The sequence below is a fragment of the Calonectris borealis genome, chromosome 17 (assembly GCF_964195595.1).
Source record: "Calonectris borealis chromosome 17, bCalBor7.hap1.2, whole genome shotgun sequence".
Lineage (NCBI taxonomy): Eukaryota > Metazoa > Chordata > Aves > Procellariiformes > Procellariidae > Calonectris > Calonectris borealis.
The window spans coordinates 4752203-4893000 of NC_134328.1; the positions used below are offsets into that span (position 1 = coordinate 4752203).

At 50.8% G+C, this 140798-nt stretch overlaps 5 protein-coding genes and 1 long non-coding RNA gene across 13 annotated transcripts; 1 reads left to right on the forward strand and 5 right to left on the reverse strand.

Moving 5' to 3' along the window:
• Nucleotides 1–35040: 35040 nt before the first annotated feature.
• LOC142089629 (uncharacterized) lies at nt 35041–58241 on the reverse strand. Its single transcript, XR_012676240.1, has 5 exons — nt 55906–58241; nt 55436–55554; nt 37613–38883; nt 36471–36948; nt 35041–36364 (listed from the first exon to the last, which is right to left on the reverse strand). It is a non-coding gene; the product is annotated as an uncharacterized LOC142089629 (long non-coding RNA).
• Nucleotides 58242–62275: 4034 nt separating this feature from the next.
• Nucleotides 62276–80510, reverse strand: MYBL2 (MYB proto-oncogene like 2). 3 transcript variants are annotated; one of them, XM_075166327.1, is made up of 15 exons: nt 80389–80510; nt 77194–77267; nt 75859–75952; nt 74634–74705; nt 74159–74251; nt 72167–72387; nt 71850–72006; nt 70804–71073; nt 69150–69536; nt 67380–67519; nt 66267–66366; nt 65547–65660; nt 64862–64978; nt 64488–64634; nt 62276–62585 (listed from the first exon to the last, which is right to left on the reverse strand). In XM_075166327.1, the coding sequence occupies exons 4-15, from the start codon at nt 74688–74690 to the stop codon at nt 62457–62459; spliced, it is 1932 nt and encodes a 643-aa protein (XP_075022428.1). In that variant the 5' UTR covers nt 74691–74705; nt 75859–75952; nt 77194–77267; nt 80389–80510; the 3' UTR covers nt 62276–62456. The 3 variants fall into 3 exon arrangements, with proteins under 3 accessions (XP_075022428.1, XP_075022430.1, XP_075022429.1); XM_075166329.1 differs by having other exon boundaries at nt 77185–77267; nt 80389–80497; XM_075166328.1 differs by lacking the exon at nt 80389–80510 and having other exon boundaries at nt 77194–77401.
• LOC142089631 (uncharacterized) lies at nt 77895–79898 on the forward strand. Its single transcript, XM_075166330.1, has 2 exons — nt 77895–77950; nt 78899–79898. The coding sequence occupies exon 2, from the start codon at nt 78945–78947 to the stop codon at nt 79695–79697; it is 753 nt and encodes a 250-aa protein (XP_075022431.1). The 5' UTR covers nt 77895–77950; nt 78899–78944; the 3' UTR covers nt 79698–79898.
• Nucleotides 80511–82898: 2388 nt separating the features above from the next.
• IFT52 (intraflagellar transport 52) lies at nt 82899–94522 on the reverse strand. Of its 5 annotated transcripts, XM_075166331.1 has the most exons (13): nt 94215–94522; nt 93217–93304; nt 92823–92952; nt 91894–91969; nt 91735–91806; nt 90744–90870; nt 88453–88539; nt 87696–87764; nt 86805–86959; nt 85695–85782; nt 84506–84614; nt 83804–83949; nt 82899–83214 (listed from the first exon to the last, which is right to left on the reverse strand). In XM_075166331.1, exons 1-13 carry the CDS (start codon nt 94331–94333, stop codon nt 83167–83169), a joined length of 1314 nt encoding a protein of 437 aa, XP_075022432.1. In that variant the 5' UTR covers nt 94334–94522; the 3' UTR covers nt 82899–83166. The 5 variants fall into 5 exon arrangements, with proteins under 5 accessions (XP_075022432.1, XP_075022433.1, XP_075022435.1 ...); XM_075166332.1 differs by lacking the exon at nt 91735–91806; XM_075166334.1 differs by lacking the exons at nt 91735–91806; nt 91894–91969; nt 92823–92952; nt 93217–93304; nt 94215–94522 and adding an exon at nt 91204–91249.
• Nucleotides 94523–95043: 521 nt separating this feature from the next.
• Nucleotides 95044–110686, reverse strand: SGK2 (serum/glucocorticoid regulated kinase 2). Of its 2 annotated transcripts, none has more exons than XM_075166337.1 (14): nt 110615–110686; nt 105245–105314; nt 103949–104006; nt 103062–103111; nt 102392–102449; nt 101711–101794; nt 101260–101391; nt 100349–100461; nt 99759–99795; nt 99121–99207; nt 97655–97750; nt 97220–97375; nt 96730–96819; nt 95044–96503 (listed from the first exon to the last, which is right to left on the reverse strand). In XM_075166337.1, the coding sequence occupies exons 1-14, from the start codon at nt 110664–110666 to the stop codon at nt 96348–96350; spliced, it is 1239 nt and encodes a 412-aa protein (XP_075022438.1). In that variant the 5' UTR covers nt 110667–110686; the 3' UTR covers nt 95044–96347. The 2 variants fall into 2 exon arrangements, with proteins under 2 accessions (XP_075022438.1, XP_075022439.1); XM_075166338.1 differs by lacking the exon at nt 110615–110686 and adding an exon at nt 108835–109135.
• Nucleotides 110687–118297: 7611 nt separating this feature from the next.
• On the reverse strand, nt 118298–121772 carry SLC32A1 (solute carrier family 32 member 1). Its single transcript, XM_075166080.1, has 2 exons — nt 121395–121772; nt 118298–120455 (listed from the first exon to the last, which is right to left on the reverse strand). Exons 1-2 carry the CDS (start codon nt 121770–121772, stop codon nt 119268–119270), a joined length of 1566 nt encoding a protein of 521 aa, XP_075022181.1. The 3' UTR covers nt 118298–119267.
• Nucleotides 121773–140798: the final 19026 nt, after the last annotated feature.

Sequence of the window (140798 nt, forward strand, 5' to 3'; positions counted from 1 at the left end):
TTACACACACAATTATTCTCTCTACAAAAATCAAAGGCAATCCATCAATTACTGTCTTTTTACCCTACCTGCTTTTCTATTATTTTGTACTTCTAAAATATTGTGTGTATTAACTACACAGAATTTACAGCACACACATTGATTTTCCATTAATCTCGCTTTAGCTGAGTTTAAAAAAGAGTCAAGCCACTTTTTTCTGCCACAAGTCAAGCACGTGCAATCCTTAGCAGATAACTGAGCTCTTTGTGGACCACTTGCTGGCCACCAACGGCTAATAAAAACCTATAAGCAAAAGAGGCTTTTGATATTTCGTGAGCGTATCTATAGAAAACACTGGAAAGATACATTAGAGACCAGATTTTCAAATGCAGACACATAAGGACCATCATCTGTATATGCCCTTTCAAGGGAAAACAACGCTTTGGGCGGGGAGCAAGAGTAAGTATTCAAAGCCGGGGATTAGCAAGGAAGGGCGGGTTTTCTCTTGGGCTGTGCAAAGAGGTCTCCTTGCAATCCAGAGCCAGGTCATTGCATGCACACAGACACAGAGGAAGACAGGTTCATCCAGCCACGTGGGAAAAGGGCACGGCCACCCCAACAGCCTCTCAGATGGCGTGGGAACAGGCACCTCCATCCCCGCAGTGACTCTTTGCACCTCCTGCACAGTCACAGCAATGCATCTCCTCCCCTCACCAACCGCTTTGAGGTTTCTAGATAAAAAGCTGTTAATGTACGTTAATGCATAATTAAACACGTGATTTGCACACAGAAGCAACTTGGCGTATCTCCCACTAATACACAAATATTTTTAAATGGCCAGAGACAAAGGATACGGAGAAGTAATGCAAAATCCTGCTGCTCTTGAAGCTTCCCCTCAAAGCTAATGCTGCTGCGTTCCCAGAGCCACCATGCAGCGTGGGACACAACTGTGCCACGACTCAGGGACACAACGCAGCAGCAAGCAGAGGCTTGGGCCAGGCTGAACATGCTCTCAATGACCGCCCAAGCACTGCATGTGCCAGCACAGACAGACAGTGAATCAGGCTGGAAAAGGATCAGCCCCCAAATACTTTTTTTTTTTAAATTCTGATTATTCTGTCCTTTGGTTTCCTGGTGTACAATGTGCTTCCTCAGCTGGACCATGGTGGACCAGGGCACTGAGCACTTTGATGGTCCTTCACCAAGTACCATCCGAGGAAGCCCAGCAGGAAGAGGGCCAAGGAGGCACTTGAGCTTCCCCAATGATGCAGCAGCGACATTTGCTGAAGCCTGAGCAAGCCAGGGAGGCTGCCTGCAGGTGCCAACCATCCCTGCTCACGCCAAGTCCAACAGCAGCAGGTACAGTGATTATCCTGCCCTGCAGAGGCCTGCGAGCACACCTTCGTAAGGGCACAGGTGGGTGTTAAATGCTCTTTCTTGCAGTCCTATTATTCTACACCATCATTAGGACGAATGGGGACTGGGAGAAAAGTGGAGAAGGTTGTGTCTTTTTGCTCCCCTGTGTGCTGAAGATTAATTTAGAACATATTAATTACATTTGCATATGCCTGAAAGCTAGCAGAGGAGTGAGCAAGTGTCCTGAAGGTAATTGAGTACTACAGCAAGAAAGTTATTTTGGCAGATTTTTCTTTGCAGGGTGTGGTAAGGTAGAAGACGGGAAGAGGGCTGTTCAGGGGCACAGCTCAGAGCATCCCTCCTGGACACTGCGGCTCCAGGTTTGTCCCTATGGGATGCAGCCTCCACATCAAAGGGACCCATCCAACCCACAGCAATAATCTGCCTTCTGAGGGGCTGACAGGGGAACACCTTCAATGGTACTGAGAAGGACATTCATCCTTAGGTGTCCTCTGTCAAAACACACATCCTTCATACAACTGCTCTCCTTATCACATTACTACTGCTTCCCCTTCTCCTTCAAAGGATCCTGAGATCAAGAAAACCTGGTGAAAAACCTTCTCTAAACCCAGCTGAGGCTATAGCTGGGACTAGGCCAAGTCTATGTCCCATTTCAAAGCAGTTCACCTTCCCACCCACCTCTACCTATTCTCTCCCCCCCAACATAAACCCAACCTTCCAAGACTTCCCATGGAGCAGAAACATATGACAGAAGAATAAACTAGATTTTGCATCTGTATCCACCAAGTGTTTTTTCTTTCCACATCTTCAGCAGTCATCTCCTAGGCCTGATGCACCCAGAGGACCCCTCTCACTGCTCCGCAGAGGGGAAGACCATACTGGCCTCTTAACTCTGATACGGAGTTCAGTCCTTCTCCCAACCACCCTCCCGCTAAGCACCAAGATGAGACTTCTCTGCCCCTTAAACATCTCATTTAACTCTGCTGCATATTTCAAACACTCTGCAGCAAACAGCCAACACCTGCCATATACTCCAAGTAATAATATGTTGAAAAGAGATATCAACTCCAGTTCCATTCTGGGGAGATTTTTTTTTTAAGTGCAGGTTAAATTGTAACTTCTATAGCAGCTATAATAAGCAACATAACACTTCTGCATACTGGGAACTCTGCTGTTCCCTTAACCATTGAATAACTGCTCAGACTGAGTAACCCTCCCAGCCTGGCTCTGCACCCAAGAGCCCAACGCTGCAGCTCAGGGGGTCAATTTGTCCAGGAGCAATTTCAGTCCCTGTTCTCTGCAGAAGACCCAGGAACACACAAATCAACCTCTTATCCTTTAAAAGACATCTCTGTCATGATAGATACACAACCCATAACATCTTATCACAGGCATCAAACAATTTTTTGATAGTTTAGCAGAAGCAAGTTGGACTAGCTGAGATCCATCTGGCAGCATCTCACCCCTGTGTCAGAGGACTAACTGTCCTGCCCAATTTATACGTGCTCCTGCAGTACTTGGTGAGCAAACCTGGCACGTATTTTGCAAGAGCAATTGGTGTCTTTGGTTGAACTACTTTACTGAAAGGTTAGCCCCCAGGCTGGCTGTTTACAAGAGGTCAACATTTAAGTTTCATTTTTTGACTCTGCAAATTAACCTATTGCTGCTACAAACTAATGCCTTGACCATCTGGAAGAGATGGCTCAAGGAGGTTTCCCCAGCTCCCTGTGGCAGAGGAGTTTGCTCCTGAAACACTGGCAGTGCTCCCTTCTGGCCCAGGCTATGGAACACAACCCCCTGGGACACCCAGCACCTACATTCAGAGAGCTTCAGTGGAAGAAAATGGAAACCAGGATATGAAAACTGAGGACAGCTCTCATTTTTGTCATGAACAAACCGGTCATAAAAAAGAAGTTTGAAAATATTGAAGTCACTGCTCTCACCTCCTCCAAAGAGCCAACAACCCTGGAGCTTTAGTCCTGTTCATTTTCAGTGAAATGCCCCAAAAACTCAACTGTCCCTTTAGGCAGTTTAGTTAGGTGTCTGGAGCTGTTCACAAAGCCAATCCCCAGCGCTTTGTTATACTGAAATCTGCTCTGCAACAGGTAACCCAGCACAGCTATCAGATCACACACTGCGTCCCAGCCTCAGCTCCCTTCTCAGGGTCACCATTCTGGTCCATGCATTAGCTGGGACCACTTTTGGAGGACTTGATGGTGGCTGAGCAGGGCTGCTCACCATGGGCACTGTGCAAACCTGCACCAGCCCTCCCCTCCTCCTCAAAAATGAGCACAGGCACCTCAGACAGTGGCCTTTGCACCACTGCAGTCTCCACAAGTGAGGTGGAAACCTGTGGTTTAGGTAAGGTTTTATGTAAATGTACCAAAGAAATAAAAATTAACTCCTCCCTGCCCACCACGCAAGGAGCCTGCTCTTCAGATAGAAACAAGCTTTGTGCTCGGTAGCTGCTTAGTCCTTTCCTGAGCTGCTCCAGTTCTCCAAAATTCTCTTGAATTTTGTACAAAAGAAAAAGTGTCAACTCTCCCCCATTTTTTGACCTACATTCATTTATCAAATTGCAACTAAAAATAGAGCAAACTATGCAGAAACTGTTTTTGCACTTTCTCTCTTTTACCATCTATTTTAAGGCTGCTCTAGTAGTTTCAAAGTTATGGGTAAAACAGATGAGAGCTACAGGGTGGATGGAGGAGAACATTGCCTTCTCATTGGTGAGGCTACTGGTGGCCCAGACCACAACTGCTCCTCTAGGTCAGAGCCCGGGTCCCAGCAAGAACTGGATCAACATGACTTCTGCTCATATCCCAGAGACAGGCTTGAGGTGAATGCCTGCAGTTTGGAAGTGCTCAGGTATAGTTTAGATGGTGACCCTGTTTCTCTCCAGGCTCAGCTTGGTCAGGAACAATCCTCCACCCCTGCCTACACCACGGGCAGGAGAAGTCTGTACTCACCTTGGTGCTCACTGATGGCAACCTTAGGCAAAGAACATTTCTCCCTTGCCGTCCCTTTCAGTGGCATGGGGCTTCCACAGCTAGCACCGAGCAAGGAGAAGAATCTCTCAAGTCACAGGGCAAAGCAGCCCTCAGCCCCAATGACTTTACAACATCTCCACCCATGCCCTGGACATCTCTTGAGCTCTTCATAACTGAACACCTTTTCCGGTGTACAAATGAGAGTAACACAAGCTTTTCCTCACACTTAGTGAACTTATGGATGAAGCCCTTAGGAGCATTTGTCAGGATTAAATAGGGATTTAGGTGAAGGAGGAGCTTTTTACGGTGCCTGCCCAGCTCCTGGAGGCCAGCCCACAGTGCATTTGCAACCCATGAACAACTCAGCTTGCCAACCATGTTCTGATAGCAGAAACCTGTACTATTTCTGTACTACAGAAACTTAGCACTCTAGGAAAAGCAGAGGCAGGAGGATAGCCACCTGATCTTACTCAGGAAAGTAAAACCAATGAGTATTTGGCCACAAAGGCTAGAGAGAAACTATCAAAAAACGTAGGTTAAAAACAAGCACTTTTCATGGAAAGAATTACAGACAGTTGCACTTTTGAGCAAAAGCAGCTGCTGAGCTGAAGCAGAGGAGCTCCGGCTAGCGCATTACTGGTCTCCCAGCTCCTCTCACCCCTTCCTTTTGCAGTTTGTTTTGCAGCTGGTGGCAGAGCACAGGAGGAGGATTTCAGCTGCAACAGGGCCTGGAGGAGCAATAAAAGCTGGAACGATCTTACATTTGTACTGCAGCAAAGTGCTCAGCACTCCTGTTATTACAGCTGTGACTTTTAACCTTTTCCTTTGGTTTCAGTCACCTGGCCACTATTGACAGCTCTTCATCTTCCTTGAGAGCTCTGGGCTGTTCCAGAGGAGCAGAGGGAACCTGCCAACCTGCAGCTTCTGCTGGAAGGGATTTGCCCTGCCATTAAGCACAGCTACCCAGCCGGTCTCAAGGCTGGTTACAAGTACTGGTCACCATCCATTAAAACCACAGCAGGTTTCACCAAAAAGCAACTCAACATCCCAGTGAAGAACACCAGCATCTCACCTAAAGGTCTAGATACGTGTTACAGAATGGCATTAGCCTTGTTGCACACTCATCCCCACAGGGTTTGATCACAAACACCCACAGCCCAGCCCTGCCCATCAAACCTTCATTTCCCTCCTCCTTTCCAAGCCCAGACCCTCCCCAGACCAGGGAGAGCAGGGTCCCAGGCGCTCATAGGTACCCAGACAGCACAGAAAGCAGGCGCGGCACCAGCAGCAGTCGGGTTTGGTAACTAATCATCAGGCTGGCATGGGAGAGAGGGAATTAAAGTGGATTTCAGAGTCAGCTTTAAGCTGATAAAAGCAGCTGTGGGTATCGTTCAAGGCAACATACATCTGAGGCCAGACCCTGGAGGGACAACCACACATCTGACCAGGAGAGGAGCTCCTGGAGATGCAGCAGCCCAAATGCCTGCCCAGCCCTTGCTTTGCATTCACTCAACCTGGACAAAATGCATCCAAGCAGCCTGCCTGAACCTTCCTCCTCTGGGCCATAGCACATCTCCATGAGAGCAGGCAGGACCAGTGCTCCCAGCAGCACCAGGGAAGCAGATGTCCCCCCACAGCCCGAGCCTCCTGCACTCGCCTTGGAGTGCAGCTGGTCACAGAAAGTAGCCACAGCATGTGGGAAAACAGCAGGTTCAATAAAGCACTGTCTGGTGAGACAGGGAGAGCTGGGGGGAGTGTCAGAGCAGTCTCCCACGTATTATTATAATATTTATTTAAAGAAACCAACCTTTCAGTTAGCAGCAGGCAGCATCTCATTAAATGTGTTGGGTTACCGGGTGCACCAAGCAGCTGCTGAAGTGTTAGCTTCTTGTCACCTTATTATAATCTTCCACCAGCTGCTTCCAGTTCTCCGTCCCTCCCCTCAGTTCATCTTTATTTTTGCACTCTGTGCTTCCTCAGCTCTTTTCCCTTGTTGTAATCAGCCCTCCATGCCCCCATCAGTAGCTGTGCTGCAGAATGTATTGCAGGCAGCCTCTGGTGCTTTAAAACTCTGCCAGCAGCTGGAAGCAGAGAGTGGGATCTTACTCTGAGCCCTTAAAATCAGCTCCTAAATCCTGCAGCAGCCTGGCACAGCCAACCTCTCAGCTTTCAGAGGTTGGGACCAGCAGGAAGAAAATATGGGTGGAAAGCTGAGTAAAAGCATTTCTTTACTCTGAGCAACCTCCACCTCCCGCAGAGCAGGGTCTGCTCAGCGCAGCAAGCGTTGCTCACCTGGAAGTGGTGCCGAGGGCACCGGCAGCTGCCAGAGTTGTGGCAGTAACACACGGACCTTGCAACAACCCCTTCCCCCTACACAAACCCCCACGCCTTCCCCCTCCCCAAGGTCTGCACTGACATTTTCACTGCTGGAGGCTGGTTGCTCATCTGTCCAAGCAGCAGATCATAGAATCATAGAATCATTAAGATTGGAAAAGACCTCTAAGATCACCAAGTCCAACCATCAACCCAACACCACCATGCCCACTAAACCATGTCCCTAAGCGTCTCATCTACATGTCTTTTAAATACCTCCAGGGATGGTGACTCCACCACTTCCCTGGGCAGCCTGTTCCAAGGCCTGACCACTCTTTCAGTAAAGAAATTTCTCCTAATGTCCAGTCTAAACCTCCCTTGGCGCAACTTGAGACAACTTCAGGGAGAAACCACACTGCATCTTGATATCAGGTCTTCCATTAATAAAAAGCATTAAACAAAAATAAAATAAACCAAAAGCTGACCTACCTGGAGATAAAGTGTTGAGAAGCAGCAAGAGGGGGCTGCTCTGCAAAGGAAGACACACCAGGAGCTGAGGGGGACAGCAACCTCACCAACATGGCACTCAGTACCAGAGCAAGGAGAGCCAGTTTTGCGGCAAGTGATTGTCACCACACAGGTCCATAGTGATGAAGAAGGTCCAAGGGCAACTCTGGAGCAAGGCAAGATACAGCACCCACACAGCCCAGCCAGAAGAAGAAAAAAAGAGGCTAAGGACCTGAGCTTAAATGCAACCCCTGGCTAAGGGCTGGAGGTGTGTGGGTGGGTGAGAACAGGCCCCAGGTGGGGCTGGTCAGGGTTGATTAGAGCCTGGAGATGCATGCAGACCTCCAGGAGAGCTTTCCCTCATGGTCCTGGAGCTTGGCCCTAACCCATTAGCACTGATGCTGGGGCTTCACTGCTGTCCTCCCAGAGCAGCAGTCTGTAACCTCACCTGTCCCGGCTTGGACCCTCTCCACAAAATGCATTTAGAAGTGGTGTTACAGAGGTCTCCCACAGCTATATAGACAAGATGGGGTTTTACACCTGTAGCTTCTCACAGGAACCAGGGTACCACAGCCACCGCCACGGTGGGCTCCAGGAGACCATTAAGCTCCTCTTATACCTTGAGAGTTTGTGTGCTCGGTTCCTGTGGTTAATTACAACCTATGTGCCCTAATTACACCCCCAAATTCTAGGTGTGGAAGCTGAGTGATTGTCAGTGCGTTCCCTGCATAAGCTGTCCCCAGAGCCCTGCCTAGACAGGAGCACATCGCTCTGCTGCTCCCCAGCCACTGCTGCCACCCCAGAGCCACCAGCGTTTCCCAGCCAGGAGCCACGGAGCAGCGCTGCTTTTAAATGCAACACCCCACGAACAGAGGGGATGGTCCACAGGCACCTTTTTAGTCCTGGTGCCCTTGTACGTTGCTGGAGAAATCGCTCTCCCTGCCCATGCACGGGCAGATGCAAAGCCACACTTCTCCCAAATCCAGATGTCCTCTCCCAGCCTAGATGGGAGAGAGCACAGACCCATGGGTGGTTGTCCTGGTTCCGGCTGGGACAGAGTTAACTTTCTTCCCAGTGGCAGGGGGGTGCTGTGTTTTGGGTTTGGTATGAGAGGAGCATTGATGGCCCATTGATGTTTTGGTTGTTGCTGGGTGGTGCTTGCACCGGGGACTTTTCGCCCCCCCATGCTCTGTCAAGTGCAGGGAAAGCTGCGGGGGGGCGGGGGAGCATAGCTGGGGTGGTTGACCCAGCTGGCCAATGGGGTATTCCATACCATGTGATGTCATGCTCAGTATATAATTTGGATGCGTGGTCCTGGAAAGGGGGGCTTTGGGGGTTTGGGACATGTGGGGTGTTGGTCCGTGAGCAGTTGCATTGTGCATTGCCTGCTTTGTATATTCTATTATTGCTGCTGTTATCATTGTTATTAGTACTGTTCTACTTTGTTTTATTTCCATTATTAAACTGTTTTTATCTCAACCTGTGAGTTTTCCTACTTGTGCCCTCCCCACTCTCTCCCCCATCCTACCGGAGCAGGGAGGGGGGTGAGCGAGCGGCTGCGTGGTGTTTAGTTGCTGGCTGGGGTTAAACCACGACAGTGGTGTGAGGGGGATGAGGGGACCAGCAGAACATCCCTGGGGCTGGCAGCTGCCTCAGCCCCCAGCAGATGTTTAGGTGCCCCACCAGCACAACTGGCCCAGCGTGGGGGGAGCAAAGCGAGGACCCCCGTCCCCCCTTCACCGCGGCCATACATGCCACTCTGCAGGGATCTGCCAGCAGCACCACATTGATGAAACCTCTCTCCTCTGGACACCTCTCCTCCAGCAGGTTTGTATTCATGCTGATCATTTCCACTTGTGCCAAACTTCGCTTCTTTACATTTCTTCTCTCCTTCGCTTTCTGGGCCCCGTGAAACCCATTCATAATAAGCAGCTGATGTTTTTCAGGCTGCACATTTGAAATAAAAACAGTCCAAACTCTCCCTCCTCCTCTAACAGAAAATAAATAAATAAAAGGAAACAAAACCCTCCAAGCACAGAACAAAATAGCTTTAATGGGAACAGCAGGTTTCAGGCAGATCCAGAGAAACCACCCCAATTTCTCTGGGTTGGGAAGGAGATAGGGCTGGGGTCCCCACACTTCCACCAACCACCCTTGAAACGATCCTGCAGCTCTTAATGACAGTATGAGAACATGAAGTTTTGTGTTTAGAGAATTCTTTCTTTTAAAATGCTTTGGGCACTTTTAAGGGCTCTAATTCATTAACCTTTCCTTGGCTGAGACCAGTAAATGGATATCCAGAAATATCAAAAGCAATTAGACAAATTCATGGGGAAAAAAGTCCATCAACATTATTAAACACAGCTCCTCAAGAAAGTGCCTAAGCTGCAGGCGGGAAGAGCGGCTGCGAGCTGGGGAAGTGCAGATGCTGTTTTCCCTGAATTAAACCCATTCCCTTGGCCGCTTTTGGAGGTGAGGGTGCTGGGGCAGATGGACCTTTGCTCTGACAGGTAACCACCATCCCCAAATTAATCTCTTATTGATGGAAAACCCCAGGGATGGCAGACCTCATATGGCCACAAGACAGCTCCCACCGAGAGGGAGATCTGCTGGAGAACGTCACTTTTGGGGTGGCTGGTCCAGCTCCTGCAGCAGCTCTGCAAAGCACAGCCTGCACATGGGCATCGTGTGTGGGCAGGGTTGCCTTCTCTGCTCATTCAGACATAACTATGATGGACATCTTCAGTCTTCCTCGGTACTGGAGAAATTAATGTCCATAAGGACACAGCACCACGTGAGTAGTGTGCGCTTGAAACTCTAGGATGACGCAGGTAATGGTGACAGCACTAATCCTGTCTGAATGAGCTCTCTCCAATGCACAGCACCTCCCCAAGGACACCCTCTAAAAAGCAATTCATTCATGGAAATGGGAACAAATGAGCAATGCTGAACGTGAACGTGAGCCCTCAGTCCTGACCCAGGGGATGAGACAGCACCAGGTTTGTATGAATTCTCTGTCTTTCTAGGAAAAAAGAAACCACCTGCAAATGCACAGCCTGCTCTGCCTAAGTAACTCAACCGTGACGGACCTGGGGTGTGCAAAGAGGAGGGGGAGTGAAAGTTAGGGGGATTTTTAAGGTCCTTTATGAGCCTTTTCTGAAGCTTTTCTACATGTGATGGTCTCCAGGGAGACCAAGTTATTATTAAAACAGAACGCGGCCTCCTTCTTCCAGGATGCCCACACTGCTTTCAGCTGTTTTTGCAACGCTGTACAAACCCAGGCTCTGGATACCGTTACACATCTAGCAGGGAAAAAGTTCCCTAAGCCCAGAAACCCCACTGCCTCCCAGACAGGGACAAACTGGAAGAACAAGTAAAAGGAAACAGAAGCTAGAAGGAGGAACAGCTATCAGAAGTCTTTAACAAATAAAATAACTTACGGCTGCAGTGGGCTGTGTTTTCCAGATTTCATGTGCCAGGTACCCGGGCACTGTGCTGTGACCTGTCTCCTCCGGCAGTCAGTGCAATCTGGAGGGCATGACCGGGCAATCACAAAAACAGGAGCCATGAAAGCTCCATCTTTATCCAGAGAGAGATGGAGATCCCAGCTAAGGTTTCTGGGCTGGCACCTACCAAATTTGTCAACTCTCCTGCACTGTGGGCACAGATTCCTGCCAGCCAGGGCAACCTGATCAGCCTCCCTGAGGAGGGGCTGGCCAGGTCCTTCCTCAGACCTCCTTCACTCCACGTTTCTATACTGCCTATTTCATTTGCATTGCTCAGTAGTTTTCAGGTGGCAAGAGCAGACATTCATGTTTTATCCAGACCTTTACCCAGATGGTGAACAGATTAGCCAGCACTTATGGATGTGAGTGGGAAACTACGTCACTGGCTACCCCTGGAGGCGATTTTGCGGGTTGCTAAAAGCTGGTCAAGAGATGTGGATCTCTGCCAAAGGGTTTCTGAGGCAAACACAATGATTCTAGCCAGCTGGGAAAGAACTGACCAGGTCCTTCAGATTAGTTACATCTTTGTAATGCCTTAGGGAGACCTATGTAATCACACCAGGGAGGCTGATGGCCACCAAGGCTGGGGCTGTAGGAGATGTCTTCTGATTGTATGTGAAAGGGACTGAAATTGGGGAAGTACAGAAGATCTGTGGGTTCATGGAGGAAGGGCTGTGAGGAAGGAGCTGCTCCCGACAGTATACAGATGCAGAGTGGTGGGCACTGGTGGAGTGGTGGGAGCGGGAAGAGATGCAACGAGCTGCAGTTGGTCCATGGGGTACATGGCAGATGTGTCCCCAGGAGCCACAGCTGGATGGGGGCTTTCACCCAGCAGCTCTGCACCTCGGATGGGTGCTCTGCCCCAGCTGCCCAGCCCTGCTGGAGCACAAGGAGGAGAGAGATGTCCACCTTCTCCTGGCCACTGCCACCGCCTGGGCAGGGGCTGCAGGGACGAAGAGGAGGAGGAGGAGGGCCGATTACAGTCCAAAACCAAGTAATTAGAGAGCACTAGAAGGGCATTTTCTGAAAATGCTCATGTCATTATCTAGCAGATGCAGAAGAAATTAAATCAATCAAACTGAAAGCTCAAATTAAAACATGCTTTGATGTTGAAATGAATTTTTTACAGTTACATCAAAAAGGCACTCTGGGAAGGGTACACGGCAGTGTCAGCCTCTGCTGCCCCTTCCCCTCGCCAGGACCCGTCCCCCAGCAGCAGTCCCGCTCTCACCCCTGCCAGGCTCGGGAAGGCAGGGGACAGGGACGCAATCCTGCCTGCCGGCCGCAAACTGCTCCAGCTTTGCGCAGAGCTTGCCCTCAAAGTGTTTCGCATTGTGGCTCGGCTCTGCTACATCTTCATTATTGGTTTTCCCTCTTCCTTCTCCATTCCCCACTTTACATCTCCCCACTTCATATCATTCTTCTCCCTATGTCTTATAAAAAATGCGTGAGTTTAATTTCACTCACATGCCCCCCTTGTATCACTTTGGAATTTCTTATTAGGCATTCGGCATCATGTGTATCTCAGTGCTGCTCCAGAGCCGACCTCCCCTGGCATTCTCAGCAGCTGCTCTGTCTAGATACTTTTTTCCAAGGCAAGGCACATGCACATACTGGGTGGGCTGATGTTCTGGTTGTTTTTTTTTATCATAGTTTATGAAACATCTGCTGTTTATAAATTATTTCTTTTGAATGTCATAATCTTTTCAGTTGCGTGAGCCAACAAGCGCCTCTGAGCAGCAGAATGGCGCTGCTAGCACTTGGAATTAACTTCTATTGCAAATGCTGCACTTGGACGAGATGTGCAGACCCCCGTCCCCAAGCGCACAAGCACACACACACACCCCTCCTCCGTGCCACGGGAAACTCTTCAGAGTCACCTGCAATCCACAAGCCCCAGAGACAACCCCCATACGGGCACAAACTCCAGCCTACATCAATCCTGACACCCAAGTCCCAGCATAGACGCAGTGAGTCAATGCACAAACACACACACACACACATTTTGGGAACTCATCAAAACATAGCTAAGACCTTATCAGACAAAGGAATGACCCCCAAAAAGCCTCTGACACAAGTGCTCAGCCAAGAAACAAAACCACCTGTGCCCAGCCTGGCTCACGCTCCTCCGTGCGGGGCTGGAAATGCTCACGGACTGTGTTGAGGAGCCGTGCTCGGTACTGAAATCCTGTCTATGAAAAGTTAGGAAAGGGAGTACGGGAAAATTATAACAAAAAGGACCAAAACATGTAACTGATGCATTTGAACATCAAAGCACTCTCAGCCAGCTCTACCCCATTATTTACGGTTTACTCATGGGTTTAACTTTTCTGCTTTGTTTTTTGTTTATTTGTTGTTATTTCCTTGAGAGAATGAGAGGAATAAGAGAACCCTCTGGGGGATCAGAAGATTTGCTCGTTCTGCTTAGTGAAAATTCTCAAACGATTGTAAAAACAAGGCAAAATCAATAGAGGGTTATTATCTGCAGTGATCCAGCCGCTCTCTGCCTGAGTAGCAGTGGCAGCTTTGCCAGACTGTCCCCCTGACTGTCCCCCAGCTCTAGTACCAAAGTGGAGAGGAAAGAGCAAGCACTCCTTTTTCACCAGGGAAAGCATATTTTAACTCACTTTTATCTCTGGACACAATCAGGGGTATTTTAGCCCCAAATCAAAATTTAGCCCAGCTCCCTGCACATCACTGCAGGTGAAGGATGTAAAAGCCAGCTGGAGCTTACACCAGCTGGTAAGAGTTAGCTGGAGCTAACCGGTTGGAGCTGACACCAGTTAGCAAGCCCAGGGCATGAGGGTCCTGCAGAGTACTCAGCAATTTGGCTACTTGTTTAAAAGAGCTTCTAAGTCCCTGTGCAAAGGCAGCTGGAATAGGGGAATGAGAATCCATCCCTGCACTTCCAAACATATCCATTCGATGTCACAAAAGGCTGCTCTGTGGGTGATTTCCTTTTTTTGTTAGCTTTTTTGGGGGTGTGACCGTTTGTGCCCTGTGAACAAAGACCAAGGTGTCGACACACAACTGCTTCTCGGAGGCAGGAGCAGATTCTACAAATGCAGGTGGATTCTTCAGAGGCAAGGACAAACTCAATTAGTTAAAAACCCACGGAAGGAGAAAAATCACATTTACGTCCTAACCCTAAAACTCCTGTCAAGGAGTTCTCATATAGCAGCTTCTCTAGAGACACATCCCTTTTGCAGTGCAATATTGTCTCAGGAGCCGGTCAGGCAAGGCGAACACGAGAACAGAAACGGATTAGAGGTCTTTCATGTAGGCAGGGGGGAGATGACACACCGTAAGGGCCAAACCTCCCGGTCCTTGCTCTCAGGGAGGCTGAGGAGAGGTTTGTGTCAGCAAGGACCCTTCAGAAAAGAAATGCATGGAAAAAACCCCCAAAATAGGTCTCTTGAATGTCTTCAAATAAAAGAGACTGAAGATATTTTACAAATAAAACAAGCAAGCAATGAATGAGGAGCGGGAGGAGAGGTGATATAATGAATAATTAGACAATTAGTCTAATCCTCAGGAAATTAGCTAATTCCCAGGTAGATAGCAGCTGGGGACTGATTAATTGTTACGCCCCAGGAGGTACCATGCAGGAGACAAGACCTGCTTCAGATCTTCCACCATGGGCTGGAAATGGGCTGGGAAAGTACATCGTGGGGGCTTCTCCTTGCCTCTTCCTTCCTGGGACCTGGGTGGCCCCTGGGGTGCTGCCAGGGCTCAGCTCTCCTGCACCGGAGGGACGATGGAGGGGATGATGCTGCAGGAGGTCACTGCGTGCCTCTGGAGCCGACAGGAGCGGGAGCAGAGAGTGGGATGCGAGCAGTCACACAGCTTAAACGAACACTCCATGCAGCGGGGGTGAACTTAGCGTTAGTTGGGCTCAGTGGAAGTTATAGGACCAGAAAGTGTGTGCTTGGCAGGGATGAGGCAACGCTTCCCATGGACTAACGGCCAGGAGAAACAGCAGGAGCACCATCTTGCCACGGGCATTGTTTTTATCTCCTCGAGATTAAGATGAAATGTTATTATCGTATTTATCTTGCATCAATGGAGATATATTATGGACATAATAATAAAAGCAGAGTCTGGCGTTCAGATATGAATTTACCACATCAGATCTGTGTTGTGTTATTCTTTATTGACTTCTTGTATGACATGATTAAGTAACATTATTTTAGTCTTTTACCCTGAACGCCCTGTCTGGGATGGATTCTTTGAGCTCTTGTGATTTTTTTCAGTTAATTTCTGAGCAGGCGCACAAGGAATAGGCTGCCCAAGTCACTGGGAAATCTGGCAGCTGGGTCTTTTTCTCCATTAGTGCAATCGTGAACTTACTGATTAAGGCCCCAGCTCACCCAGCTAGTCATTTTGGATAAACAAAGAGACGGCCAAGTATCTAGAGCAATTCCTGCTAGAGCTGGCAGGCATTTCTCTGCTCCCAGGTGGAGGTACCAAAGCACACGGGGAAGCAGCAAAACGCATGATACAAGCACCAGGGTGAGGTTTTCTGTCCCTTCAGGCAGCCAACAGCAGCCAGTCAATGTAACTCCTCGTTAAATTGCTCATTAACATGCCAGGTCTGTGCGCTGCTCTGACTCCTGCTCATGCTGGGGCCATAGCAGCCCCCGTTCCTGCTCCAGTGAGACCTCCCGACTCCGCGCACCCGGACAGCAATTTTTAACCTTTTTTAACTTACCCCTCACTTTTTCCCAGCAGATGGAGTCCCCTCTAAGCAAATTGAAGCTCCTGACAGTGGTTCTGCTTTGCTGTAGCTCTCAGCCCGCCCAGCTGCCTCCAGACCAGAGCACAGGCTCAAAACCGGACCCCCAGAGCCACAGTGATGGTTTGCTGCGATGATGCCGGCTGCCACCATATCGGCAGACACAGCCAAAAGCTTCGCCGAGGCTGGCTGTGTAGCTGTCGCGGACAAAACCCCAGCGTGGCTAGATGTGCTCGTTGCAAACCCATCCTCTGCAGGAGCTGCCAACAGTTCAGCTCCTCATTAATGCAGAGAAGAAAGGGCTAATATTTCTTTGCCCCATTGCGAGGCTGAGGATTAATTCTACTCTGATATAAGCTACAAAAAAAAGATGTAAATTGGCTGTTTGGAGGAGAGGAAGGGGTAAGGCCAAGGACACATTTGCTCATTGCACCTGCTTTGGGTGTGCGATGCCTGGCCATGGGCACAAGCATCCCAGAGTGAGCTCTTGTGTTTGATACAACGATAATGGTTTGAGAGATAATGAACACATCTCTTCCAGGACATGGATTCCTACATATTTGATAGTGATGTTGTAACATTGATTATTTTCCATTTTTCCCTCGCTTCCATTTGAATAGCTTTCCCTTGCACAGCTGCCGAAAGTCTGTCTTGGAAATCTCCAGACAGTGTGTGTCGAGAAACGTGATAGAAATGTGTTTGAGCTAACACCTGACAAAGCAACCAACCCCATCATTATGTCAATGAGGTAGGTCTTGTTGTATTTACATTCATTTGCATAAGGTTACCCAGAACGCCAAGCACGGGGTAGTGTTGCTGGCACAAGCAGCCAGCTGGAAGCCAGCTGAACCCAGGTACCACACATGGCCTTGGAGGTGCATGAGCATAGCTGCACAGCCAGCCTGCTCCAGATCAGCGAGTGGGAGGCCAAAAATCCTCCCTGTGCCTCCACTGCTGGGTCATACACCCATGAAAAGAGCTATGGTTACTGCCAGTGGATGCGGAGATGATGCTGGGAGGGTTTTCACAGGCTCGGCAGCTTTGCAAAGGAGCCAGGATGGAAGGATGCGGGGGTGGGAGAAGGATCTGGGATTTTGACATAATCACTGGTGCAAAAAGACCTGTTTAGGGGTGTAAATTTGACTGTAGGAAGCTCTTCCACTTTGCATTCAAGTCCAGAAATAGCCTTTGCTGAGCTTTTCGGCCTCAGATCAAACTACATCCAGGCTTGTGACACAAGCAAGGCACTCCCCAGGCCTTCAGCTTGACCCTGGGACCCCCAAACTCACCTGTGTGGGGTCACAGCTTGACAAGAGACAATACAGCGCTAGGAAGGGAAAATCAGCCTGTTCTTCAAATATGCAAAGACACTAACACGCTCCCTCCAGCAGCAGTGCCACCAGCTGTGTTACTTGGGGCCATTATAGATAACAGTTTGATTAAGAATTTATACATGTGTTTTACCTTGTTTCTATTGCTGCTGGCAGCAGCAGCCCTCAGCTGAGAGCTAAAACCTCACAGCAGAGAAAATTCAGGTTTTAGCTAAAGGTAAACTCACTTTGGTTGGAAATCCCTCCAGGATGAAGTTTCTGGATTGTCTTTCCAAGGCGAAGTGAGATCCGTGCCGTGGTGTAGGTTATGGGGAACACCTTAAGCTCCCCGTGTTGGTGTAGGGCCAGCAAACCCTCTCACTGGGGACTTGCCTTAGTGTCAGCAGAGGTGGGATGTCCCTCTCCTGGGGTTATTGGAGACCCCAGAGGCCAGTGCCTCCCTATCTCGCCCCCCACTTCTCCTGGGCAGGGGAAAACCTAGCCCTAACCTGTGCCTGGATGCAGCAAGGATACAGAATCAAGAAGCCATACAGGTGGTTTGACAATGTGCTTTGTCTTGCCAAGATGAAAAAAAAAACCAAACAAACACAGACACATACAAGAAAATTCAATAATGTTATTTTTCTAATGAACGCCAGTGGGCTTGCTTTTATTGGGTACTTTAGGCATTTACATATAAATAGCTCTATAATGACTCTGCCCTCCTCCTCTTCAGCATTTGTTGTTATTCAGCTGTACAAAAGGTCGGGGGGCTGAGCTGAATGCTGCTGTGGGGCTGTGGTGTGATCCTGTCCATCGAGCTGAGCTGAGCTGCGGGTCCCTCCTTTCCCTCCCGCGCTCCCCACTGGCTTGCTGGGCACCCAAAAAAAGCAAACAGTCACCTCAAAGATGCAAGACAAGTCCTGTCTCAGTAGCAGTGCATTTTGCATCCCATTCCCAGTGAGATTTGGTCCCATCAAGTAAATGACTGTGTGTTACAGTGGCATAGCTGGTAAAGGGCTTGGGCTCTGCTGGCATGAGTGGCAAGGGGATTAATTCTGTTTCTAACAAGCCTCCAGCGTGCTCATTGCTGCCAGTCTGACAGCACCGCAGGGGCCAGCATTACCCTGAGCGAAGGCGTTTGCCCCAAGACATCTCGGGGCACCCGGAGATGAAAGGGAAAGAGCTGCCGGCCGGGCTCCAGCGCTGGAGGATGCAGGAGGCAGCAAGGGGAGGCTGAGGGGTCGAGGACAGGCTGCTCACCCGGGTGGGGAGGGCTGGGGGGACCCCCAGCACCTCCAAGCAGCGCCTTGCCATGGGGGCTCCCCGAAGGCAGGAGGGGGGTGGCTGGCAGGGAAGGCGGGGGCAGCCCCGTCTGCCCGATGCCGAGCGCCGCAGAGCTGACCTAATTTCTGCCATCTCGCCGGGATGCGCTTGTCTCTGGGCCCGGATAAGGCTCCCTTTGATCAAAGGAGACTTGTGCTAAAGTCAGCTTTTGTCCATAAAGAATGAAGGCGGCGGGCGCAGGAGGGAGGGGGGGCTGCACCGCAATGGGAGAGGCGGGCGGGAACGGGCTGGAGAGAAATGCCATTAAGGGCGACAGCTTTGAAGTGACAGAGCCGGAAGGCCCGTGACACTCCCCAAATGCAGAAATGCCTCCAACGACAAGGAAAAAAAGAAATAAAAGGGAAAAAAAGAAAATATAGCAGAGCAGCTTCATCCTGCAGTCTACGCTGGAGATCGCCTTCGGGGGGTTGCTGCATCTGCAGGAGCGGGGCCCCCCACTTCACCAGCATCTCCTCATCGAGGATGAGCTGGTGCCTACAGTGCATGGAGCCCTGACACCTGCCTTCTCATCGTCCAAAGGCTCATGGCAAAGCTCCTTCTCTGCATCGTTTCCACGTGCTTAAAAAGGGGCAGTAATTAGCTGGCGGGCTGGAGAGGAGGGAAGGTGTTTAGGTTTGATGACACGGGACAGGGCAAGGGTGTATTAGGAAAAGGCTGTGTTGTTACCCAGTGGCTCCAGGGCCCTGGGGCACTGGTGGGGCATTGGTGCTTATCTCACCTTAGGTCTTGCAGATGATCTATAACTTAAAAAGGAGGCAAGAGATAGTGATAGGAAAATCCAAAGTTTTGGAATTACCCTGAAACTCCAGCCAATTTTACCTCTTTGCCACCCAACCACACTTACATGGCTGACACGGGCAGCACGACTCCACCACTCATCCATGAGTCCCTGCCCAGCCCAGGGAGGACCATGAAACACAAACAAACCCTCTGCCAAAGAAGAAAAAACAAACCCCCTGCCATCGGATGAAGAGGTTTCTGGGAAACTCCGGCACGGACAAAGTCAGACAGTTCATATGCTTATTTGTGTCCCTTGAACACAAGGCGCTGCAACGCATTCACAAGATACATAATTGTAGAGTATTGAGAATTTTTGCAGAGAATAAAGATGTGTTTGTATTGCAATGTTGGTTTAATCTACTGCTACATCTGGTCAAAAACATGTACCTTGTTCATTTAGATGAGTAAGTCTGAACTGAAGACAAAACCCTTAATGGCAAAGCAGCAAACGAGAGAGAACATCCTATATCCTCCACAGGGAACGTTTGGCCAAAGAACAAAACTGAAAAAAGCCTGCAAATATCCTTTTCCCTCTGCTCTAAGCCTAACTTAAGCCCTTGGGGGCTTTATGTAGGCGTTTCTGTAAACACACATGCCAAAATGCCACTGGCCTCTGCTAGGGAGGCTGTCTGCAACACAGCCAACGCTCCTTCCTCACACTGCGAAGGTTTATAGTAGATGAGTGTGATGCTCTGTGAATCCCAGGTTTAAGACCAGGACTATAAGAGTGAGCAGGGCCGGGGCATATTTATCTATGGAAAAATTTGGTTGTCACCCTAGCATTTTCTCCTGGTCACCTGCACCATTCCCTTCTTCCCAAAGGGAAAGATTTTTGCTTAGAAATTTGCCCCCTATGGCTACTCTGAATTCTTCCATACCAGAATATCCAGCTTCAGTACTTATTGGCAAGAAAAAGAAAAACTCAAACTGAAAAAAATGCTGGCATTATAATATCAAAAAGACAGTCACCCCCAAACTGAACAGACTCAACAAGGACATTCAAAATTTTAGTTATCTTTTAACAAGAAGACCAAACTAAAACTTCTGCCAAAAAAAATAATCCTGAAGAGGTGAGAAATAAACGAATGGTTTATTTTGTTTTCAGAGGGAAGACATACAACTGGGATAAATTTACAATAATAACCTGAAACTTCAACTGAGAGCTGAAAAAAGAAAAAAGGCAGGCAGGGAAAAGGCACGTGTCGGCGCTGAAGGCACGCACTCCTCCAAGGCTCTGCCTCTCATTTCCAAGTGAGAGAAACCTGCCGGGGTGGAAAGAGGGCGAGACCTCGTCCCTGTCCCCCGGCACAGTGCTGGCTGCACTCTCGCCCAAAGATACTGGGGGGGGTTTGCCCAATTCCTGGGCTCTCCTTCCCACATGGATGTGCCACGCATGGGACTTCTTGCTCCTGATACTGCCTACAGCTATCCAAAGGGCAGTGTCAAAGAGGATTCTTCACTGTAGTGGCAGACTGTAAATATTGATACATAAAATATTATGTCGGGCTAGATACTAGGGAAAAAAGGTCCCCCGGGAGACTTGTGTAGCTCTGGGACAGGTCACCAGAGGTGGTGAAGTCTCCACCCTTGGAGGACACGGACACACAGATCCACATCTGACCAGATCTAGTGGTTACAGTCCTCCTTCAAGCAGAAGATTGGGCTAGTGATGCTTTATAGAATCATAGAATAGAATCATAGGATGATTTAGGTTGGAAAAGACCTTTAAGATCATCAAGTCCAACCATTAACCTAGCACTGCCAAGTCCACCACTAAACCATGTCACTAAAAGCACCACATCTACACGTCTTTTAAATACTTCCAGGGATGGTGACTCCACCACTTCCCTGGGCAGCCTGTTCCAAGGCCTGACCACTCTTTCGGTGAAGAAATTTCTCCTAACGTCCAATCTAAACCTCCCCTGGCACAACTTGAGGCCATTTCCTCTCATCCTATCACTTGTTACTTGGGAGAAGAGACCGATCCCCACCTCACTACAACCTCCTTTCAGGTAGTTGTAGAGAGCAATAAGGTCTCCCCTCAGCCTCCTCTTCTCCTAAACAACCCCGGTTCCCTCAGCTGCTCCTCATAAGACTTGTTCTCTAGACCCTTCACCAGCTTCGTTGCTCTTCTTTGGACAAGATTTTATTTATATTTATCTTTTTTCTTTATCTTTGTTTTTATCTTTCACCCAACAGGTCCATGAAATAAGTCAACCAGGAGGTTGGTTAAAAAGTCTGAAGAAATTAATTGCTGCAGTATTTAAACCAAGTGGTGCCAAGAGGTACCTCAGAGATGCGGCGCTTCATGCAGTGCTTACGCAGTGCTTTGGCAACTCCACTATGGGTAACTCACGAGTTTAGGAAAATAGGGCAGGCATGTAGCAAAAAAGAAGATAACTTGTAAGAGATACCTGCTCCTTCTTCCTTGCAAATAAACTGGAGATGCCAGGAGTAGAAGCTCCCCCAGACCTGCCAGGGAGCCGAATGCACTGGGGAGCAACAATGGGACAGCGGAGATCAGGTCCTGGGAGCCTGGCCACTTCGGGGTGCAGAGCTGTGGCTCTGGGGTTGCTCTGGTCCTCCAGGATCCCCAAAAGCAGTCTCCGGCAGGAGGATCTCTAAACAGCAAATCGCTACCGTATGAAGTAAGAAATATTACATAAATTACCAGCAATTTAGTATAATTTAGAGGACAACCTTGTCCAAGGAGACAATTAATCATTCCTCAGAACAAAAGAGAGGTAAATAGCCTAAACAATAGATTCCCAAAGCTGGTGAGAGTGTGAAATCCCTCTTTTTATTAGTAGTATCTTAGTATTGCAATTAAAATAGTTGCCTGAAGGAAGGAAAGGGAAGTTTTAACCCAGCCTGTTGGATGAGCCTACCACAGCTCCGGCAGGACGTGGGGTCTCACTGGAAATCCAGACCCTCAAAAAGGCACACGAGGGACCCAAGCGATGGTGATTTCCATGGTGACCACAGGCAACCTGGCCAAGGCGGTTACAGAAAACCCCAGGAGAAGCAGCCTGTGATGGCCGTGGACACCTCAGCCCTTCCCGACAGCAGGCAGCCAGGGGCCAGCTAGGGACCTGCGAGTATGAACCAGAGCACGAACACCCAAGGCACAGGGGTGCTTTGGATGACCGAGGACGTCCTAGTTACCGGCTGGTGAGGGATGCTCACGTCCCACTCATTACTGGTCTCCTGAACCCTCCCATCTCTCAGCTGATTAGCAGAAAGCTCGTTTGAGAGGATCGGGGCTTCTCCCTCCCTCGCCCTCCTCTTGCATCCTCGCAGGAAGCAAACCCTCTTTGCTATAATTGATGGACACAATTCACTGCAATTAGTATTTCAGCAGCAGGTAGTTAACCCTCAGGGCAGCGCGCAGTTGTCTCTATTATTTGGCTTGCTCTGCCTGGCCATGAATTTAGAGCAAGCTCTTTAGATTAGTGTTTGCTTGCAGAGCCATCAGAGCAGGCAGCCCTCTCTGCTCCTCCAACCAAAGAAAGCTCACTGGTCAGGGCAGCAAAACGCTCCCTCAATCCCCCTTGGCTGCAAAAGCCAGCCCAGCAAAAAACCCTGGGCCACAACTGCCTGCCTGCTCCAGTAAGGAGGCTGAGGTCCTTTCTCTGCCAAAAGGAACCAATACAGGTCATAAATGCAGACACTAATGCAAAACCTTAATGGCCCCAGCAGCCAGGCTGATATTTAGACAAAAAGCTATTTGTTTGTCCTTTAAGTTCCCAATAATCTGCATTTATTTTAATTGGCACTCATGGCAAGAGCATTTACAGACAGCAGCTAGGAAGGTATAATTAAGTTACTATCTTAGGCACACGTACAACCTAAGGGTTTTCTGCTCACAGACAAAAAAGAAAAAAAAACGAAGAGAAAGAAAAGGGACAGCCATGAAGCCATGGACTTCTTGTGATCTGGACCAGGCCAGCATGGAGGGCTTTGCACGTTGCAAAGACAGCGCACCCAGCGCTAGAAAGAGAGTGATGTCTGCCGAGACTGCAAGGGCAGTTCTGCTAACGGGGCAGTACCATCCACAAAACCCTGCAAGGGAAGTCAAAACGTGGCAGAGAACCTTGCAGGGATTAAGAAATGCAGGGATTTCCCTGGAAATAGTAAATGTCTGGGGGGGTCTCTTGGGGAATTTGGAACAGAAACAAAAGTCATGGAGAGCTCAATCACATGTTGAAGGATTACAGCAAGGAAGCAAAGTTTTGCAGGCAAAAGCTTGGGTCTGGGGGACTCTGCACCCCCCTCTCTGCCATGCACCCCTGCCCGCATGATGCTGTCCTAAAAGATTTGTCACTTACCGAGACCAGGAACACAGCATCTACTCACGGCTGGCTCTGGGAAAGAGCGGTGGTCAAGGGAGAAAATCCTCTAGCCATGCATCCCCAGATGCAGCTAGCTCCCCCACCATCGTTTTGAACCCTGGTCCTGTTCTCCAAGACCCCTGCAGCCCTCCCCAGCTTTGTCTCTCCTGCACGCTTCGTCGTAAGTCTTTCTGTCCACACTACCCGCCGGCTACCCGCAATATTGCAGCACGGACACAAAGCCCAAACTGGTGCTGCTCACCTGCAATGACAGGAGCTGCACCGGCAGTTCAAAAGTCGGGGTGAAAGCACCAGCACAACGTCCAGCCTCATGGCCACCATGTGCACGGGGCTTAACACCAGCCCTGTTCCTCTGCCAGAGGTGTAGGAAAACACCGGTATCTCCGATTTCTACCTCTGTATTGTGGCTGCCGGCTAGAGATCCTGCCGCTCTCCAACACAAACCACACAAGCCATGGTCCCCCCTCCATGTTCTTCCAGCAAAGAAAAACTGCCCATAGGGAACACGACAGCGGCCAACGGACGCTGCTGCATACCACCACCCCACTCTGCTCACTGCAGAGGTGGGCTGTGCACCCGCCAGGTTTTTTCCAGTTATTTGACTGGAAAAAAATCTTCAAGCTTTCCAACTCATGTTTTCCAAGACCTTCTGCGTTGGGTGGATGCCTGACAGCATGCAAACACGTTATGGCGTTTCAGTGGGCTGTTATTCATCAGTTGAGTGCTCTTGCTCCAAATACAAGGTAAAGCATGTTGACTTTAAACTTCAGGCAAGGCAACTTAAGCCAATACCTTGGTTTCTGCAGTTGGGTTAGTCTAAGAGTGTGCACAGAGCCCACGTGGCAGCTCAGCACCATCAGGGGCAGCTCGTTGAGCTGCTGTTATCCAAACCACATTTAATCATGTTCATACCTTTCATATTTTAATAAGAGCTTGGTTTTCTTTTCCCCCCTCTCAGAAAATAAATGACCTGTCTTTACCAGCTTAACTCTGTCCTAGAAAACTTTTTGCCACGAATAATAATTTATATCCACAGATTGTTTTTAACAATATCACAACACGCCTCAACAGCTGTCTTAAATCCTCTCTGTCCTGGATATATTAACGATGCAGCTGAAAGCTAGCCTGGCCAGGATATTTAAAACTCAAGCGGAAAAAAGCCCCAGGTTAATCATCAGTAACAAAACAATCACCCTGGACAAAAGCCATGGACCAAAAATAAACCATCACTTGCCCAAGTAAATGAGAAGCAAGTGCCAGAATACAAATGGGAGGGATTACCTGCAGGAATTGCCTCAGCCCCAGCATAACAGGCTTGGGGCCAGCCTGCTCCGGGGGTCAGAGGCGATGCCCCCCGCTCCCAGCCTCTCCCCCCGCCCAGCCCAGGCATCCTTGTGCCGCCATCACGATGTCAGCTGGGCTCGATGGAGCTGACTTTTAAAGTGTAATTTGTTATTCTGTTACGGTCATTTTCTATATTAATTTTATGCGGCTTCAAAAGCCCTTTCATATGTTAAACTCTAATCATATGCTAATACCCAATTTATGGCAAGGTAATTATTTTTTGTCAAATTTATTATTCGGCGTTCATTGAGGAAGGGAGAGGCGGGCGGCGGGTGAATTCTGGCACTCTGCAGTGTGGATGGGCAGGACTGAGCCAGGAAATGCCCTCCCTCTTCCCGAGTGTAAACCGGAGCGGGCACACCACCATTGCCTCCTGCCGAAACCCACTCCTGCCTGATACGGGCATCCCAGTGCCATCTATTTATTTCCTTACTGGTGGCATCTCTGGCAGAGAGCTTGGAAAAGTCTGCTCCAAAGCTTTGAAATGGCACCTCTCAGCCTGCCAAAGCCGCCCCCTCCAGGGCTTGGGCTAGGGACCTGCCCAACCGCTCCAGAGCACGTGCCAGGGAAGCAGGGATGGGAGATTTACTGAGAGGATGGGATTTTCAAGAAATAAAGTGAGGAGTAACGGAGCGATCCAGGCAGAAATCAGACAAAAATGATGCTCTGCTCACCTCTGCTCACAACAGCCACACTCTTGCCCCGTGCTGCTTTGTACAATAACCACGGAAGAGCGGCTGCAGTTTCCCCTGCACAACCGGCTCTCAGCTGCCCGTGACTGGCAGGAGGGGATGGGGACAGCAAGGACACCCCAGGCCCTGACCCGAGCACGCAGCCCATGTGCAGCACGTTGCTTTACCCTCCCTCCCACCCCAGGAAGAGTTTTGCGTATCAGCAAGAGCACCCACACCTCGGCCGCGAGCGCGCGGTCAGAGCTGCGTTCAACCGGAGGCACGGGAGAGCCCCCGTGGCAGCTTGCCCCCGCGCCGCAGCCCGCCGTCGCCGGGACCTGCCCCGGCTGGCATCACCCACCCCGGCACCGCTCCGAGGGGCTCGCGAGAGCCCAGCGAGGAAACGCGCGGAGGGGGCAGCGGAGCAGGGATGGGGAGCATATGCTAAACGTAAAAAAAGACGATAGCAGTTTAGCCTTCACCAATTTTTTTTAACAGTCTATTTTCTGCTTGAGGAAGCAGGTGCATTTCCCATCCTTGCAGCATCAACAGCCGACAGGCTGTCGGAGGTGTGATGGCTCCGGGACAGTTACACTGCCTTGGATTTCACATTCCTGACACATCTGATAATTATGCCAAATGAGCTCACCTCATCTTCAGCCTTCTGAGCTGCACATATTAAATTAAGTGAAAGCTGTTAGCGTCGCAGTCGAGAAAGGCGGGAGGGGAGCGGCACCGACCCGTGCAGCGGGGACGGGACGGGGCTCACGCCACCGCTGCCGTGGCAGATGACCCGCCTAAAAGAGTGAGGGCCAACCTTCTTCCCCCAACTCAAACCGCCACTTGATAGCTACCAACGCTGCCCACGGGAGAGACCGTGGAAGCCGCGAGAGGCACCGCACTGCCGCTCTCCCCCTTCCCCAGGAGCCAGGCAGCGGCTTCTCCCCATCTCCCCATCCCTCTTTTCAATTAACCCTTTTTCTCAAATCCTGCACTTAATACCTCAGCCCATCCGGGGGATTTTGCACATATATATTTTTGGTTCTCCATCTTACATTTTTAGCATAAAAAACCCCTACGATTTATTCCAATGATATGAACGAACTCCACTAGGCAAAATGAAGCTGTAACTCCCTCAAGCTAAACTCCAAATTCATTTCATAATCCTTAGATAAAAGCTTAGAAGCCAGAATATTCATTACCAACCCGGGCTCCACAAGCAGCCAGGGTAGTAATGGAATGGAGCAGATTTGACACAGGGGATGTTGCTACAGAAATTAGCCTGTCATAAGATTACAGGGACTAAGTGTTATTGGGTGATAAGGTGTGATGTGTTAATATTAAATTATCTCGCCAGTTAAAAAAAAAAGAAAAAAAAAAAAAGAAAAAAGGCACTGATGAAACTCACATTTATTAAAAGCCCTGAATATAATATTAAAAGATCTCAGATAAGCCAGTTTATTTCTGTGCTGGAGACCAAATTGAAAGAATTCTCCAGGAGGGATTTCTTTGAATGGAGCGTTACAACAATGAAACAAAAAAAAAAGAGCCTTTAATAAATGTTGCAGGACTAAAGAAAATTAGTACCTTAAAAATTCCAGACTAATCCCTCTGGGGAGGGTTCATTAACCCTTCATTCCCTTTCTTGTTGCATCCAAACAGGGATTAACTAGAGAGTGTTTCCATACGAAATAAAGCTCCGTACATCCCAAATTCTCTCCCTATAGCAAGAGGAGATTAACTCCGCCGCTCCGTGTGACACAAGGCTGGGATAGGATGGTAACAAAGGTTTCTGGCAAAAAAAAAAAAAAAAAAAGCCACAAATACAAAGCTTAAGTGATTTGTCCAAGTCACCACGACCAGCGAGATAACAATAGGGCCATATAGTATCTAGAGTTTGCTTAAAAATTTGATTTGTTGCCATCAGACAGCAACAAATAACACTGACACCCAATGCACATTTGTTCTGAAGCCGCGCGGTTACATCCATCACGCACCATCCGTACTCATGCGCTCGCTGGTTTAAGCCAACACCGTGAAGCCCGGAGTGAAAGGATGAGAGCTAAAGCACGGCAGAATTAATGGGGGCATTAGGAACGGGAGGGATTTACGAGGCAGCCACGGAGCAGACGGGCTGCTGGGAGGGGACGGCGGCAGCGAGCCTGGACGGTGCCCCGGGGATCACAGCCCCGGCGGCAGGTTTTAACCCAGATAATCCATATAGATACACTGCAGTGAGGCTGACGGGCTCTGCGGGGGGACCCCCTGCCCTGCAGATCCTGCAGGGAGCTCCCGTGGGTGTCAGGGGGGCACCGGGGGGATTCGGCTGGAGTTACGTCTAGGTCGGAAATTAGATGAAGTTCTCTAATCTCTTGGAGCAATAGAGCGAGAAATATAATTAGCTTTAAAAGGCTGCTAAGTTCATTAAAATGAAACACGAGCCAGTACATTCAAGTAGGAGAGATGGAAGCCCCACTGGCAAGGTCCCGCGGCCCCAGGTCCCCACGGGCGCTTCCCTGTCTCTCCTGCTAACAGCGAGTTGTCGTCCCCCAGGGCAGCCGAGGGATCTCCGGGAAGGGGTCTATAAAGGGGGTCTATAGTCCGAGACCCCCTAGATCCCTAAAGGGACCTCTGGAAAGGGGTCTATAAAGTCCTAAATAACCCCTTGTGGTGTTTTCTCAAATCCTAGCTGTTTTTCTTTTTCCCCTTAAAGAAAAAAAAGCAGCGTGGTTTTCACCCGATGCTTGAGGGAGGCGATGGTGCTCATCAGGGTGGAGGTCGTCTCCATGAGGGGCACACGAGCAGCACCTTGCTTGGCAAGGGCAGAGGGGGCAGACAGACCGCACCTCCCCGCCTGCCCACCCTAAGCTGTTCCCACCAGTGCAGGGTGCCCAGGGGAAGCTGGTTTTCAGATGCGGGTCCAAATTATTGCATCCACTTCAATTCCTGAACCTTTAAGTATTTTGTCCTGCTCTCACCACCACCTGGTCTCGCCATCCCACTCTTCTTGTTTAATCCCTTGCCATTGTACAGAGTCGAACTCAAGGCACAGACCCCTCTCTCCCTGGGTGGCACCTCTCCCCTGCCCACACCCACTGCAAGCTGGCAATAAGGACCGTGTGTGCCAGCACCCCTCCACGCAGCGAAAGGAAAGCCAAGGACCTTCCCCACCTTCTGCCCCAGGATGAATCGCAGCCCTCAGGCATTAACACAGCTTCAGAGGTACCACAAGTGGCACGTGCCGCCCATGACCCAGCCAACTGAATTATTCAAATCTTTTAAAATCCGGCTGCATTACATCTCATTTCTCTTTGCTCTGATGCACTCAGCGCAGCTCCGGCTTCATGTGAAGCAGAGGGGCTGCAGAAATGAACTCTCACTACTCCTGAACCGACTCCTGACCCACAGATTATGCCATCCTGAGCTGGCTGAGAGCTGTCCTGAAATCAAACCACTAGGAAAAAGAAGAGAATTTTTCTCCCTGGTTACAGCAAATTTTACAGCAGTGGGATGTTTCTGTTCTCTCCATACAAAGGATTACACTTTTTAAAAATATTCTTTCTGTGAAATCTTTTGTGACCTACGAGCAGTATAAAAATGCAACTCAGGGACGCCGAACAAGGCTATATATCCATTGGAGGATTTGGAAGCAAACACAGTGTCGGCACTTAACAAATAATAAATAACCATCATTAATTATTGATCACAACCCCAGCTAATCAAGTTTCACCCCTGTGGTTACCATGATATCAACAGACCCCTTTGATACAGCCTGCAAACGGCCTTGCAGCGCACGCTCGCCCGGCGCGCAGCTCTCCTCCCCTCCGCCCCGGGAGCCCGCCCGCTGCTGAGCGGGGATTTCGGGAGGGGGCGAGAGCTGATGCCCCCCTCGCACAGCCCGTCTGCCGCCGGGCTCCCAGAGGCTGTCTTCACATCCAGAGCATGCAGAGTTTCCAGGGAAGCGGAGCTGCCTGCAATAGCATCCCGGAGCGCGGCAAGGCTGTAATGGGGTGGGAAAGTCTGGAATTACGGCGGATGGTCTGCGCTGCCGGGCTAAGCACCGAGCCAGCGCCTGCTTTGGCTGTGCTGGGGGTTTTAGGTTGTACAGCCTGGGAACAGGTCCGAGAGCATCCCCGTGAGAGCATCCCCGTGACCTCGAGGATGCACAGCCCAGCCTTGGCAAGCCTCTGCTTCAAAGCCGGACCCCACCACGGAGCCCCAGCCCCAGCCACACCAGCCACCACGCTGCTTTTGGGTCAGGGCAACTCTCCACAATAGGGCCAGGCAGGGACTTGCCCCCCCCCCACCCGCCGCAGCCAGGCAAAGACGCCGCTTGCTCTCCGCACATCTGCGGCAGCGGGTCCTGCTCCAGCCGGGAAGCGGGAGGGGATGGCATCTCGCTCCACCGCCTCCTGACCTTATTTCACAAGCAATTTGTGAAAGTGTAATACAAGAAAACTCTATCTCGCAGCTCTGACAACAGATGACTGCCTGCTCCCTTTACGGGGATGTTAAATCCTGTTATTAAATGCAAGCCATTATCAGGATGTCACTGGCGTCTCTTGATGAAGCTACATACCTGTGTAGACAGCTAGCCCATGTTTGCTTATTTACTATTCATTATAAATGCTCTGGATTGATTTGCCTCATCTTTATCTCTCTGTGGCTGGAGGATTTGTTTTCTCTGTCTGAGTCCAGGGCACTAGACCTTGCTCCCTCCTCCCCCGGGGACGTGTAGGAATGCAAAGCTCTGCCATTGCCATCCTGCCCCCAAACCTGCCTGATATTTGGGCAGGTTGGTGAACCCACTGCTTCTGCTGTTTTACTGATCCCTTGGCTGTGCAGAATTATGAGCAAACCATAGATCACTGGTTGCTTCCAACCAATATTTAAGGACACTTCTCACACCTTGCCCTACAAGTAACTGAGCAGTTGCCACGTTGTCAGGGGAGTGGTGGGACCACCCAGAGGACACTCACCGTTTGGGATGACAAGGAAAAAAAAACTCTTTTTTTTTCTCCCAGAACCTCATGTCCACGTGTTTTTCTCCAGAGAGGAGAAAAGCTTTGCAGAAAAAGTTCAGAGCTGGAAGTCAGGAGAGCAAACAGGATCCTACCAGGACCAGAACGGGGACCTGAGCTCCATATACCTGCAACAGGAACAGGACATGCAGCAAGCCCACCAACTATTCAGCAAATAAGAATAAAAGAGAAACATTTACTGAAGGAAGAGTTAAATACATACTGCAAGTCCTAAAAGCAACGTTTCTGGAAGGTTTGATAACTCTGCAATTAGAAGATATAGCGAATGTTTTAGCCACATTCATATTTCCCAGTAGATGCACCCGTCCCCCAGACAATTTATGAACCCTCATCCAAACCAAACACCCATCTTTCTTTCAATGACGTTATGACCCTTCCCAAAATCTCCTGAACATGTGCATTTCAGTGATTCTTTCTTGCTGGAAGCAATAATGCCAATTCCAGGAGCTAAGAACCTATTGATCAGACCTTCCCAAAGTACATGGGGTGGGGTTCAAAACCAGGAAGCTTTCACATAACTTTTCTCTTCGGGACACTATGGGTTTGATAGCACAGCATTCCCAAGTGAGGATTTAACTTAAATAAATGCTCTGTCCCTGCCACCCCAACCCCAGGCCGGGGCTCCTCTCGCCCCGAGCCCTGCCCCGTCCTTACTGCAGTGCTGGCAGGAGGCAGCGGGGCTGTGCAAGGGCACCCGCTGGGAAGATGGGAATGTGCCAGTCCTCATCCGTCCCTCTTAGAGGAAAGGGCAAAGGCATCTTGCAGGCCACGTGTAGTTTTTAAACACCCTTTACTGATTTTTAAGCACTCACCACTGCTTCTCCCGACACAACACCGACAGCGAGTGCGGCCACAGGTTTAAATTTGGTTTTTCCCGGGCGTGTTGGGGAAGCTGCTTCAGCGGCGCATCCCAGCGAGGGACCCAGACACAGTGACACATCCATCTCTGAGAAATCAGGACAGTGAGGACGGCAGTCCCCGGGAGAAGAGCTGCCTCCTGCATTATACAAGTTTCCCAACCAAATTGTATTCCCTCCTGCTCAGGCAACTCTTACTGGCTAATTTGTGCTGGAAAGGAAGGAATTAAGTATTCCCCTCCCTTGCTGCGTGGGGAATAGCCCCAATATCCCAGAAATCTCCCCTGACTTGTCCTTTAAATAAAACTTAAATAATGCCATGCTGTCCTTTAGGCAGCTTATGGCAGAATATTAAGAAATGTGAACAAATATATACAGACAAATATATATACACAATACCCTCCTTCAAGCTGCCCAGCAAGTATAGTAGGCAATCACACCGGTCTTCAAATACCTACAAATGAGTATAGTGGGACAGGCCGTTAACCCTTCTTTACCCCCAGGGGATCCCAGACAGCCACTTTGGAGAGATGGTCCATTGCCAGGCGCTGGCCCTGGGCAGCCCCATCCCCGCTCTCCCCCTCCACACGTTAGTATCCACAACGTCAGGCAAAACGCTATCGAAAATGTTCTGATTATTCCCTAGGAGGGAGAATAAGCAGCCTTTCAGCCCGGGTGTCCTTGGGGGCTTTATCTTCCATCAGATAAGTAATCCCCCCCCCGGCTGGAGGGAGGCAGCAAGGGTCCCAGACCCTCCCGCTCTGTGGAGGGGCCCTGGCCAACCCTGCCGAGCTCCGGCTTTCAGCTACAACCCTCCTTTCTGACAGCCATTGGCTGTTAAAGTCCCTGCTGCAATCCATACGTCTGGGTCTCTTTATATAGTCTTCCCCAGCATCGAACCCCATGGTGGGAAAAGCGCATCTCAGTCCCTGCAGGGGAGGAGGAGGGTGCTGAGGGCACGGGTGCTGCAGGGAGGGGACGGGACAGGGATGCGCACAGACCAGGCACCATTTGCAATCCTGCTTCCCACCCAAGCTGGAGCATTTTACCCTTCAAAGCAGGCCAAGCAGGAAAGGGAATTTTCCCTTTCCTCATGCCTTTGGTCCATGGTGCATCCCCAAGCTCCACGGATCTCACGTGGCTCCAGGGTTTAAGGCAGATTCTTGCTGCCTGACTCAAGGGATGTGGAAATAAGCATAAAATGGGATTTAGAGAGCAAAGCTGTTACTAAGGATAACCAAGAGTAGAACAGGGGATGCCTCTCCAAGCCGAGGACCCTGCCCGCGTGCACACTGTGCTGCCGCCTTCCCATGCAGGGGATTTCACATCGGCGCAACAAGGACGTGGGGAAGGAAGAGGGCATCCAGGAGAGCATTTCCCCCAGCCCACGGGCCAGCACCCTCCTGTCCCAGTGTCCCCGCTCAGCTCACACCCGGGGGACAGGCGCCCACCAAGCCCCAGCACCCGCAGGAGGTGGACAGGGTCTTTTCTCTCAATGGCATCAATTATTTCTGTAATCAGCACCTCGTTGCCAAAACTGAACATCCATTATTACAGGATTCCAAAACAAAAATAACCCAAGGGAGGGAAAATATATAATTCAGAAGCTGTCCTGCTCCCAAACCGTGCGTGTTGGGTCAGTGCCATCTAGAGGCAGCAAACCAGCCAAAAGCACCCAAAGCACCCAAAAGCACCCGCAGCCCAGGGTTCACCCAGTGCCCAGAGGCCGCGTGGTCCCAGCGCGTCAGGGAGGAAGACCCGAGGGGATGCTGTGTCTCGCCCCAGTGATGCAGAGCCACCAGCCCCGCTGGCCGCTGCCCCATGGGACACGGAGGCGGGCAGCCACGCCGCAGCCCGGCAGCCCTGGGGAGCAGGCAGCACCGCATCCTGCACCCTGCCCCGCACGGCGAGGCAGCAGGGGCAGCCACGGCCCCACGTCACCAAGAGCGGGATCGAGGTGTAGCCAAACACGCTCTCCGCTCGCAAGCAGCCTGGCTATTAATATGCATGCAGCTGTATTAATAGAGCTGGCTAAACACTGCCTCAGGCCAGAGGAATATTTCAGTGTTTCGTTTTTCCCAAATTAGACTGAAACAGCTAAACAGGAACATTTTTTTTCACTGATGGAAAGTTCAGGAAAAACATCAAATGAGAAAATGAGAGATGAGAAAATATCACATCTTTCCCATCGGTGGGGTCCAGGCTGGAAGTGTATCTGCCCATGCCACCCTGCCCCATGGGCACCATCAGCTCCTGCCTCGTGCTCACACACCTTTATGGCTGGTGCCCTTATTCCAGTGTGACAAATCTGCTCACGGGACCAAACTGGCCCCCCCAGCCTGGCAATCCCCCTGAGACGGCTGCAGCCACCCCTGGGGTTCATAGCTGGTCTGTAGATAAGGCCAGGACAAAGCTCGCACCAAACCCAGCTGCAGCTGGGAAGGGTGACACCAGCTCCAAAACTGGGACCAAACCCTGTGCCATCATCAAGCCCAAAGGAGCCTCCGGCACGGCCCCGCGGTCCCTGCCTCCATCCCCCCAGGAGCAGCGAGGGTCTCTGAAAGCATCTCTGGGGTACAAACCTTTCCATTCACTTTTGTTCGCTTCTTTTTTGAAAAAATACTAATTTCTCTTCAACATATTTAAGAGCGAGGAGGCTGCATAATGAAAGAATAAAATTGCCTTCTGTCCCTGGAAACCCTGTCCTATTCTGCAATGATTAACTAACTGTATTTGCATACTGTCCATTCCTGGTTAAAGACTCAGGGGGACCATTTCCAAACACTTTCTAATCTTGCACAGAGCCTGCACACAGCGTTGTTGTTTCCTGACAACCCCCAGCGTGGCTGCGTCTGGCAAGCTCCACTTTTGCTTCCTTTTAGTAATATTAGTTCATATTTCCGTTGCTGGCTTGCTCACAGCCAGGGCCCCGCCGTGCTGGGTGCTGGGCTAACGAGAAGGATGATGCCTTCTTCACCGTGGAACATGGCTGCATAAATCAAATGGTGTTTGCGTGAGCAGCGGGCTGGTGAGACCCATGCCCACAGAGGTGCATGAGGGCATCATGGTTTTTGCTGAGTTTTTATGCTCGTGCTCCCAGATGGGGTATGAGGGCCGCTGGGAATTGCTGCTGCTTTTCTCCCCCTGGGATTTGCACTCGAAGGTTTCCCAGGACAGGGTCTTCCCACACGCACCGATGCCAATGGGCTCAAACCATCCAAACATCCCAAGATGGTACCTATCTACTGGTACCTATTGGTGACGCAGCAATGGGTCAGCCCATACAACCCCAAATTACACGATATAAACCCTAGACTCTCCCTCAAGGGAAAGGCAGAAACTCCAGCGACTTTGGGGCTGGGAATGCAATCAGAAATCAAAAGGTTTGGGGACTTGGTAGTCACCATGGCAGGGTTTTATTAAGCAAATTATTACTGAGCAAGTAAATAAAGCAGCGGCAATCGATAGCACAGTTCGATCCGGGGCAGCCTGAGCACAGCCTCGCGCGTGATCCCACCAAAGCCAGGTGCCGCAGCCAGCGCCGAGGAGGGGGACACCCCATCACACGGGTGCTTGAGTGGGAGCCAAGCAGAGATTAAAACAATAAACGCCCCAAAAAACAGCTAGACAAGTGCAGGATAGGAGAGGCTCAGGGGTCTTTGCTCTCTTTTACCGCCCACGTTATACGCTGGCCCCATTGCTGCCTTTCCCGCGATACAGCCCCCTCATCATGGCAGTAACACGGGGCAGCACGTGCACACCGCAAGCCCTTTTTCTGCTCACAAAAGCACCCGCAGCACCAATTAGCTGTCCTCTGCTGCAGCCCCCCTTGGCACAGGGCCGTTCCCTCCCAGCATAACGGGAAGGAGCCACACTGCAGAGCTCGTAATCTCCCACAAAGCCTCACGTGTTGCACTTTCTCCCCCGTGCAGGTGCAGTGGCCAGCACAGAGCACCGAGAAAGCCTCCCGCTTGGAGGAAAGCACCCCGCGGGCACCCGAGGGAAAGTCTCCCATCTCGGCGCTGAGCCATGGTCAAATTGGGCCACAGCATCCTCACAAATACCCCTTACAGTGCACATACAGACCGCAGTGTGGGGCCGGGCACGGGGCTTGGCTTCCCCGTGTGAACGGCTGCCCTGTGAGCAAAAAGCACCCCACGAGCAAAAAGCACCCCACAGTCACAACCCGCTCCTGCCCTGTGGCCTCGGGGCTGACCCACAACCCTCCGTAACGGAGATCACTAATGCAACTCCCCTTGGCATTTATTTATGGGACTGAAGGTGATCAAATCCCCAATATTTGTTAATAAAGCACGACAGAAGTGAGAGACGCCTCTCCGCCCCGGCGGGGATACATCAGCGCTCGCTCTGACGCCTGGAATTTATGTGCTTGATTTGCGCAGGCTGCATTACTCATCGGGAGCAACACAAAAGTGCGGCCAAGCCCAAGAAAATAAATCTGCATGCTCAGGAAGGCTGTGTGGGACTGACCTGCGCCCGCGGGGAGCAGCTCCAGACGGGGACTTTGTCACGGCAGGGGAACGTGAGCGCTGGCTGTGGACATGTCCACCCTCACGGCCACGTACCCACCGCCAGCGAGCTACGTACCCACCTCCTTTCTTTTTTTTTTTTTTTTTTTAATCTCCTTTTTTTGCCCCCCACCTCCTTTGGCAAAGGAGACCAGCAGCCGAGATCTCAAAGGGAAAGGGTCACTATTTGTCCCAGGACCGTGTAAACACAGAGCAGAGCCCCCCAACACGCACAGATGGCCTCACGCTGCTTGATGCTTTGGGAAGTATCGTGTCCAATATGTCCCGAATTTCCCGCTGCACCAGCCCAGCTGTAATCAGCTTTGGATTACCATAGTCTTCTAAAGTACCAGACTCTGATAACATCCCTTCTGTTACCGACTCCCTAAATCTCCGCAGTCACGCAGATGGTTTCCCCCCAGCAACCCAGCACCATTACCAGGAATTGAAAAGAACCCCAAAATAGGAAAAAATAAAGAGGTTAATAATCAGGTGAAAGCCAGACACTGTTGCAATGAGCAGCCGGTGACTGTTTTTTTGCAGCAGCACAAAGACGAGAGGATATAGAGCAAAATCAGACAGCAGTGAATTTAAAACCGACCACTTTCCCATAACGTATCATTAACCTCTGGAAGACGCCGCTGCAAATTGTCTCTGAGGTTTCAGTGGTGCAGGGCTCGAGCTGATCGGACGTTCAGATTGATGGTGAGAAATGCTACGGCCACCTGAAGCACAAGAGAAAAAAGGCCGTATGGGTTACAGAGGTTTATCCTTCAGGACATAGTCCGGGTGTTGTCTGAGCACAAGAATTTCCCTTTTATCAACACCCACCATTTTTTCCCATCCTCCCCTTGAAGCAGCCGGCATGCGTAGCAGCGAGAACATCCGAGGTGGCTGGTCCTGCCCCAGTGTTTTGAGCTCCCTGGCGTGTACTTCTCATCTCTGATTTTCCAACAAGTCCCCAGAGGCTCCTCACCTGAGCTCCTTCTTCTACATCAGGACGCCCTTTTGTCTCCAGCTTTCCCAAAGGTGCCATTTTCTAAGCAGGGACGTGCTTTGGTGAGGAGCTGCACCCACGCCAGCACAGCCCAGGCACCCGCAGGGTCACAGCACGCTGGGGCCGGCTCTTCTCCCTATTACATATCGGAAAGTGGAGATCCTGAAAATCAGAGATTACTGCTTTTCAACAGTTCTCCTCATTCCACTTAATTTCGGGTTTAAACAACCTTGCAGAAGGGTTTTCATCCATCCAGTTGCCTCGAGTGGTAAAACTCAGGTCATGTGGGAAAGAGACGGGGCCCAAAAATAACTGCAGCAGTCAGAAAACAGAAATAGGTTAATGAACGTTTTTTTAAAGTCTCTTTCTTCCTGCCAGCATGGTGCCCGGGGTGCATCCCACACCACGGCCGGGGGCACGGGGCAGCTCTGCGCTGTGGCAGTCCCCAGGGAACGGAGCAGCACAAAAGCAAAGCCTGCCATCTCCCACCGATCCGGGGCAAGGCCAGTGACAACTGCCCCCACTGACCATGTTCTGCAGCACTAATGGTATTTAAAAGCCCTCACGTGCCTGAACCCCACTGCGATGCGTTGGGAGACCAGATCCTCAAGGTGCTGGTACAGCTCGTTGTCTCCTTAGCAGAATACAGGGACATGGAGACATTTTGGTACCCAGTGCTATAGAAAAACTTCACCTCCCGGGTCACATCAGTGCCCGAGCAGCTCACAGCGAGCCCTGCAGCCTTCGGGGAGGGACACGTGGCAGGGCCACCACTAACAAAGCACGGCGTGTCCCAGGAGGGCTGCGCCGGTGACCCTGCGCTGGCCATTTCGCATCCTCGCTGAGCACCGAGGGCAGCCAGGAACAAAGAGGACTTTACAGGCCAGCCAAGCGCAAAGGAAATAAAGGAGGGGGGAAAAAAAAAAAAAAAAAAGAGCTGACAGAGTGTGGAGAGAGAAACTTTATAGGTTCTTACTTTCATCCCGTTCCTCTTGCTGTACGGTGAATGGGAAAGGACAAAGAGAAAAGCCCGGCGCCTCTGTGGGGACACTGCGTGCTGGCTCTCGCTGCGACACGCAGGCATCAGCATTGCCGCTGCACTTCGTTTTCCTCGGGGTAAGTCAGCCGGTGGTTTTAAACTCTTTAACATTTTCAAAAGACCGAGAAGGTAAATCCTCCAGGCCCCGAGCAAGGCTCCTACTGGACCCCACAGGGGTTTTGCCTGAATGCTGCAGGAGTATTATAACCAAAACGTTTCTGTGGATTCAAATTTGAGCCTTTTCATACACAGCCTGTAGCTGCAAGTTTTGTCAGTGAATGGCCCTGATAAAGCCTTCCTGATTTTACCCCCATTTTAATATAATTGGTATTTCTCTCCCTGTAATCCAGACAACTCCTTTTCTATGCCATTTCACACCAGCACTGAGGATTTATTTTTTTCCTCACAAAAGGGAAAAATCAGTTTCTCCACCCTGTGGCCCAAATGCTCCTTAAGGAGCTGCTCTTAAGGTGCCGGGATGGACCCAGGAATCCCAAAGCTGAGATACGGCAAGACCAGAGACCCAATTCCCACTGCATCGCACCCACCTGCCCTGCTCCCAATGGGCTGGGAAACACAGCTGGAAAAACAGGAAGGAGTTTTGTAGACGCTATCCATGTGTTAAATTGCTGCCCAACAGAGTCTGGCCATGTCGATGGAGGTGTAGGGGCAGCCCCAGATGGGTTTGTGAGGCGGGGGTGACCCCAGGAGCTGCGGTGTTGGGTCCCACGAGGCTCGGGGCCAGGGCGGTGACAAGCCAGCCCTGCCTGGGGGGACGGTGCTGGGGACAGGGGCTCACCGCGGGCACACTCTGTCCCGGCTGCTGTGGGTTTTCCAGCCAGCAGAATTAAGTCTATCCATTCAGCTTAGTGCCTTGAGCTGCTCAGCGGCTTTGCCAGCTCCTTCTGCAGGGCAAGAGGTGAGGACCGGGATTACCGCCCGGCAAGAGATGCTACAGCAGCGTCTGGAGGAAGGAATTTCTTCTCGGTGGTCTCTTTTAGGTCATCGGCATTCATGACACCTCCTCTTAGTGATGTCCTGAGACATGCCATCACCCAGCAAAGAGGGGGAGCTTGGAAGTTTCTTTAAAAAATTCCCATCTCCTTCAAATCTTTGCTTTCTCTGCCTATGACTGCCAGGTGATGCTTTAGAGAGGTTTCAGCAGGTGTATGACGTCTTCTATGGATCGCCACAGAGGAAAATGGAACCTGAAAGGAGGAAAAGAGATTTCTTTGCTGGGACAGTGCTGTGCCACACCAGGCTCCATGAATGAGCTTTGCCCTGAAGGTCTGAGCCCAGCCCGGAGCGATCACGCTGCAGCCGTGCCAGCACTGCCCGGCTCCCCTTCCCGGGGCAATGAGGGAACAGCTCCTGTCAATACGCGCCAGCAGAGCCCCAAAGCAAACAGAAAGGAAGACTGAGACTGCAAACCCCAGGTAAATGTCTAAATCAATAGCACAGCAGCTCAATAACGTTTCCCTACAAATCCAGCAAGCCATGCTTACAAATGGCTCCAATTTAAAGGCAGATTTCTCATCAGCTCAGCAACCACCACTCCTCAAGGCACAGGCTTGTACTGAATGGCCTGTGCCTGCCTGGGCTGGGAGAGAAATAGCAGCTGTAGCCGCAAAGATGAAGTTCCAGCGGTCCCAAAGCTACCCAGGTACAAAGCTGGAGGCAACCCAACAGTTCTTACCGATCTGTATTTTGGTGCCCGACCCTCCCTGGTGCCTCTTAGCCAGAAACTGCATGGAGCTACTTCTGCCCACGTTGCACAGGGACATCCAGGGACTACCTACATTAGTGCTGGGGGGGAAGGAAGAGTACCCATAGACGAAATAGCAGTTTTGCTAGCGAGTTGTTTCAGCCAGGCTGCTGCTCAGCAGGTTATGTTAGCCCAGACTCGTTGGGCTACATAGCATCAAATCCCCAAACTTGGTTTGAAACTGGATAAGGTACAACCCAGCATCGTGCCGAGCAGGATAGAGCATCCCAAGGAGCGGGGATCGACTCTGGGTCTGGCACTCAGGCCCCTTGCGTGCGCGGAAAGGGGAGTCGGGGCCAGTCCCTGCTCCCGGAGGCCAGGCTGAAACCGGAGGCTGGTGCTCGCCTCCCCGGGCAGACGGCATCCCGTCCCCTGCCTCCTGCTAATGCTCCTCCTCGCCCGCTTTTCCCAGCTTGTTAAAACCAGATTAAGCTTCTGGGTTCAACTTAGCTTCAGCCCCTCTGTGGCTAGGGGTAAAAAGTACAATGCTCCCCTTGCACCTGTAAAAAAAAAAAAAAAAAAAAAATCAAACTCCAGCTATCACTTGTATTTTTATATTCCTCTGCATCCAGAAGCGATGAAATACAGCCACTGTGTGCTGATCCCCAGGGACTGCAGGTGCTGCTCTGGCTGCAGCGGCACCCCTCTGCCCGCAACGAGTGTTTGCTTCCACTGCACAGGGAGCCACGGTCGTGACAAAAGCTCCTCGGACACAGCAACACATCTCAGCCTTACACTTATTACTGTTATACTTTCATGGCAAAGAAATGCTACAGAAACAAAGTGCTGCGTGCTCCAGGGCCCTGCCTCTGCGCCCGAGATCCCGTCCCTCTGGTCTTCACCCATGTCCCACAGGACATACCTACAGTCTCCTTTCCACTACCTATGTTTGCACCGGAGCGAAGAGCCTCCCAAAAAGACTTATAGGATTTGATGTCGAATAGTAGGGAAAAACAATTTGAAAAATTGGAAATTACCAACAATGGGTCCTTCAAAGGGCTGCAGACCCTGGTGCGCTCCGGAGGCTGTGCACGGCCAACAGACCACAGAGTCCCTCCTCGGTGGACAACTTTCCACCCTAGAGACGAGCGATGATGACCAAAACAATTGAGCCCATAACATCTAGAAAAGTTGTTTATTGGCTGTAAAATTACTCCACACTTGTGCAAAGAAGCTATACACAGCTTTGATTTCCCTCAGCAGGACGGGAAAACTGGGGTTAATGACACACTGCAGCAAGAGGTCCTTCAGTTGATTTGTCCTAAAACAACCCACTCAGTCACTCGCTCAGTCAAGGGATTGCATTTGTGCCCACTGGAAGGGACCAACAAGAAGAACTGGGGAGCTCCACCAAGCATTGTCCCCTTCCTGGCAGGCGGACAGGAGGGGAACAGATGCTGGTATTTGCTATGTCCGTGAATGCACCTCAGGGCCACGAGATCGGGGACCCCATGCACGGAGCACTGAGCAGCACAGTCCTGCCCCGAGGAGCTTGCTGGCACACCGTCAGCGACCGTCTCTGCTGAACGGAATTCATTTTTTAGTTGGTTTTATTAACCTTCACATGTCTAGATACAAGGCCTATGATTTATAGCTCACACACATACGAAATCACCACATCTCTCTGTTTAAGATATTTGCACTCATGATGTGCGATCTGCCCCATTATTAAACGCTGGTCCCAAATCCACCGACACAGGGGAAGCAATTTCCTAGAAGGTGGGAGAGCCCAGCTAACCCTCCACCCTGGCATCCAACACACCACCCTCGGCCTGTTCCCAGCACCTCCGCACATCACCCTGCTTAGCTATCTCACCAGCCTGGGCCACCATCTTATTCCTGATACAGGAAGCCATTGCATCTGATTTATCGCATTCAAAAAGGAGAAGGAATTTAAACCAGAAGGTCTATCTAGAGGCAAGCTTTTGAAAAGTTTCTGCATCTCTACCTTTGCCTCCACCATCCCAAAAGCCTGTGACTTGTCTTGAGTGGAAGAGGTAATTCGGGGCAGTTTGCAGCTACCCCTGGGGCGCAGGAGAAGCCAAGAAGCTGAGCTAAAGTGCACCTAAACGATGCGGCTGCGTGCATCCTTTTCAAACACCCGTGTCTTGATTACTTCAGAGAACAAATTTATGACACTGGAAATGCAGCTAAACTAGCTGGGGTGTCTTTCGTGACCTCCTAGCTCATTTTGCCACTGGTTCCTTCAAAGCAAACCATGAAGCCAAAAACATTTCCTTTAATGCACTTGATAGGGAGTTGATGTGAGTGGTGGGCTCTTTCACCTGCTGCTTCTTCAAAAAAGGATGTAGATAACGGATAAAAAGATGAAAGAAAAAGGAAACCTCGTGTACATAAGCATTGCACCGAGAGATTTGCCTGCTCTGCACTTGCTCCTTTAGCATGGCCCATGTGCTCACACATCACGATTTCACCTGGCTGCTCCGAGCAGGGGGAGGCAGCACCCTGCCTGTCCTGGTGGCCTTTGCCCATGGGACAGGGCTCCTCCGTCACAGCCGCCTGGAACATCAAAAGTACAGCCAGGTTGGGGACGGGTCCCTAAGCAACTCTCTGCTGCAACCTGCCTCGTTGATACAGCAGAGCTACGCGGGGGCTCTTGGGCACCGCGGTCCCACCCCGAGCCGGCTTGGACATTTCCACAGCTCACCCGGAGCGTGCCAGCATAGCCCTGCTCCCCAGCGAGCACGCCTCGCCGGCGGGGCCGGGCAGGGACCCCCAGTCCCTCGGCCCCTCGCCCTTCCCCTGCAGCCTCTCAGGGACTCGTTTGCAGTCATCTTTCCCCAGTTCTTTCCTCGAGGTCTAAAATTAACGGGTCAGCCTCGCGGGCAGGAGAAGGCGGCTGGGGGGTGAAAGGAGGCTCTTTCACCCTCCTCCATCTAAGGAGCCGAGCGAGCAGGACCAAACAGCACGAGGAGACGCGTCGGGCCGGAGCAGGGCACCGTCCCTGCCCCAAAGCCTCGTCTCACGCTGCTCGTGGCTGTGAGGGCTCGAAGCATCCCCTCGTGCCTCCCTGCGTGCCCGGGGCAGCTCCCCCGCCTCGCCACCACACACGCCGCGTGCGCCGGGCAGGATTTCAAGCGCAGCAAATCCATCCTCGCCGTAGCTTTCGAGCAACACCCTGGGCTGTGTACGTGCCATCTGAGCCCAGCAAAGGTCGCAGGAAAAGGGGCTGCTTGTTTTCTCTGCCCTGTCCGAGCATTACCCAGCATCAGAGAGCTGCCACCCTTCCTGCTAACCCTCGTGGATTCCCAACCTGCTGCAAAAAGAGCATCAGCCAGGGCCAGGTAACGCGTCTTCTTCCTAGGAACAGAACAGGAGAGGGAGAGGAATAAATAGGAGAGGAAAGATCAAGATGAGAAGATATGAGAGCTGACAGCACTCTCATCTATCACCACAGGTCTTAGCCTCAGCGCTCATTAAAGCCCTGGGTCTTCAAGCCATGTGAATTAGAAGTGGTAAAAAAAAAAACCAACCCAAAACAACCTCTTATGGAATGGTTTCTTGTAGAACAAAGAAACAGCACTTCTGTTGAAGCGCAAAAAAAAAATCTGTTTTGACTTGAAAATCTCTTGCTATTGTAAGTGAAAAAGAGAGGTAAATACATTTCATTTAGGTTTATCACTACAACTCATTCTGACATTTACATTGTATTAAAGTTTTAATATTGATACTGTGCTGCTATATAATATTTAATATAAAAATTAAATATATATATTTAAGTTAATATTTCATATGCTAAAATCCAAATGGCAAAATCCCTTTGCTCCACCAAAGATAAAAGCAGCCAGCACTAATTAAAAGTTATCTGATGCTACTGAGGCTCAGGACCAAAGCAGCACCAAATAAATCCCCTGGAAACAAATTGCAATGATGCCAGTAACGTTTGCAAAAGCATCTCAAGGGCTCTTCACTGACCTGTACTGATGTGGGGACCGGGCAGAAAATGACCCTTCTTGCTCTTCACACTTCTGTGCATCACATACCATGAAAGCAGAGCAGGAGCGGCGCTGTGACGAACATGTGGAGAAGTGGGACGAGGAGGGATGGTCGATGGTATTTTGCAGGAAAAACGCTAGCTGTGTAAGCAAGTCACCTCCAGCCAAGGCTTAGCAGCTCTGGGCCATCCATTGCAGAGAAGGGAGTGCTGCCCTGGGGCAGTGGGTTTGGACCAGACACCACCACTGTCCCCATCATCTCCCCCAGACCATCACTGAGATGTATTTCTTAACCATGCCCATTAATAAGGTGAGCAGCCATGGGGCCCACGCAAGAAATCAAGGGGAACTCTGCAATCCTACAGTAAAATGGCTACTGGGTCCCAAGCCGGCCGGTCTGCCCTAGGCCATCATAGCCAGCAGAAAAGGGAGGCTGGTGCTGAGAGTGGAGGTCTCAAACACCTAAACCACAGACCCCAAGCCAAGCCATGCACGGCTCTTTGGGTCTTAAAAGACAGGTGAGTGCCCACATTTCCTTGTAATCCACAGCTTGTTGGACACCCAAACACCTTGGGGCTATCCAGGACATACGTCTCCATGTACACAACCACCCCGCCTATGGCACAGCCCTTGGTCCTATCCAAAGCGTTCAGATGTTACAGCCCACTGACACATCTCTGAAAGTCAGAGAAAACTGAGGGGGACACAGGGTACCCTTTTATTCCCCCAATTTCTCAAGCCCCTGATCCAGTCAGCAATATTTCCCCCATCCCCAGTCATTCCCATGAGCATCACCTCCAAAACTCTCCTGAAGCCTCAAGCCTCTGGTCTCCACCAGCCTGGAGACCACCCTAGCTTCCTTCATGCTGAAGAACTGATTTGGGGTAATTCACCGCATGCAGGACCACGAGCGTCCTGCCCATGGCTGGCCAGAGGCTCATTCCCACCAGGGAGGAACTGCAGATGCACGGAGCTGCTCCACAGGTCCCCCCCTCCCCACAAGCTCCGGTTCTCCAACCGCCTCTGCTTAATTGGAGGCCAGCTTTGAACTGTCTGTGTTTAACAGGGCCTAATCTTCAAACTGAATATATTTAATATGGCCTGATCTTCATAATGGCTGTGTCTGAGGCCCTGGACTTCAAAGCAGCTCCACTTAACAGGACTTTGTCTGGAAGCTGCAACCATATAATAGAGCCTGGTTTTAAACCAGGAGTGTTTAATAGGATCTGATGTTTAAAGTCCACGTATCTAATTGGACCTAATCTTTATAATCCTCCTTTCCTCCCCCTTTTCTGGTGTTTCTTCTCCTCCTTTGCTGCGCTCCCTCCCTCCAGCACCAAGACCCCCATCCCTGCCGTGGCACATCCCTGCCTCTGCCAGGAGCCCCACCGGGGCCAGGAGCTGCTCTTGCAGGGACCATCCCAAAGCATTTGAAAACCCCCCAGGGTTTCCCAGACCAGTTCCTAATTCCCACTGCGCTCCCTCTGCTCTCACCATCTCCTCCTCAGGAGCTCACTCAGACCCGGCCGATCCTGGGGATATGGGCACGAGCCCATCATTAAAAGCTTGTTTAACAGGAACATGAATGGCAGCAAAAACCCCATGATTTGTTGAATGGAAAACATGTGGGTTTTTTCCATCGTGCTCTGCAATCACCAGCCTCAGACTATTTTATTTCCATATTGCCTTCCCCAGTGCTATGAGAGAAGTTGCACATTTTGGAAGGAAATTCCTCTCCCAGGAGTAGCCAAGATGTTCAGATTCAGAGTTGTAACTAAAAGGCTGAAGCAACAATTTCTTTTGCCTCCTCGTTTGTCAAATGGGAAAATATTATTTTAATTTTTTTTTAAATCGACTCTATTTCACAAAGTTCAGGCACGAGGAATCAGCATCTCTTCCAAGCAAAGAAGCCGTAAATACACACACACAGAGTGTTTCTACACCAGCTCTGAATAGTCCCATGCCCGTCTACATCCAAGTCTTAGATGTGCCCACCTGCAAGGACAGCAAAGCCCCTCAGCTCACACTGCCAGAAACGCTGCGCCTGCGGGGTTTCAAGGCACGCAAGTCGCCCCGTACCCGTGCGTGTAGTTTCTCTCACACACAGATATTTCAAGACACTTTTTTTTCTATGTGCTTAGAGTCCAAGCCTTCAAAATAACACAAACCGTGGGGCCATACTGTGATTTTTTCACTTTGACAGATACGACCGGCTGTGCTCTTGGGCGGTACAAACCGAAGGAAGGGTCACAGGGACTGTGCCAGCAGCCGCTGTGCCCTACCCTCACATCGCCTTTCTGCTGCCGGCATCCGTTTCCAAAATACCTCTGAGGTTACAGCAGCTTCAATAGTCAATTTTAATACCTGCCTTGACTGTGCTTTAAATTGTACCGTCCACAGGTCAAGTATTTTTTTAGTACATCTCACATCTAAGGACGGACACGGTAACCAAGCCATGAAGTTTACTGTCCCCAGAGCTTCGACCTGGCTGTGGATCACGGAGCACAAGGAACAAAGTTTGATGGGTTTCGTTCCCTGCCCAGCCTGATCTCTGCCATGAACACAACCGCTCACTGGAAAGACCTCTTGTCTCCTGAGGTGCCGCTCCAGATCCCACCGCGCAGGGGGAGGTGGGCTCTCGAGCTCATCCTCACAGCAGCCCGCCCTGCACCTCGGCCGTTATCTGGCAGCTCGTTAGCGATCGCATGAGCCTATGTCCAGCACGGTCTCAGATCTCCCTAACTGATGGTCCCTGGAACTTGCACTTTTGCCCAGAGACCACAAACTGTCCACATGAAGTATTGCCCGTAAGCAGAGGCAGGGACGCGGCCAGGCACGAGCCCTGCGGGAGGTGGGACCCTAGGGCAGAGACCTGTGCCTCAGTTTCCCCTGTCCACCTTCCCTGCAGCGCTGGGAGGGGACAAGCCACAGGAGGAACTTGTGCTTCACGGCCCATTGCCGTAGGACCTTTCAGCAATGCTCCTCGGACTCGTCTCCCTGCAACGTGAAGGAAACAAAGAGAAAAATATTCTTGACCCCAGCTGACCAAGAGAAATCAAAACGGAGAGAAACCAGGGGGTGGTTCGAAGGGCAAGGAAGGACGGTGTGGGCAGCAGAGCCAACACGGGGCAGCTCTCCTCCAGCGCCTGCACAGCCTGAGCGTGAGGACATCTCGCATCCCCAGTCCCTGAGATGATCAGCGAACCCTTCCCTAAAAACACGCATCCCTCCTACCTCCCGTTGCTGACCCCAGCACCCCTCCCGGACAGGGCAGCCCAGCTCGAGCCACGCCACGGGGTTGGGCACCCACATCTGCCCCGTGCTCGCACCTCCACCGTCGTTCACCGCCCACTGGGTACTCCTGCAGAATTAATTCGCCACGTTTTATTTGCAGTTGAATCGAGCTCTGGCACTGCCCTAAGATTTATGCTCCACACAAGCCTTATTGACAGACAGCGGGGTTGGGAGGTTAGAGAAGCAATATTTCCAGAATTTGCATAAAACAAGGGCATTTCATAATTTAGCTGATGCAGATTTGGATAAGATGAAATTGTCGGCCATTTTATAATTAGATGGCTAATCATAAAATAACCTTTGCGAGTCATCAAAAAACATTATTATATAAATGAATTCCTGCTCGGTACTAAACTTACTTTATCCTCGTCCTTGAGGATTAGAGACGGTAAAAGACGACCTTTTTGGTAGAATTCATTCTGCAGCCAGCCCCACGTTGTTACTATGTTTTATGGATCACAAATGCTTAATCAATAATGCAGCGCTTTCGGGAATGATGTTTTTTCTGTGGCTGGAATTGTTTGTCTGGTTGCTCACAAATCTTTTGACATGGATTCATTGTTTTGGAGATACCCTTCTCTGCATCTCAGGGCAGATTCATCAGCTGAGCTAGGAGGAGTGGGAGAGTTTATTGGGGTAAAAAGAGATGTCCTGGCAATCAGCTAGAATCATTGCTCTGGGATCGCTGGTCGACTTGTCAGGTTAATGAATGGCCCTAGGAAGCCATTAAGTATGCAACGGCTGGAAGATCCCTCCTTCAGCAAATAAAAACAAAGCCGAAGCGCCTCTTCCCACATGCCAGTGCTGCTTTTCTCAGAAAGCCAGGCTGGGAAAGGTGATGCCTGTGAAGGGACCCTCTCTGAGCCCAGGACCCCTGTGCCCCCGCACTCCCTGCCCGTCCCGCCAGCGATGCCGCGTCCCCCGCAGCAGACGTCCCTGCCGCCCCAGGACAGACCCTGCATCAGCACCTGGATGTGGAGATGGTGTTTTGCAGGAATTCAAGTTTTCCTCCACGGGGTTTTCCCTACATTTGATTTTCTGCCCCATTACAGAGTAGCAGACCTGTTACTCCGTGGTTAGAGCTGAAGACCAGCGCAGACCCCACACACCTCGTCTCCCCTCATATTATAGTATTTCTCTATCTCATAGGGTCATTGCGAGAACAACTCCATTAAGTGGCTCACAAGAAAACCTGCACCAACACAGGGGACTTAGCTCAACCCCAGGCCAGCCCGGACCCAAAACTCACACCGAGCTTCAGCAGCATCCAGACCTTGGGCTCCCGTTGCCACAGTCCTCCGTGCCAACATCTTCGACAACTCGGACTTTGCTGCAGGGTCAAAGCTTGAGGGAAGGAGGCACTTTGAGCAAGCACCACTGCTTGGAGGGGGAAAAAGGAAAACAGCAGGTGGTTGGACATTTATACATCTGAAGGCAAAGCAACAGCCATGGTCTGCAGGGCAGCCCCTGTCCAGCACAGGTGGTAGGAAACTTCCTTGGAATAATCTCTGGAAAATAGAGAGACATCTACTTCGTGCCCTCTCTGTTTAATTTTCCATGCTCGTTGTAAGAGGAATTATCTATTGTCGTTCACCCTTAATTTGTGTGCCAGTCTGTTTAACAGGTGTACTGACCATGTTTGACTTTGCCACCTGAGTAAACGTTGAATCTGCTGAGACCTCATGGACAGGCAAGAACGAGAGAAGAGCAAATTGGGGTCTGACTCGTTATACAAACCTTCTACGACTACATTTTTCCTCCAATGGTCTCCAAGCACTTTGGCAAACAGTGATTAAACTGAAGCCCTCCACACCTCCAGCATGCAGGTGGGGGTGAGAAAACAGCCAGCTCACAGCAGGTGCTGCAGGAGAGGAGTCACCGAGGAGCACGAGAGGCTGCAGCTCCCCGGCCACCTCCTTGCCACTGCTGCCTCACACCCTGATCTCTGCTCCCCGGAGCGGCGGGGTCCGCCCGCTCCTCCCGCCCTAAACATCACAACCTTTAGGCACAATTTCAGTATAAACTGAACTGAGAGCTTATCCCCAGCTCTGCTGCAAGGGCTGTAGCCGCTGGGATGAACCCAGGTAGGAGCGGGACTTCCTTCACGGCAGCACGAGGACCGCCAGCGCCGCAGGTCGGGGAGCCAGCGGCAGCGGGGCAGGCCCACGGGTTTCCATACGTGCAGTGCGGAGTTACCGTAGAAGCATTAACTCTCTCTCATCAACTATGCAAACAGTGCATTTCAAGGTCCATTGCACAAGCACCTTCTCACTGCAGTATCCTTATATTTTAATTCGCAGCTTATGCGCTGATTACCCTACTGGTATCCAGCACGCTATGCAATGTGGCTGGCTGGCTCCCAGCAGGCAGGCAGGCTGCCCGTGCTCGCTGCCTGGCAATCGCTGCAGGGTGCTAACGGCACCCCTTGCCATGCATCCCTCACTGCTTTGGGGTCGTCTTCCTCGAGGGTGAAGGAAAGCTGCGGCACGAGGCAGGCAAAGGTCTCCGCTGGGGGTGCGGGAAGGAGCTTCCTCAGAGGGGCTGAGCTGGCCGAGCTCCATCTGAAGGATTATCCTTACGCTGCTGAACAGTACTCGGAGAAAAAGAGGGAACCAGTTGGTAAGACAGGGGAAAGGAAGAGGTGATGAAGATGACCAGGAGATGAAGGGGGTAGGAAAGGTCACCATGGCAAAGGCTTCATGATACAGCTACGCAGAGAGGGAGGCAGGGTCTCGCCATCTCTCTGTTACGCCAAGCAGCTTGAAGGGCAGCAAGGCGAGGGGACTCCTTGCCCCCCACCCACAGCCCACCAAGGGAGCAGTGGTTTGCGTTAGCCACGTCAGCCCGGGCGGCAGGATGAGAGCAATTATCTGTGTCCAGGATAGGTTGGCAAACCTTTGCAGAGTTGGGAAATGATCGGATAAGTCAGGCTGGAGGTGTCTCATCCAACCTGCTCAACACAGCATTAGCACTGGCTTCAGACCAGGCCAGGCTGGTGTAAGCATCAAACACGTCAGGAAGGCGCTGTGCCAGCCCCAAGGTACTCTACCCTTACACAAACACCATCTGCAGAGCCCAGCACCCACAGCAAGCATCTTGCTGTGTACTACAAGACAGGAGGAAGACGTACACCCTGGTTCAGCAATTAGATGCAGAGTCCTGGCCAACTCATCCAGCTGATTCATCCCCACATCAAACTACTTTCAGAAAAGACAATACATTTAAAACCAATTCCGCTCCATTTTCCTGCAAGGAGGCCATGTGGGAGCAAGGGGCTCTCCAGGCACGACTCCGCAGGCAGAGCTGGCCCTTCTCGCAGCCTTCGGCACGGCAGATATTCCAGTCGTCTCTTCTGTGGTCGCTACAAGGCTGGGACCCTGGGTTGAAAAGCAAACTGAGGGGTGCCGTCTCCAGCGAGTTCTCCACTATTTGGAGCTGTACGGTCTTTCCCTAAGTTCGTAGAGAATGAAAGACTTTGAGGGCCTTCCTTTCCTTTGACCCCCAAGTGAAGTGACTGCAAAATAGCCATGGTACAACCATGACCAGAGCGCGATGGAGCCAGAGCTCAAGAGTATCACAGCTGCCCTGGCAAACGGCACGTCAGCACTTCCCAACCTCTGCTCACTTCGCTTTCCGAGAGGAGCAGACCTGAAAAGGCAGACAGGCACCTCCAGAAAGGAGGGAGTTCAGTGCAGACTGTTTGGGTTTTTTTTCCTAGCAATAAGTCACATCTGTAGAAATGAAAGCCTTTAGAAAGCATCTAACACCAAACAGCGGAGTTTTGAAGCTGAAGTGTGAAGACTTACACCACAGCAGAGTTCCACAGCTTGTCCAACCCAGGATCTGCCCCACAACGAAGCCACCAAGATATCATGGGTTTCCTGAACTACAGCTCACGCGTGGAGCTCCACTGATCTCCGAGTCTCAGCAACCCTCTGCTGGGACATGAGATGCCACCAACACCTCAGCTGCCAATTCCCCCCTGCAATGCATCAAGGAGGCAATTTGTAAAATAATGTGAAGTTTAGGGGACTAGGTCATCTCACCCAAAAAATCATCGTTTACCTGATAAAGCAAAAGTCTGTTTTGTCCTAAATAAGAGGGATTAAATAAATTGGGGCAGGTGGGAAAGAAGAGGATTAAGTCTGTAACCTTCATATCCAAGAAATAAACATTTTTTTAAAAAAAACTTCAAAATGCGGATCATATATCGCTTACTGCAACCCATCTGCCTACATCTGCACACTGCAGCTCAGACATGCATGTGATCCTCTTCTAAACCTGGTGTTAATCCTAAAACCTAAAAACTGTTGACCCATCATTATTAATTAGCTTGCTGGTACCAAAATACACAGGATGATCACGTTATTAATTTTTGTGCAACCTGCTGTGATGCCGTCTTGGGCAGGGGGAGCTTGGCAGAAAGGCTACCAAAGGACTTCCCTCCCACGCACCAGCAGCACCCCGGGAATCAGCTGCTCGCCCGGAGCAGAATTCCAGCGTGGCTGCAGTCTCATCCACAGCGCAGGATAGTGTGTCACCATAGCAAGTGTGTAATAAACATAATTATAGAAGAAACTTATGATTATTCAGAAGCATGTGTGGGCAGAAGCAAGCACTAAGTGATGTAAAAGCATTTCAGTAACTGCAGCAGTGCTTTCAAAATCTCCCAATTCCATATTTTATCAGAGGAACAGGGGGAGACATCAGTGGAGGATCTAAGAGACCTTCCTCTCTAACCTCGATACTGCCACCAAATGCCCAGGCTGAGCAGGGTTTACTCACACCTCCTGCTACGGACGGCTGTTCAAGCGTCACGCAATCGATGGCACCCAGCTGTTTACTCCCAGAAACTGTATTACTTCTTTCCGAGAAAAAGATACACTGATCCCTTTCCACTTCGCTTTGCCTCCCCCACCACCCAACGGAGAAGCTCCAGTGGAGAGCAGGGCGAGCAGACCCACCGGCAGCAGGCAGATGCCCTAGGAAAGCTCGTCTGGGAGGGTCTCCTGCCTGCGGGGACACCAGGCTCTGTCACACAGCCCCAGCCTTCGCCGCGAGCCCGTCTGGGCACACCGGACCGCTTTTTAGTCCGTGGTTCGAGGCTGCCTCTGAGCCCCGGCAGGCTGATGTTGCATTTGATTCACATTATTTACGGCTTGAATGATACGCAGCGTTACCAGACGTACACTCTATGACACCAAGAGCTGACGTGCAACGCCTGGGGCATGTTTCCTAACAGAGCTATTATGGATTTAAATGACAGCGTTTTCCAAGCGCTTGCACCAAGATGCTTTCAAAGCCCCGCATGCTAAGCCTTAGCTGAATAGCTGAATGATCTCTTGCAGAGATGGGGATGCAGAAAGGAGGAATTTACTTGATTCCTTATCAGTAACACCCAAAATGGCTTTTTGGTTTTTTCTTTTTCAAGAGGAGGACCAGGACTCCACTTACCCTCAGAAACAGCAGCTTTGCCTTCCTCGCCTTTGCTGGCTGATGCAGAGTTGGAGCTCTTTGTCCTTGCTGAGCTATTCTGCTATGTTCTCACCAGCTTCCCACCCCGACCTGACTCCTGGTCATCTCCACCTCCCAAAGTCATTCTGATGTCCTGGCATCGCCCGTGTCCCAGGGACGTGGCCCAGGGGCAGGAGGGGAAAGCAGCCAGCCCAGAGCCAGATGGGCACCAGTAAAACCCCCAACTAGAATCTTAAACAAGATAAGGGAGAGAGATGGGGAAAGTTTTGTATTTCATTGTGGGTTATTCCTGATAACACAGGAAACAGGTCTCCAGCCAGCCACAGAATACTCCAAAACACCCACAACAAGCGTGGCTTTTTATCAAGCAGAAAAAGAATTCATCTCCCTTCACTTTATCTTGAAAGACACCTCTCGAGGTCACTTGCCCAGAAAAAACAACAGTAGGAATAACACAAACATTTTATGCGTGCCTTTTCTAACACAAATACCAGGCGTGAATCCCCTGCCTCTGACACAAAACCAGGGCAAACGGCTCGGGGATGACCAGCAGAGAGCACCCAGAGAGCATGCCCTGGGCCACTGACATCTGCAGCCCAACATCTCAAGGCAAACCAAAACCAGCACATAGGCAGTCGATTAGCCAAGCTGCCCTGGCACAAGCCATTCTCCCAGGTCACATCCTCCGCTCGGGCAGACCAAGAGCCAACGCGCCACCGGATCAGGCCCTTCTCCTCGGGATTTCACAGTCCCCCCCCCTCCTTATCGCCTGTGGGTGGGGAGGAGGAGGACAGGGAAGAAATAGGATCTCACTGCCTTCTCCTGTGCATCACACAAAATAAATCCATGATGGATTGGTGACCTACTTTGTCTGAGAGGCGGTAAATAACATGTAGCGCAACCGATTGCCTTTCAGACCCACCAGCCACGTGTAACAGATAAATCTACCCCGGCAAAGGAAGCTTTCCCACAGCACACCACTGCCGGAGCACGGCCCTGGTCTCAGAAAGCCCCGAGGAACGGACCGATGAGAGGTACATGCCAGAGAAACGCAAAGCTGGAGATGCTCAGCAGGTCCGGGCTCGACCGACGGGAGCCGGCAGAAGGGGGCGGTGGGCTGGATGGAGGTGTCTGCCACGCAGGCACAGGACCAGTTCATGGGGCAGCTCGGCTGATCTGGGGTGTTGGCGTCGGGACTGCTGTGCTTGTGCAGAATTGCCTGACTTTTAAATAAGGTCCATCAAGACGGAAGAGCTTTTGGTAGAGGATGTAGGGTATCTATGTGTCACATAGCTCACGCTGTCTGGGTAACGCACGGCAAGGCACCAAGACAAAGCTGCTCTTGGGTTCGCTGGGCCACTAGAAAGGCTCTGTGTGATGCACTCACAAGGCTTTGGGAAAGACAAAGCTTAGAGAGATTTCCTTGGCAACTCCTTTCCTGAAATGCCAACAACGTTCCCAAATCACTGCATGGCCAAGAGCCAGTCATGACTAAGCCAGGTAGCCAAGACACAGAGGGGCTCGAGAGTCATCCACAGGTACGAAGCCTCTCCAGGGAGGTGGGGCCCTGCAAAACCCAGCAGGTCCCAGAGAGCGTAGCACCCTCAGCCACAGCACCATCCCTGGTCTTCCACCTCCCGCGGTGAGGGAGTCACCCCCTCGGCTCGTGCCAGCCCAGCCTGCTGCCTACCACATCGTGCAGCTCCCTCGGGGGGGCTGCGCCGAGCCCCACTCCCTGGCACACCGGCCGGAGGCCTGCTGAAGTCAACCAAAGCCTTTTTGGGTCAAATAGTCCCTTGCCATCTGCATGATGCTGCTCCGTGACTGGAGCCGCAGGGACCGGCCATCTCTCCCACCTATGGCCAGGAACTGCGCCCTGAACATCTGCACTGGGGTGACCCCAGCCCCCAGACCTGTGCTCGGGCGATGCTCTGATCTCTGCCTGCCCCTCCTGCCTACCTACTGCGAACCACAGGAGCTGCTGCTGTCCTCCCACTCGGACGCATCACGTCTGCGCTGAATTGCGGGTCCTGCTGGTTTTTGTGGGGATGCGTGGATGTGTGCGCAAGGCGGGGGGAGATTCAGTTTCCAAAGCAGAACAAACATGATTCAGCCACTGTTCTACACTCGGGGAGAGGCAGAGCATGCAGGGAGAGCCAGGGCCCTTGGCAGCCTGGCTGGGGCTGTCACCGAGCCCCGACAAGCGAGACCTCTGGGGCTGGAGGAGCTCCCTGCTGTGAGACAGGAGGTGCTGGGCTACAGGACTCTCTCTTTCATCAACTTGCAAGGCAAAATCCTTGTGTATAAACGGGTGCGTGCCCTCGCCAAGTAACTTCACACCTTCCACAAACCCCTTTCTTTGGCTGGAGCTCAAGGCAAACGGCGCTGGAGCAGGAGCAGTTTGCTCAATAAGCCTGCGGAGCGCTGAGGACTCCAGGGCAGGCTCCGCTGCTCCACCACGGGAGAGGGGGTTTGGGTGCAGAAGGGTGGGGTCTGGCTGGGTTTGGCCTGGAAAATACTGGTAATACTGGTCTGGAGGAATGTGTTTTTATAAGGATATTGCTGATGCAATGGGAAGAAACGGGAGCCATAAACACCAGCCCAGACATGGGACGAGGGTTGGAAGCGATCAGACCCAGGTCCTTGGCCCAGCGGGTTCCCAGTGGCGTGAAGGGGGAGGCGAGCCGGAGCCCCGCCGGGTCTGCTCACCAGCTCACAACCGTTAAAAAGCCTCTGGGTGCTCAGACCCAAAAGCGAGCCAGATGCAACCAGCCTACCCATAAACAACAGCAGCCCCAGGACAAAACCCAACACAGAAACCCAACCACTTTGAGGTCTCATTCACACAGGGCCGTGGCGATCATCATAGCCCATCGTTTTACACCAGCATCGAAAGCACCAGACGGTTGTACTTGAAGGCAGCACGGGATTATGGCTCTTTCTCCCTCCTCCTCCTCCTCACCTCACCTTCGCCAGGAGCTGGAGGTTTCCCGGTGCCACCGCTCACACGTGCCAGCTTTGATAACCGCTGGCAGAGCTCACCTGTCCAGTTTACACGGGGAGGAAGCAGCAGACCCGTGTTTCACAGAGCTGGCAGACTTTCTGACCTGCTGGATTTTCCTGCCCGCGGGCTCTGCTCCCATTTACCCGCTTGCGAGGTGGATACGGCAGCTCCTTCCCGCACAGATCGCCCGGCGCGGTGGGAAGAGCTCTCGGTTTCGCAGACAAGTATTTATAAGATGTTCGTGCTGGAGCCTGTGCTTCACCTACCTGTTTTATTTTTAATCTTCATTTCATAGAGCTCAGACAATTCTTTCAAGGTTCCCGTGAATGATCTTTATCCCTTTCGCAGCTCATTCCAATTCTGTGAATAAAATCCCTGGGTGGCCCTGGAAGAAGAAGAGAAAAAGGATGACATTTGAAATGAAATAAGAAACTGAAAACAGAACATATTTTTAAAGAAAACTCACAACTCTAACCCCAGCAAGCCATAAACAAGCGTGTTTGGCGTCTGTAGATCCCAATACCCTTTGCAGGGAGACGTAAAACAATGAGATGAATGGGGATATCTGCATTTCATAGGCAAAGGGACTGGAGTCCTAATGAGGGAGAGGGTTGAATTACATATACATATCTATTTTATCTCACGGGGCAGGGGAATAACCTTGAGCACGTAGGTTATGACATGAGCATCAGACCATATGGAAGTGCCCAAAAGCAGAGATCCTGAACTGCCCTACCCTAACAAGTCACTAAGCCCCATTTTTTCCTCTCTTCTCCAGGCAGGCAGGCTTTGGAGCGTTTCTTCTCTTCTTGATCCACTCGTTCCTGTAGCAGGAAAGCCCATTTCACCAGACTGCCAGGTGTTCATCCACCCATCTGCATCCTCATCATGCTCTCCCAGCTCTTCATCAGCATCTGTTTTCCTCCTTGGGCCTCAAAGGGCTTCGTGGGTCAACCAGGCTCTCTTGGTCCACGTCATCAAACCCATCTGGTTGCAAGGGAAGGATGATACTCGCCCTCGTGGTCCAAGGCACGTCTGAAATTCGGGTGACTCCCCCGTTTGGTCTAAAACAGGAGGGTATTTGCCCCCCCCCGGGGGGGAAGCCCTTCACTTCTGCCTTTCCCACCGCTCCCGGAGGAAGAAGCGGCTGCGAGGAGCGAAGGGGACCCGGCTGCTCCGGCCCCGGCCCGGCCCCCGGCCGGCTCTGCGGCGTGGCAACACTCCCCCTTAGCGGCAGGAGCCGAGAATAAGCCTTCAGACCAGAAATAACTCTAATAAGGGACAAAATGATCTCCTAGCGCAACATGGGTCCGGCGTGTAAATCTGGGTATTAATCCGGTTGCATTTCCACAGCGTGGTACTTCTCACCGCCTTCTAAAAACAGATGCCTGACAGCAAGAGAGGGGAAAAAAAGATTTTCTTGCTCGCAAGGGAAGGATGCTGTGCGCTCCCCTGAAGGCAGAGCAGGGTTGGTTTTGCAGGAGGGATTCAAGCTGCAGCCCGGCAGCCCCGGTCCTGGGGGTAAGGCAGGGACGGCACCTTTCCCCCGCCACGGCCACCCAGGATCACCAACCTGGAGGGAGCTGCGGGGCAGGATACGGCCCCGTGGCAGGGAGGGCTCTGGAGAGCTGCAGCCGCAGGGATTATTAAGCAGAAATTAATCTGTAAAGAAAATTTAGCAACAGTTAGAGCAAATATCGATTTTGTGTTTGTCTGCTTCTGCAGGACCTGAGAAACGGCAGATTTAGACATTAACTGAGGCTGTTTTGGCTTAATTCAAACCTCGATTTACACTAACCCTGGGAATAGACGAGTACCTCAGCGGAATTGAATCTAAAACTATTACTTTTTTTCTCCCCCCCCCTTATCTAGTCCTTTTGGGCAGATCTGACACCAATTTTGGCACCCGTTACGGGCTGCACAATTACAGATAACAGGCTTTATTTGTACAGGGCTGCAGATTCTAATTTGATAGTGGAGTTTTTAGACCAGCAGTCTCCCCGGTCGGAGGCACTTGGCAGCACCGTCCCCAGCCGCTCAGGCCAGCGCCGCTGCTGCGACAGCTTTGCAAACACAGGACAGTAAAAACACAGCTTTATGCTCCAGGCTTTATGCTCCAGGCTTTGCATTCCAGCTCCGGCTGCGGCAGCGAGGAGGGGAGCAGCGGGCAGGGAGGCGGCTTTGCTCGCCCGCAGGGTGGTGGGGAACAGCAGCGCAATGTGCTGGAGCATCTCCCCGTCCAAAGCGAGATGCTGCCCTGGGTCTTTGCCCAAAGCACAGCCAGGCACTGGGCTCTCTCTTTCTCGCTGGGTGCTTTCAGCAGCTCGGTGCCCCTGGCCAAATTCAGGACAGGACACAGTGCATTTGCACCAAAAAAAAGAGAAAAAAAGGAAAAAAAAAAAGAAAAAGAAGAAAATCACACCTGAAGAGGCATCACAGTACAACAGTGAGGCAAGACATCCCTTCCCCTGGGCTGACTGCCTCACTCGAAGCCAAAGCTTTGGGTGACATTTTAAAAACAACCAAAAAAAAAATCCCTAGGGGAATTACGAATGCCATTTCTGTTTCATTTTCATTTCCATTCATAATACTAGATCTGTCTAGTATTTTGGAAAAAAAAATAGAACTAATGCATTTACAAATAAAACCCCTATGAAAGCATTAAATTTGCCTTTCACCAGCTATTAGGTCACTAGGTCGCGTACGAGCCGGGTGTGTTTTTGACCTCGGCCAGCTATGGACGTACAAGCCAGACGCTGGCCATGGCAAGGGGAGATGAGCCTGCGCTTGTCCCCGGGCAGTTCTGCTGAGCTTTGCACAGCGGGGGTTTTAAGTCCCTGAAATTTCTCTTTTCTAACGTTCTCCAAATGGAAACATTGATTTCCTCACTCCAAACCCTTCGGTTTCCACAGCAAACTGTTTTCCCTGACCTCATACCATATTTTAATCTTTTATTATTCTGTACTGGTGAGGATGAAGAACTGCAGTTTCCTTGCTCCAGAAACAGGGGAGGGGGAATTTGAAGTTTCCAAAGCACAATTAGTTTCCTGTCCAGCTGCAGCCAGCTCTTAACACGAGTGGTCTCCATCTTTTGCAAAATCCAGGAGCTGCTCAGCTAATCCTCAGCAGGTACCTACCAGGCTAAAATTTCCTTTTAATTTCCTAAACCTCTAAACCACAGGTTGAATTGTCAAAAAAAGCACATTGGAAATTTTACAAGGTTATTGCTTAGCAACTGCTCAATAAATACCATAAGCAAAGGTGGGACAGGAGGCACTTTGCTGCTTTGAATAATGTCCAGGGTCAAAGCATTTTTTGGTGAAGCAGAAGCCCCATCCATCCACCCCGACCTCGGCATCCCCTTGCCCCCACCACAGGGTCCGACACGGGGTCTAAGGCAGTCTACCTTCCTGCGATAAAGCTCGTGAAAGGTGTCAAGGTGCAACCAACTCAAATTTAGCCACCAATGGGAAATTAATCTTTTTTTGCCCCCGACGCAGCACGCCCGCAGCCCCGGAGGGTGCACAGCCCGGGCAAACCCCACTGCCCCGTGCAGGAAGGCAGGAGGAGAGCAGGGATGGAGCAGCACGCCTGCGCATCCTCCACAGAGCGGAGATGGCTCCCGAACAGGAGTGTTTGGAAACGTTGGGAGCCCAGACGCTCCCGGTGCAGCCAATAGCTCTGCTGTAACGTGGGATCACGTCGCTGCTCCGGGAGAACAACCCCACCGGCCACCCTCCATGCACGCCGCAGCCTCGCCGTGCTTTCATGGAAACATCAGGCAGCAACTGGTTATGCTCAAACTCACACCTCCGAATCACCGCTAAGCAATTATTCACTGTTTCACGCTCTGCAATTTACTTTGCTCTATGCAATCACATTAGTTACTAAGTACTCTGCATTAGCAAGGTCAACGGGGCAAGCTTGGGTTGTGCCGGTAATTGCACCCAGGTCAGCAGCCTCTGCTGCCGCAGCTGCGGCGCTCAGCAATGCCACCCCGGCCAGGGCAGCTGCGCCGGCAGAAAACCTCTGCACAGGAGCAGGCAAAGCACTTGGGCTTTACCAGGGCTGGTTTCGTGGGTGAGCTGGGAACAGGGTGCATCGCTTCAGTTGCCTTTTTCTTTTCTTTCTTTTAGTTACAGGAAATGCCTGAAATAGGAAAAAACACTTCATTCACCGTTTGCATTCCTCCACCGCTAGGTGCAGGGACAGCTCTCCCCACAGGTGCCTTGCCAAAAAGCCCCCTGTGAGCAACCTGCTGTTTGCACAGCGCTTTAGCAGAATTAGCTGTGAGAACAAGATAAAAAGGCTGTGAAATCCCTCCAACGAGCGGGAACAAGCCCGGCAGCTGAGAGCCCTTTGAGGGACACGCAGCAGCTCCCGCGCTGCCGGCTGCGGAGCTTCATGGGCTCAGCACCGCTCTGCCGGATTGCTGCCCACCCGGGCACGACCCAGCTCCATCCGGAAGGAAGTCTGCCAATAAAAAACCCTGCGTGTCCTCTCTTTTTTTCCCTTACCCTGATATTTTTGCTCTCCCCAGCTTTTTCAGGACTTTTCCCAGCTGGAAGCAACATCCTGCTTGCAGTCGGGCACTGCTGTGACCCTGGGAGCTCCAGCTCTGCTATTCCCCTCTCATCCCTGCTAAAATCAGTCCTTTTTCCATGTCTGGATTCAAACAAGGGGTCATCTGCTCTGCTGAGGAATGCAAAATACCAAAAGCAAATACAAAGTTAAAATAAAGCAGCAACCCAGGGTTTCTGCAGCTTTCCAGCGAGCCGGGCCACAGGAGAAGATTCTTCTCCCACACGGCAGAGGCACCACAGCTCCTGGGACTCGTGTCCTGGTCTTTCGTTTAAAGTTAAATTGCATTTCCAGGTTTTTTTTTTTTTGAGAATGAGGGTTGTGCAGCCTGAGAGGGCTGGGTTACTGCAGAGGGTTCAAAGGGACGACGGCCAGGGCACAGCCAGGGACACAGCGGGGACACGGAACCCCAGACAGAGAGGTCTCCAGCAAAACCCCCTCCTGAGCTCTCCAGCTCCAGCCCAGCACTGCCCGGCTGGCCCCAGGGATTCCACAGCCAGTGGGAAGTTCAACCTCTACAAGGGTTTAATGGAAATAAAGCAGAGCATCTGAATTAACAGAAAAATGAAGCAAGTGGGGCCTTTTTTCCCCACCTGCAGAGCAGTGCCTGTTCCTGAGCCCCAGGACAGCCAAGCCAGGCTGGTAACATCCACACCAGGAGCTCCATTTTCCAATTAAAAGCTAATTGTCTTTTTACTCATTAACCATGCCAGGCCTTGCTCATTTTCCTCGGTATTTTTCTGCCCCTCAATCTTTCTTAATAAGCACTCCGCAATGCAGGACACCCAGCACTATCTGGATTTACAGCATCAGAGCAGCAGTTAATACTTCTCAGCCTCATAATCCTTTCATTTAGGAGCAGCTCCCAAACAGACGTGCCAGGCTCACCCACCGATTTATTCTCCGGCAGACCCTGCCTGCTCAGGACTCCCAGCTCACGTCGGCTCCGGGAAGGAAACGCAATTCTGGCTTGGTTTTGTAAAGTCACCCAGCGCAGGAACGGCTGAGCCACTAAAGCCCAAGCAGAGAGGGATGGTTTTATGATGATTTTTCTTAAAATAACAACGGAATGGAAGCTGCTAAAGCCAGGCTTTCAGACAAGTGGTCCCAGCTGCCTTTCCAAAGCAAACATTGCAGCACTGAGAAACAGAAATAAAAATGACTTCATGGATTTACTTTGGCCCTGAGCTTGTAGAAATGAAAAATGAGCTCGGTTTCTGAAACTCCCTCATTTCCCAGGATCCAAGGTTTTATTAACAAGTTTGTCAGTAAGGATTTTTTTACTCTATTTCCAATGTAAGCCACAGCCTGAGGTGAGATTTATACAGCCCTGCTCTGTTTTTCCATCCTGCAAAGGGACAGGGGACAGTGACCCCAATAAGAGACACAGGGGTGAACGGACCCCTTCCCCGCATCCTTGCTGTGCTGCCAGCCCCAGCCAGAGGCAGATCTGCCACGATGGCTTTGGTGGCTCGCAGATGGCAAATTGCACCACAGCCCTGAATGGGGCTCACCCGAAGAGCTGTTCACGCGCTGGTCTAACTGGTGAGTTGTGAGCTGCTCTTCAGTATTTCCAGCACCTTTCCGATTGGAAACAGTTAGTATACTGCTACTATCACTGCATTCCAACCTTGGCTACATCGAAACGGCACACCGTGTTACTGTTACTGCACCGAAACAGCAACCTGGACACAGCTTTGGCCTCCAAAGGAAGGAGGACACGAGGCTCTGCTCCATCACACACTCCTGGCGCTGTTCTCCTCCCCACAGCTCTCTGCAGCCTCCATCCACTCCTGCAGCCTTGCAGAGACCCTGGCCACACTAAGCTCGAACACACTCCAGAACCTTCCCATGAAGTAACTAAAACCATTCCTAAACAGCCGATTAAACTATTGAGAGAGAGGGGGGAAACATCCCTAGCCACACCTAGGGCTAACATGAATCCAGCAATTTGCCAGGAAAGAAAAGATCCCACGTGAAAGCCGGTGCTTTGCTGCATCCTGGCACAGCGCTGCCTCCCTCCGAGCATTATGAGGCCCCGGGCAGAGTCAGAGTCCAAGCAACAGGGTGATGTTAGCACCATCATTTATTTGAAGAGGGAGCACAGCCCTGGGGAGAGGCGCCCGCCGCTCCCCTTCTGCGGCGCGGCAGTACAGAGCAGCCCCGCAGGGAGCAAGGGGCCGGTTCCGAACACGGGCCACCCCAACACACTTCTCCCGCGAGTGTGCAACACCCTCCCTGCTCCTAGAGCGAGGGGAGACCACTCCATTCCCCGGGGAAAGCCGGAAGGGGAGATGCAAGACGTGCAGGAACCTTTGCAAAAGCCATTCCCGAGGTACCAGAGCAGCCAGCATGAAATCCAGGCTGCGAGGCTGGTCTCCACCGCCTGCCGCGCACGCTGCTCCAAGGTGGAACACGGCTGCACGCTTCTACTTTTGCAGAACCCAGGTCTCGCAGAGAGAGGTCTTGCTGTTAGCTCTCCACCCTCCCTTGTTTGCCTTTCCATAATGATCCCAAAACTTGCATTCCACACATTAGCCAGCAGTTAGCCCAATTTATTACAATATAGATCTACCTGGGAACAGAAGGAAAAAATCCACCCCCACATACTATGGCCGGGCAGAGGATACTTTTTCCTGTGGTTCCCCCTCCCCTCCACTTATAAAAAAATTTAAAAAAATAAAATAAAAAAAGCAGAACAATCCTTCATGATAAGATTAAGGTCCTTGATGTGTGAGACTGTTTCAACATGCCCAAAAACTGTCGCGCTTTCTCCTGCATGAAGAGTTGGTCTTGGGTTCCACCACAGGCCACCGCTTTCCAAGCCCTGGTCATCTACAGAGGGAAAAGAAAGCATGCATACAACACAATTATGGGACAGGACAAACACAATGTTGACATCCTGTTTTAAAACACTGCAAAAATAAACAAACTAACAGCTACCTGCTACCCAAGGGAAATAAAACCCCTCACTTACGAGCACCCATCTTGCAACCAGGAGGAACTTGCACACCACCAATTACTCATCACAGCCGAGATGGTCGTTTCTAGCAAAGGGAGGTTACGTTCAGCAGTTTCACAGGTGAGTGCTCCATTTCAGAACTATCCACATGTCCTTTCAGGGCTTTCCTTACTTGACTTGAGACAAAAACCCCAAAGCACAAACCCACTAAGGCTCCTTGTGCTAAAGAAAGTCCAGAAGGATGGAAAGAATTCAAGAACAGCTTTGGGGTTTATTCCCAGCCAGTTCAATTCCTACAGGAGCTGCACAGCCCCAGGTCTAGATTGGTCAAAGACCATCCTTAACAGCAGTTTGATGCCTGTAGTTTCAGCAGAGCCCTGCAGCACACAGGAAGAACCAAAAATCAGGTGTGCTTCAGTCACTGCATGCAGAAAGGGCACCCATGAGGCGTTTTTGCACTCCAGGAAAACCCCTGCGAATCCTCTGATAAATGCAGCCAAGAGAAACACAACGCCCCGAACTGCAAATACCCATTTACAGGCACTGCAAAGAACCAGAGGTCGAGCTTCGGCGTTTGTTTACGGCAACAAGGCCTCATGCAGCCAGAGCATGGCTTTGGGGCTGATTTAGGTTCAGCCCACAGCGAGGTGAGCTTCCTTCATAAATAACCGCCACTGCTAGCAACACCAGCCCGGCACAATAAATCCTGACAGCCCAGCAACACCGCAGACAGCTCTGCTGTCTTTGGGCAATGGGATTTCACTGCACCCCTGTACTCTGTCACCATGCAAGCTGCCTTACCGTCACCATCAAGTCACTCCCAAAGCTTTATTTATATGGATCTATTAGCTCTCAGAGCAATACAACCCTGCCTAGGACAGGAGGAGGAATGGAAGTGTTTAAGTAGGGTTTATTTTGAGAAGGGGAAGGAATTACTCTGGCTGAAGAGTACTTATTTGTCAGGAGAAAGAGCTTTCACTACAGACAGCTCTAATCCCGGGACAGCTGCAACCCCCCTCGCTGCAGCCTTTAGTGAAGACTGAGCCAAGGCTGCTCAGTGAAGACAACACTGTACCTGGACTCTTCCTGGGATCTGAAAACACCCCCAACGCTAGCCCCCAGTGGCAGTTTCACCCCCCGCCAAGGACAGCACGTATTTCCATCCTCATTCAAGCTACCACAGCGCTCCCATGACTTGGTCCAAGCAAATATCTGCAAAATCATGGTACAAATCCCCTTCTCTAAGCCACACTACCTCACAAAGCAGGGATACCCCTCACTAGTGCACTCTGCCTGCAAACATACCAAATGGTGAAGATTTTAAGAGCACAAGAGACCATTTATGCCCCAGGGTGCATTTGTTGTCTACTGTGACTCCAGCACGGCCCAGATGTGCTCCACACCTACCCTGAGGAACAGGGTAGCTGTAACACCACCAACCTCAGCAGGAACTGCCAAGGTGGTACACCGTCAGCTGGAGCTCGGCACTGCCACGGCTTCAGGTAAACAGCAGGATAAAGCCAGCCTACGCTGCCTATGGCACACAGCCTTCATCACAACCTAGAAACACCCTAAAAATCAGAGAGATGGGAAATACCTTTTTGGCTGGCTCAGCATCTCCAAACCTGGGTGCAAAGACAGCCCTGACAGCATATGGATGCTTATGCAGGAGGGCACAGAGCTTCGTCCCCTTGCTCCTCCTCCCAAGGAGGGACAAGGGCTGCACTACCACCAGTTAGCCTCCTGAATGGGAGGACAGGGGCTGCAGGGCTTACCGGTGCTGGTGGTCTGAAATGGCTTGGCATTTTCCTGTAGGACATTTTCTCTGGCTGCACTTGCACGAAGGCTCTGTTGAGCAAACCACTGTCGTTCTTTCTGCTCGAGGAGGAAAGGTTCAGGGACCTCGACAGGAAATTCACAGGCTGCAAAGGGGAAAAAAAGAAAAGTATAAGGAAACAAGTTATTTTGCCCTAACAGTGCTGATACTTGGCCTGGCCAAAAGGCTAGCTAACAAATCCTACCCTTCACCCACATTCACATGGACTGTTCAAAGGCAGCTGCAGGTGGCAAAGCTCCCACCACTGCTTTGCACAGGGTTTCTCTGGAGCAGAAGCCAGCTCTACCCTGCTCTGAGGACAGCAGCCCTCACCTGGGCTCTTTTGAAAGAGACAGTCTTGGGGAGGGCAGGCATATTTTGCGTCATATCTTCATCCACAATATCCAGGGCCAGAGACTTCCGGACCTTCTTGATGGGACTCCTGCGCAACTGGGGGACATGAAAAACAAGTGTCAGCATGAATCAACCCGGTGAACTCCCATCCTAAGGGCCCAGGGTGCACACCAAGCCCGCGTCACCCCAGGTCTGCATTGCACCAGCACCTCAGGAAGAAGGCGTGCAGCAGCCTTCCCCACCACAGGGCACAGCAGCTTCCAGTGCCCTCCTCCTGGCACCGAGAGCCACTGATTTAGACGAGGAAGCTCCTTTCAGTAGGAAAGGAAAGCCATCAGGGCAACTGAGCCAAGAGACTTTGCATACCAGCCCACAGCCTTCTGGGAGCCCAACTAGCCACCCATGCCATCCATGCTCCAAGTGTGCCACGGGTCTCTCCTGTAGGTTAGGGACACAGCATCTCCTAACCTGCCCTGAGTTCAGCATAAACCAGGACACAGCTGGCTGTATTTTAAGCAGGCCTTAACCTCTTGCTGATTAAAAGGCAGCAGCCACAGGCCAAAAACTTTCTGGCATCAACAGTAGGATGAACAAAACCAGCCAAAACACCCCTCAACAGCACAGGGCAGCTCAGTAGCAGGTATTGGATGCAAAATCAGCTCACCCCTTGTTTCCTCTTCTGTTTCTCAGGCTTCACATCATCCTCTATGATAAGTTCAATGCCAGCTTCACTTCGGAGAACCTCTTTCAAGTCTTCTTCCAGGTGAGGAGTCTGGGGCTGGTGTGAAAAGGTGGAGAGAGAGCACAAGACAGTCAAAAATCTGTATGCTGGGTAGACTCACAAGTATTTCCCTCAAGGGATAACGGGGTCAGGGGAGCCCACAGTGGGGTGACAAACACAAAGACGACTTATTTACTTCCCAGCTGGAAAAGATATTGACAAGATTTCTGCTAGCCTGACAGGTTTACAGGAGCACCAGGCATGAGAGACTCTTAACAGCTGAACCCCCAATGTGCCATTGAGAGACCAGACAGAAGGCCTGGGATACTGGAAACTGCCATCCCCACAACACTCACATGCCTAGGTAGATCGTTCCCTTGCTTCTCCTCAAGGCCATCAGTAGCCAAGTACTAAAGCCTGATTCAAGGGCGGTTTTTGGCATTTTTAGCTGGTTTATAGCTAAAAGTCCTCTGGCTACTTACCATGACGTGTTCACCATGACAAGGTCCCCTTCATCCCTCCCATCTCAGCCTGGCACTACCAAACTGTACCTTGTTACGGCACAGATTACAGCTCGCTCACAGCACCACTTTCCTACCCCACGTCCCGTTTGTATTCGTTACGTTTCTGCCACGGCAAGCGGCAGACCTGCCCAATACTTACCAGAGGCCTAATTGGTCCATATTTCTCCAGGGCATTTTTGAAAGGCGTGGGAGTGTGGGGAGTGTTGTCTACCACATACTTCTGATCTGGTGTGACAAACCTGGCAGCAGAGAGTGGGAAAGATGAAGAATCAGACATGCTGTAACCCACACAAAGTAACCCCCGTCCTTCTGAGCCCTCTCATCACACGAGCCACTCGCAGAGTCTCACGTGGTGGCAGCAGAAGCCACCAGCCTGGCTGGACTGCTCCTGGGGTGCGAGCAGGGCAAACAGGCATAGAGGAGCCTTTAGCAGGGAAAACATCTTTCAGACATGCCAGCTACGCTGCTTCACCCTGCCAGCTGCCAAGCACCCTTCTCAGAAAGCAGTACAGCACCTCCGACGCAGGCGACACGCAGCTCTGCAGGCCAGCCCTACTCTGCAACGCTTCTGCTGGCTCAGGTCCAGCCTGGGCTTTGCAACAGTCACAGCTGGACCAGCAGAAGTCCTGGGTGCAAATACACTTAGAGCAGCCAAGCCAGCTCGCACCGCCTGGACGGGGGAGCTGCTCTGGACCATGCCAACAACAGAGCGGTTTTGCTAGCACAGCCAGCACCCCCAAACACTGTGCTGCTTCAGTGCGGCGACTGGTCTGCCAGCAAAACACCCCCTGTACAGACCACCCCTTCTCACCTGCCTGCTACAGTGCCTTGGGTAATCATCTCCCTGGACTGCCCCTCAGGACAGGCAAAGCAGAGGGTGCAAAGCTAAAGGGATGGATCTGAACGGCTCTTGCTGAGAAAATCAAATCCCTTCCCTGCTGGCACAGGGCTCACAGCACAGCAACGTTTCTCAGACAAAGACACGCACAGAAGGCAACAGCCCACCCAGCAGCTGAGCACAACGGTGGTCACTTGGCTGCAGCCCAAATCACATAGGACACTTGCTCCCTGCAGCTCAGAGAGGAGCTGTCTTTGGGGAGAAAACACTGATTTAAGGAAATCCCCAGCCTGCCTTGCTCCTGTCTCAGAGTGCCAGTACAAGTACCGGGGGAGGTATGTTTGAATTGGACCAGACTCCTGCGTGGAAAAGCACGCTGCTCAGGTGGGGATGGGGGAGGAGGAAAGGACTTACGCTGAGTTCTTCTGGAGCAGAGGGGTCTTGTCCCTGTGCAGAGGGGTGGTGACAATCACCTTCTGACTGCACACAGGCGTGGAGGTCAGAGATGGGTTCTCCAGTTCTAGTGTATCCTGTTTGGTCCAAAAGTTTAAGAACTGCACAGCACAGGAAAGAAAGAAAGAGAAGACACTCAGCCACAAGCATCCCAGCATAGTATCACAATTCACTACTTTTTCCTAAATATGGGGGAAAACCTGAAGTAGGGACAATCCTCCCATAGTGAGTGGCACAAGAGGGATCTGTCCCAGTATCAACTCTTACAGACTCATACTGTCCTGTACGTGGACACACACGTGAAAGTTGCCAGAAGGTGCCTCACACCCATAAAGATTATTCACTTCCCATAAGGGATGAGTCGATACGACTACAAGCAGCTACAGGGTGGGAGAGAAGTGTCTCCTTGCACTGGTCCAGATAAGACCAAGCAAAATGGTGGAGGGGTAATGCCAGCCCACCAAAGGTCTGTTCCAGCCTCAGGTCAGCAAACGTGAGGGAAGCCCAGGTAATGCAACAGCATACAAGACAGCAGATTTTGCATTGAGCTGTCTTCAGCTTAAACTGTGAGAAAACCACAAACCATCTCATCTCTGCTAGGATTTTACTTCACAACAGCTAATAAGTGACAACTTTACTCCTACAAGGAATGAGATCTGTACTCAAGAACCTATCAGCAGAGAAGAGCTGTGTGTGTTACATTCACTGATGGTTGAAGCTTAGCCTGAGAGGCAGGACATGCTGTTTGCCTTCTCACATTCACTCCAGGCCTTCCAGCCTTTCACACTCTGCAAAGCTGCACATTTCAGGTTCCACTCTGACTTCTCAGTTCTTGCTGGCCTGGCATTTGAGGTCCATCTGAACCTGGGTGTCACACTGCCACTTGAACCTGTGTCACTCAGGGCTGCAGAACAGCAGAAATAAAGGCCTGGAAGGCATGGGTAGTCAGGGTCTGAACAACAGAGCCGCGGTGGGAACTCTGCTGGAGAACACAGCAGCCTTTATTCTGTCTGTTTTATAGACAGAACTCCACCACATCAATATATGAGACACCAGTGGGTTGGAACACCACAGTGCTCCAAGATGATGTATGTTAGAAACCATGTGTGCACACTGTAGAAGTCATGACAAAGGCTGGAAGCTCCTGAGTCCCCTTTGCGAAGACGACAAGCCCAGGAGCATTTTCCTAAGCACAACAACTCAGAGATCTGCACAAGGCATGTCCTGCCGAGCCTGCCCGCATGACTTAACTGGAAACGAACAGGGAAAGCAACTTTTCACTGTTGCCACGCTGCTACCCACAGCTGGGGCAGCAATGCCGTGGGGACAGAACCACTGTGCTCTTCATCAGTCCGGGAGCGGGCAGGCATGCAGATCTGCACAGTGGTGCTCCTTCCTCACAGCGGGCACGTGCTCTGCCCATCACGCAGGGCAGCTGGGCTTCGCCGACGCTGCAAGCGCTCCCAGAGGCGGACACGGGCTGCTGCTCCCACAGGAAGGGCAGCACTGAAGACAAGCAGTAGCAGAATCTAGCTCTGCGCCTTGTTTTAGCAAAGATGCACACCTTGTGCACTGGCACTGCCTCATTCAAGGGAGGAGAAACACAAAGCTGGCAGAGCTGATGGCAATACATGGCATTAAGGCAAGTAGGTAAGAGCGCTAACATGTTTATTGGCTCATGACCAAGCCCAAGGAGAAGAGCACAGACTGGACTCTGCCATTGCTCTGTACCTGAGATGGAGAGAAGGGCAGTGTCTTGACAGGGGTGCTCTTGGGCGTCATGCTGTTGCAGGAGTCAAGGAAGGAAAGGCTGGTGCTGGTGGCATTCTCCGTGACGGGGGAGAGGGAGATCTTCCTCTTCTTCTGCCTCTTCAGCACAGAGGGCGGCGTGCCAAAGCTCACGTCTGCATGCGGAGAGATGGGGATGAGCTCCCCCTTGCTGCTCTTGCTCAGGTCGGAGATGGTGTGGCCGTCCAGGCGGTACTCGGTCACATTGGGCAGGGACGGTGTTGGCTTGCTGGGGGTTTGCCTCACCGGGCTGTTGCTGCTACTGCTGCTGCCGGCGGAGGGTTCCTCAGGCAGGTCAAACTGGGTCAGATCACACCACCCGTCTGGGTCCTGCACACAAGGGAAACCATCAGAAGCGGCCCAGGAAGGAAAGCTGAGCAACCAGCTGGTGCAGATGCAGAGATGAACTGGGAGGCGAAGTAAGCGGGTCTGTGAGATTGCACCAGCTTTTGCAAGGAGCCTGGCTAGAGGAGAGCTCAAGCCCTCCTCCCCTCGGCTGCCTGCAGAGCTGAGAACCAGACCAGGGAACTGACCCAGCTGAAAGCTGCTGCTCCTGCGTAGAGCAGATTTTTCTGTTTACGCAAGGTTGGTTTCCCAGTTCAGTTCACAGCACAGCTGCACAAACAGCTGCATCCCCACACAGAGGGGACAAAACAAGCAGCTGGGGATAGGTCTGAGGACAGGGGCTGAATGAAGCAACTGTCACCCAGCACCAAATCAGTCTTGGGCACACCAACAGAGCTGCACACAGGGCTCTGCTGTAACCCACACTGCTGGAAGCAGATTAAAAATAACCAGACCAGTTCAGAGATCAGCTGCTTCACAGCTCAACCCCACCAACACCCAAAGTACCATACAAGCAGGCCCCTAAGGACCCACAGATGGGCCGTTAAGCCTTGGGCACAGACTCTCTGTCCTCCTATACACATGCAAAGTGGATCCTTCACGGATAATCAGCTCATAAGCTCCTCAGGCAGGCTGGGGGCTGCAGAGACATTTCCCTCTGATGGCAGCAAAGTGCTCTATTGATTCCAGGCAGCCTTCCTGCCCTGGCATCACCCCGGGGACCTCAGTGCTGCCTGACTGGCCCAAAATGACTAGTTTCAGTGAAGCTACCCCCACTGAAAGCAAATGGGGGTCATCCCAGTGTGAAGGGGTCTGTCCTGCATACTACAAGTGGGCCTGGCCTATTCCCAGTCTGTCCTGTCCTATCCCATCCCATAGGAGGAGGGAAAGGAAAGCCCATAAGCACGGGCCTGAACTTCTATGAAAAGGAGAGCTGGGGACACTCTGGCTGATAAAGGAGGGCTTGAGATCAGGTTTGCCAGCATCTACAGCCTCCCACACCAGCAGAGCCCACGCACAAGGACACCCACCTCGGGGAATTTGCAAGCCCAGAGCAATACTGGCAGAGCTGGAAAGGCCTAATCCAGCCCTGGAGAAGAGATGGTGGGAAGCCACAAGCCAGTGACAGACCCAGCCCTCCTCAGGATGCCCATGGTGATAAGCGTGGTGATAACCAGTAAGTTCACTCAAGGTAAAAGGGTGAGGATCAGCCTCCCTACATTAGCTGGAGGAGCAAGGGTCTGTTACTTACAGATTCAATCATGTCCAGAGCTTCATTGAAGGCTGGCACTGACGTTGGGTACAAATAGTTGGCAGCTTCGACGACCCATTTGTACGGTGATGTGACAAATGAAGAGGCATCCTCAGGCACCGCATCATCTGCGGTCCCCTCAGCGTTATGCTCCGCCAGTTCGGCAGCTGGCAGCTCCGAGGGTAACTCCTGCACACCCGTCACTTCCTCGTCACTGACATCCTCTTCCTTTATTTCAGAGATATCAACTGGCCAGTTCTGCAGGACGGTCTTTGCACAAACAACAAAGAAAGTCCAGCTGTTAGCAGAAACCAAGGGAACAATGTCAAGTCCTGGGGACAAAGAGCAAGGGTCCCTGGACACATTCAGCTCTGCCTGCTCTCCTACCTGCTGTTCAGTTTGTTCCACATCCCTCTTCTCCCTCACTGCTCTGTCTCATACACCACCTGAGCAGGAGTCCATGCAACACAATGAGCACAGGACTGTTTAATTGAAGATTTCACTTAACAGTATCACAGGAGAAAGCTGAATGAAGGCTGAGCAGGTAGCACTAATTCTGCATTTCCTACTTTCCAAGAGCCTGCTTTTGAAAACTACATGCTTTCTTCATGAAAAAATAATTGGGTGTACTTCCCCTGCTTCCTTTTTTAGAGGAAAGGAAGACAATACCTCTTCACCACAGCCCCCACACTGTCTGGAGCAGCCTCCTGCTCCCACCAGCAACAGCACAACGGAGCCAAAAAAAAAAAATCTTCCATCTCCAAGACAGACCTGGTGCTGGGATTGGCAAGATAACAGCACTAGCAGACTGCTGTCCTCCGCCTGGATAACATACTCAGGCTCACATTACACCTCTAGCTCCCGGAGGGAGAGATCTCCCAAGAGTCAGTCTCTTGGAGAAGGCTGGGGGAAGGCACAGACTGTCTATGTAGGCACCAGGCTGTGGCAAAGGCTGCATGGGAGGCAGCAGAAGGGTGGATGAACAGCTCTGATATGCATTAGCAGAGCAGGGCACTGACCCTGCTGCAAACGTGCTGCTGCAGTACCTGGCTCCCAGCTCTCGTTCGACTTTGGCTCTCCTTGTCATCCACCTCCACGAGCAAGTACAGTGACTTGGACTCCTTGGTTTCATTGAGGAAGCCTCCCGTGTCCACCTTCCGCTTGATGGTGGAGTTCCAGTGATTCTTCACAGCATTGTCGGTCCTGCAGAGAAAGCAGAAGGAAACAGAAATCACCATTTACAGCAGCTTTAAAGCACAGCTAACAGCTCCCACGTGCTCTCCAGCCCTATCCTGTGAGCCCAACACATGGATCTCCACTGGCCACCCAGCTGCGAAGGCAACAATGAGCAAAGAGGTCCTACCTCCCAGGCAGCAGCTTGGCAATCTCTGCCCAACGATTCCCCAGGACCTTGTGGGCCTCAAAAATGATGCGATCCTCCTCCTCTGTCCATGAGGACTTCTTCACCTCAGGGTTCAGGTGGTTATGCCAGCGTTCCCGGCACTGCTTCCCTAAACGCCCTTTCAAGTGCTTGGCTATCAGGGTCCATTGTTTGGTGCCGTATTTTTTAACCAGTTCAATTACCTTTGAAGAGAGCAGGAGGGAAATAAGGAAATGGAATAAAGGAGGGGAAGGTCAATACAGTCATCTTCAGGCTTTGCTCTTCATCTCTCTTGGGACCAGGTAAGGGTAGACAGAGAAAGGCTCCTTAGGAAAAACAGCTGGATGGATCCAGCACTGACAATCAGTTGTACCAATACTTGTGAGAGCAACGATTCAGCCGAATTTCTGAAAGAGGCTGTTTCCATGCAGACATTTTGCCACGTGGCACCTGTGAATGCAGACGGCTGCTCACAGAAGATGGTATGGAGACTGGCAGGTGCTCCAAGGGCAGAGGGGCCCAGATTTAGAAACACATGCCCGTTTCTGAGCAAGGGCCAAGTCCCACCTGCTCCAAGGCTCCTCTGCCCTCCCTCCTACCGAGGACCTGGCTGCATGACAGCAGTCCCCGTAAGCTCTGCACTAGTCTGCCCGCTGGGACAGAGGGGCACAGCCTCCCTTTAACAAAAGGTGCTACACCCAGGACATGCCAGGGCCTGCAGCTTCTTGCCCCACTAGCACCAGGACACACGGTGAAAACTCCAAAGCAAAAACGAACAATATTCACTTAAGAGCCACCCACTTTGCCACTTCCCCTTCACCCAGGGCTTTGTCACTTCTGCCTGAGGCTCAATGCAAATGCTTCTGGGCAGGGAATCTGTCCTAAGCCCCTGCAATATGTCCACGGCACAGTCAGGATGAAACAGGCTACTGCCTGCAGTGTTCAGCCTGCCAAAATCTTAGAGAGGAGGCTGAAGGGTTCTCAAAGAGCATTTCCACCCTGGCCAGCTGCGCTCAGCTGAAAGGTGCAGGTAGCCAGGTGATGCTCACAGTGCTCTTGGCCCATAACAAATGCCCCTACCGCAGACTCCTGACTATCAAGCACAGACAAATGGACCAAAGACATCAAACAGACACAGCCCAAGGAGCTGGAGTGCTTGTAGGGCAAAGCGCAATGTGCAGTGTCAGGAGGAGAAAGCTGGAGCCCAGCCTGGCCAGGATGGCAGTGGGCATCAGGACTGGCAGGGTAGGCTGGCAGAGTCATGCAAAGGGAAGGGGAAAGCAGGCAGCAACTGCTCTGCTGTAGGAAGGTGGAAGGACAACATAAGAAACTTCCTTAGGATGTGCTTGACATAACACACAGATGGGAGGCAAAAGGGACCGTAACAGTCTGTAATGGGATCAAAAGGGAAAGAAACGGGGGAGCAGAAACGTTACAGAGAATCTGACAAACTAGGAAATTTTGCAGCAAAAAACCTTGGTAAAAGTTGGAATTCATTCATCATCAAGATGATGAGACTATCTAAGCTGGCCCTTCTCAGCTCACTCTGGAATCAGGAGAGAAACAGGCCATGATCCACCTAGCTGACCTCAGACATCCACTTTAGGCTGTCTACTGTGGCACAGGAAATGCCGCTTTTATTTTCTCTTGGGTCCAACATGGCCAGGTCAGGTGGAGACCCGCCAGCAGGCAGATGAATTAATTCCCTTTTCTGCTCTCTCCCTTGGCACCCTGCTGTAGCAGTACTGTGTGAAAAGAAGAAGGTGTTTAGCTACAGAGGCCTAGACCTGCTTCTGCTCGTCATGACCACAGCTGCATTAGGCTGCTCAGAACAGGTCGGAGCGCTGCTCTCACGGATATCCACCATTGGAAAGAATTACCCACAGTTTACAAAAAGACCTGAGGGTCTGACACCTCCGTCCTCTCCGCAGACAGTCACAGTCCAACACTCGGATCCTCTGGGCCCTGACTTACCTTTTGGTCCTCCTCTTTGGTCCAAGGGCCCTTAACCAAGTCTGGATTCAACACTCTCAGCCACCGGTACTGACACTGCTGATCACTGCGGTTCTGGGAAAAGGAATGAGAGTAGCCAGGCATTAGACCAGAGGCTCCAAAAGCCCCCACAGCAACAGCAGTCCCCCCACACACAAGCTGTCCCATGGAAAACCTGCAGAAGCACACAGACAATACATACTACAACTAGGGCACTGGGCACAGAGACAGGAACTTCAATATCTCACTCCAGCTGCAACAGACTCGCCCTTGAAAGTCCTCTATACAAGAAGGATGTCTCCCTGCCCTGAAGGAGCACCGTTTCACAGCCTGGAGGTGCAGTACAGAACAGAGTCCCACTGTGCAAGGTGCCGCACAGACACAGAGGACCAGCACAATGAGCACAAGAAGCAACATGCAAACGCTACGATTCCCAACTGGGCAAGAGGTCACTTACAGGAAAGTGACTGGCCAGGAACTTCCAGTCATTCTGCCCGTAATGTCTTACTAACATCTTCAGCTGCTCATCCTGCGAAGAACAAAGACATCCACTTTCACATACACTGAGGCAACACAGGCACCCCTGGGCTGACGGCATCAAGAGAACTAGATATTTTGAACTGTTAAGATGGTTTTTTTGGCATTCTGCATTCAGGGGAGGAAGGTAGCTCACACTGTCCTTTAGCAGCACTCCAGTACATGCAACCCAACTGGAACAGTTTGGTTCTGGGCTCTGTACTAGGGCGAGCTCATATGGTGAGTACAAAACAAGAGCTCAGCTCTGTTCCAGTACAGTCTGGTTCAAACGCTGGGGCCAAGGCTACCTGCTTACCCAGCCCCAGTACACCCCTGACCAGACAGTCCATCTCCCAGCCCAGCCACTGCTTTTGCCTGGCCAAGAAAGCTGACCGGTTTAAATGTATCACCACTAGCCCGGTGGTCTATTGTCTTTCAGCGCTGCTGGGCTCTACAGCACTTCGCTCATGAACCCCGCTGTGGCCCAGGTTTGCCGACTCTTACAGCTCACAAAGCGCTTGCTATCGGTGTCCTTGCCTGCGTACTCTGGCTGGGCAAACAGAAGCATAAAATAATTCCCTTCCCATCACGAGCCCGAGGCTTTGATCTCTGCAGAAAGACCATTTTACTTGATGTTCAGACCCCAGGGGAGACAGGTCATCTTGTAGTTTTCAAACAGAACAAAGATGATGGAGGAACCGGGAGGAGGGAAGAGAATATCCCAACTAATTTCAGGCTCTCAGCCAGGATGACTAAGCCATGATCCCAACAGTCTCAACGCTCCCTGCTTTTGCTACAGAAAAGGGAGGACATTTCCACTGTGCGATTCAGCTTGCTGGAAGCCTCAACCATCCTCTGGAACCCCTCTTGCTCACAAGAGCGCTGCAGGCTGCAGATGCCTCGCTCAGGGCATCGTGCTTAAGCTAAAGTGGTTGGAGCCCTTGCTCTCCAGGCTACACTTCAAACTCCCCTGAACCTCCCAGCCTCATTAAGACTCAGATCACATCAGCAAAACAGACACATGGTCTTCTCCAGTAGCAAGACAGCAGGAGGTGGTGTTGTGGCCAGTGGGAGACGACTGGGGTGGAGGCACCCAAGCCCCGGGTGCCATGCCAGAGGTCTACCCCAAAGTACCTGCTCTCAGCAAGTGCCGGGCTCTCACTCACCTCTTCTTGCGTCCACTTGACTTTGCATCTGCCATCCCGCTGCTCCGGCACATCCGAGTCGGTATCCTGGTAATGCAGCTCATCCTGGTCCTCACTAGAGAGGAATAAACAAAGATTATAATTTCCGCCTCTGATAAAAACACAGCAGAGGGAGCAAACCGCACCATGCAGGGCAGAGCTCCAGGTCTCCTCTCTTCCAGCACTGAACCCTGACACCTCACAGACATTCACTCAGACACCCCAGGTTCAAAGGCGTCCCTCAGGTTTGGACTCCAGTGCACGCCAGCAATTTTTACGCTGCCGAGAGCGGGGGAAGGAGCGCTTGTCTTGACTTCTGCTGCCCTCCGTCCCTCTGGGAGGACTTTGTGTCTAGGGACTGGCACCATTTCCCCTCCTTACAGCTCGCCAGTCTCACGGATTGCTGGAGTAAAGAGAAGGGATGCAGAAGCAGCCAGAAGTGACCCCACTCGTGCCGGGAAAGTGGCCCCAAAGGGCTCTGCACATCACCCACCCGGGCCCCCCAGGCCTGCCCTGTCACCCCCCCCGCTCCCGAGCGGGCAAAGCCAGGCCCGCGCCCCGCTACCGGGTGGAGCCAAGAGGAGCCTTTAGAGCGGGGCCCGCGGAACACGGAGCCCGGGGGTGCGGGGCCGCGGCCCTGCCTGCAGCCCGCCGTCCCGCTGCCCGGCCGGAGAGCGGGAACGGGCCGCCCGGGGAGGCGGGGGGCCGCGCAGCGGTGCGGAGCGGAGCCCCCGGGGGATCCCCAGGAGCGGGGGAGGCGGGAAGGCGCGGGGCCGGCACATGAAGCCCCGCCGCGGCGGGGTCCGCACTCACCCGCGGCTGCGGCGCGCCATGGCGGGGCCGGGCGGCGGCGGCGGCACTTTCCTATCTCGCGCCAACGGCGCCCCCCCCCGCGCGGGGCCGGGCCGCGCATGCGCGCTGCCGCCTCCCGCCCTCACAAAGAGGCGCGCGCGGGAGGGCGCCCGCCCGCCTGCTCCGCCCCCGAGGGGGCCGCGGCCCGGTGACCCCCCCCGCGGCCCGGTGAGCCCCGCTCCGACCCCAGCCCCATAAATCAACCGCAGGCAGAAGGATCCCCCCCCAGGGCACCTCCACCCCTGCAACAGCCGCCGGCAGCCCCCCGGGAACGCGGCCCTGGGGGGGTTTGGGGTGTCCCGGGAACCCCTCGGGACACGGCTTTGCTTCGCTCTAAGCAGGGGTTTGCTTCTGCCACGGCACGGCCGCTGTCACCTCCTGCCACAGCCAGCCGTAGGACACGGGACCCCCGGCCTTCCATCAAAACGGGCAGAAAAGCAAATTAAAATCAACCACCTTCCCCACCTCGCTTTTGCAGCGCCTCTCGCTGCAGGGGTGCACTGTGGGGTCCCCGGAGGAGAGCACAGGTCTGGCGCTTCCTGGAAGAGAAAAGGGGCGGTCAGCGTGGAAAAGCCCTTCCCTGCGCCCCGCTGCCGGGCGGCGGCACTGTCACCCCGCACACGAAAGGCGGGAGAGAAAAAGCAGCGGGAGCAGCTTCCCCAGCGACAGCTGGTCCTGAACAGGCCAGCGCTTCCTACACCGGCAATTTGGACTCCTGCTGTTTTCACGCTGCCTGTGCGCACAAAGCACGCACACCCGCTAGTGCCCCTGTCGTGACTGTAACGTCCGTGTTCAGCCTGTGCGCGTGGATGCTCCTGGCTCGCGCTTCAGAGCAAGCAAGACAAAACTGAAGAGAGATGTCACCTTGTTGGGGACCCTGCCTGAGCGTTGGGTCCAGGTAGGAAGGCTCCGTGTGTCCTCCTCCTCTCGCAGCGGAGGACCACGGCTCCTGCAAACACCCCTCTGCTCTCCAAGGCTGCTCGCTGATGGGGTACAAACACAACCAAGGCCTTGCAGGACTCCGTCTACCTTCAGCAGTTAGCCATGGCCCACAATCACTGCCCCTGTGCTTAAAAGGAAGCAAACAAAAACCCCTCCCTCTCCCAAACTAGCTTAATTGGGAAATTAGCCTCTTAATGAATTACCAGAACTATAAAACCGCTAAAGTAACACTGGCAAAAAAGGATCAAGACCTTGAAGGGGGTCTCTACAGAAGCTGAAGGTAAGTAGTGCTTTTTAGTCTATCCTCTTAGCATGTACTTCTTGTTTCCCCAGTATTTCTCACATACTAATTTACTTCAATTACCTTTAGGAAAAAGTACTTTAGTCTCTTAAAGAAGGCTTTCCTTCTAGACTGACCATAGAGCCCCCCTTTGCAGTAAATTCAGGAGCTTTTTATCTCCACTTTTAATGCATTCAGTGTAAAAATGGTTTCAGACTGCAGTAGCTGCCTTCCCTGACCTGCCCTGTTCCCTCGGGGTGGCTGGAAGGCAGCTGCTGCCTGAGCTGGTGGTGAGAACTTCCCTCCCAGGCAGAGGGGGAGCACGAAGGAAGCTCCTGCCCACGGAGCAGAAGGCAGGGGTGTGCAGCACGAGACCTGCCAGGAGGGCCTGTCCCCGAGGACCTCCCTGGGTGGGCTGTGGGACCCCACAGGTCTGTGGGTGGGGGTTACCATGTGTGGGACTAAAAGTAAGATGACAGCTGCTCCTCAGCCTATCCCATCCTAACCAGAGCCCGGTTTTAGTGCCTCCCTCTCAAAGGGACTCAACTCTAACTGTGGCTAATGGCCCTCTGACTTGACGAACGAGGATAAAGTGCCTTACCTCTGGGGAAAACCAGCTCCATCTTAGTACCACTGACAGATGAGAGGTTTACTGAGACTCCCTACACCCAGTACAAAGCTAAGAGTAGTGGTATACAGGCTGAGGCCAAATACAACTCTAGGGAGGCTCCATGATAACCTCCAAGCAATAAACAGGCTGTGGTGCAACTGTGTTGCTCTAGAAGACAATGACAGGGCTGGATGCCCACCTACCTGTCCTGGATCCCGCTCAGTTCCTTGCTCTTCTAAGCGATACTAGGACAGGATTTTGCAGAGAGCTGTCCTGCTACTCTAAGTCTGCAACTCGCTAGTGAACAGTAATGAACAGTAACACATTTATTCTGACAGGGACGTCCTGGTCTCCGTAAGCCTGACAGTGGTGGGATTCTGCACCATGCTGTCCACCAAGAGGCATGGTACCAGCACCCTGACCATAAAGGAAATCCTGGAAAATGGGTTTGTGGCCGGAGCTTCCAGCCATACCCATTCTTCTCCTGTCCACAGTTATTACATGGACTCTAGCAGTGCCTCCAAACCAGACACCTGGGAGTTTCTCATGGACTTGGACAACGCAACAAAAGGCAGTTCCCTGTGTGTCATCAAGCAGTCGGAGTCTCTGAGCAGCTGTGTGAAGACTGACCTGCACAGCCTGACCCAGGGCATCTCTGACCTCAGTCTTGTCTGCTTCTGCAAGACCCACCACGGTCAGGCCGCCTTTGACCTGTCCGGTTTGCCTTGTGAGCACCCCAGCAGAGCCGGCTGCCTGATGGACGTGGCGTCGCAGAACACCTCAACGCCATGCAAGAAAGAAAAGCACTCCAAACTGCTGGAGAGCCTGCTCTCCAAGAGTACTGAGCTCGTGGGCGACCTCTCAACCCTTGGGAAGACGCCAGCACCCAGATGGGAGATCTCGGCAATAAAAGCCCCCCTGGATACCAGCCTGTCCCTTGATGTGAGCAGTGAGGAGTTAAGGTTACTGGGATGCTCCAAATCGGACACGCCATCCCTGGAGACCTCTGTAGTAACTCCTCTGGCTTGGCCTGGGGCCTTCAAGAGGTGCCCTATGCTGACCCACAGGTCTGCCACCCCTGAGACCCAGCTGACGGATTTTGAGCCCGTCCCTGTGTTTCTGCATCAGGCTCTGTGACGCTGGCTCCACGCCGGAGCACGGTGGGCTGCGGGGTGCCTGCCCGGGGACCCTCTGTGCTGCGGAGGAGCACGGTGCACAGAGCCGCCATCCACGCTGCAGCAGAGGAGGTGGTGAAGGCCTCCTGCCCTGCCCCGAGGCAGGGGCTTGCCTGGGGGCTCCACCGGGGAAAGGTTGAATCTTCCAGCCTGGGGCGACCGAAACGGCGAAGTGCTCGGGGCGCTGCTGGGTGAGGACGCTTAGGCTGTTGATGGCACCCCCTGAAAGCCAGCACCAGCTAAGCAGCGGCCTTACTGGCTCCCTCCTCCTCCCCGATCCCTGTCTTTTGTATTAACAGAATAAAGATATAAATTGCACTCTGTGGGTGGTCTCCGATGCTCTCTGCCTGGCGAGCTCCGACCGCCCGCCTGGCCTGCGGCTGAGCTCCCCTGAACGCAGGGCCGGGGCCCGCGGGCTCCAGCCGCACTGAGGCCCGGCTGCCGGTAAAACCCCACCGAGAGCAGCCACCTCCCCACCCGCGAGGGGAGCCCCCCGGGGCCGCCACGGAGCTCCGGGGCCCGGCTGAGGGCCGAGACGCCGCGACAAGATGGCCGAGCCCCGGGCGGGGGAGCTCCGCGGCAGCCACCGCCCCGGCCCGGCCCCGCTCCCAGGTGCGCGGCCCGGGGCCGCCCCGCCCGCCCGCCCCCGTTACCTGGCAGAGGGCCCCGGCGAGCTCTCGGTGAGGGACGGGCGCGGGAGCGCGGCCCCGGTCTCCGCCGCCGGGCCATGGCGGCGGCGCCGCCGGGGCTGCCGGGGCCCGCCGCTGCCCACGGGGAGCGCGGGCAGGGAGGCGGCGGCCGGGCGGGAGGCGCCGCCGGGGCTGGGGATCCCTCTTCTGGCACACTGGGAGAAAAACAGCCTGCGAGCGGCGGGACCGGCCCGGCCCGGGCAGGGCGGCGGCAGGGCGGCACCGCGCCGCCCGTCAGGGGCAGCGGGGAAGAACGCGGCTTCCCGGGAGCGCCCGCAGCGCTCCCCAGCCACCCCGCGGTGCCGCCGCCTCAGCCCCCGCCATGAGCTTTCCGTCCCAGCCCGGAGGAATTTCCCGGAGGAATTCAGCACCCGAGCGCTGCTGAGCCGCTTCGGCCGTGACTTCCACACCCTGCTCCGAGGGAGAGAAACGAGCCCGCCCCCATCGCACCCCACCCCGGTACAGATTTTCTCGCTCTCCTCTCAGAGCTTCCCACCTTACACAGACACTTGCTCTCCTTCCTTTTCTTTCTCTCCCGTCGCTGCTTACAGCGGACACAAAGACGTGGAGAACTACTTGTTAAAACCACTTTCCAGGGCGTTTGCAGTTTGTTGAAGAACCAAGCTACACTCCCCCCTCTTCTTTTAGGGAGAGATTAAGAGATGAGAAGTCATGTTGCATGAGAGGACAGAGACAAAAAAGAGAAAGCAGCAACAGTTGCTTGGAACCAACTTTTGTGAATTACAGCAATAATTTCATGAATACATAAACTGCGTGCCTGACTTCCCAGTGGCCTAGCCTCACTTCTTGAAAGCCCCCACCCGCTTGTACTCCTTCAAAATTCTGTCAACCAGCCATAAACTTTATGTGTATCACATTCCCATGACCAAAGTAAGCACTTCTGTTTACAAAATAACAGTTTCAATACTTCCAGAGGGTCAAAGGGACAGCTTTGAAAGAGATGCAAGTTATTGCCTCCACATGTATTTCCCACTAGAGCTTCTGGCCAAAAAAACATCCATTCAGTGAAAAAAATCTGTTCTTTTACTTCAGCTGTCGCAGTGGCACTACAGACAAACAGTAAACAGGGAGCTGCTTGTGTTCTCTGGCTGCTCAGATGACTTTTTTTTCTAGACCATGTAACAACATCAGGAACAGGTGACAAAACAACTCAGAAAAAGGGCCCGGAAAGAGAAAGTATTTACAGTTTGAAGTATAAACACCACAGAACAGTACAAACCAGATCTATAATTAGGAAGAGGATCACACAGTTGTTTGGTTCAACTGCAGTCTGTGCCAGTTGACTGATTGGTATTGATACTGTAGAGGAAAAATTTAAGCTTATTGTGTAAATCTGTAGCTGGAATGTATGAAGTACTCTGTGTGACAAACACAACCATGCCCTTAAATAAGAGAGGAAGAAATGAAAAATTTCAAACATGCTGCTATGAAAAAGGAATGTCTGCAGCGTTAAGAAGAGAGACAACCACTTCTGCTAACATTATATTGGCACATCTCAACTAGTCAGTAACTCAGCAGCTGCTCTGGGGCATCTTCAGAAAAACCTGCACCAAGTTGGCATCCAAAGCATGAAACAATGCAAAATGAAATGACTTTTTGTGGGATAAAAGATGAACAGAACTTTTCGAAAAAGCAGCTTTGACATTAAAAAAACATGGCAGAGCAAGATAAAGCACAGGTGTCACAAAGGCTGCATGGAAGGCTTGGATGGGGGAAGAATTTAAGTTTCACAGTTTGGGTGTCCGATTAAATACAAAATTTTTTGGATGTCAAAGTGCAATCTCAGTGTTGATATGAAAAAAAAATCCTTGCAACACAGACACGCAGAGTTAATGATGTTGACAAATCTTTTCTTCTCACCACTCATATCCTTGGCTCTATTTTTGCTGTGCATTGAGCTTCAACATTTCATGGTCAATGAATTTCACTTGAATTTCCATTCTTGTGCATTACCTAGCTCACTATCTCTGGGAATAGGCTACATATCAAATAACTGTAAGTAAATATATTCCTGAGTTTCTGCACAGTATCGCATTTTCTTAATAATTATCCATTAAATCTTAAAGTCTTTTTCATCCAAATGCTGTCCTTCCTTTTCAAAATGATGTATTCCCAATCTTGTATGAGGCAGCGAACTGCAACAACGTCATTATTGCTTAATTTCGACTCTTCCCCTCCCTTGGAAGAAATGTTTTCCTTCTACAGTAACAAACCCACCCCTGCTTGGTTCACTTTGGCAAAGAGACAAAAGGAGACTGCCTCGGGGTGACAGTCAAGCATATTTTCAGCAGCTCCTGTATTTATGGCTGTATTTTCTTTTCCACAGTTCACAAACCAAAATAACAATCTTTCCCACAGTGTAATTAAGGACTTCGTGTACACCAGAAGAACCCACAGTAAGCCTTACTACAAGAAAGTAAATCCTGGAGCCAGAAAGAAGGACCAAAACCACATTTTCTTAGTATAAGAATTTTTTCATATATTACAAAATTACAGTTTCAATAAAGAAGTAGAAAAATATGAAATTACTTGGAAAGTGCTTGCAAAATACAAGCACCTCCTCAAAAGGCATTAATTATCCAAACTACTACACATAAATGATCCAAACATTCAGTGAACTACTGAGACTGTCCCAATCAATATACTGAACACAGAGGTTGAAAAAAATGGAAAAGTATGCTTTTACTAAAAGGTCGATCTCAAACTGGGGAAAGCCAGCTCTCAGTTACCATTCTGGAATCCAGCTTCACTTGTGTCAGTATCGTGTTCCTTAGGTAAGGGAAAAGGAGAAAGGAGGAAAAAAAAAAGAAAAAAAAAAGAATTTCAACAATAGGGTAGAAATGTCAGATTTTTGTCTTAACTAGACTATTTGAGAAACAGGGAATACTTGTTAGCAGGAACAGCTTATCTGCCAATATGTTCCAAACAGACTTTGAAGCATCAAATTTACTATAAAGAATTATTTCAACACAGTACTGCTTGTGAGTAACAATGCTAGTTTCACATCTACAGTGTAGCATTAGCAAGCACCGTGAACATTCATGAGGGCGCACTGCTGTTACACAATGCACCGTTAATGAACCGTATTTAGCTGGAATTACCAAAACTACACTTGCATGTATTAATCCCCCAATTAAAATAAACGAGAGACTTAATAAATTGAGCACTACACGTTCTATACAGATTAACAGTCATAAGTATTCTGGATCACACTTCACTGGTCTCATTTATTATACAACAAATATCTTAACACACCACTGCACCTCTTGCCTGTGACACGTGTAGCTGCTACGAAGATATATCAGCCTCAGTGCTGACACTGCCAACTATTCACATGTAATGCTGTTATTAAAAATACCTGATTCAGTTTCTTAAACTCAACCACTTGGAAGAAGATGTGCTCCAGGATATGTTTGGCATCTTGCTTCTCCTTTGGGAGTTTACTTGTTACTGCTAGGATATCGCCACATTTTCGTACGTAAAACTCCAGGTCATCATCAGTACCTAAACAGGCATCCCAAGGAAGAAGGCAGTTGAATATCACACACATCCATATCAGCTGGGCAAAAATGTAGTACAAATCTCATTTGTTGTTGGCATTCTGGGAGGCTAAGTCCTATTGTCCTGGTTCCAGCTGGGACAGAGTTAACTTTCTTCCCAATAACTAAGTTCAGTGGACTAGCCATGATGTATTCTTGCAGCTAGTACCTTCTTATCTTTTTTAGATTTAAGGTGTGTTTACAATAACCTTAACATTGTAACTTCAAAGCATAAAAAGATGTGAAATAAATCAGCAAGAGTGTGCAAAGTGATTTATGCATGATATAGGAAAGAGCAGGCAGAAACATAATAAAATGTCATGTAACAAACAAAATAAAATGTCATGGTACATAAAGTCACGTTATCAATTTCCAAGGCCTTCCAATTTCTTGGCTCAGGATGAGAGCAGTGGATTTTCATAAACAAGGCCCATGTTTTATAATAAAATATAACAACAATTTTCCCAAAAAATCTTGGACTTTATATATAAATGTGTAAACAATCAATCTGCTCTGCTTACATTTGTTTGTAATCTCTGCAAGACGAGCTTTCTCAGAGGAAAAAGTTTCATCCAAGTCAAACAGCTCCAGAGGGGGAGGAGGCAATTCTCTGAAAGCAGGTGGAAAAACCTTGAAGAGAAGAATTAGCATGGTTTATTGCCAAATATTTTTCTTATACTTTACAGATCTCTAAGACAATACTTTTGGATATAGATTTGACTTGAAGAAAACTTTTATAAAGTCAAAAGCAACTCCAAAAGCCACAGTACAAAGGTACATCTTTTTAAAAATTCCATTTATATTTTGTAAAAATAACTGAATATTCCAAAAGAGCTTAGTCACAAGTATGCCAGAATTATCACCTCGCATCACAACTAGACATGCTGCATTTGCAGTTTGGTTTTAGTTTTGCTCCACAAGATCAGGTGATAGCCAAGATAGCCAAGGTACTAAGCTCGCCATAACAGCTCACCTTGGAAACATATTCACGCTAATTCTGGTAAGAGTATTTTCTTTTTCATGTAGTCACCACTTACGCCACAAGTTGGACTTGTGTTTTTAAAGAGCAGCGCATGAGACTACTTTCAGTTGCACCCCTGCAGCTATAAGGATCCCAGTAATGTTTCCTCAGTGGCCAAGGTAAAGGATGGAGCCATGATGGCAAAACTCAAAGGTACTCAAAGATACCTGCTTTTCAAAATAAGTTTGTCAGCGCCGTAGCTCGTGTTGTTGCTGCCAGCCCAAATCTCTGCTGGTAAAAGTCTGGCCAGCCCTTGCTGTAAAACTTTCTACTTCCCGAAAGGCTATGGGAGATGGAAGAGTGGGACAGACTGGTTCCTCCCCAGCAGCAGTCAGTATATTACTTACACCACCACTGCTTTCTGAAACACCACATTCTGTTTTCACAGCAAAGGCTGAACGCCAGCAGCTCACAGGACTGGGAGCAGCTACTTGGCTGAAGGCTTATATACACAAGGCATTCTGCTATGGTACCAGATGCTACATTTTCAAGCTCTGTTGATAAAAATTAGAAGCATAAAGTGCTCTTTCCTAAAAGATAGTCCCTGCAATGTATTCAACTCCCAAGTGATTAATTATTACAACAGCATTTAACTTTTTGTTTTGAAAGAACTATGGAAATGACACACAGAGGTTTTACATGAAACAGAAGGATTCTCCACATGCTGTAACAGGAAGGAGATCACTCACAGCTGGCTGGAGGACAGGTAGTGGAGTCTCAAATTGAGGCTGAATGAGTTGGAGGGGTTCATGCTTCACATTCAGCTGTTCATAAGCTCTGCAGCACAGAAAAAGACAAAGTATGAGAGAAGAAATGATACAACAGTCATTTCCACTTGCATGTAATAGAGGTTATAGAGATGAATTTTTATGAAGACACCAGGGTCAACATTATGCGCAGCCAGAGCATTAAAAAAATGGGGTGTCTAATTTTAGGAGGACCCCAGAGAACTACATATCAGTAATAATTGACTTCTACAGCAAACAAATTAGTTAAAATTATGACAGAGAAGAAGATAATGATAGCTGCATATATAAGATGATAAAAAAGAAGGAAGTCACACCTCAATTCTTTAAGCAACCTTTAAAGGGATGAACGTGCATGAGGAAAAAGTGATCCAGTTCAAAAAAAGCAGACTTGGGATTTCAAAAAGGTTTTTCAGGAAATCCATAACCAAAAGCTATTTTAGAAAGTTATTTGTTATGGGATGAGAAGGGAGATCCCACTATGAATTCACATCAAGCGAAAATACAAGAAATACAGAGTAAGAAGAAAGAGTGTACACTACAGAGTGGAGTTTCATGGAATCTGTGTTAAGCCTGCAACTATTCAACGTGTTCATACATGGTCTGGATAACAGATGAGTTAAGGGACAAAAGCTGCTAGCAATACAAAACCGGTGAAACTGGGCAGCAGATAAATCTCAAGACACAATTATTGGGAAATGCAAAGATGAATGAAATGCAGCTTCAGTAAATGCCAAGAAATTCAAAAGTGGAAAAACAACCAGTTATCACTCCAGAAAGTACCCAACATCACTGTAGATAGTTCTACTAAAAATATCTGTTCACTAAATCAGCACTAGTCAGAAAAAAGGAAAAAACAATGTCAGAAACTACAGCTAAGACAAGAAGCAAGAGAAAATATCACTGTCACACTACAAATCAATCTTCTGGTGTATCCATATTCAGAATGCTGCCTACAGCTCAGTCCCTCCTGCTCTTAAGCAGACACAGTTAAGCACAAACAGAAAATGCAGAATACACAATGGAAAAAAAAAAAAAATCACAGCTGCTGACTTGATAACTGAAGGGAGGGCAGTTGTATCCAGCTGATAGAGGGATGTATCAAACAGCTTTGTGAAGTCCCTTGGGTTCTCATCTCCTTCTTGCAGACAGACTCGCAGTTGCTCAGACAGCGCAGCTGTATCTGGGAGCATGGTGTAGTCTGAAATCTGAACACACACACACACACACAGATACACACATCTATGATTTAAAAAGACCAACCCATTGGTCTCTTTCTCGTTTGTATCTCACCTAAAATCTAATCTATAAATAATTATTTCACTCTTTACCAGGTATGACCATTTGCAGTGCAGCTTACTAGACTGTGCAAACTCTATTCTCTTAGCTGTAAAACTATTTGCCACATGGATGTTCTATCTGAATTTCTGTTAATTCTTTAAAATTAAAAGAGGCAGCTTACTAGTCAGCTGTGGAAGACTGTTGTTCTTTCTATGCACACAGATTATACAATTTTATCACGTATGGTATTTCCAAGTAAAAATAGCGTTTGCATACCTCAGTGAAAAAAGCAACTAAAATTGATACACAGGTCAATCCCTATTCGTATACAGAATATCTGCTTCACTTCATGCACATTCCTCTTGTCTGAGCGCTCAGAGTGACGAGCAAACTTATTACGCTGGAGCAGCAAATGATCTCATAAACATGGGCAAATCGGAAAGAGACTTTCACAGATGAAATCTGATAACGAATAGCAATCTAAGTCTGACAGAGATACAATACCATTATTTTTTATGCCTAATCCGTCCACTCAATCTCAGACCCTGAATAAAGGGTCTGCAACAACAACAGCATCCATCTAGCTGTTAACCATTTTGTGCTAAATACATGGTTTGCCAAAGCTGGTGCTGCTGGATCACACTATTATTTACTTCCTCTTACCTCAGGGTCCTCCATATCCATCTGGTTTAAATGGATATCTGATGTTGTGAGCCACTGGAAAAGCACATCCTGGAGAAGGGCAAAACTTAATTAATTTCTGGAGGGTCCAAGTAATCTTACGTTATACTTAAACATTCATATTAAATCTATTAAATAACATACCATGAAAAAGAAGAAAAATATGGGTAATAAATCAAAAAATATCTAGAGAGAAAATACAAACTTTGTTTGTATTTACATATGGAAGCAATGGGTCATGGCAATGAGCATACTTTGTATGAGGTGCATACTTTCAGAAATACCTCAGCAGGAAACTGCCCTTCTTACACATAACAACGTTACATACCTCGCTTTGGAAAGTGCATTACAATCTCTGGGTATCGGGAGCTATATATGCAACTGTTTATATTAATCAGTAGCCATAATCAAGAGCTAAAGAAGCTAAGAAGAAACAGTAAACAAAAAAAACCTCTACTGAATATTTAAATATTAGTAACAATAAAGTAGTGAGCAAAAGTAGGAAAAGCTTTTCAGAGTCCTATAACATAAATAATAAACTATAACTTTAAAAACTCCTTCCTGTTACCTGTGCTCTAACAAATTCCTCAGATGTTAGTGTTGGGTTAGAATCTCCATACTGAATCCATTTCACAGCTGTCTTGCTCTAAGATGAAGCTAGTGAGCTTGGATTGCTTTGTAAGTGCAGTGAAGATCCACTAAAGTGTTTTTTTTTAAAAAAAAAAAACAACAAACTTACCATGATCTTACCATTTTCTTCTTTATCTAAATATTGATCACTGAACATGTGGGAAGATCCCAATGCTGCCATCTTTCCACCTTGATTCTAACAACACAGAATACAATATAGCAAAACATCCTTCCGAATTGCAGTTTTAGAGGCAATTGTTAATGCTGTCTCATTACAAAGTGATTTAAAGAAATAGGAAATTTTGGAATAAGGAACGGAAAAAGCAGTTTCAAACTGGGCAAGCTCACAAGAGCACAGCATTATTATAACAGTGTATGCTCTTAAGGTTCATAGATTTATTAAAAATCCTGATTTACATTTCATAAGAGTAGACAGACAATTGGCTGGCAATCAAAAAAAATACAGAGAATATCATCAACAATAGCTGCACTTAGGCTATTTTTGCCGAAAAAGAACACTTTTTTTTCAATCAAGTAAAAAAGAATTAAGTTAAATGAACGCATTATTAACTTTTGGCAACTGATTCTTCAGTGTTCAGAATGTAAACCTAGAGGCCAGTGACATGCATGCATGTCAATATAGCACATATTCATGTCAGGTAATGAGCGAAGAGTTTGGTAATTTTAATATTTGTAAGATAAAATGCAAAATATGCAGGTCATTATATTTTAATTTAGCTAAATTAAACATGCATGAAAATGCATTCATGAAACATCTTTGGAATTCTTCTCTACCCAGATTACCCCTTAATCCTTCCACAAGGACATATATAAGAAATAGTAAGTTTTCAACAGAACAAAAAACACTGTAATGCTCCCTGTACCAACTGTGACACTCATAGCATAATATAACCATGAAGACTGCTGTAATGAATTTGAAGATACATCAAACAAAGCTCCAGTTTGTTTAACAAATTTCTGAAGTTTCATACTCCATGTTTTGCATGGTTTTAACCTGAATTCTACATGCTTTACCCACAATAGCATAACTAGGTAGCATCCTCTGCTCTTATTTTCCATTCCTTCACTTTCTGTCACTATTCTTTAGCATATCTCTTTTTTCACTCCAAGACATCTTGTTTCCCTTCTGCCAAGTTTCTCTGCTCGAGAGACAACCTCTGCCTCTACCTCCATCTTCCACCCTTGTCTCTATAACTTCCTTGAGCTAGATAGGAAAATGATGCCATCTATTTGACATTCATGTCATAGTATTATATCAAGGGAAGAACTATCAGTATGATGTGTAATGGCTTCCACTGCACAAACCTATTACACTTCACTGATCAACCCATGCAAAACACTGCATGGACGTGCAAGCAAGTTGTATGGATTTCACTTGCAGCATAATTCAGTTGTTATAATTCTCAGAAGAAAACACTCCTCTCCACACTTAGGTGAAGCACATGAGACCCCACATAAACAGGCACAGTCTTGAAACAAGAACACCAGCCAGCAAGGCTATAATCCCAGTAGAGTTAAGGCTTTACATAACTTAGATGACTTATGTCACAAAAAGACAACTCTTATCATTAATGCAAATAATTTCAGTATTATCATGGGTGCAAAATTAGGCATAAGCCTATGGGTCCACTGGATCTATGTGCAAATATTGTGTGGGTGGAGGGATTTTATTATATCTTACTCTGACAGCTGCAGATAAAATGCGAGCAGTAAGTGTACTTGTAAGTTCACTTCATGCTGCTGTATTGTCTTTGATTTACGGGGTTTATTTCAGCCGCAATGTGTGGGGATGAAGTTTGGCATCCTCAGGAAAAAAATCACCTTCCTAGCGAAGATATCAAAAACCCACCATTGTGTTAGAAACTCTTCTACGTAGTAAAAAATGTGTTAATGTGTTTATGTTCACTAACAATATTAATTCTTTCTTTGTACCCATTAACTACTACTAGATTTCTCAATTTTTTTTTTGTAAATTAACAGGGCTGGACGGGTAAGATAACATAAAAATCTGCTGGTTCCAAGGTGACAGTCCTCTTCCTTAACTCAATATGGCATATTTATGAAGCTAGGGATAATCTTACTTACTAAATGTTCACTAAAACAGTGGGAAAAAAAACAAACAATGAAACTTTAAAGAAGAACTAAAAATATCCATCTGTCAACCAAACAAATATATAATCTTTGCTGACCATCAAATTAATTCTCTGAACCCCATGCAGAGAAGTTTTCCATAAAAGGAGGTAGGAGTCGCTAGCTCATCTGGAGTTTGCAGGTGCATCAAAAATAGAAGTGGGTTTGTAAGTACTCCCAGAAAATACACTCACAATTTCTGAGTGGGGTAGGGGGAGAATGCATGGTTTGTTATATGCAGAATCATACCTCATGCTGATAGAAAGCAAGAACAGGCCTGTTGAGTGGGAAGCAGACAGATCCTGTTGATAGAATAGCCACTGCTGGTTTCATCACATTCAGCGTGGCACCAAATGGATACACGAAAGTGAGCGCTCTGCAGGAAATACAGAAGGTCTATAAGTATCTGCAAGTATCAGGTAGGCTGGACATATTTACAAAACTCTGTCTGTCTGCCTACACTGCAAACTGTAATTGCGCACTGGTGGTAGAATGCTAAGAGGCATGCTTTCAGACATTCAGATCATTATAACGACGTTTTAGTCTCTTTCTACAGGTTTTTTCATGTTGACAGTTTGTCTTTAAATAACAAAGAACGCTCTTGATGTCTGTTTGCACACTCCTGTATCTGAGAGAAGGGTAGGGGTATTTAACTCACAGACTAATATATATTCTAGAACAAAACCACCTTAAATGTTTTTACACTTACATTTTTCCTTGTAATCAACCACATGGTCATTTATTAGTCTAAAAACTAGCTGCAAGGAAGAATACAAACATTTATAGTTATTTACGGAAAAGCTGTGTTCTTCTCAATGCCTTTTCACTCCTCTGCAGCACAGAGAGATGGAGAGCTAAAAACTGCATTAAATGTCTATCTTACCCTGGATTAAGACTCTTTAAAAAGATGTAGGGTTGCTCATGCCTGCAGCCAGACCACTCACTATCTAGAGGTTATTCATATTTACATTGTTTAATCAAATTCAAATCCACAGACAAGGGACAAAAAAGATCTGGTCAGGAGAGTAATTCCCTTCAAAACCTATCACTCCTGCTCCTTCATTGGTTATCAAGCACTACTGAACAGATTCTCCTTTCCAGACATAACCTTCAGGAGCAAGAAGCTGATATAAGAAATACGTTAGAAAACCTCAACACAAGCGCAACATACTCCTGCTAGATTACAAACCTGCTAATTCCGAGTTATTCTAAATCTTTTCACATCAGTTTCCTCACTTACTGTGAGTCATGTCCACTTCCATCTTCATCTGTTGTCTCAAGAACCGTTTTTCTTGCAGCTTCATTGATTCCCCTACAAGATGTTGAAAAGCAAAACTTACTGAAAACAATACGGATTATAAGAGTTTACGGTAAAGATTTATATACCCCAAATATTTACCTATTCAGAACTCCATCAGAGATTAGTGCTTCTTTTGGGTGGTGGTACTTGTAATATACATTTCGTACTACAGCATCTTGAAGAAAGAAAAAAAATAAAGAAATTTACATCTTAGCTGATCAGTATGCTAGGTATAGTAACGAAAAATGAGTTTAGCTCTTGGATTCCCTGGGTGTTTGCTTCTAACACCACAAAGCTGGCACATGGCTCCCAAAAGAATTCAGATCGGTCTTCTCTACTGCTTGCTTTTGGACATACAGATTTAGAACAGGCATATATTTGCAAGTTCAGGTAAAAATAAGCACATGTCCATGTCTTCTGCAAAGCAGAAAAGGCAAAAGGATGATCCAAGTTAAAAGAATACGTACCAAGTTTTACAAGTTCAAATTCTTTTTTAATACATCTTCCAAAAGCATGATGAATCTAATACTGTTGATGAAAAAAAAGGCACAGTCTAGAAATGCCACCAAAAACTCTAAAAATATTTTATGTACACTGAGACACAGTTGGGGTTTTTTCATGTTGGCAGTACAAAACCTAACGAATGGCATTTTATTGGTCTGCTAAAGAAAAGTGCCACTGTTTATTCGGGGTGAGTATGAAGTGATTCAATCCATTGAAATATGTGGGAAAAAATGTTTGAAATTAAACTAGAATTCATTTTTGTGAGTAAATACCATTAAAATTGACAACTACAGCAAAGGAATGGAGATGGCCAAGTTGTTATGAAGGTACCATGTCCATGGAAAGCCCTTGGTGTGCTCCAGTATTACACTGCCATGTACATGTAGATTTCAAGAAAAAACATCTCTTAGACCAAAAGCTACTTTGTGAGAGGGATCTGCTTGGCTTGTACCAACAAAGACTGAACCTGCTCTTTAGATTTTGCTGAAAACGGAAGAATAAAAGGTATCAGTGAGCCCCATTACCATTATTGAAAACGATCCCATATTCTTCTAACAAAAAGTTAATATTTGTGCCATATCGGGACTCTCCGCCTTCTCTTAGCATCACCAGGATGGCTCCCCCATCCTCCAGGAATTTCTTCAGAACCGAAAACTAGAAGACAGCAAAGGCCCAGAAAAAATACATGTGAAAGAAGCTACACACAAGACTGCAGGAAGTTATACTGAGATGAGAGAAAGTAAATGATTCTGACTACTTGCAATGATTTTGATCCTATCAGAAAAGCATTCAAATTTCGATTTGCGTAAATTTATGTAAAGCAGTACTATCACAAATTCTTTTGAATTCTTCTTTTCTATTTTGCATTAAACAAATCTTGAAACATAACTAATTTACAAACAATTACTGACTTCTTACCTCAGCAGCAGTGAACTTTTCTCTTGGCCCTGCTGTAATCCACAATTTTACCCCAAGCAGTTTCTCAGATGTGATCTCATCTTTTAAGCTATGAATAGATTAATAGAGACATGATATTCTTAGATATAGTCCTGAACCACAACTTACTTTTTTTTTAAAAATAGAACTAGCAAATAAACACAAAGTCAATCACTTCCGTCACTTCACATCCTTTTACCTGGGTTTAAAGTTGACAATTCAAGTGAAAATAATCCTCACAAATCTCAACCCATTAAATAGTAAAGCCCCTCTAACAAGGTCCTGTGGCAGATCCAGAACTGGTACAAACCGTCATAGCTGCTATGAAATTTTGCACCTGATGAGCTTCCTCTTATTATTTTTTTTCTTTTTGCTCTGGATATGTTTTGTAGTGGACAGATAGGCAATATCATATGTACAAGGGCTAATTTCTTTTTCTCCCAAACTCTAAATCAAGATAGACTCAAAAACCTGTATCAGGAGTTTCATCCTTATAACTTACGCTCTCTCTCTTCCACAGATAACATAGCTGACAGCTCCAAAGACAACTATGCACAGCATCCAACTGTGAAATTACAGCTAAGGCCACAGAGTGCAATCAACAAGAAAAAGACATTTTAGCTTCCGATACGTCACGTAGTCACGTTCCCAGTGACTACTCTGGTATCTGATCCAGACCACACACAGATTTCAGCACCTCTCTGCGGACCGCAGGTGCCCCAACCCGCACCCACCAGCGTGCAGGGCGCTGAGGGTGAGGCACCCAGGCCTCTTCACCCCGGCGCGGCCCATCTCTCCGGGAGATGAGCTGGCTCCACACAGCCTGGGCAGGCTCAGAGAAAACTTCACCAGCCGCGAGAAACCCGAGCGTGCCTTCGGTCCTGCCTGTGAAGGGCCCTCAGACCACCGAAACGCGGCTTCTCTCCCAGCCTGCGCTCCAGGAAAAGCTGCCAGGAGTTACTCAGAAAGCCGCCCCTCACCTCTGAACCTTCCAGTTACCGCGAAGCCTTTTGCGCAAGGATTTGTAGCTGCTGGCCAGAGTGAAACTCTCCCCTTTGGACGCATTGAAGACTATGGCATTCCGCAGGCCCCTCTCCATAGGGTTACCCGGGGCTACCGCGGGGGACGCCGAAGGACGCCAGCTCTCGGGACGCGAAGCGAACCTCCAACGCTCCTGCTCCCCGGCGGGACCCCCGCAGCGGGCCCGGGGCAGGGCGAGGGGGCCCTGCCCGCCTTGGCGGCCGGGGAGAGCGGGGACGGCGGCCGTTACCACGGCGCGCTCCGCCTAGCAACGCGCCGGCCGGGGAGGCGCATGCGCGGGGGCCGACGCCCCGAGTGCGGAGGTCGCGGCGGTGGCTTGCTCCATTCCCCGGGAGGGAGGGGGAGCGGGACGCTACCACTGCGGCGGGCGGGGGGGAACGGGGTTCCGCGCACCGCCCTGCTGGCCCTCGCTCCGCCCGGGCCCCGCGGCGGGAAGTACGGCCTCCAGCTGCGGACAGCGTAGCCCGGGCTCCGAGCAAGGCCGGTGCTCGGCCAGTGACTGCCGCAGCCGGCCCCGGACCCGCCCTCGCCTATCAGCGGGCCAGGGCGGGCCCGCGTCCCCTCGAGCAGCTGCGCACCCGGTTTCTGGGCCCCGGTAAAAGCGGAAATACCGAGCCTTCTGTTAGACTAAAGTAGGGACTTTCTATTTAATTAAAAAAAAAGATTCAGTGACTGTGCACGCAGCCAAGTGTTGGGGTGCGGCCGCTCTCGGGCACAGCATAAAGCCAACACCCTCCACCACTCCCTTGCATACAGGACGGAGATGGAGGCATATCAGTGTATGCACTTTAATATAAACCACGTCATCTTTCTGATTACTTCAGCATGTACAGGATAAAGTCTGATAAAAAAAAAATTGTTCCAGCAGAAGCTTCCCAACAGCGTGAGCATCGCACAACTTCTAGGAACCCCCTTCTTCATCCCCGTGATGCAGTTAGAAGCTCTTTGCACCCTTCCTCCTCCCCACAGCAACAGAACAAAATGACTTAAAAAAAAAAAGTGGGAAGTGACATTCAATCAGTATACCAGCATTTAAATTAAGGCAGAATAAATAACTGTTCTACATCAGTGACAGGCATTTTCAGACCGGTGCTGGAGCCTGGAGGACCGCTGCTGCTCCCCCTCTCCTGCGTGCGAGGGCTGGGGGGTGCTGGCTGCCCCAGGGGTGCTGAGCTGGGCTGAGGCTCCCCTCGCTGCGTGCTGTCCTGTGCTGCACGGTGCTCCGGGTTGTGCTCATTTCACCAGTGTCGGTGTGCCTCAGGGAAGTCAAGCACATGCTGTGAAAGGACCCCCCCTCCACCTCACGCAGGGTTTGGCCATAAGGTTTTTTTATTTTCTCAAGCAACTCAGCTTCCTCCCACCCATTTTATCTGGGATTTTCCCCCGTACACACTGGCTCCTGCATAACAGCCTCCTTGTCGCTTCAGCAGCATCCCAATCCTGGACCAGAGAGAGATGATCCACTCACCTTGGAGAGGGACTGGCTGGCACGGAAGGCCACAGCGCAGTTCAGGATTTACAGACCTGCAGCCACCTTTGGAGCAATAACTGAACAGTTTGAGCCCAGCTCAGCCCAGGATGAGTGGCTTAAGTGGCACAGTCCACATAAAGGAAGGAAGCTACTGCTCTTGGTAGTGTGAAGAGTTCCCCTCCCCCTATGGGGGGGGGGGGGGGGGGCAAAGCAGTTAGACATAGCTGGGCAGAGTTAGCTCCACAAAAAAAAAAGAGTGGCCAGTTGGAGGGGCATGGCTGCTGATGTGAATGATGGTACATACCTCACCCATAAATACAACCACAGAGTGAATACAATCCTGCCAAGTAGCACAAGACACTCAGGGGGGGAAAATAATAATCGGTGTCCCACTTTCCATGTCAGCGGAACAGTCATTTAGAGGGAAATCCAAACAGCAAGAGTTAAGAGCTCTGTTCCATCCCAGCCAGTTAGTGTATTAGTCCCAATTTCCTTAAACCATGAGCAAAGGACAGTACCAATCCTTTCAGAAAAAGAAAAAAAAAACACAAACATAAAACCCATTCAGTTAAAATCTGGCTTCTCAAAGCCTTTATAAAACCTAGATGCCCTCTTCAGTTGGTGCATAAGAAAACCCTAAAAACGCATCTGAGGCACTGGAGCTGCTGGCTGCTAGGTCAGGCGTGTGCGTGATGGAGGTGGAGATCGCTTCTTGGGTGAACTCTGGATCAAAGTGTCGCAGATCAGCTGGACCGGCCTAAGCCAAGGAGCAGAGGGGCACATGGTCATTTCCAGTGAGCAGACCCCAACCAACCGCTTGTGTTCAGACAGTCTAACACCACTGCTCTTCCAAAAGTCTCGTCACCACTGGATTTGCAGTTCCTAACCTGCACTTCAGCACTCCTCAGTGTCAGCATAAGACACCTGGAGAGGATTCCTTTTGTACCACTACATAACAGACACCAACAGAAATACCCACTTACCACATTGGGGTTAAACGGAGGAGTAATCCTCTTGTGGTACAAGTCGTCCCAGTTTATTGGGCTGAAGAATACGTGGTTCTTTATCTCAAGCTGCATAGAAAGTGGGGAAGGGGGAAAAGTCACTCTTCTGCCAACCCTCCCTTTCCAGCACCTGCCAGCTGATTTCATAGCATTAAGTGGTTGAAGCGAGACTTGGAACTACCACACATCCATGTAGGCCCCGTGTAGCAAATCCTTAATACATGAGGGTCATGGTCCAGTAATCCCTTGAAGGGAGATGACACCATCACGCACTGGTGTTTTAGCTTGCCACCACACCTTACCCTTTGGAAATCCAAGTCAACCCCATATGCCCCTTTTAGGAAGCTGGAGAGACATCAACCTGCGTGGAAAACTTTTTCCAACGCAGTGCTGTTATCACAAAAGAAAGGCTCAGAATAGAAAGGTTTCCTATCCATCCTCCCTCCTGATCGTAATGGAGGCCACCTACAAAGTCTGTCTTGGCACCCAGCCTCCTCTTCTGGTCCTTGTGGAGAAGTCCCTGGAGGATGTCACAAGCTGCCACAGTCTTGCTTCCTTGGATCTGGAGTGGCTTGTGCAGAATGTTGTCATACATCTGAGACACATCCCGGCTGTAAAAAGGAGGCTAATTTGAAAGAGAGGAGAAGCAGCCAGGTAAAACATGGGCTACCATAAGGACTCACACATCACAGGTCAAAATGAGTCCTGCAGCGAGCAGATGAGGGAGACCTGCCATATCTCAGATATCAAACAGATATCTCTCTGTTCAAAGGGCAATGGTATGATTGAAACGAGTCATCTAATTCAGGATTCAGTTGTCTGTGTCAGGTACCGCGTGAACACCAAAACTTTCAAAAATAAATTCTCCACCGTGTAAGGTAAAACAGACAGCTTCCAAACTTACCAGTCCAAACAGCATCTCATAGAGGACAGCTCCCAGGCACCACCAGTCTACTGTCCTGTCATACGGCTGCTTCTTTAGCACCTCGGGAGCCAAGTACTGGGAAGAGTCAGAAGTAAATATTTGAGTCCAATTATAAAGGAAGGGCTTTGTCCTCATAAGTACACAAACATGGCTGCAGTTCAAACTTAGCAAATGCATTAGGAAGCACACAGATGCATTTCCTACTGTGCTTTGATAGATCCTCCACTTGCTTCAGAGCAATGGGTTTGAAAGACACCTACCAAAACCCCTAAAGTGTTTTCTGGGCTACAGAAGGTTCTCCTCCTGTAGAGGACTTGTATAAGGATTTGCCACCCACCACAACTCAGCCAGCAAACCTGTCCTGCACTGACACCTGTCCTACACCTTTAAGAGGCTCATGTAGTTTTGAGAAAGCTGCAGTTTTCAGTCCCATTAAGTCTGTTTAAATCAGCAAAACTACCACTAACTGCCACCAAGGAGCAACAGGGAAGAATTCAAGCAGCCTGCAGAACAAGCCTTGCACAGGATTATCTCTGTGTACTATCAGGCTCCCTATCTAGGGCAGGGAAAAAAAACCACACACCAAAAACCACAAAACAAAGCTCAAACATTCCTGCTTGGTTCATGCTGTACTATTGCGTAAGTGGGTCCCCACTGAAAGCTGAGGGCTACCACCAGGAAATCCCTGCCCACTTCTGCTGAGCTTGAATACTGAAAGGTATCTTACTTACAGACCCTTATTTACAGACCCTTCTTCAAGCTACCTGAGGAAGGCAGCAGGACAGGTGTATTACCTAGGCCAAAGTGCCACAAAAATCCCCAGCTCAGTAAGAAGCAGGAAGAAAGCCTCCAAGAAGCCAAATTGGAGATAGTTTTTGGCAAAACCTATTGAGGTGCATTGCAGAAAAGGCATTTCCTCCCCTCTGAGCAGTGTTCGCATTCCAGAGGAGAGCCTGGTCCCCTGCTTTGCACAGGGTGTTTTGCAGCCCCTGCATACCAAGGACACAGAGAAGGGCACAGCAAGGTCCTGTGTATGTCAGTACCAGCAGGCTCCCTGTTCTGCAGCTCAGGGGCAGCAGAGCAGGCAAACAACCTGCTCACAAGCTCGCTCATGGGCTCCCAGGGTCAAGGTTGTCTTCACAGCCACCTGGAGCAGCCCCAGTTTCACAAGACGGGCCATTTCTGAGTGCAGAGATCCCTGCCCTGATAACACAGCAAGTTTAGACTACTAATTGGCTGTTACAGGTAAAACTGTCTCTGCTGAGAAGGGAAGACTTACCAGAACTCCAGCTTCAGGCTGACAGCCTCAAAGCACCCAAGATAGTCTAATTCACAGAGCCCATATTTTGAGATGCTGAGCACCCATGCAAGTCTGAAACCCAGAGCAGCAAGTCTCTGAAGGCTTTCACCCCCAGGTCACAGTGAAACCCCAGCACATGCCGTACCTCAGGAGTGCCACAAAAAGTAGAAGTTGTCTCCTCTTGCTCCATTCCTTCTTTGCAGAGTCCAAAGTCTGTCAATACTATGTGCCCCTAAAGAAGGGAGGGAAATTTCAGCTTAGCCAACTCTTTCTAGAGAGGAAACAGGATTTCCAAGCATTGGCTTTCACATTGCATCTCACGTATGTTTTAGTTCCCCACTGTTCATCTGCTTCCCCTCCCCCACCTTCTGGACATCCTATAGTACAAGTACGGGAGCCTATAGAGAAAGTAAAGTCTAGATTTTTTTTTTAATTTGTCTACAACAGCATAGCTATGAAGAGATCCAGCACTGCTGTGCTTTGCCAGTTTATATAGTGGTCACCACCAGAGTAGCAGCAGTGACTTGCTCTTAGCACCCCTGATTCCTGCCCACAAGTCAGGTCCCAGCTTTTGGGAATGAGCTGAAAAGGCCCCAAGTGTGCAGTTCTGCAGAGGGCAGGCTCACTCCTTCTTGCAGGATCTTCACAGAAATACAGTGGTGCATACATACAAAATCCATGCAATGAAGTGAGCTATAGCCTAGCTTGCAGAACTATAGCCCTCTGTTTATGGTCCTGATACTTTTAAAGTCAGAAGGAAGGCAGCAAAAGCTGTGAATATACCTGGCAATCCAGGAGGATGTTCTCAGGTTTTAAGTCCCTGCAAGACAAAAAGTGCTGTTTGAGCAGGTTTGGCCAGGTATTTAGAAAAGCCTGATCTGAAACAGCATCAGCTAAGAACAGGAGCTAACAAGACTCCACAATCCAGTTCACCAAGACCTTCCCGAAGTGCAGATTCCCATCACTGTTGGGTATCAACATACACATATGCAAACATAGAAGGGCTGCTGTCATACAGGATCAGGTGTTAGCCTGCATTTCCCTGCATATCTATGCATAAATTGGCACTGAGAGACAATTTCTTCCTTCTTGTGCCAGGTTTATTTTAGATCTTTTCACCCACCCAAGCATTCTCCTTCCCACTATCAGGCTGGGAGCATTTATTGCCCATCAGGTCCCGTGCAGACAGCACCCCTCTTGCAGGGTAGAATGCCAGCAGTGCACTGTCTTGTCTGGGGTAGGAGATTCTTCAGCTACTCCAGTCCTCCATTTTGCATGGCCCCAGAAGAAGTCTTCTCCCTCCCCAGCACTGCACACAGCCTGGCTGGGCAGACTTGGTGCCCCTGCTCTCCCTGGCAGGACACGTGCCTTACCTGTAAATGATGTTTAAAGAATGCAGGTACCCAATTGCACTAGCGACTTCTGCAGCATAGAATCGTGCCCGGGGCTCACGGAAGCAGCGCTCCCTTTGCAAGTGGAAGAAGAGCTACAAACAGATAAGGTTGATCATTTCTTCTCTAAAAAACTGAAGGAGCAAGCCTGGAAGCCAGCTACTTGAGTGAAAACCAATTTGCAGCAAGTGGCACATGAACAGCACCAAATAAACCCACACCAAGTGACTTTAAGCAATCTAAACACCTTTCCAGAAATTGCTTCATTTGTCCTCCTCTTATATCACTATCTCACTTAATTCATTGCCCCAAAACCGGTTATCTGCTGATCTAGTTAAGCTTTCTAGCTTGCTACAACCCACAGGCCGTAGTATGGCCATGAAGAGTGGTACCTGCACAGAGCAGGTATTCATATCCCCACGAATTAGACTTGGACAAGACATCCCTGTTAACAACATCACCCAGCCAGTTTCAGATAGCACAGAAAAAGACAGCTGAAGAAAAAGAAGCTTCTACAGGACAGATAAAGACGACTAACATACTGCAATGGAATCACCCAAGCACTAGGCTGGAATCCAGAGCTGACCCACAAGTGGGTTTTGCCTAAATCTCACCAACACCAGCATTTCCCATATTCTCCGTAGGATTTTAAAATGCCCCTAGCACATGTTTTTCTCAGTGTCCTTGCCTTAGGAATCATCTCATAGGTCATATCCAGCAAGATTTTCACTTAACTTATAGGTGAGAGAGCATGCCAGCCACTCCTAGCTGGTCCTTGCCAGCAGTCAAGGCAACATTATACTTCATTATCTTCCGAGAAGACTTTTAGGCAATAAAGCAGTATTGGAAAGGACCAAATAGAATATTAAAATAAAGCCTGAATGTGCACTTACCTCTCCCCCATTTACATAGTCAAGCACAAAGTAAAGCTTCTCCGAGGTCTGGAAGGAGTAATGAAGTCCCACAAGGAAGGGGTGCTTGACATTTTTCAGGAGCACGTTGCGCTCTGCCATGATGTGGTTTTGCTATCAAAAAGCAGGCAAGGCATTAGAGTTTCAGCAAGGGTCCAGTCCAGTCTGATATAGGGGCTCACTGCTTTGAAAACAAGTAGAAGCTGGGAGTTCAAGGGGGTCTTCTCCAGCCCCAGAAAGGGAACCACTCTCTCCTCTCTAACCTGATTCATCTCAGTTCTTCTCCATTTTCCGATGGCACCAAGAAATCCATGTTTAGCACTGACATGTCTATGTGTATGCTCACTCAGTCACAAGATACCTCAATTGCATTACCAGGATTGCTCATACGCTGACCACTATTTGCAGAAGTAGCCAAGGAGAGCAGACATACCTCTTTTTTCTTTAGGATGGTTTTCTTATGCAAGACTTTCACAGCATAAAAAGTCCCATCACACTTGCGTTTGGCCAAGAGAACCTGCAACAGAAGGTCCTGGTTACAGGTTTCAGTCTCACCTTCTGCCACTTGCTTAGTGTTTCCTCATTAGCTCAACACCCTTGTGAGTGATAATACACAGACTACAGCTTCAGAGGGTCAGGCACAAAGTTTTAAAAGACCAAGCTCCAGCCCACTGATTTCCCAGCACTTTCTTATTGCCAGACAAAGGCACAGAACATCCCACATACATCTCTTACACACCCAATGGAAAGTAGTTTTGGAGCATTTGGGGACAGTCCCATTTAAAGTGGATCCTTGCTATCTCACAAGGTATAGATTTGTCTAGAGACCTTTTGCTAGCTGAACAAGTCTGAGGCTTATTTTGAATCAAGTGCTGCTTCTCACCATCACCACTCTGAGCATGAAACACCTCACACTTCTGTCCTTAGAGGGGCTGCTCAAAGCAAGAATAGACTATGAAAACCGTATCAGTTCTCATCTGGTCTCAGTCCCATTTAGGCCAAACTCCTCTGGAGAAGTGCAAGCACACAACATAGCTAGAAACTCCTTCAGCAAGGAAGTCTCTTTCCAAGCTGCCTCTAAAGAGCTACAGCCCACCTGTACAAATCCACTTACTTTTCCAAAGCTTCCTTTGCCAATAACCTTCAGGAAGTCAAAGTCTGTTGGCTTGGCACTGTTGGGCAAGAATGAAGCAAGTTAATGTTTCTGAGAGAGAAACATGCAACAGCAACACTACCATCAAAGCAGAGTTCCTTCTTGGAAACACAAGTGCTTATGAAAGGGATTAAAGGGCACTGGATGGGTGACCCTCGCTCCCAGCCAGCTGTCAGCAAGCAGGGGATTTGCACTGTGTGTGTCGGTGCGCGCAGCGGAGGGTGAGCCATCCCTCAGCAGCCCACCTGCTGAACACGGCAGCAGGTGAAAGCACCTGTCAGGACCAAGTGGCACATTTACAGGGGACACAGTTTATCCCCATTTCTAGAGAAAGATAGTCAGGGAGCCAGCAGTGATGAGGAAGACCTTCCCTTACTACCTCTCAAGAGAGACGGGACAAGGGGCTGCAGACGTGGACAGGAGAGGATGATTATGATAACAGGTACCAGCTATAGCTGAATGTCTTCAAAGCTGGTGCATTGTGATACACATGGTGTTAAAGGCCAAGTAATGTAATTGTTAGGATTTTTGCAGACACCACCCATGCAAGACACAGGGACCAACTGCATTCCCCTGCCAGATCTCTTCACTGCACACTCCACACCCTACCTGGCTTTTGCAGGGAGCTTACTTTGGGTTAGCAGAAGGTCCAAGGTTGATGTTGTCAGTTGGTGTTGGAGGCTAGAGAGGATAACAATAACATTAGTCACGAGGACCACGCTGCAGGTTGTGCTTTTTCTTCCTCCATACAGCATCCCTTGCACAGAGCCTTTGAGAAACACCCATCAGCAAAAGACACAGTGGATGCCTTGGTGAACTAAGTGATGGGGAAAGGGAGAACAGAGCTATGCACTAAAGCAATAGTACAGCTGGAGGCTGTACTAAGCTAGAGTCTCATCCCATACTTGCACAAAGGAAAAGAGACAGTATACTGAGACACTGCTTGGCTCCTGACTTGAGGCTTTCAAGACCTGCTGTGCTGCCACCGAAGAAAGGCACTGCATGGCTCGGTTGCTCAGCACAGCACTGAGACCACAAGACGCTCCCCACTGCCTGTCCTAGGCAAGAAGCCCTGTGCACAGCTCTGAGACAGAGGAGCACTTCTGCAGCAGGACATCAGCACCCACCCCCACCTCAACCTGCAGCCCTCTGCCCACTCCCATTAACCCCCAAAACTGTCAAGTCTGGAGCCTTGGAAGTGGCCATGTGCACACCTAGCACCACAGAGGGGCTCAGCCCTCTCCCCAGTGGCAAGGAGGTACATACGTACACATGGTCTTCCTCCTGTTCCTGCTCCCCAGGAATCTTCCCCTCCCCAGGAGCATTTTGCCTTGTCCAAAAGGCTCTATAGGGCCTCTCTGTTCTCCTTTTTCTCTACCTAGCATCACCCACAGGGACAAGGCAGCAGTAAGCCTCCCAGCAGGCTAACGCAGGCTCTCCTCCTTGCCTTTCTTCTACAGGCACCAGCCCCTCTCTTCATCCCAATGAAGACTTGCTGTCTCAGAGCCATGATCTCACCTGGGTGCTTTTGTCCGGGCTCCGAGAACGATCCATTAAAAAAGCAACTCGTTCAGCACTTGGGGAAAAAAAGAACCCAACATTGAGAACAAAATCCAAGAAAGAAGCAGCTTCACACCATTAACTTGCCAGGGACGAGCACAGACCCCAGTGCATCCTCATAGGAGACCTCAGCTGAGTTCCCCAGCTGCTCCCTCAGTAGCACTGCTACTCCAGGGGGTAGGGGTGCACGTGGACTGGGGGAGGCAGGGGACACTGGGTGCACACCAGCAGGAGGTGGGGGATAAAGGTTCCTGGGTGCGTGAGCGATTTGAACAAGCACAAGCATATTAAATGCCACAGTTAACCCTTGATTTGCAATAGCAGAAACTGGTCAGAGAACCAACACGTGAAGACCAGCACAGCCCAAGAAGCAACACAGCATCAGGGCCAGACAAGGCTGCAGCCCTCCTGGCCATGGCCAGACCCCTCTTGAGGCAGACACAGCTCCCACCCCACCACACAGGGATGCTGCAGCACCCAGCCCTGCAACCCAAGAGTCCCTGCAGGGCAGCCAGGCGAGTCCAGCTGGGCTGGCAGCAGTTAGAGCCAGTGCGGTTTGGGGCTGTTGACATTGCAGGGAAGAGGGGCTAGCCACAGCAGCCAGGGCAGGCTCGGTGAGCAGAGACATTAAAGCACAGGGCTCTCGTCTACCCAGTGCAGCTGCTGCTGGGGCTGGAGAAGTTGGACTTGAACAACACTTGTTGGTTCAGACCTGCCCTGCTCGAGCATCACTGGGGACGGATGGGTCCTGCCACCTCAGGTATTCCTCCCCTTGGTTTTTAAGGGTTGCAAAAGCCAGGATTAAAGAGATGATGGGGGGGGAAATAGCTCTGCACCCTTCTCCCCTACCCCAGAGAGCTTTGTCCGTTCCCCCTCAGCCCCACCAAGCTCTCATACATCACAAGAGGGCTCTGAAGGCTCCCATCCCCCCAGGCACCCTCCGCCCTGCCCCTTCCAAAAAGGGGGCCCAAAGATCCCACCAGCCTCCCCCACATCTCACCTGTGGGTGCTCCCCCTCTCCGCCCCCACGCGCCGCCAGGCAGAGACCCACGGCCATCCCGGAGCCCCCCTGCTCCACGGCCGGGCTGACCATGGCAGGAGATGCTGGGTGGCAGCGGGTGCTGGCGGCTGTCCCCGGGGACTGCCCACATCTGGCCGGTGCCAGCCAGCTCCATTCACCGCCCAGCCGGCGCGGGGGTTATCAGGCTGAGCTTTTAAAGGGCTCTCATCCCACTGGGAGGCTTTCGTACTCACTACGAGCAGAGCCTGGAGCCGGAGGCCTTGATGGTTTGTCCTATCCTCTCGCGGCCGTGCTTGATGAGTTCTGTGAGGAAAGTTGGAGCACCGAAGCTGATTAGCTGGCGGTGTGATCACAAGTGCACAGAGGCATGTTTGTTCTTCAGTGACCTTGCTCTTCTCTCCACAGCCGCCCTCCTCCCCCTTACCACCCACATACCAAAATAACCAGGAAATTATAGGAACCAGGACAGCTCCCCTCCTATCCCAGCCAGGAGCCCTCAATAGCTCACAGGACAGGGAGAAGTGCCACAAAACAGGCACTCTCTCCCATGCAGAGGGGACTCGAGCTAAAGCACCACCATCAAGCTTCCCTGAGCCACCCCTGGGTCCCCAGGAGGGACAAGGAGAGTGCTCACAAGGACGATGTTGTACTGGGATACGTCATGCACTTGGCACATCCACTGCCCCTTTCATTCAGGACTCTGCGAGTAATTAGGGACATGAATGAAACCTTTCAGGGCCCTGCAGGAGGTAAGCCAGCACACACACATTGCAGCAAGTGACTTGCCCAAGGACACGCAGCCAGTGCCAGAAGCTGGGATTCCCACCACGGAGCATCCTTGCTGCTCAGCCGCGCAGGCAGTTGCCACCACCCATCATCATCACCTCTCCCTTTGAAGAGAGGCAAAGTCCTGAGCCTGCTCCTCCCAGCACAGGCTGAGCAAGAGAAAAGCCTAAGAAGTGCAACCTGTATGGAGAAGTTCCTTTGTTTTGCTTAGGAGTAGATAACAAAAATATTCCAAGACTCGGTTTTACTCCCTAGCTCAGCCCTAGTTTTGCTACTGGAAGCAAAGAGAAACAATCAAAACATTCAGAAACCTACACACACACCAAAAAAAAGGTGTCTTTGTAGACTCAAGCAAGTTTTCATCCCAGAATAGCTCTTCTACAGACCAAGGACTTGGCAGCACTAGCTGCCAAAGCCCATCTCCCCAGGCAAGGAGGCTGTAGGACAACAACAAGTTTTGAGGTAAACACAAGCCCATTTACAGAGCCTTTCCTGCACGGGTCTTAGGTCTGCTAGATGGAGGGACCTGCACACTCCAGAGAGCCACCAAACCGAGCACCACCAGCAGTTCTGGGAGCAGATTTGATGAGGAGCCAAAAACCAGGCTGTGGCTTTAGTCTCTGAATGGACAGGGAGGAGAAAGCAGGAATTTAAAGAAAAACCCACAAACCATTCAGTGAGTGAGCTTACAACATCAGGCTGGTCTGAGACCCTGCCTTTGTCCGATGCTTTGCCCTGCAGCAGGTAGGAGAGCTTGTCCCAGCAGGCACCCACCAGTTAGGGACAGCATGCAGACAGCACCCAGACAGATCAATCCCCATCTCCTCCCACTGGGCATAGTCCTTATTTCCCTGACAGTCTGGCTCTCCCTGGCTCACTGAGATCTACTGAAGGTCATCCAACGCCTGCCTCGGAGCTGCGTCTGTCCCACAGGCTGCTCGACAGACCAGCCAGTTATGGTCACAGCAGAGGGACGTCAGCCCTGCTCTCCAAATCTGAACCCTCACAAGCTTGGTTTTGGCCCCAGGGTCAGCTTGCTGCCATAGACACTGTGCTGATCCCAGACTCAGGGGAAAATAAAAGACTCCCTTCAGCCCCAGGTGGGCACGTCACAGCTTGGGCATCTTGGGAACCACATGCACAAGCCATGGAAACATATCCATCTGGCTTGGAGGCATTTGCTGGCAGCACAGGATGCAGGACAAGTTCCTGACTTGCTCTGAGGGGCTTGGACAAGACTGCTTTAGCAAGGTCTCCACCGCCTGCAGCTAGGTAGGAGCATCACTGCTGAGCAAAGGCTGCGCAGCTCTCCCAGGACCACAGCCTGGCAGTCCATTCACACTTCCCTCCACCAGCCCCATTCTGCTCCACTGCTTCTTTGCTGGAAGAGAAGCTACTCAACAAGTCCCTGCTGACCAAGGGCAGCGTTTTCCAGCAAAGCTATTTCATTAAATGTAGTTGCTCTGAGGCAAAAGTCTCTCTTCCTGCACTGAAGTACCACGCACATTTTTAGGATATGTATATCCCCATCCCATATCACTTTCTACTCAGGCTCAGAGCCACCTTCCCCAGCCCGAGTCCACCTTCAAAGCCAGGTTAGTTTCTTGCTTAAGTCTCCTGAGCAGTCAAACAGGCTTTTCCTTATCACTAACAAACCCTACTCCCCCTAAAGCACAAAGATTTCCTGAGCGCACACGCACTGAACAACAGAATCAGAAATAGGTCACGAAAATACACTGGAATCCTTGGTTATACATGCCCGGCTGCATCCCTCCTTGTGCCTGCTGGGGCAGCAGGGATGCTCCAGGCACAGCCAGGGCCACAGAGAGCATCAGCAAGCAAATCTGGGAGTTTCCTGATATGATGTGACTATTACACACCGGGAACAAACCGCTGCACCCCATACACCCTTCAAAGAACATTTCACCCCAACACCCGGGCCAGAGGCATCCCCCGGGCAGCAGGCACTTGCTCACACAACATAAAGCTGCTACTTACAAGTTGGAGCAGTTACTGCAGCTAAATCTCCCCCCAGAAAACATCCCTCAATAACATACGTTTTTCTTCCCAGCACAGCACAAGCAGCTCCCTCTTCCTTCAACAGTTCTGCCAGCAGTGACCCACATTCCCATGCTAGCCCAGCGTTATTTGCTACAAACACATTACTAATGCAACGCGTACCTTGCACGGAGAGGCAACCTCATAGTCTCGTCATCTGCAAGCTGCCTCCCACCCTCTTCCCTGATGTCACCGCTCTCAGCATCATTTCCTACCTAACCTAGATTGCAAACCCCTCCGAGCAAGTCCCTCGTCCTCTCCCGCTCTGGGAAGGGCTAGCTGCCAGCATGGAGAGGCAAGGAGGCCTGGCAGGCTGTCACTGGGACAGCAGGCAACGCTTTGGAAGAAGCACAGGGTTTGGAGGGGCAGGGTTGAGAGAGGGGCACCTAAGGCAGCCCACAGCTTTCATCAGGCACAGGGGCTGCATACAGGATAAGGGGGAGATGCCCCAGTTTCAGCTCAGAGAAGGAGCCTGGGGGGAGGTGGGGAGGAGGACTCCTGCAAACACACTTTGACTGGCAAAAAGAAAAAAAAAAAAAGCTCAAGCTTTCCACTGCTACAGATCTAAAAGATAACTCCGGGCCAGCACTGAGCTCCACTTTCACTCCCATTGAGACACCACAGCACACGGCAAGTCCAGGAAGAGGTTAGGAAAGACTTTAAAGGACTCCTTCATTTGGGGAAGCTTTTTTAGCTGCCCTCTGCAGAGCTCCTGGCTTGCCCAATTTTCTCTTGAGGATCCTTTCCCCTACACTGCAGGAACACTGCAAACCAGAGCAGGAACTCCAGCCAAGCAGCCCTGCCTCTGAGCAAGCTGGAACCCACAGACAAACAATCCTCCAGTTTTTTGAGAAAAACTACATGCAAAGCTGGAAAAAAAAAAAAAAACCAACAAAAACAAACCAGCAGGTGGCTAAAGCTTGCAGCATTTTGCAAAAAAAAAATCCCATGAAAACAGAGAACAAAGCATCAAACACACCTGGGAGCACATCTACCAGCAGAGGCTGCGTCCTGAAGCACGGGAAGCAGTCCACAGCCGGCAAGCAGAGAGACCCCTCGTTCCCTGCACTTCCCATCCTCACACCAGCCCACCCTGCCACAGACAGCCCTGGCAGACCAGAAGCCCAAGGCTCTTTCCTAAAACTTGGAAGGGAATAGCTTTGTTTCCTGCAGCAGTTCATTTAGCCCATGAAAACAAACACCCCCCACCTTCCCAGAGCAACCATGCCACTGCTGCTGGCTCGCTGCAGCCCTTTATAAAGAGCAGGAAGAGCTGCTCAGCTGCAAAAAATGAAGAGGCACCTGCTAGATATACCTAAGGAGTGAGAATTTAGGTGGGGGTGGTAGTTTTGGATGAGGGAGGGGTGCAGGTGGTGGGTAGGAGCCAATTATATCCTGGCCGGCATCTCAGGTGTTCAGAACAAGTTTTTACACGTGGTAGTAAGCTGGAAATCTGTCCACTGTCCTATGGTTTGGAGGAAGGTCAAAACTGTCGTTTGGTTCAGGTCAAACCCAGAAGAAGCTGCTCCGTTCAGCGTCCTCCACTGACCCGGGAAGGCTGCAGCCCAGGGCAGCCAGACCAGCGCTTTGCAGCTGTATTAAATGCAAACATAAACACATGCAGCATGGAGGGGAGAAACTGGTGTCGGAGGCATGCAGTGATTTGAGAGAACAGAGGCTAAGCTCTGAGCAAAAGGAGACATTAGAAGAGGGCTGGTGTCTTCTCTCTCTCTTCACTAAAAATAAAGCATTCTTTTTTTGCTTCCATTGTCGTTTCCTATAAAATTTCCCGTGTGCAGCTGCAGCAGGAGAAAATCCGACTTCCCCAGGGGAGCGGAGGGGCTGGTCACCGTGGGACAGGTCCCTAACCCCAGACTACCAGGAGGAAAACATCTGAAACATCCGATGTGCTCATTGCCATGTGTAATGAGTTAGGGGAAGCAGCGTGTTGCTTGAAATATCGTTCTCTCTCAGGTCAAGGCCTGAATTTTTTGCTCAGGCAACATCCTCAAGCCATTAGCATTGTCAGCTTTTAAAAATAGCTCCTATTATGTTTTTATTTTCTCCAGTTTTGCCTCTACTTGCATTGAAATGGTCAAGTTTCAGAATATTTTCAGCAGCTAACTTACATTTTCAAATCAATATTTTCTGCTTTTGTTTCTTTCAATAAAACCCTCGGTATTATCAGCAAAATCTACTTGATTTTATTTGCCACAGAAAGGCATCTTTAATTAAAAACCCATTTTATATCCAAAGAAGAGAAAGCAGAAAGATCCTGGAAGGAAAAATTTTTACCAGCTAGAATACATAAAATATTTAATCTGGAGTGTGGCCAGTAATGATAATAGTCACTGATGGGCACAGCAATGGCTGGGTTGGTTTTGTCCATCCTGCCCCCTCCTTTTGTAAGGGTCGCTGACACTCAAGGGCTGTGCACGCGCTGGCGGTAACTCAGGACCAGGCGTGCGGTGCGAAGCTGCCGCCCCCCCTTGCACACAACCACCTCCTGGGCCCCCCGCGGGTCCCACGGGAGCCGGGCTCCCTGCAGCCCTTGCTGGGAAGGGTGAGCCCCAGCCGTCCATGCCTGCGAGGCTGGGCTGTGCCACGGGCCGGGCTGGAGCCCAGCTGGAAGGCGTGCGGTGGGGCTCTGCCCTCTGTGCCGCAACCCAACGCCGGCGGGAGACCTCCGTGGGGAAGCCTCCTCCATGCCCTCACCATCCCTGGGGGGTTAGTGACACCATACCAGCCAGGAGCATTACCCTTCGTCTTCCCCAGGGCAGTGGAGGAGGGCTCCATCCAGGCCACGTACATAAAGCCAGCCAAAATAGTCCCCTCTCCTTACGGCTGGGGCAGGAGCTCAGCGACTGGCACCGGGCGTCCTCGGGAAGCAGAGCACGCAGACGTTTCTCCGGCTGCAAAGGCGAAGGGCACAGGAGTAAGAGGAGAAACAAGCCCTCGGGTGCAGCGCTGGCTGCCCGCCAGCCGGGCACGGCTCTGGGACGCGGGGCCAGCTCCCTGACCCTCGTCTGGCCAGCACCCACCGGTGCTCGGTCTGCAGGGGATCGGGGTGCTCGGGTCACTCCGGGCTCTGCCACTGCTCCGGTGTCCCTCTCTTTGCACTCCTCTGGAAAGTGCTTTGGGACTGGCAGATGGAGGGCACTGGAAGAGAGCTGGGTGGTACTGGTTGGCTGTTTGACTTCTGTACGACAGAAGAAATTTTCCCTACAACTGTTAAATTCACAGATTTCTGCTCTCAAGAAAGGATTTTGTTGTTTGATGCTTTGGAGGCGCTGAGACTCTATTTGTCCTCCCTGTGCCTGGGGTGACTGCCCTGGGACCAATGGCTCCCTGGCACAGGAGAAGACATTCCCTGAAAGCACGGGGACACACGGACCACCAGTAAATCCCCAGCATAGTGCAGGTCCTGACCTGGGGATTCAACATCAGACCCCACCAGATGCCTGGGGCAGCTGCAGAGGGCTTTGCCCTGGAGAACCCCATGGCTCTCCCTGGAGAGGTGTCCTGGGCAAGCGGTTGTCCCCGTGGTGGAGGACATGAGTGGGACAGGTAGATGGGAGCAGGGTTAGCCTCCAGCGTGCTGTCCACGCGAGCAGCCCTCCCCACGTGCAAGAGGTGAGGTGTTCCCCCTCGCTCTGCCCCTCTGCGCCCACGGCCAGCAGCAGCCTGCAGCAGCTCTCGCCCCTTGCCCAGCGCTGCCCCTTGCCCACGTCAGGACACATTAGTGCCACGCTGAAGGGGCTGCTGCGTGTGGAAGCACTTGCACATACATTATATAGGCACGCAGGCACGCATCCCTACAGGTGCTGCAGGCGTGGCCGTGCACCCCTTACACCGGGACTGGCCTTGGCCCGTGCCCCTGCCCAGCACCCACAGCCCTGCCCCCCAGAGAGCACATCTGTGCCAGGAAAGCCTCGGGCTGGACCTGGGTTCAGAGGTGATGAGCAGCCCTTGGGCAATTTAACCCCTTCTGTGCACGTCTCCTGCCTGGGCTGGACTTGGTCAGATCGCGGTGGGAGCAAGCCCAGAAGCAATCACAGAAAGGTGATTTTTTTCAGCTGCACCGGCACGGCTCAGAGCTGCCGGACATCGTCTGTGCTTGGAAACATTTTCCTTTCCCCCCCGAGGGAGGAAAGCCGCCTTCACTTCCCCAAGCCCTACAAGGGGTGGAGGGCTGCGTGGTCCTCCGCAGCTGAGCCCGGTCCGTCCCGGCGGGGCCAGCCCTGGCCGGTGCCGCTCGCCCCGGGGAAGCCACATCTGCAGCTTCTCCGGACATGTCCAGTGGACAACAGGTCCAGCTCATTGTCTCTACACGCAGAAAAGTACCCCTCTCTCTCTCTATTATAATATTTTATATGCTATGCATATATGCTATTTTATAGGGAAAGGTGTATTATCTTAATCTCCCTATCTAGCAATATCCATAACCATAATCATAAAAGTATCACTGAACTGGAACCACACAGTCCTGAGCAATCAGAATTGCACGGAAGGGTCCAGATAAGATGAAAACAAATATTTCTCTAGAGAGCACAAAACAAGTTTCCATCGACTTGCAGTGAAAGGTGACCCAAAATGTTTGGCTACTCAGTTATCTCTGCTGGGTGAGGGATAGGATAGGATAGGATAGGATAGGATAGGATAGGATAGGATAGGATAGGATAGAATAGGATAGGATGGGATGGGATGGGATGGGATGGGATAGGATAGCATATTCTTTAAAAGGTCAGAGCTTATTTCTCCATCTTAAGAGGATTCATGAAAGATTAAATAAACTATTGGTGACCACTGGGGTTCTTTAATTTTTTTTTTTCCCCTCTCTACATTTTTCTTTTTGCTTCAAAAAGCCAAGGCTCTGCCTCAGGCATTGCCCTTGATTTTACCAAGGAGTCCCACATGGGTGCTGGGAAGTTTCCCATGTTTTGGTGCAAGGAGCCAAGAGGAGGCCACTTGGGATCAGGTTTTTATTCCGAAGGACAGCTAAAGTGGGCTTGAGCAACTCTTGCAACTTTCTATACCTCTGTTTCTACAAATATGAACGTGGCAGATTATTACTGATCTCTTGTAAAGCCTTTACATCTTCAGAGGAATAAATGCCTGATCTTATTATTGTCATTAAGTTAGTTGGCTGGGACTTTCTTGCTCCCAAGTGTTTTTTAAGTGTAGGCACAGCCTCAGTGAATAAATAACACAAAGTTGGAAGCAGCCTGACTCTAAGTGACCCTTCCTCTCCTGGCTGGCCAGCCTTGTCCTTGGGGAAGGTGCAATTCTCCTGCTTGCTGTGCTCTCCTCTCCTCCCCAGCAGGACTTCAGGACACATTACAGCCTATGTTTTAGAGCCTTTCTTAAAAAAAAACCAACTGTTTTTTAGGATGAGTGCCTCTTTTCTCCTGCAGCGCAGTCAGTTTGACGCAGGGTGCATGCTCAGGGCCACCACCCACAGCTCAAGCCCCGCGTGTGACCAGCCTGGTGGGGACAAGGGCAGAGAGGCAGTTTTCCCGGCTGGATTGAGCAGGGCTTAGCAGCTTGGAGACGGCTCGGAGAGTTGCACTGCCCGAAACCAGGCCCCTCGCTGCTGGCACAGCGCTGGGTTCGTTAGGAAAGCTTGTGGGCGAAGCATCCCTGGGAATGCCTCCCCTCTGCCCTGCTCCATCCCCATCCCATCCCCGTCCCCGAGAGCTGCTGACTCCAGCTCCACTGCATGGGATGCAGGTTTTCACCCCTTTTTATCCACATGCAAAACCAGGGAAGCAACTGGTGCTGGCACAGCCAGAGATTGTCTCCAGCAGAGCTATATATACTGGATCCAGTGGGCAGCCCAGTCCAAACTGCAAGTTAATGCGAGAAACCTAGTACAACATTTCCAGGAGGAGCCAGGAGGCTGCTCGTTTCCTCGCTGGATTCCTCCACAGCTGGGACACAAACCCACTGCTGGAACTCAACCCCCCTCCGCTTCCAGCTGCTCTCCCTGAGCCAGACCCCCACGGAGCAGCTCTCGCACGGGCCAGCCGGGTCCCTGGCAGCAAAGGACGAACCCTTCACAGAAACCTCTGTCTCTCCCAAAGGGGTTCAGGACCTCATTAAGAAAAGGGAAAGTTGCGATCATCCCAGAGAAAGTAAATCGGCGTTACCTGCAGAGAGCGAGGCGCGGGGAGCCGGGCTCCTGGGCTCCGGCAGCAGGGCCGGCGGGCACTGCCACGCTCCAGCTGCGGAAAGCGGCATGCACCGCTCTCCCTCCTGTTGTTTTTATTTTGGCGATTCGGTCTGAAGGTCGAAGGAAAAGTCCGAAGGAGTGGCTTGTGGCAGGAAGTAAATGATTACCCTGCCACCGCTCTCCAAGGGGACCGAGGCACCGGGAGCCGGGGTGGGAGAGGAAAATCCCTCCTTGGGGGGGATTAGAGGGCAGCTCGCCGGCAGGGAAGTGCAAAGGGTCAGAACAAAGTGCTCTGTTCGCCGGAGGCTGCGCCAGGTCACATGCCGAGTCCTAGCAGAGGTAATGAGGCATGGGTCACCTCCCAAACGCCGGCAAGACCTCCTGGATGTGGACATGACCCCTTGCCGATCCACCAGCAATCCTCGGAGCTTGCCAGCAAGGAAGGAGCTGGGTGAGGTGGAGCCTCGTCCTCTGGCGGCGCTGGGAGATGCAGGGACTTTTACATGCTTGAACTTTGCAGGTGCGAACGTCCTACAACCCCCCTTCTGCCTCCTACGTGACCCTCCTCTGGCTCCACGCTCCCCATCCTGGGCCACACGTACAGAGGAACAAGCACCTGGGCAGCCGACGAGGACCGAGCCCCATGGGCACATCAGAGCTGAGCCCAGAGGAGCCCTCTGGAGCCAAAATGTGCTGCCCTCCATTCATGCCCTCCCCCATTTGCTCCCTGTTCCTCTCCCTTCCCCTCTGCAGGTGCCCAGCACCGGTGGTCACCACATCCCTGCCTGGGTGGGTGCCCAAATAACGGTTTGATGGTTGAGTGTGCTGGCGGAGTCACTGGTGGTCACTGGTGGACCCTCCAGCTCCTCACCCAAAATACAAACTTCATATGCAGGAGGCATTTTCTCATTACCCAGGAAGGTTTCTTTCACCCTCAAAAGCCCTTTTGCTCCTGCCCCCCTCGTGGGAGTGGACCACGATGTAGTTGGTCGATAGGTCCCACAGCTTGGAGAAAACATGAACGGCAGCGCAGTTCCTCGAGCGTTTGTCAAACTACTGACCTCTCGCCATCAGCACGTGCCCGGCTCAGCTGCGCCTGTGAATCCCAAAGCAAAGAGGAGAAAGAAAAAGGGTCACTGGACGGGGAGGCCGTTACAAAAGCAAAAGGGTGAGCTGAGGCGGGATCTGAATACACAGGCGGGTACAAAGATGTATAAAATCAGATGATGGAGAACATTGGTGCCACCGTCAAAATAAGCATTTTCTGAAACAGTCTGGAACACGTGGTTTGGAACATCCAAGGTTCATGAGGCCAAGACAGCCAACTGCCACCGCAGCCAAGGTCTCCGGCTCGGTGTGCGTGGGGAGAAGGCAATGCCATACCTGCCCCTCTGGGAGCTCCGGCACCAGCAGCAGCACACGGAGAGGAGCGGGCTCAGCCCTCGCCTCGCTCCAGCTCCCACCGATGGTCCCGTTGGGTGGCACGGCCGTGCGAGTGTGTGAGGATAACAGAGATTTGATATTACCCTCATCTCTCGGGGAACAAACCCCAATAGAGGTCCCTATTGTACTTGAGGAACCATAAAGACACAGAGAGAGAAATAAATCCGTTCCCTGCTAGTGCAGAGAGGGCCTTTGTTTGTCTCGTTTTCAGAATGAGAAGATTTAGAGGATTGCTGCAGCACATGACCAGAAGCTACGAAGCTGCAGACAAAAGCCATTTGGAACAGAGATCAGACTTTGCCATCGTGCTGGCTTTTCAGAAGATTTCTGCTTTGTCCAAGTTAAACCTGCTGCTATTTTGGATTTTATTTTGCTCACTCCGCTGCATCCCCTGCTTTAAAGGCTGCACATCTCCCACACCACCGGGTTCAAGTACGCTTTCACTAGCATCAGCACAGCATCAAAATGTCTGCTGCGGCAGGCTGGAGGGGGCTGCCTGTATTTCGAGCCCAAGTCACAAGGGTTGCACCAACAGCCGCACTCGTTCCAGCCACGGACAAGTTTAGAGGACAAAGCCTCGGCTTATCGCTCCGGCTTGCTGAGCGGGCTCGTTTCGCAAGCTCGTCGACCGTCAGCCGCTAGCGTACATTGGCACCCGGCAGAAACACGGAGGAAAGCGCTTGAGCAGAACTGACAGCGAGACAAAGCCCGTTGGGGCTCTCTGGATAATCGCTGGCTTTACCACAGCTGAAACCTACAGCGAGCCAGACGCTGAGATGCCCTGTCATCCCCAGCATCACAGGGGAGGCAGAAATGCCTCGCAGAGCCCCTCCAGCCAGGCGATATCTCCGCTCCCCGGGAAGCAGGGGCTTGGGGGGGCTGTGCCGAGGCAGGACCCGGGGATTTGAGGTGCCCTTGGAGGGGCTGAGGGCACGCTCTGCTCATCTCCCCTGCTCTGCACCCTGAGGGGTGGGAGCAAGGAGCCCTCGTCTGCTCTGACTTTCCCCTACTGTCGCAAAAAAGGCACAAATCATCTTACAGCCCCAAATACACTCAAAGCACGAGCCATTTCTGTTCACAAGGGGAAAAAAAATGCTGAGTTGGGTTTAAAACCTCTGCAAAGTTAAAGCTTCATAAAACGCTTTCCGTCATCTTGTGCCCTGAACCAGAGAACCTTTGGCCCCTGAAAAACACAAAGACACGGGACAGGTTAGTCTGTGAGCATCCCGCATCCACACGCAGGCAGCTGCCCGCGAGGAGAGGCGAGCAAGCTGCGCTACCGCTGCGGCATGGCAGCGGTCCTGGCCCCATCCGTTTGCTTCCTGCAATCCGAGTGGGGAACAGGGAGAGAAAAGGACCCTAAAACCACCGCGTGCAAAGCAGCTGCAAACCCCAGATGTGCAGAAGTGTGGGTTAACTTCCAGGGCTCCTCAGCTCTCCACTTATTCCCAGGATCCGAGGGGTTATCTCAGCCCTACACAGGACAGGGAGAAGATGGGCTGGATCTCCTCCCATGCTGGTCCCTTCCGAGCACCCTAGGGAGAAAACAGAGCTGGAACAGAGAGCTCCTGGCAGAAGAAAAAGCAGCAGGCACCCATGAAGGAGGAGCTCCTCGCCCAGATCCACCGGCCGGGCTGTCTCCCCGCATCCCGGGCAGGGAGATGCGATGGCTCCCGGGCTGGCAGGCACCCCTGCAGCCAGCACTGGGGTGAGGGCAGTTTTGGGGGCCAGTGCCTGCTGGCAGGGTGGGTAATCACAGGTCACCTGTACCGGGATGGGGATGAAGATGATGAGGATGGGGATGGAGCAGAGCTGGATACCCCCAGGAAAGGAGGCAAAGGGGGAAACGTGGCTAATCCTGGGGGGCAGGTGCCTCACTACGATGCCCCCCCACACCCACCCGCGGCGCCACACGTCCCTGTCCTCATGTGGAATAAACCCCACAGATCCCCTGTGCTTTCCTTTCGGAGAAAACCACCCAAAATACTGTTTTTTCCAGGAAGGAGCATCACCCCCCTCCTGCCCACAGCCCCTTTCCCCCCAGCTTGTGCTAACCCCCCCCGGTACCGCATTGCGGAGCTGCTCGGGCCGGGCGGGGGGGGCGGGGGGGCGGGGGGGACCCCAGCTCCTACCGGGGCTTGACATGATTTGGGAGCAATAAGAGGAGCCCTACGGGGACCTCTGCTGTGCCCGGGCTGCCGGAGTGCTGCCAGTGGGTGTCCCCCCCGCCATCCCCATCCCCGCTGTGCAGCGGCAAGGGTGGACAGCGAATTAGTTGTAAATCGGTGTAAATTGAGGTGTTTTCGGTCACGGGTGTAGAGAGTGGGGCTGATCCCCGCCGCGGGGGCAGCCGCCCCCGCGGCGGGGATCAGCCCCACTCTCCGCACCCGTGGGCAGGGCAGAGTGATTATTTTTCAAGGCAGGGGGTACCCCCAGCCCATTATTTCGTTTATTCCCCCCCACGCTCCACTGCATTTATTTGTTTGTGAGGGTTTTTTCCCTCCTGCACAAGAACAAAAGCCTCGGGGTACATCTGCAAACTCCATCCCCGGGGGCTGAGCACTACGGGATAAAGCAAAGCTGGCGGGAGGGGGTGAAAACAGCCCCCCCACCCCAACTGTAGGACGGCCCCTTCCCGAAATATAAGTGTCCTACCTCTTGCAAACAGCTTAATGCCACCATCGGTGACAACCCAGCGCTGCCGCTCCGTTATCACGGAGGATGTGCGGTACCCCCGACGCAAGCGGGCGCGGGGAGGATGAACCTCCCTCTGCCCCTACCCAGCTCCTCCGACCCCCCCACGAACCAGGCCAGCCTCATCGACTATGTTTTCTCTTTATTGTTCGATATATTTATGTACCACATTATATGTTAAAGATAGATTTTTTTTTTTTTCTGATATACATTTTTCATCTTATTTACCACAATGACACCACACGTACATTGGAAACAGCTCCACGGATCTGGTAGATTGCACAGAATGAATTGTGTCGTAGTTTTCTTCCTGTATCCTGAACGACGTCAAATCCAACAATATATTTTTTTTTTTTAACTTTTCATAATTTAGAAATAACAATTGTTAAAACAAAACAAAACAAAAGTCACCGAGAAGTGGACTCCACGTCTGCGATTTCAACCAGAGGCAAAATATTGTAATCGATGGGAAGCGCCGTTCCTCAGTGTGAATTTGGATGGAAGAATTAAGCAGTCCTGACATCTACGTGACTACGGTGTAAACATTGCAGGTGACTGGCATCGCTGGTCATCAGCCGCTGCTTGGACTTGTTGGGCTGGTCGTACAATCTAGGTCTCATCTACATCCATCTCACACAGTGTAAAACGAAGGCCCCTGCTCCCAGCACCCCCGGCTGGTTTGCTTCTGTCTGTGAGCGCAGTAACCCAATCCCATCGGATCGGCACCTGTGTTTCAGCTCCTGAAACACTGAATTGCATATCTGTAAGGAGTATTGAAAACTGCGACTGTTTCCCAACAGGTCGTTCGTGGGGGGCCAAGCTTCAGGCAATGAGTGAGGAGATAGGGGTGGGGCACCGGATAATTTCCTTCAAAAAATTCTAAATAACAAAAAAATATATTTAACTCTTAGCTTATTTAAAAAGACGGCAGGGCGAACACTTTCATTTCTTCTTATTTCCTTTAATTTGCAGATTCTATGACATAGAATTTGTTGGATGCACGTAACGAAAATAATGACTCTTTCCATTAAAGGGATGCAGAATTATTTGGTTATGCGGATGTTCGATATGATTCTCTTGCTGCAACCAACTCTGGCCCCTCCTTAGTCTTCAGCGTTGGTTCTGAAGGCCTCTATGAGGCCTTCTAAAGAGTGGATGAACCCAGAGACGCTGCAGATACCACCTATTACGAAAATGGCGACATCAAAGAAGACATGGTGCCACAAGAGCTTCCTCCACAAGAGTTTGAGGTGGAAAAGACTGGGGAGCAGGAAACAGAGCCCTGCGCCTGTGAGGCTCCCAGTAAGACCCATCAAGAGGGCAAAATGCGGGACATAGATAGCCATGAGCAGGGTGAAAACTACCAGGGCACATCTAAGGGTGAGTCCCCAGGATTTGAGCCGCCCGTCACCCCCGTAGCAGTTGGGGAAGAACGCCCTGTTTCCATCTTGGAAAAGGGACCGCTCCAGGACTTCCACAGCCGCAAAGAACGGCAAGGGGTACGAGAGCAAGGCTTTGGCCACCAAGAAAATGTTGACTACTGCCCTAATGGTGGATGGCAAGTTGTCTGTAATGACTTCCTTGGTCTCATCAGCCCAGGTCAGATAGGCGACCAAGGCAAAGAGTCCCTTAAGGATGCAAGCTGCTATGTGAGTCCAATTCATCATGCAATGAAACTCCTTGGGGTTCTGCATGTTCCCCTCCAAGGAAGGCAGAAAGATCTGAGAGGTGTAGCTGAAGACAATGATGCCAATGGAGATGGGAAACTTCTTCACATCAATGTAAAACTTGACTTTGTCCCAGGCCCAGTCACGTGCCCTGGAGAGGCAGTAGGCGATCACCAAGATGTTGATCACAAAGTGGGCTAATGTGCAGAGCAAGCTGAACTTGGAGACTGCCTTGAGGTTCTTCAAGAATGCGCAAGGCAGGAGCACTGCCGTGGCAATGATGGACCACGACTTCTGGGAGACGGGCAGGTTGGGGAAGCTGTTGTACATCAGGTTCCCACTGACCACCACATAGAGGATGCAGGTCATGACCAGTTCAATGATCTGAGCCACGTTCACAATTCTGCCTCCGAGGGTGGGGAAGCGGGGCGCGCAGCACGCGTTTGCTATGTCCACGTAGGAGTCTCTCACCCTGACTATCTCCCCATCCTCATTCTCTTCATAAAGACAGGCAATAAGGATTTTCCCAGTATAGCAGCAAACCACTGCAGCGAAAATTATTAAAAAGAGTCCTAGGTATCCACCATGAAGGATGGCATAGGGCAGGCCCAGAACAAACATCCCCTAGAAAGAGACAAAATGGAAACCGTGTTGCTCGTCTCACGGAGGCGACAAGGCAGGGGCCCGTGCCCGGGAACACGCAGTCGCACAGTCGCAGTCACATGCACGCTCGCTGTCTCACTTGCACACCATCACACCCACACAGTCACGCCATGCAATCATGGCCACACACGATTAAACCCCCCCCTTTCTCTCTGACGTACCATCCCCCACAATCACACCCTTGCAATCACACCCGCACTCTCACGCGCACCCACATAATCTCACCCCGGAGCACCCAGAACAAGCGAGCACAGTTTTGGTGCCCGGGCTTTGCCCCAGTCTCTACCCTGTCTGTCCCCAGCACCTCCCAGTGCACCGAGACCCCCAGACCCTGGAGGGGCCAGAGAGGGCCCACCCCGGCGCAGCCCCACCACCGACCCGGGCATCCCGCAGGGGCCTCCCTCGCTCCCCGGCCCATGTGCTGGGGCAGCCTGACGGGGACACCCGCCAGCCCGGCCCTAAGGCGCAGCGGGACGGAGATGGGGCCCGGCGCCCCTCCCTGGCTTTGTGCCATATTCCAGGGGCGAGGGGCAAAGCAGAGAGCCAGTTTTGGGGTTCTTTCCTTTCCTTTTTTTTTCTTTTTTTTTCTCTTTTCTCCTCTTTTTTCCTTTTTTTTTCTCTGTTTTTTCTCTCTCTTCCCCCTATTTTTTCTTTCCTTTTTTTCCCTTTTTTTTTCCTTTTTTCCCTTTTTTCCTCCTTTTCCCCAAAGTGGATTTGCGATCACTCGCCAGGGCTGCCGGGCGAGCCGGGCTGGGGGCCGGGTGCGGAGCGGGGAGCGGGGCCGGGCGCGGGGAGCGGGACCGGGCGCGGGGAGCGGGACCGGGCGCGGAGCGGGGAGCAGGGCCGGGCGCGGGGAGCGCTGGCCGGTGCCCGGCGGTGGCTGCGCGGCGGCGGCCGTACCTGGATGGCGTTGGTGACGTTCCATCCCGCCTCCCAGGCCGTGATCTTGGGCTTGCCCTGCCCGGAGAGCTCCGAGCAGACGCCCGCCTCCTTGGAGGCGGAGGGCGGCAGGGGGCCGGTGCCGTCCCGCTGGTAGTGGATGTCCCCTTCCAGGGGCGGCTCCGCGCCCTCCTCGCCGCCGTCGGACTTGAGGATGTCCATCTGCAGCCCTTGCCGGTGCTCCATGTCCAGGTCGTCGCAGTGGGCGAACCCCACCGCCTCCTCGTCGGTGGCCGCCTGGAAGCCCATCCTCGCGAACATGCCGCTCATCTTCGCCTGGGACTTGTTGGACACCGAGGTGGCCACGTTGGAAAGCTTGCTGCGAAGGAGGGTGGCCATGGTGGCTGGTCGGATGACTCCGCTGCTCGGGGACCCTCGGGGACGGAGAGACCCGACGGGGCGGGCGAGCGGCGGGGCGGCGGACGGGACCTCCGCGCCCGGCGAGGGACGGCGGCGGCTGCGGGGGGCTGCTCCGAGCCGCTACCTCCGCGCCCCGGCGCAGTACGAGCGGCTCCCCGCCGGGCTGCCCAGGGGCATGACACCGCTGCGGGGAGCTGCGGGCCCGCACGCCCCGCCGCCCGCTCCGCGATGCTCCGCGCTGCTCCGCGCCGCTCCGCACCGCTCCGCCGGCCCCCGCGGCGGGATCGGGGGGCGAGTCGGGCGGGGATGGGGGGGCTGTCAGCAGCCGGCGGCTGTCACCAGACGGGCAGCGCAAGCCCCTGGCAGAGCGCGCCGCGTCTCCATCGCAGTGCGCCCACCTCGCGGAGAGAAGAGGGAGAGGGGGGAGAATTGCTGCATTTCTGGGGGAGGTACCAGCCTCCCCGGCCAAGCCCAGCCTTCCCCCCCCTCCCCGCCCCACCCACGCCCGCCGGGCCCCGCCAGCAGCGCTGCAGCGCGGACCCCCCCACACCCCCCAACACCTGCGCTGCCCCCCCTGCCCCACACCCGCACCGCGGGCCCCCAGCTGCCAGCCCCTTCCCCACGGCGAAACAAAAGAGCTCCATGGATGGGGCGGACAAACAGCTCTCGACCGGTTCTTAACGGAATTTTCCTCCTCGCCCCCCCTCCCTGATCTTTTTTCTCCCCCCAAAAACGTGCGGCCCCTTCGGAGGCTGGGGACGGCAGCGGGGGCCGCGTATCCCGCCCCAGCTGCGGAGCACAACGGTGCGTGGAAATCCGCGCACAGGGAACCCGGCTTTAGGGGTCTGTAACGACTCGTATCATCTGTGTGCTCCGAAACCGGAGGGAAACGGGTTCCCGCTCCCGGCCGGGGCTCGCAGCCCAGCGGCAGCGCCTCTGCCCCGCGGAACCGCACCGGCAGCTGCGGGATATCGGCACCCTGCGGGGATGCTGGGCTGCCGACTTCTCCTCTTGGTCCCCACCATCTAATGTAGAGATTCTCCTTTCTTTAAAAAAAAATACCGGTATTTTCGTTTTGCTTCCAAACGCTTATACTTATTTGTGATTAAAAAGCCTTACGATTTTTTCTTTATTTAAAATATTTCCGAGGTGAGCAGCCAACACAGCAAACAACGGCAACGAGAAATCCCTGTCCTGTGCTGTGGCAAAGACAAGTGCAGGGTGGCAGGGGGAGCGTTGGCATTTTGGGGCGGTGTGCGTGAGGCACGTCCCCTCTGCTGCGGGGAAATCGTTTGAATCGTTGTTTTACAAAAAAATAGATGTTCCTTGAAAGGGCGGGGGGTGGGAATCTGTGTTTCGTTTGCTGCTGTGGAAGGTAAAAAAAAACCATTTTTTTATTACAGATGGGTGGAAAAGCTAGCGCTAAATTATTTCCTAATATCGTTGTTGAGGGAGCGGGGAGGGAGCGCTCGGGCTGCGGTTGCAGGTGGGGTGCGGCATCGAGCAGAGGTGCGGAACGAACCCCCCCCGGCTCCTAGGAAAAACCCTTAAACGCCCCTTTTTTTCTGCCAGAATCCAGAAGAAAATTGAGTGCAAAGCGGCTGAAATGCGTCAAAAAAAAAAAAAATCCCCGGTGTGGGCTTTACCCCTAGGGGGGATCTCTCGGCCGCTGCTCCCGGCGCGGCGGGTGCTGCTGCGGCAGACGGCCCCCCAAAACCGGGGCTTTCTTATAGCGACCGTTCCCCTGCCAGGGGAGGAAGGCGGCTAAGCGAGGCGCATCCTTGGCTTTGCGGAGGAATTATTACATGTCAGTGCACAAATAGGTCGAGAAAGCCAAGCGGGGCACGCTTTCGCCCCGGGTTTAGCAGCGTCCTGCCCGCACACGGGGCCGCGGCGGGATTTAACCGGAGAAAATTAAAATCAACCGGAGGAGGACGCGGGGCCTCGGGCCGTCACCGCTGCCCTCGGCTGCCGCAGCCGCCGTTTCGCCTCTTTACAATCCTGGAGAACGACTGCTACGATGATCACCTCGGGGGGTTAATTTAACGATTTTTTTTTTCTTTTTTTTTCCTTTTTTTTTCCCCTTTTTTTTTCCTTTTGTCCTCCATTTTTTTTCCTTTTTTTTTTTTTTTTTTCAATTTAGCCTAAGATAAATTCATTGTGAAAGAAGACGTGAAGGAGACCTGTTTCTGGAGGCTGCAGGGGGCATCAGGGAGGAAGGAACGAAAATTCACCCAAACCGCTGTCTGCTGTGTGAATATTTCCTAAAAATGCCCTGGCACATCCCCTCCCCTGCCCCAGCACCCTCAAACCTCGGCCCTGCCCCGGCTGGGAGCCGGCGGGGCACAGCCGCAGCCCCCGGGCAGCCCCAGTGCCTCCAGCACCCCTCATTGCTGGGGAGGGGAAGGGGGCCCGGGCCACCAGCATCATGCCAAGGGTGGAGCAGACCGGCTTTCGGCTGCTCGTTGAGCATCCAGCGTGTTAGACATGTGCCGGGCTCGGGAGACACCTCTTAGGAAAAAAACAATAAAAACAGAAAGAAAAAAAAACCCAAACCGAATTAAAAAGCCCCACAAAACCAAACCAAATCAACAACAAAAAACCCCAAACTACAAGAAGATTGAAAATAAGTCCAGCTTCGCCGGGCCGGTGCGGAGAGGCGTGCCCCGAGGGGGGGCTCCCCTGCGTGGGCCGTGGGACCCTCCGTCCCCGCCTGCGGACTTGGACCGTTTCTCCGGGCGGGAATGCCCTGGGGGCGGGGGGTCTTTTTTTCCCGCTGCTGGATGCGGCCGTGCCCCCCCCTTGCCGGAGGGACCCCTCGCCCCTCGGCACACCCCGGCTGCCTGCCTGGCGGACACCCAGGCGAATAGGAAATGGGGGGTGCACGGGATGCGCGGGGGTGCGGCGGGAATGCAGGGGATGCTGTGCAGGGGGTCCGAGGGTTACAGGAGCTGGGGAGCGGGACGTGCCCGGGGTGCCTCTATGCCCGCTCGGTAATCCCACGACCGGTTCTAACGCCGGGAAGCTGAGCCCGCACCCGCCGCCTCCTCCCGCCGCTGGTGGGGCGCACCCCGGAGCTCCCCCCCGCAGCACCCTGCCTTGCTGCCTGGCTAGAAACACCTCCCCGGGACGGGGGGTCGCTCCTGCCCCATTTCCAGAGGAGGGAGAAAAAGTCTTTCTGCAGCAGCGGCTGGAAAAAAAGACCCCCAGAACTTCTACCGGCGGCTAAAACCGGGGATAAAGCCCACAGAAAAAAAAAAGGGGGGGGGGAGGCGGAAAGTGGGGGAATAGAGGAAAGAGCAGAAGAAGAGAGGAAAGCGAAGCCCGGAGAGATGGAGAGGAGGGTCGGGACATTTACCTCTGCTTCTCTCCCCATCGCAGCCCGCCGCTCCGCCGGCGTGGAGCGAGCAGGGGGGAGGCTGGAGGGGCGGGTGGGTGGGTGGATGGACGGACGGATGGATGGATGGATGGAGGCAGCCGCGTCACTCCTGGGCTCCCCCTAACTCCTAATTAACCCAAGCAGGATAACGGTGCCAAACCTTATCCAAAGGTTAGCGGCTCTCAGGGGGGCGTTTGAGCTGCAAATCGTTTCAGATGAAGCTAAAAGGAGAGAGCGAGCCTGCAAAGGAGCCGTAGCCCTCCCCTCTGCTCGGGGCTGACGCTGGGGGTTTCTGGCACTAACTGCTTTCTCTGCAGCCGCTCCGCGGGGCGGGCTGAGGGTCTCGTCCCCCCCCGGATAGCCCTGGCAGGGCTGGGGGTGTGCAGCCCTGCTCCTGCGGGAACAGCTCGCCCAGACACCCCCCATCCTCCCCAGGCACTGGCAGATCCAGCCAGAGGAGCTATTCTGCCTTATCTCCGCAGAGCAAGCTCAGGGGGGTTGTGGCTGGGTCTTCTGATGAATAAACTGAGGGAAAAGAGCCATTCATGCTCAAAAATCATTTAAGGAAAGCAGGAAAGGGCAACCCTGGGTGGGTTGCCTTTCAACAGCCCTCACTGATAGCCCCTCTCCAGGCTGCTGGGCGGCACAGCGCAGTGGCCGTCGCATGAAGGTGTGATTATTTGGGAGCAGGACGAGCATCGCTCCCAGTTCACTGCTCAGTCAGGCTCCCAAACCCCAAAGGATTTAATTCTCGTGGGCTTCGGTGGGCTGTAAACTGCCTCAAACACACCGCGTCGCAAATCGTGTCCATATGAAAAAGGGGACTTGCAATTCCTGTGTGCTCAGCTTCATCCTCCTCTGTAATACTCACGAAAAGCGTGGCTGTCCGAATGCAGGCGTGTAACCCTCTGATTCCTGCGCAGTCTCCTTGCTTATGCCACAATATTTCCCCACACCCCTAAAACCTGCTGCTGGACTTTGTCAGCAGCACTGCCAGCTGCAGAGACAAGAAGGCCGGGGGGGCACCTTTTGCCTAACCAAGCCGAGAAGCTTCCCCGGCCACGTCTGCCCAAGGACCAGCCTGCCCAGAGCTGACCTAACGCAGGTCAGCCCAGACACGCTCTCTACAAGAAGCAGCCACCTCTCCCGGGCATGTACATGTGTACCTAGAGATGTGATCGCAGGAGTCAGCAGCAGTCCACCTTGCCCCCCGCCGTTGCTAAAAGCACCTCCCAGGTTTATTGCCCAGGCCGTTACCATCCCTGCAGCACCAGAGATGCACAAGCTCATCTTCCCCTCTCGACCACGAGTGGCTGCACAGCAGCGAGCTTCATCCCAGCTCTGCCGCCCCGTCCCCCCTCCGGCACCGCGCAGGGGAACTCTGACAGGATAATAAAGAGTTGCACAATATACTATAAAAAGGCAATTAGATAAACTGCTGGATTGGGACCAGCTCTCGTGACCTAGTTAATAGCTCTGGGAATTTCGGGAGGGAAGGGAACGGCATCGGTGGCAGTACGCAGTGCAGGGCGAGGGGGTTTTGGAGGGGAGGAAGGGCTGCGGTCTGCAGCACGCGCCCTGGAAACGCCCCGAGAAAGCAGCCCCATCATAGCCAGCAAAAATCCCTGCCTTGGGTGACACCTTTTTCTTTCTCGCTCGTGTTTAGAGCTTGTCGTCAGCATTTAGGGTATAGAGTGAAAATGCTGGATATAGAACCAGTTCTCGCACGAGCTGCTGTTCGGTTTGTGCTCTGGATCTTGAGGCTGAATTCATGCACAGTGTGGTGTTCAAGACAAAGACAGTTGTAGCCAGAACGACAGATACTCTGCAGCAAGATAACCATTGCAGAGTAAAATCCAAAAGCAAAGTCTCCAGGAGAAAGCCCGCAATGGAAGTCCCCTCTTTACTGAATTTTTTTCCTGAATACAAAATGGCTGCCTAAATTATAGAGACAATAAAACAAAGACAGAGCATATAAAGAGCTGGGAATATCATAATTTTAGATTAACATGGGTTGCAATAAGAAAATTCACCTGAGGAATTCGTGAAAACTAAATAAAGGCTTCTCGATTTAGCCTCACTATTCCTAAAATAAGATGACTTCTGATCTGTAATTTGGGAGACAGTTTGTACATGAATTTCTATGATTTTCATTTCGCAGAAGGGAAGAGCCTTGATAAACCATTATCATCTATAAACTAAAAATTCATTTACAGTTTGAAAATGACATGTTTTCAAGGATACTTCCAATAAGTTGGGATTAAATTTAACTCATAGTTTGTCTTTACTGTTGACATAAAAATTAAGTGATAGCCATTGGTTACTTGCGATGCCAAATTCCCAGCTCACTACGCAAGTAGTATTGTTCCCACGAGCTTAACAGCATTTTCATTGACTTAATATATAAAGCTTCATCACTGTCAAATTAAATATTCATATATGTACAAGCTCTTGTATTTCATAGGAAATGATTATGGACTAGGAAAGGAAAGTGCATACTTCAAGCATGCCAAGCTTTTTACGGTCAGCTTGCAAATAAAAAACCTGCTACAGTTGTGGAGTCTAAGTGCGGTTTTTCCAAATTAGATTATTGTGCTCCCCAGTCCTAGATTGGCTCTTTTCCTCCAGCATAAAGTTATTTTTTGTTTGTTTTTTTTTTTTTTCTTTATGATTTTAAACAGAATTTCGGTCCACCTGCAATGAAAGCACAAGTTGCAGAGAGCTGAGCATTACCTATAGCTATAGGCTAACCAGCGGTGCCTGCACAGGCAGCACCCATGCCCGTCTCGCCCAGCCCAGCCCGGCGTATTCCCGGGCAGGGCAGGAACAAGGAGCCTGCCCGGGAGGGCGCCTGTGCGGCCGCTCGGCTCGGTCAAGGGGCAAACGCTTACGATGTCCCTTGCTTGCTCTGCTGACCCCGGCCCTGCTCCCCACGGAGCGCTCAGCTCCTCGTGCAGTGGCCTCCGGACCCAGCAACCACTGCCTGGATCCGACCCGCCTCCTCTTGGTCCCATACCTGGTCGTATCCTGGCTGGTAAATGATGCTTCAAAGCACAGAATAAAAGCTGCTGTAACGAACAGTGACTGGTCTGTAGAGGAAATTTCTCCCTAAGCAGCCTGCGGTCAGATGATGCCCCAGTACGGGAGAGTTTTTATATCATCTGTGGTTTTTTATCTTATGTTTTTTCTCTTTTTTTTTTTTAATTATTTTTTCTTAATTTTTTTTATTGGAGCAGGCTGTGTGGAAGGGCTCCTCAGAGCAGAGGGACAGCGCCGGCAGCCAGCTCGCCTTTGGGGTAGTTCTTGTCAGGAAGGCTCAGTCTCAGCCAGCTCCATCCCCCATCTGTCCATTTTCCTTCTCCATTTTGTGTCCATTTCTGATAAAGACAGGTCGATGACACGGACAGTTGCTCACATCTCTTGCAAACATCTCCCAGCCCCATCCAAAAGCCAAGACTGGCACATTGGGAAAACCTGCCCCCCACTTGGTGACATTCCTGGCACTTCAGCCAAGGCCAACAAGGGAAGGCAGCAGGCACAAGCCTGTGCATCTTCCTTTAACAGGACCTTGCTCAGGATTTTGGAGTGACACAGACAGGGTACACCCAAGCCAGGGTCTGGTGCTACCGGCAAAATTGCAGCTGGGTCTCTGAACCCGGCCCCGCATCTCTCTGTGGAGCCTCACGCACGGAGGCTGCTATTTCCAGAGGCAGGATTTGGATGTGCAGCGTCTGCGTGCTGATATCATCAATTAGTTTGGGTTTTTTTTTTGCCAGAGGCCAAAAATAAAAGCTGCATAAAGGATACAGTCAAAATCTGAGCCGAAAAAAATGCCACGTGAGGCTATTGCCGTGTCATAACGAAAACCAAAGGGCAAAGCGAGGTATGTCATTGCTTGGTCCAAAGGGAAAGACAGCTCAGCCCACAGCAACACTTCCCGTGCCGCTGCGTCTGCGGCTGGAGAGGATGAGACAGAAAACCTCACCTCGTGCTGGTGTTTGTGAGTCCTCTGCATGCCCACTGCCAGCTACTGAGGTACTGGTGCCTGCAGGCGAGGACTGGGTGCTGCGCTCGACTCGGCTTCCTTTGCTCTGCAGGGCGGGCAGAGTCCTGCTCTTAAAAAAAAAAAAAAAAAGGAAAGGGAAAAAAAAAAAGGCAAGCAAAAAAAAAAAAGGCTTCTTTTTTGCAGAAAGGCTCCACACACGTCGTTCTCTCTCATCCCACACGTACCAGGGTGAGCACTGCAATGCACAACGCTGGGAAACCACGCTACAGCCCAAGGAGGGTGAGAGCGTTGGGCTCTCTGCCACCGAAAGGGGACTCGGCGTCGGGCAGAACCAGCCTTCCGGGCCTGGCGGTTGCAAGGAAATACGGTTTACCCATGTCTAACGCAAGCAATAGAGAACCTGCTTATTTCTTACATGGCTCAAAGAGACGAGCTAATCACGGTGTCTTAATTCGCTGTCGCACCCTGCCTCTGCCAAGGGTCTAATCCTCCATACAACGGTGCAGCAGATCACCTCGCGCCGCAGAGAGCTCCTCCGCGCCGACTCCGGATCCGCTCACAGGGACAGCACATATTCATTACGGTCTAAATGTAGCATTTCTTTATAGATTATCAAATCCCCTGACCTGGAAAGCTTTCCTGTCAGCACTTTAGATTAGGAAAACTGGGACGGGATAAAATTTATTGTCCTTACGAGCAGGCGAGCAGCAAGTCGCGCTGCAGGAGCGTTCCCTGTCCAGAGGCACCAAAGGTGCCCAGCCAGCACCAGGGGGTCTCAGCGTCAACCCCACATGCAGAAGAGCAGACCACTGCCGAGAGGCTTTTCTTCTTTCATCTAGTGCAATGTACAGAAAGAACACAGATATTGGGACGTGACTGAAATTATCCCTTGCCAGGAGACAATAAGAAGGGAACAGACCGTGAGCTGGAAACCACAGCTGTAGCAGAGGATGTATTTTTTTGTGAGGCAGCAGCATACACTTCAGCTGTGCAGCTCGCGCTGAGCCACAGCAAATATTTCAGCAAAATAGAAATTTCACCTGTTACCGCTGCTGAAAACCCCACGGGACGGGAGGTTTGCTGTCAGGCTTCCTGGCGAGCTGCCCCGCACCGGGGAGAGGCCAAAACGGGCCCAGGAGCGTGCAAGGTGCAGGCAGGGTGGTCCTCGCCCAGGGGTCCGCTCGGCTGCTGCCGGGAGCCCGAGGGAATCTGTGTAAGGGGTCTTACAGGGACGACTTTTGTGCCCTTCCATGAATTTAGATTAAGCCTTTGAATTAAGAGGGAAAGGCAAACGGGATTTAAAAAATTACTTACAAATAATAGTGCTTGGCACCCTCCGCCCCCATTCAAAAATATCATATATGCATATATATATAAAAATATGCATACACATGCATATATGTACTCATCATGGCACACACCTCCTTGCACTTGCAAAACCGGACAAAAACGCTTCTATTACCATCGAGAAAGCTGAGAAACCAAGAACTCGCACCTGGGGGATGCTGAATCCCAGCTCGCCGGCTCCTGTCCCGTGCTGGCTCTGCCCAGAAGTGTTTTTAGGGCCACCAGCCCAGCGGTGCCCGGGCTTTGCACAGGGACGGCTGCATCGTGCTGCCGGCGCTGCCTGTGGGTGGGAAGCACTATTAATCTGCCTTTCAGACACGATAAATGGAGGCATGAAGAGCCAGGTACAACGGGTACATACGCATCTAACTCCCACATTAGTCCCTGCAGAAAACTGCACTTAAGCACTTCATTACATATATGCATTTTGGCCTAAATTACTAGTACAAACAGAAATTTTTTGCCCCGACGCCAGACATCACACTAGTAATGTCTGAATCCCAAGCCTGTTCCTTTGTCACAGGAGCATCCACTTTAGGCTTTAGCTATTGGGTCTGATTCCTTTTTAAATGCCCTGCTCTTCCAGCCTGAAAAACCTTCTTTTTAAAAAAAAATATTTTTTGGCTTGGGTTTTTTTTCATTTTCTTTTTATTGCATTGACCCTATTTTAGCCTTAAAAACCCATCGCAGCAAACAGCCCACCGAAGCAGCGATCGCACAGTACCCTGGACTACGTTCTGTGCACCAAAGCAGCATTTCTGCTCGCTCTCTCCGGAGATGCTCGAGGTGCCAGCGAGGCCTGAGCGCACCAGGAGCCCAGCCCAGCGCGGTGCAGCTGTGTGGGACACACCGGCCGTTCTGGAGGGGGCTTTACCTCCCGGGCTGCTGCTCTTCCACCTTACCCCGCACTGCTGGCTCCAACGCTGGGGAATCTTGCTGCGCTGATTTGCTGTCCCCCCACTCCGCTTTCTTCCTGGGGTAGCTCCCGATAGAAAAAGTGGGACACGCCGCTTCGTGAAGCGCGTTGTTGTGTCCCATGAAAGAACGCACCAGCCGGGCTTAGTGTGTTTGTGGCTCAGGAGCTTTCCAAAACCGGTCAGGACCACAACTTTGTACATGTCCACACTGGGAAACCGATTCGGGACTGGCTACGGCTGCCTGGCTTCTTAACACCGATAACTGCGCTGAGCAGCAGGCTCGGAGCCTCTCAATGACCACGGAGCCTGAAGGCTAAACGGGGCCCAGATTCACTCTCAGAGCATATTTTAGAGGACCACAGGGTCCATCACCCTGAATTTATTTGAATGCTGCTAATGCTCAGGTGACCAGACTGGCTTGCGTGGTTTCCTTGGCATGGTCCCTGGGGGAGGAAACAATTTCCCAGCCCCTTCGAGCCTCCAGGTCTGCTGGAAACCCCGAAGGGAAGGAGGGGTAGGAATTGATTGACTGCTCCATCTCTCCAGCATCTTAAATGATGTCTCCATTATAAACCAGAATGAAGGGCAGAGATCCCAAAGTACTAAAGACCTAAAACCTTAAGTCCAAAAACCAGAGCTTTGACGTACCAGTGTGTGCCGCTGTGGTCTAACCATGCCAACCCACCCGAGAACCAAGCCTCTCACTCGCCTGGGTGTTGTGCTGGGCTAACTCTGAAACCCTGCCGTGTAAACACCTAAATTAAAGCTGCATTTGATTGGATCCAAACTGTTATTGTCCATGAATGTTATTGGCCATCCAACTGTTATTGGCAATGAATGTCCACCAAGACTCCTGCTCTGCACAGGGATCCAAGGGTCTTCAGCGAATACGGTTACCAATCTTCTAGCCACCTTTATAACTTTTCATCCATTTGTACCTCAGTTTAGACTTCTCTAAATGCGTACTGGAATATTCACTTCACGGGGGAGTCTTGAGCATGGTCAAAGCCTTTAAACTTTGAAGAGTATTTAAACTTACGCCACCTGTAAACTCCAAGTATTACCATTAGGCAGACAGTTCTCATAGTAAACCTTTTGGCATCATAACACTATCTTCTTTTAATAGAAAAGTACTTCTTAAGCAATTTAGTTAATTTGATTTATGAAAAGAGAAATTTGGAGAGTGTAAAACCTCAGGAAAAGAACAGCAGGGAAGGGAGCTCTGTGATTACCTCCCCCTGCACACATGTAAGCTGTGGCTGAGATAAATTAATAATGAGACTTAAAGTTACTATTTCTTCACTTCAGAAAACAGAGTGAAAGACGACTGCAAGCCTGGGAAAGAAGAGGGCTGTGCAGCCTGAGTGCAGGAGTGTGATTCAGGAACTCTCTTCCAATACAAACCACCTAATCTTAGGATTAACTTATTAATTAAATATGTTTTGGTGATTGCAAGATCCTCAGGACTTGTTCCTCAAGACTTGCAGGTGTCATTAGACTTAGAGCTGAGCATGGGACCCACTCAACCTCTTCAGGAGGCACTGACATCCTTCTTCCCATGTCAGAGGTCTGTGGCTCATAAAGCTGGAGGCTTTATTTTGCCAAAAACTCCTTTACGTGGTACGAACCCGCGATGGGGAAGGGGCCACCTGGGATCCCAGACTCCACCAGCTTGTGCAGGAACTTTCTTGTTCCCGTTTCAGTCACTGAAGCTTTGTCACTCGGATAAATCATTTGAGCCTGGTTCAGCTCACATCCCAGCTGGTAATGGGACAGAAGTGCCCAGAGGGAAAGTTAAACCAGAGGGGGTCTCACTTTCCATGGTCTGTCTAGGTTTTGGCAAGCCAGGATGCCTTTCTGGTCATCTGATGCCAAATTTCCCTGTGATATTCCCTCTAACACCTCACTGCCGCCATCCCAACAGAGCCCTCCGCAGCGGCTCTCTCTGCCTGGCTCAACCACTAGCCCTGCTGGAGGCTTGTGCACATCCCAGTTCATCCTCCCTCCGCCAGTGTCACTTCTTTTCTGCCCCAGGAGGTATCATTCATGATGTCCCCGCTCCTAACCCATGCGAGGTGACCTGAGTGATACTGCTACACTAGAGGGACCAACGGTAACATTGATTTGCCCTCATTAACTGATAATTACTGAGTGGTCTGAAGCTCCCAGGTCTCATAAATGGACATTAAAATATTCCTCATCTTCTTTCACTTTTCCAGTTTCACTCAGAACAGGGCTCTGCTCACTGAGTCCCAGTCTGGGCGGGCTGAGGGTGACCCTATAAATCCTCGTATCATAGACAAGACTCCAGAAGTAGCACCTCCTTTTGCTCTGAGTCAAACCTAATATCTGTTCAGATCATCACCCATGGTTTCTCAGTTGTGTTTGTACCCATCAGTCAAATCTTTCTAAGGAAATTCAATCTTTAAAATTATTTTTCCATTTATCTTCACCATAGAAAGCCACCTGAAAGAGCAGTAAAACAGTCACCTTTGAAACCAGCTCTCAGAGCCACCAAGCAGCTGCTCTGGGGCATCTCTCTGGGGCAACATGAGAGGCTATGGCAGCCAAAAAGGGACCATTACTGAAAGAAACTTCTCGAAAGCACAGTTCCAAAGCAGGGAGGACTTCAGAGCAGATAACCCCATGTCCCCAGGCGCTCAGGTGGTGCCCTGCAAGGAGACAAGGGTGTCCGCAGAACCATCGCTAGGGCTGAAAGCAGGGAAAGCAGTCAATAATTGTGTAATCAGTGGCATCTTACTTTTTTTTAATGAACCTGTAGGATGAGGATTTTCCCCCAGTGCCCTCCCTCTCCTCTTTTCCCAGAGCTCATCTTTCACTTTGTCATGCAATTCCCAGCTGGCCAGCTGCAGCCTGCCTCGCTCCCTTTTCCATTACACACTCGGCTGAGCTGAGGACGAAAAGGACCCTGGATTCCAGCGAGAAGGTAATTAATTGACTTTCTGCTCTCGTTGCTATGCGGCAAAGGTGGAAGCCGCAGCAGCTCCAGTTCATTTTTAATCCTGGAAGATTAGTCACAAATGGCATCATTACGGAGATGATCAGCTGCCCACAATAAAGACACTGGCTCAACTAAGGGGTGCTCTCAAGATGAGAAGGGCTGTGATGAAGAGACCAGGAGCCATGAGTAACGCACACCCCGTTAACCCATCAGCCAGGTATTAGGATTTGTAGCTCCTCTCCTGGGTAGTCTTTCTCCTTTTCATCTTAAACCTGTCCTAACCTCCAGGTTGGGCAGAGATCAGAGCCAACCACTGCTTTGGTGGCTGGTGTCACCCCCCCAGCCGCACACTCCAGGTAGGAGCAAAAAAATCACTTTTTGGAGCTGTAGGTAAAATAAGTGGCTGATTCTGCACCGTGCCCAGCTCCGGTGAGCGCCTTTCCCCGGTGTGACAGCCGTGCCGTGCTTGGAGGCATGGATATCGCCAAGATCAGCTTCTCAGTGAGATGGAACGGCAAATTCTACCAAAATCTGTTAGAAGATCATTTTTTAGCTCAAAATACTAAAAACTGTTCTGTAGCCGAGACAGCAGGACCACTCACATGCAGAAAATTACACATACGCTGAAAATACGTTCGAAGTTCAACTCTAGGCTCACATTGGAAATGAATTCCTCTCTCTTCAGCAGCAATGAGTAACTGCAAAAATAAACCCATTTTGCTACTGGAAGGAAAACTATTAACCCAGGGCGATGCTTCCATTCTAAGCTTTATAAAGTTTCTAGTGAATCTGAGTAAGAGCAGTTGTTTTGTTAATTGTGTAAAAGAGCTTCTAAGTCTTCAAGAATTGTGTATTTGCCTGATGATTTTCAACTAAGCTGCTCTTCCCTATCTGCTAAGTTGCTGTTTAAGCACTTCCTCAATAATTGTGTTCCAGATTTAAAGCAATTTGCTAAAGAAGAGCTACCCCCGGGGGCAGGGGACTCGAGGGCACACTCCGGTATGGCATGGCTGCCCAAAACTGCTCCCCAAACCTGCGCCGGTACCTCCGCTCCCGCAGGCAGCACCAGGCGGGGAGAGGGTGGGCTTCTTTGGACAGACCTTATTCTCAAAATCCAAGGGGTTATTTGGGTGCATTTGTCCAGATGCGCTGGAATTTGGGGAATTCATCACGGTTCCCCTGAGCAATCAGCTGCTTCTCTACAGCCCCCTCTCGCTTTCGGTGGTTTCTCACTTCCCCGCAGTGCGATGCCTCCGGCCCCAGGGGCCTGGCGCGCTGTTTGCCCGAGAAGGTCAGCAGCAGAACAAATATTTGCCCTTCCCGTGTCTCATTCAGGGCTTTATAAGAATTAAAGTTTTATTTTATGATCAAAATCTGTATCTATCTCTCTTTTTTTTCTTGGTTCCTTGTTACTCTGGGACAGTTTCCTTTGATTTTCAGTTAGCACCAATGCCATTTTCCCAGCACACACACACACATATATATATAAAAAACCTTGCCAGGCTCTAAATCTATGTCTCAGTGGTAGCACAGAAAAGCACTGTTTTAACCTAACGTTTCTGGATGTCAGCGTCAGCCTAAGATTTGAGCCCTATACACAGCTTTAAGGCCTGAAATAGAAGCAAACCTGCTTAAGCAGCAGCATTTACGTAGATGCCCCGTGGTGCACGAGTACAAGCCAAGACAACGGCAACGTTGCAGGCAAGGAGTGAAGGGTGTCAGGTCAGACCGAAGAAGAAGTCACGCTATGGGCAGACGGGTACAGCAAGGGGGTTACTGCAGCAGAGTAAGTCACCCAGACCTCAGCAGTCAGCTGTGTAGATATCCCTAACCTCTTCCCATTGTGCAACAAAACTTGTGGGCTTCAAACATCACCGCTGAAGACCCGATGGTTCAAAAGCACCTGTAGGTGCCTTTAAGCCAGTTCGGCTCTCTGCAGGGGGGTCCCGACATGGGGCCAGACCCCCCACTCGCATCAATAACCACAGGTGGGCTTTTTCTACTTGCGTGCCTTGTCTTCTACACCGGGCTCAGCCTCTTCCACTCACCGGTGTCCTGAGACAGACTCACCTGTGGATGAGGGCTAATTTCTGGTCAACCTCCGCAGCACCGCATGAGGAGCGCGCAGGGGCTCGCTGTGAAACGCGCTGAGGAAGGATGGAGGGAGGGTTTACTAGCCACAAGGTGAAATCTGTCACTGGAAACAAGGCAGAGATCCTCTTCTTGCTTCTGGTCAGGGCCATCACCAAATTTACAACGCCTGTAAAAGCACAAGGCTCACTCCCCTGCCAGCGTGCCCAGGAGAGCTGTCTCATTTCGCTGAGGTGGCAGCTGCTCTCCCACACGGACCTGAGCGCAGACATCACACACGGGGAGCTGTGGAGGGGTCTCAGCTGCAACACCACCAGAGTCAAAGCACATTGTTAAAGGTGTCACTTTACAGCATACAGCTGGGTCGAGGTAGAGATTCATTTTCACCTTTCTGAAATCATTGCAAAGCCTAAAAGTAATCTTCTTCACTATTCTTTGAGTGTTGTGAACGCTCTTCTTCATCCCTATGTGGTGTTTACTCTGAAACTTAATGAAGGTGACCTGTATGTCCATGTTACTTACAAACTCCTTGCCTGTGATCCTCACAAACCATGTGGCTGTATAATCAGTGGTGCAGCAGCATGAAAGCGTGCAGACAGTAGCAGCATCCCAGGAAGCTACTTTCAGATGTTCCCAACCCCCCTTTCCATCACCGTGTCCAAGGGATTTCTGCTTGCGTCACCAATAGCATTAATATACTTACCTGCTTAAGAGCTGTGCTTCCCCCTTCCCCTCCACAGCCGTCTGCTAGCAGAAACTGGAATACAGCTCTGAGGTGCTCTCTAGAGTGATATTGAAGAACAGTCAAAGCTAAAATGTGTTTTACTGTTTGAACATTTAGCACCTCACACAGATTTCATCAGCTTTGAATTTACAACCCACTGTACGCTTCCCATGCTTGAACAGGCATGCCGTGCGTTGTGGGTTGCATCCAGCTGCACACCCGGAGCACTTCCCTGTGCCCACGATGAGGCTGGGGAGCTGCTGTATTATGCCTCTAATGTGCGATTTGCATAGCAAAAAAAAAAAATGCCTGAGGTTGTAAAAAGGCATTTCTGAATGGGCGCACACCCTTCGGCAGAATACTGTGTTATAAAAGAAGCAAGTTTATTGCCTCAGCTATAATAAAATTAATTGTCTTTTAAAATGTGGAGGTGGTGAAATGTACGGGTATGCCTGTACGTGGACGTAATCGCTATATATACGAATACAGCAGCTACAGCAGGTCATCTTTTTCCCCATGGAGTTACAGCAGGGTGCGATGTGGTTGATTTGTCTTATGCCCTTAGATTCCCTCGAGGGCACTTTTCTGTAGGTTACTGGGCAGATACTGGAGGTACAGCCACTCATCAACATCCATCCATACTTACTCCAGTTTGCTGAGGGAATTACGTTGCTCTTTGGGGGCCAATAATAGGGGAACAGCATCTCCGACCCACGCCTTTCAAGACGATTGAGCCGAGTAGACTCAGAGCAATGAACCCAGAACATTTTGTCGTGCTGCTGATACGCTGCGCGGGTATTGTTGTGACGGACCGCCAAACGCTCAGTGTACACAGACCGAGGGGCTGCGATGATGTAGATAGGAGGCCCGAAGCAGCAGGAGGCAACGGGGAATTATTCCTTGCCTTATCTCCTTCGTTCAGCGTACGTCATCATTTCTGCCATTCCCCGATCTGGCAGGTCCCAGGAGGACGCATCTGCCAGCGCTGCTCTCCTGATAAGGGAAGCTCCATCACGTACATTTGTAGTTTCTTTCCTTGCATACTTTGCATAACCACAACTGTTATTCTGCATTTCTTAGATCTAAGGAGATTTGGAAGAAAGCACGTGCAACTAATTCTAATGCTGGTGTCACGATGTTCACAGTGGACACCAAACCTGGAGGCCCGATATTTGCATGTCACAGTGTAACATGCACATTTATGCTGAAAGCCATGATATTTGGTGGGAAGCAATATGATAGTTACCCCAGAAAAAAGTTTCTCTGCACAAAAAGGCATGGTGCACATTTCCCTCCCTGTCTCCCCCTTCCCCATATTTTAACAGCAGAGGTGAGATTTAGCGTAGGTGTTGTGAGATGCTCCACCCAGAGCAGCCCCTCCCCAAGGGCACCGTTTTCCCTGCCCTACCTGCCACACACCCCCAGTCTGAGCTGGAGCCTCTGGTTTCCTCCTGCAGTCGTATTATGCTGTAAATGAAAAAAGCAGAGCATTTTAAGGTACTGTAACCTCTTCCCCGGCACATTCCTATGGCCAAGGTGATCTCCATCACCACTGACTCAGACACTGAAACCAAAAAAGCAAGCTATGAAATGGAAGGTCAAATATTTATAGTTATGGACATATAGAAACCTTATCCTATGCACATACATGCATGGCAATATTTACCTACTTACCCAGGGATATTTACTTGCCTAAGGCCATCAAAATACGCCCTGCTACAGGGATCTGCTGTGCCCCGCGGGGGGACACTCTCAGCTAGCGCAAACTGTGACTGTACCCAGTGGAGATGTCCGTCTTGTATCGGCCGGGATCTGCATTTCTAAGAGTCCCTGTTTGCATTTAGCTATAGCATATCCAGGAAAAAAAAGGGTCAGCCTGCGGTATCTCCTCAGCTGGAAAAGAGAGAGACTAGCAAAGAAGTTTCCATCAGCTCATTTAATGGCCAACGTCTGATCCACAAGCGTGGCTCTTCTTGGGCTGAAGCGTTAGCAAACATTGTACGTATCGAAGTCAACGTCTGCAGTGCCAGGCGATAGCCTCAGCTTTTGTGCTGCCTTTGTAAAAGGAGCCCAGGGTGAAAACATGACAATGTTATGGAAAGTTAGGGGTCCAGGTCTGATTTAAATAAGAGCTGATGGCAGGGGAAATGCACACCATGTAACAGCGGGATATTTCCTGCCTTTCAAAACTCTCCTCTTTTTTGGAAATGGACTAAAAGCAACTTATAGACATCAAGGAAACACAAAGCTCTGGACAAATAAGATGTGCCTATTTATTCGTAGATAAGAAGAAGTCCATATTCATTCACTTAAAAAAAAAAAGACACAAGACGCAAATCTTTTTCTATGTCTCAGCATGCCTGGTCAAGAAATGGCAACGCTAAACCTCATTTTATTCACAGGTTTTGGGGAAGTTAAATATTTTGATCTCTACCTTTAAATCACTGCGCCCTCAATATTTCTTTCCATGCACCCTACTCTGATCCCATCGCCAGAGGTGGGAGAATTTCTATTGCTTTCAAGGGGAGATGGATCAGGCCCATCGGGAATTTCAGATCTTGTCTCTTTTCTGCATTTCAGGCTTGTGTGTTTAAGAATTGGCTTATTGTCTAGCCTGCTAATGTTTTCAATTATGTGAAGCCCAATTCAATATCTCTACCTGATGGGGAGGCAGCAGGAGTTGGCTTTTTGTGTTCTCTGACCTAGAGCTGACTCCATTTGCTGCCTATCTGACTAACTAGTGAAGCAGAAAATGCACACAATGCAGCACAATTAATGACAGAGTCTGAAAAACACACCAGATCCCAGCGGAGAGGAAGAAATTAGGCTCCTGCACAGTGAAGGAGTTTGTTGATGATGTTTTTCTATTTATAACATTTTAAAGAGCAAGGGGGATGAACTCGGCTTAGTAGAAAATCCTGACTAGTTTTTTTTTTTCTAAAATTGGCTTTTTTTTTTTTTTAAATTGAAGATGATAATATTAAAATTCACACCAGCTGCGTAGCCCTGCGGAGTGCCAAGAGGGAGAGGGTCTTTAACAATCTGTCTGTCTTGGCAAATATGGCAAAGTGTTTAAATCTATATAAAGAGAAAAATACTGTTTAAAAAGAATTGTCAAGTGATATAACTTGCTCCTCTACTATGCTAATACTACCATTAAACAGGATTTTATTGCAAAGGTATATATGAAATGCATTATAATTTGACCCTTTACTTTTTTTGCCCATCCAAACTAAACCAAAATTATAGTGTCACACCTACTTTTGTCCTAAACACTGTGTTTGTTGTGCCATATTGGAGTCAGCCAACCGGTTATCATTACAAATCCTAGAAAAATGGCAAACCTGGTGCAACTCTGCTGAGTTACGCACATGCAGGCAACCCTTGGCCAGATACAAGAAGGGACGTAGGCAACAGCTGCCTCCCATCACCACCACTTCAGCTACGACTCGGACTGGAAACACCTCAGTTTGTAAGAAAACACTAACGCTGTGTAGCAATCACTAATTTCAGTAAGTTCACTAATGGGATGGGTCTTTTTAACCGCCTGGGCTTTAGCTCTTGCATACAAGGTGCCTT

Coding starts and splice junctions, on each gene's coding strand:
- MYBL2 (XM_075166327.1), bottom strand. CDS start 74,690: ATGTTAGTAAGACATTACGGGCAGAATGACTGGAAGTTCCTGGCCAGT. Junction 66,367..67,379: donor CTGCTCCAGAAGAACTCAGC/GTAAGTCCTTTC, acceptor CTCTGCTGCCAG/GTTTGTCACACCAGATCAGA. Junction 65,661..66,266: donor ATGGACCAATTAGGCCTCTG/GTAAGTATTGGG, acceptor TTTTCACACCAG/CCCCAGACTCCTCACCTGGA.
- LOC142089631 (XM_075166330.1), top strand. CDS start 78,945: ATGCTGTCCACCAAGAGGCATGGTACCAGCACCCTGACCATAAAGGAA.
- IFT52 (XM_075166331.1), bottom strand. CDS start 94,333: ATGGAGAGGGGCCTGCGGAATGCCATAGTCTTCAATGCGTCCAAAGGG. Junction 90,871..91,734: donor GGAAGTGGACATGACTCACA/GTAAGTGAGGAA, acceptor TATTTCCTGCAG/AGCGCTCACTTTCGTGTATC. Junction 85,783..86,804: donor GCCCTCCCTTCAGTTATCAA/GTCAGCAGCTGT, acceptor TCTGTGCTGCAG/AGCTTATGAACAGCTGAATG.
- SGK2 (XM_075166338.1), bottom strand. CDS start 109,036: ATGAACTGCTGCAGGAAACAAAGCTATTCCCTTCCAAGTTTTAGGAAA. Junction 105,315..108,834: donor GCTGGTAGATGTGCTCCCAG/GTGTGTTTGATG, acceptor CTTTCCTCACAG/AACTCATCAAGCACGGCCGC. Junction 99,208..99,758: donor ACATCCTCCTGGATTGCCAG/GTATATTCACAG, acceptor TCCCTTCTTTAG/GGGCACATAGTATTGACAGA.
- SLC32A1 (XM_075166080.1), bottom strand. CDS start 121,772: ATGGCCACCCTCCTTCGCAGCAAGCTTTCCAACGTGGCCACCTCGGTG. Junction 120,456..121,394: donor ACGTCACCAACGCCATCCAG/GTACGGCCGCCG, acceptor GTCTCTTTCTAG/GGGATGTTTGTTCTGGGCCT.